Below are 142,469 nucleotides of genomic sequence, written 5' to 3' on the forward strand. Positions count from 1 at the left end.
GAGGCTCGGTTCCCCAGGTCCCACGTTAGCCAGATGCACAAGGGGGCGCACGTGTCTGGAGTTCGTTTGCAGAGGCTGGAAGCCCTGGAGCGCCCATTCTCTCTCTCTCCCTCTACCTGTTTTTCTCTCTGTGTCTGTTGCTCTCAAATAAAAAAAAAAAAAAAAAACTAGGAAGGTAGGCATGGTGGCACATGCCTTTAATCCTAGCTCTGGGGAGGCAGAGGTAGGAGGATTGCTATGAGTTCAAAGCCACACTGAGACTACATAATGAATTCCAGGTCAGCCTGAGCTACAGTGAGACCCTACCTCAAAAAAACCAAAAAAAAAAAAAAAAAGTTTCTTTAAAGAACATAGCAGCAAAATGCCATGTGTATACATGGGACTGTGTCAAGTGCTTTGTACACATTATTCTCTTCTGAGAATGCTATTATAATACCATTTTAGAGGGAAACAACTTTTTATTTTGAGGTAGAGTCTTGCTCTAGTCCAGGCTGACAAGGAAATCATTCTGTAGTCTTAGGCTGTTCTCAAACTCATGTTCATACTCCTACCTCTGCCTCCTGAGTGTTGGGATTAAAGGCGTGTGCCACCATGCCCAGTTTGTAAACAACCTTTAAAAAAGTTTCTCCTACAGACTTCCGGGTGTGGTAGCATATGCCTTTAATCCCAGCACTTCAGAGGCAAAGGTAGGAGAATTGCCATGAGTTCAATGCCACCCTGAGACTACATAATGAATTCCAGAGCAGCCTGGGCTACAGTGAGATGCCACCTTGAACAAAGAAAAAAATGAAAGGCAGGACCCTTTAATTTGTTGCTTTCAAGAAACTTACCTCTCAGCCAGGTGTGGTAGCGCACGACTTTAATCCCAGCGCTAGGGAGGCAGAGGTAGGAGGACCGCCATGAGTTCGAGGCCACCCTGAGACTACATAGTGAATTCCAGGTCAGCCTGAGCTAGAGTGAGACCCTGCCTCAAGAAAAAAAAGAAGAAAAAGAAACTTACCTCTCCATAAGGATAGAAAGTATCTTCAAGTGAAGGATGGAAAATAGTATTTCAAGAAAATGGGCCTAGAAAACAAGCAGGTGTTTCTATCCTAATGTCTGACAGGATAGACTTCAAACCAACATTAGTTAGGAAAGATAAAAAAAAGGTCACTTTATATTGATTAAAAGAACAACTCGCCAGGCATGGTGGCGCACACCTTTAATCCCAGCACTCGGGAGGCAGAAGTAGGATTGCCATGAGTTCGAGGCCACCCTGAGATTCCATAGTGAATTCCAGGTCAGCCTGGGCTAGAGTGAGACCTTACCTTGAAAAACCAAAATAATAATAATAATAATAATAATAATAATAATAATAATAATAATAATAAAGGAACAACTCAACAGGAGGATATTATAATTCTAAACATATATGCACCTAACATGAATATTCCCAATTTTATCAAATACTGTTACAGTTAAGGTCACAAATAACACCAAGCACAATTGTAGTGGGTGACTTCAGTACCCCATCTCATCAACTGACAGGTCATCTCTGCAAAAAATAAACAGAGAGGTAACTGGATTAAATTATGTCGTAGAACAAATGGACCTCACAGGTATCTAAACAGCATTCTATCCAAATGCTGCTGAATACACATTCTTTTCAGCAGCACATAGAACTTTAAGATTGACCATATATTAGTATACAAAGCCAATCTAAGCAAATACAAGAAGATTGAAAAAAATCATTTGTACTTTATGTGACCACAGTGAGATTTAACTACAATAAGAAAAACTATAGAATATACACAAAAGCATGGAAACTAAACAGTGCACTACTAACTGATGAATGAGTCATTGAATAAATCAAAAAGGAAATAAAAAAATAATCACTGGGAGTGGTGGTGCACACCTTTAATCTGAGCACTCGGGAGGCAGAGGTAGGAGAATCACTATAAACTCTAAGCCATCCTGAGACTTCATAGTGAATTCCAGGTCAGCCCTGAGACTTCAAAGTGAATTCCAGGTCAGCCTGGGCTACAGTGAAACCCTACTTCAAAAAACAAAACAAAACAAAAAATAATATAAAAGGCCAGACATGGTGGCACACACCTTTAATCCCAGCACTCAGGAAGCAGAGGTAGGAGGATCACCGTGAGTTCAAGACCACCCTGAGACTACATAGTGAATTCCAGGTCAGCCTGGGCTACAGTAAGACCCTACCTCCTCCAATATGTTTGAAGACTCCACATAATTGGGCTGCAAGGACACTGAGAAATCCTGCTGGTACTGAGCTGATAACTTCCTCCATGTAGATGAGCTGACAGCTGGAAGAAACCATTCTGCATGCAGTTCAATGGGAGAGAAATCACCAGCGAAGATACCCAACAGTGGACACCGTAAGCCTCATATTTTGCCAGCTATGCCAAATGCGCCTACGGGTGCAAAGTGGCACATCTGTCATGGTGGAAACAAACTGCCCTCTAATTGGACTGGAGGCCCTCTCCCTGGGAGGGAATACATTCCTGATACTGAAAACCTAAAACAAGGATAGTTATGAGCCCTAGGCGTGTAACATCTGCTGTTGTCTAGCTAATTGTATATACTATGCTCATCAAACTCCCCAGCAAGCACTTCTCTTAATGTTCATACCTATATATTAATGCTACTCTCACTTTTGGTGGAAAAACTTCTCTTTTCAGGTGGCAGTGACCTTCCATGACTCAGAAAGCATCATGGTGCTGAGGAAGTGACAGGAGTGCTCAGCACTGCAATATCTCTATCACACCTTCCAAGGCTCAGGGTCCATTGAGGAAGAGGTGGTGGAAAGAATGTAAGAGCCACCATGTAGACCAGCTGACAGAAAGCTGGAAGAAACCATTCTATATTGCAGTTCAATGGGAGAAAGAGATACCACCAGTGAAGACACTCAACAGTGGACACTGTAAGCCTTATAATTGGCCAGCCAGGCCAAATGAGCCAACGGGTGCAATAGTGGCACGTCTGTCATGGTGGAAACCAACTGCCCTCCAATTGGACTGGAGGCCTGCTCCAAGGGAGGGAATACATCCCTGACACTGAAAACTTAAAACAGGGATAGTCATGAGCCCTAGGGGTATAACATCTACTGATGTCTGGATAAGTGTATATATTATGCTTATCAAACTGACTAGTAAGCACTTCTCTTAATATTCATACCCTTATATTAATGCTACTCTCACTTTGGGTAGAAAATCTTCTCTTTTCAGATGGCAGTGACCTTAGGACGACTCAGAAGGTATCATGGTGCTGGAAAGAAGTGACTAGAGTACTGAGTAACATCTCGATCACACCTTCCAAGGCTCAGGGTCTAATGCAGAAGAGGTGGCGGAAAGAATGTAAGAGCCAAAGGAAGGGTAGAACTCCTTACAATGATAAAAAAGAGACTTATTGAGATGGGGAGGGAATATGATGGAGAATGGAATTTCAAAGGGGAAAAGTGAGGGAGGGAGGGTATTACCATGGGATTTTTAAAAAAATTATTTATTTATTTATTTGAGAGCGACAGACACAGAGAGAAAGACAGATAGAGGGAGAGAGAGAATGGGCGCGCCAGGGCTTCCAGCCTCTGCAAACGAACTCCAGATGCATGCGCCCCCTTGTGCATCTGGCTAACGTGGGACCTGAGGAACTGAGCCTCGAACCAGGGTCCTTAGGCTTCACAGGCAAGTGCTTAACCGCTAAGCCATCTCTTCAGCCCGCATGGGATATTTTTTATAATTATGGAAAATGTTTAAAAAATTTGAGAAAAAATAAGATTGAAGCCGGGCGTGGTGGCGCACGCCTTTAATCCCAGCACTCGGGAGGCAGAGGTAGGAGGATCACTGAGAGCTCGAGGCCACCCTGAGACTACATAGTGAATTCCAGGTCAGCCTGAGCCAGAGTGAGACCCTAACTCGAAAAACAAAACAAAACAAAACAAAACAAAAAAAAAGATTGAAAAAAAAATCTCCCAATTAGCCAATATGGTGGCACATACCTTTAATCCTAGCACTAGGGAAGCAAAGGTAGGAGGATCACCATGAGTTCAAGGCCAGCCTGAGACTACATAGTGAATTCCAGGTCAGCCAGGGCTAGAGTGAGACCCTACCTCAAACACAAAACTCAACAACAACAAAAATCTCCCAACTAAAAAAAGTCCAGGCCCAGACGGATTCACTAGTGAATTTTACTAGACCATGGAAGAACTAATCCCAATGCTTCTCAAACTTTTCAATAAAATAGAAAAGGAAGGAATACTACCAAAATCCTTCTACAAAGCCATCATTACCCTGATACCAAAACCAGACAAAGATGGAACAACAAAAAAAATTAGAGCTGGTGTGGTGGCATATATCTTTAATCCCAGCACTTGGGAGGCAGAGGTAGGAGGATCCCTGTGAGTTTGAGTCCACTCTGAGAGTACATAGTGAATTCCAGGTCAGCCTGGACTAGAGTGAAACCCTACCATGAAAAACAAAAACAAACAAAAAAAAATTAAGAAAATTACAGACCAATCTTCCTCATGAACATAGATGCAAATATTATCAACAAAATATTGGCAAAGAGAATACAAGAATATATCAAAAAGATAATTCACCCTGATGAAGTAGAGTTTATCCCAGAGATGCAGGGATGGTTCAATGGACTGAAGGACAAAAATCACATGATCATCTCATTTGATGAGATCAAAACCTAAATGTCAGACCTGAAACTCCTAGAGGAAAAAATTAGGGGAACATCTCAACATATTAGCATAGGCAATGACTTTCTGAATATAACCCCAGTTGCTTAAAAAATAAAACCACTAATTAGCCAGGTGTGGTAGCCCAGACCTTTTATCCCAGCACTTGGGAGGCAGAGGTAGAAAGATCTCAGTGAATTCAAGGTTACTACATAGTGATTTCCAGGTCAGCCTGGACCAGAGTGAGACCCTACCTTGAAAAACAAACAAACAAACAAACAAACAAACAAAAACCCCCTACTAATCAACCACTGGGACCTCATGGAATTAAAGAGCTTTGCATAGCAGAGGACACTGTGAATAGAGGAAAGAGGCAACCTATAGGATGGGAGAAAATCTTTACCAGTTGGGCTGATGAAATGGCTTAGTGGTTAAGATGTTTGCCTGCAAAGCCTAAGGACCCCAGTTCAATTCCCAAGGATCCATGTAAGCCAGATGCACAAGGGGGCACTTGTGTCTGGAATTATTTGCAGTGGCTAAAAGCCCTGGTGTACCCATTTTCTCTTTCTCTCTATCTGCCTCTCTCTCTTTCTCTCAAATAAGTGGATAAATAAAATAAACCTTGAAGCCCACTTAAAAAAAAATCTTTGCCAGCTATACATCTGATAAAGGATTAATATCCAGGACATACAAATAACTCAAAAAACTGAAAAGAAATCAAACAATCCAATTAAAAAATGGGCTATGCAGTAAGCTGAAAAGGAGACATAAAGGGTGGAGAAAGGAAGGGAGGAGGATACTTAATAGGTTGATATTGTATATATGTAATTACAATGATTGTAATGGGGAGGTAATAGGATGGAGAATGGAATTTCAAATGGGAAAGTGTGGGGGTGGGGAGGGAGGGAATTACCATGGGATATATTTTATAATCATGGAAAATGTTAATAAAAATTAAAAAAATAAAAATAAAATTTTTATAGTCTTAAAAAAAAAAAAGAAGGGCTTGGAGCAGTCATTCACGCCTTCAGATACGGTAACTGCAAAACATGCAAGGTTTTAGGAAAGGGGCAGGAGAGATGGCTTAGCGGTTAAGGCGTTTGCCTGCAAAGCCAAAGGACCCCGGTTCAATTCTCCAGGACCCATGTCAGCCAGATGCAAAAGGGGGCTCATGGATCTGGAGTCCCTGGTGTGCCCATTCTCTCTCTCTCTCTCTCTCTCTCTCCCTGTTTCTCTCTGTCTCTCTCAAATAAATAAATAAATAATTAAAAAAAAATGGGCTATGGCCAGGTGTGGTGATACATGCCTTTAATCCCAGCACTTGGGAGGCAGAGGTAGGAGGATCATTGTGAGTTCCAGGCCACTCTGAGAGTACATAGTGAATTCCAGGCCAGCCTGAGCTAGAGACCCCACCTTGAAAAACAACAACAAAGGGCTGGAGAGATGGCTGGAGAGGTGGTTAAGGCACATGCCTGTGAAGCCTAAAGACCCAAATTCAATTCTCCAGGTCCCACATAAGCCAAATGCACATGGTGGTGCATGCATCTGGAGTTCATTTGCAGTGGCTAGAGGCCCTGGCACACCCATTCTCACTCTCTCTGTGTCTAATAAATAAATAAATAAAATATTTTTTAAAAGGGTTATGTTACAATGCACTCTTCTAGACATAAAAGGCCTGGATATATATGACCTTGCAGTGCCTGACAATACCTACACAAGACCATAAAAATAGCAGAAAAGATGATGACATCAAAAAAGAGATTGATCATGGAAATAGAAAAAACAATCCAAAAATTCATTTGGAATCACAAAAAACCTCGAATATCTAAAATAATACTGAGCAACAAAAAAGGCTGGTGGTATCACCATACCTGATTTTAACTTATACTACAGAGCCATAGTAACAAAAACAGCATGGTACTGGCACAAAAACAGACATGTAGATCAGTGGAACAGAATAGAGGACCCAGATGTAAGCCCAAGTAGCTATAGCCACCTGATATTCGATAAAAATGCCCAAAATACTCATTGGAGAAGAGACAGCCTCCTCAGCAAATGGTGTTTTGAAAACTGGATATATATCTGCAGAAGGATGAAAATAGATTCTTCTCTCTCGCCATGCACAAGAATTAAGTCCAAATGGATTAAAGACCTTAACATCAGACCGGAAACTCTGAAACTGCTAGAGGAAAAAGTAGGGGAAACCCTTCAACATATTGGTCTTGGCAAAGACTTTCTGAATACAACCCCAATTGCTCAGGCAATAAAACCACAGATTAACCACTGGGACCTAATGAAATTACAAAGATTTTGCACCGCAAAGGACACAGTGAAAAAAAGCAAAGAGGCAACCTACAGAATGGGAAAAAATCTTCGCCAGCTATATATCTGATAGAGGATTAATATCTAGGATATACAAAGAACTCAAAAAGTTAAATAATAAGGAGTCAAACAAGCCAATCAAAAAATGGGCTATGGAGCTAAATAGAGCATTCTCAAAGGAAGAAATACGAATGGCATATAAGCATCTAAAAAAATGTTCTACGTCACTAGTCATCAGGGAAATGCAGATTAAAACTACATTGAGATTCCATCTCACTCCTGTCAGATTGGCCACCATCATGAAAACAAATGATCATAAATGTTGGCGGGGATGTGGAAAAAAAGGAACCCTTCTGCACTGCTGGTGGGAATGCAATCTGGTCCAGCCATTGTGGAAAACAGTGTGGAGGTTCCTAAAGCAGCTAGAGATTGATCTACCATATGACCCAGCTATAGCACTCCTAGGCATATATCCAAAAGACTCATCATGTTTCCTTAGAAGTACGTGCTCAACCATGTTTATTGCTGCTCAATTTATAATAGCTGGGAAATGGAACCAGCCTAGATGTCCATCAACAGATGAGTGGATAATGAAGATGTGGCACATTTATACAATGGAGTTCTACTCAGCGGTAAAGAAAAATGAAGTTATGAAATTTGCAGAAAAAAGCCGGGTGTGGTGGCGCACACCTTTAATCCTAGCACTTGGGAGGCAGAGGTAGGAGGATCGCTGTGAGTTCGAGGCCACCCTGAGACTCCATAGTGAATTCCAGGTCAGCCTGGGCTAGAGTGAAACCTTACCTCAAAAAACCAAAAAAAAAACAAAACAAAAAAAGCAAAAAAAAAAAATTTGCAGAAAAATGGATGGACCTGGAAAGTATTATACTAAATGAGGTAACCCAGACCCAGAAAGCCAAGCGCCACATGTTCTCTCTCATATGTGGATCCTAGCTACAGATGACTGGGCTTCTGCGTGAGAATGAAAATACTTAGTAGCAGAGGCCAGTAAGTTAAAAAGGAGACATAAAGGGTAGAGAAAGGAAGGGGGGAGGATACTTAATAGGTTGATATTGTATATATGTAATTACAATGATTGTAATGGGGAGGTAATATGTTGGAGAAGGGAATTTCAAATGGGAAAGTGTGGGGGTGGGGAGGGAGGGAATTACCATGGGATATATTTTATAATCATGGAAAATGTTAATAAAAATTAAAAAAAAAAAAAAAAAGAGAATGATCTGGGCCTGGCGTGGTGGTGCACGCCTTTAATCCCAGTACTCAGGAGGCAGAGGTAGGAGGATCACCATGAGTTCAAGGCCACCCTGAGACTACATAGTGAGTTCCAGGTCAGCCTGGACTAGAGTGAGACCCTACCTCAAAAAACCAAAAAAAAAAAAAAAGAGACTGACTAAGAGGGGGAGGGGTTATGATGGAAAGTGGAGTTGCAAAGGCAAAGTGGTCGTGGGGGGGTGGATTACCATGGTTTATTGTCTACAATTATGGAAGCTGTCAATAAAAAGTTGTTTTCTTTTTAAATGGCTATGGAACTAAATAGAAAATTCTCAAAAAAAGAAATACAGATGGCATAAGTAGGGGTTTGTTTCAAGTGTCCCCCATAAACTTAGGTGTTGTGAATGCTAGGTCCCCAGCTGATGGCAATTTGGAAATTAAAGCCTCCTGGAGGCAGTGTATTGTAGGGGGGCAAGTTTATGGATGTTATAACCAGTTTCTTCTTGCTAGTGTTTGGCACATTCTCCGGTTGCTGTTGTCCAGGAGGTGATGTCCACCCTCTGTTCATGTCATTATTTTCCCTTGTGATCATGGAGCTTCCCCCTTGAGTTTGTAAGCCAAAATAACCACTTTTCCCCCCACAAGCTGCTTTTGGTCAGGTGTATTCTGCCAGCAATGCAAACCTGACTGCAACAGCATATACACATCTAAAGAAATTTTCTACATCCTTACCCACCTGGGAGCTGCAAATTAAAACTTTGAGCTGGGTGTGGTGGCACATGCCTTTAATTCTAGCACTTCAGAGGCAAAGGTAGGAGTACTGCTGTGAGTTTGAGGCCAGCCTAAGAATACAGAGTGAATTCCATGTCAGCCTGGACTAGGCTGACAAGCTACCTTGACAAACAAAACAAAAGGGTCTGGAGAGGTTGCTAAGCAGTTAAGGCACTTGTTTGCAAAGGACCCTGGTTCAATTCCCCAGTTCCTATGCGAAGCCAGTAGCACAAAGTGGCACATGCATCTGGAGTTTGTTTGCAGTGGCTGGACGCCCTGGTGTGTCCATTCTCTCTATCGCGCTCGCTGTCTCAAATAAATAAATAAACGATTAAAAAAGGGCTGGACAGCCAGATGTGATAGTGCATGCCTTTAATCCCAGCACTCAGGAGGCAGAGGTAGAGCATTGCTGTGAGTTCAAGGCCAGCTTGGGACTACAGTGTAAGATGCAGGTCAGCCTGGACTACTACTACATGGCTTAGTGGTTAGGTGCTTGCCTGTGAAGCCCAAGGACCCATGTTTGACTCCAGATTCCACATAAACCAGAAGCACAAAGGTGAGGCAAGCACAAGGTTGCACATGCCCACTCAGTAGGTAATACCCTACCATAGGGGCGGGAGGGAACTATTTTGAGATTCAACCTCAATCGTGTAGAATGGCTGTCATCAACAAATGATTGTCTACAGAGATGGCTTAGTGGTTAAGGCACATGCCTGTGAAGCCTAAGGAAGGACCCAGGTTTGATTCTACAAATCCCATGTAAGCCACATGCACATGGCAGGACATGCATCTGGAGTTTGTTTGCAGTGGCTAGAGGCCCTGGTGCACCCATTCCATCCCTCTCTTGTCTCTCTCTCATAAATAAATATGAATAAAATATTTTGAAAAAAGGAAATAGCCAGGCATAGTGGTGCCCACCTTTAATCCCAGCACTCAGGAGGCAGAGGTAGGAGGACTGCCATGAGTTCAAAGCCACTCTGAGACTACATAGTGAACTCCAGGTCAGCCTGGGCTAGAGTGAAACCCTACCCTGAAAAACTTAAAAAAAAAAAAAAAAGGAAACAAATAATAAAATAACAATAAATTCTGGTGAGAATATGGAAAAAGAAAAACCCTTCTACACTGTTGGTAGGAACGTAAACTAGTATAGCCGTTGTGGAAATCAGTGTGGAGGTTCCTGAGACAGCTAAAAATAGACTTACCATATGACCCAGCTATACCACTCCTAGGCATATATCCTAAGGACTCTTCTCACTACCTTAGAGATATTTGCACATCCATGTTTATTCCTATTCTATTCATATTTCACAAAAGAGATGGAAGCACCCTACATGTCCCTCAACTGATGAATAGGTAATGAAGATGTGGTCCATTTATACAATGGAGTTCTATTCAGGGGTAAAGAAAAGTGAAATTATGTAATCTGCAGGGATCTGGAAAGGATTATACTCAGATAAACCAGGCCCAGAAAGCCAAATATCACATGTTCTCTCTCATTTGTGGACTCTAGCTACAAAGGATTAGAGTTGGAGTAAAGACTGGTAGCAGAGGTCAGTAAGCTAGAAAGAAGCTCTAAGGGAGGGAGGAAAGGACTTAAGGAGATAGTATTGCAAATATGTAAATAGAAGAACACAGTACACAGAGTGGAATGGCCTAAGTGAGTTCAGGGGAGGAGATTGAGTAAAAAAAGAGTGGGGGAAGGGTTAATCAAAATTTAAAATGTGCCGGGGGTGGTGGCGCACGCCTTTAATCCCAGCACTCGGGAGGCAGAGGTAGGAGAATCTCCGAGAGTTCGAGGCCACCCTGAGACTACATAGTGAATTCCAGGTCAGCCTGAGCCAGAGTGAGACCCTACCTCAAAAAACGAAAAAAAAAAAAAAAAAATTAAAATGTTATAAATAAGGCCTATGTAAACATACTTTTTTCCCACAATGTCATACCCAGAAGCCATAGATTATTTGTGGAAAAAAATTCAGTGCCAGGGATAAAATACCTGTTAGGTCGGAATAGGCTCCCAAGATGGAGTCACCAAGATCAGGAGAGGCATAAGGATTATCCACATTCCTCAAGAAACCATCCAGTCCTTATCCCCTCCTTGCCTAACAATGTTCCAGGTTACTGTTCTGTTTTTTTTTTTTTAATGTAAGGAAGCTATTTTAATATAATGATCTTCCCTAAAGGATCTTTTCTTTTTCTTCCTCACCTTCCCCCAACTGAAAAAGCCTTATAAGGCCACTACCTGAAAACTCAGGCTGGCTGTGCTCCTCTCTTGTGAGTCAGCCCTGGCAGCTCATGCTTTTCCCAAATAAAAGCTTTCATCTTTGCTTCAGAGTGGTTTGTGTGGTCTTGGTCACTCCCAAACCTTATAATACCTTCCACTGAGGTTTTGGCTAGGAAGGGTCCCTGATCCCCCTAAACATTACAGGGCATTGCTAAATCTCTTGGTTTCCCACCAGAAATAGATGGTAAGACCCTACTGCTGAAGACTATATATGCTTTGGCTACAAGGTCACTGAGAAATCAAGCTGGAGCTGATCTGAAAACCTCCTTTCTATAGACCAGCTGACAGAAAACTGGAAAAAGCTATGCTGCATGCAGCTCTTTGGGAGTGAGAGAAGTCATCAGTGGAGATAAAAAACAGTAGACATTGCAAGCCTGAAGTTTGGCCAGGCAGGCCAAATGAACCAATGAGTACAATAGTGGCATGTTTGTTATAGGGGAAACCAACTACTCACTAATTGGACTGGAGGCCTGCTTCATGTCTGGTACTGAAAACCTAATCAAAAGCCTATTGCGAGCAGGGCATTGGTGATATAGTGGTGAGCATAGCTGCCTTCCAAAAGCCTATTGTGGAAGTCAGGCATGGTGGCACATGCTTTTAATCCCAAGGCTTGGGAGGCAGAGGTAGGATCACTGAGAGTTCAAGGCCACCCTGAGACTACATAGTGAATTCCAGATCCTGGGCTAGAGTGAGACCCTACCTCGAAAAACCAAATAAAATAAATAAATAAATGAGTAAACAACAACAAAAAGCCTATTGCAGGAGAGGTCATGAGCCCTACAAGTGTAACACCTATTGTTGTCTGGGTGAATGCATGTATTATACTCACCAAACTGCCCTATAAGCACGTTTCTTAAGTTCATACTTAAGTTCTTAAATTCATTTCATATGTTAATGCTATGCACTTTTGGTTAGAGAAGCTTCTTTTTTCAGATGGTGGTGATCAATGGCATGGTGTAAAAGGTACCATAGTGCTAAGAAGTGACAGAGGAGTGCTCAGCCCTGAAACATCTCTTTTACACGTTCCAAGGCTCAAGGTCCATTGTGGAAGAGGTGGTAGAAAGAATGTAAGAGCCAAAGGAAGGGAAGGACTGCTTACAATGCACTCTTCCAGACACAAATTGGTCTTGATATCCATGACCTTGCAGTGCCTGGTACTACTTTACAAGATCTTCTCTGTTAGGAGCATAGTGTAGACAGCTGGATAGTGAAAGTAAAGCTGAGGCAGTCAGCCCTACATATACAAAGCAGCCAACCCTAATGTGGTTATCAGCAGCACAGCATGGGACTAGGAACAGGACCACATAAAAAGCCAGGAGATGCAGATGCTATTTGTCACTGGACACAGTGAATGTCTGTCCCACACTGACAAAGGAATCCTGAGCAGCCTGAGAAAACCCCAGAGGTCATCACCATGTATGCTGGAACTCTGCTCACAGATCAAGTGTCAATTGCAGGTGAGCTGTCTCCAGGTCAAGCAAGGAGTAGGAGATTAGGTAAAGGAATGTTTGGTTCTGCAAATGTTGAGTGTTCAGTGTGAATAAATGTCTTCAGCATTAGTAAAGACTGGCTCCTGACTGCTTGGGACACCCTCATAATAGGAGGAAAAGATGATGACATCAAAATAAAAGAGAGGGGCTGGAGAGATGGCTTCGAGGTTCAAGTGCTTGCCTGTAAAGCCAAAGGACCCTGGTTCAATTCTTCAGGATCCACACAAGTCAGATGCATAAGAGGGCCCATGCATCTGGAGTTTGTTTGCAGTGGCTGGAAGTCCTGGCATGCCTATTTTCTCTCTCCATCTATTTTTCTCTCTCAAATAAATACATAAAAATAAAGGAGAGACTAATTGAGCAAGGGAGGGGATATGATGGAGAAGGCATTTGTGAAGGGGAAAGTGGGAGGGAGTGAGAATTATCATGGTTTATTGTCTATAATTATGGAGGTTGGCAATAAAAAAAAGTTAAAAAAAAGCTGGGCATGGTGGCACATGCCTTTAATCCCAGCACTTGGGAGGCAGAGATAGGAGGATCACTGTGAGTTCGAGGTCACTCTAAGACTGCATAGTGAATACCAGGTCAGCCTGGGCTACAGTGAGGCCCTACGTTGAAAAACCAAAAAAAAAAAAAAAAAAAAAAAAAAAAAAAAAAAAAAAAAAGCTTAAAAAATATTCCTCTTGGGCTGGAGAGATGGCTTGGTGGTTGAGCGCTTGCCTGTGAAGCCGAAGGACCTCAGTTCGAGGCTCGATTCCCCAGGACCCACGCTAGCCAGATGCATAAGGGGGCACACGCATCTGGAGTTCATTTGCAGTGGCTGGAGGCCCTGGCACGCCCATTCTCTCTCTCTCTCTCTCTCTCTCTGACTATTTCTCTCTCTGTCACTCTCAAATAAATAAATGAAAATAAACAAAAAAATTAAAGAAAAAAATATTCCTCTTGACAAAAGGCAGCGTTAGCAGGGCGTGGTGGTGTACGCCTTTAATCCCAGCACTAGGGATGCAGAGGTAGGAGGACTTCTGTGAGTTCAAGGCCACATAGTGAATTCCAGGTCAGCCTGGGCTAGAGCAAAAAAAAAACAAAAACAAAAAACAACAACAAAAAAACAAAACAACCAAAACTAGCAACAACAACAAAAAATCAACAACGAAAAAGGCAGCGTACTCCAAGGGCACTTCAGATGGAGAAAATCGTCCAGCTACCAGAGTCTGGCATGTAGTTGTAAAGCAACTCCTCCCCTTCTCGGTGGCCAAAACTACCTCCGACCGGGCACCTCTGCTCTAGGTCTGACGCAGGAGGGCGGTGGCCCCCGTACGCGGCCCTCGCGCTTGCGTGGAACGCCAGGAGCGAGGGGAAGCCGGCAGGCGTGTCCCGCAGGCTGGCCGTCTCGCCCGCCCCCAGCCTCGCGCCCCGCCACGAGCCGCCACCTTACGCCCCACCTCCCAGAGAATGGGTGGGGCCGCGGCGGCTCCCGACCCCTCGGCGGCCGCCGGAGCACTAGGCCCGCCCCTTCCTCGGGGCTGGAGCGCCGAGCTCACCGAACGCAGCCAATGGCTGGCGCGGCGGCAAGCGTGGCGGGAGGTTCTATTGGCTTTGCCTGGCGGCTGTTAACGCGCGCTTTGGAAAGAGGAAGGTTTGAGGGGAAGCTACGTGGCTGTGTCGCTGTCTGCGGCTCTTTTCGACCTCTTCAGAGATTCTCTCCTGTCCGCATGGGTCTTCCACTGGTTCTCCCTGGGTCCCTGCTTGACTACTGTCAGTAGCAGGCCTGCATTCTCACCCCAGCTCCGCGAGGGGAGTTCCCACTCCTCACTCTCGGGATTCAGGCGTCTCGCCCTCGGACCTGAACCCCAGCTTCTTCCTCCTACTTCCCCCACAGTTACCTCTTCCTTCAACTCTCCCAGGACTCCAACGCCAGTTTTCATTCTGCCACTTCACCTGCCTCCTTATCCAACCTAGATTACACTTGACCCCACTTGGACCTCTCTCTGAACAAGTCCATCACTACAGCTAACTGGCGACCAATATTCTCAGGGTTTGGACCCGAATCTCAGCTCCTTGTTGAGGTCCTTTTATCCATGCAAACTCCTTAAGTAACCCATCTTCTCAATAATATAGCAGTTCCCTCTGTCCATCAGACCCTGGTCCTTCATTATCGCCTGCCGAGTGTCTGTAACTTTTGGCTGATGGGTACTTGACATCTTAAGCTTCTGGGCCCAGAATGGTAAGTGTGAGTTTAGGCAAGACGAGGTAAGTAGCCCTGGGTCTGGGTCCAATGACCCAGGATGCCGAATGTCTGCAGGTATTCTATCTCCGTTCTACCCTTACAGAGGAGGAGCTTAGCTCCCAGTCAGTTGGCTAGAAGGAAACCAGAAGGCAGATCATCTGATGATGAAGACTGGCAGCCTGAGGCAGTGGTGAGTGATCAGAGGGATCTGAAAAGTGGAGGTGAGGAGATGCTTGGGCCTGCCTAAAGGAAGCCTGGAGTTGGTTTTTGCGTTTTATAATTACCTTCCATTAATCTCTTTCATTCAGTAAACTTAAAAAAAATATTTATTTGCAAGCAGATAGGCATGCACCACACACATGGCATTTTGGTATTTTTCTCCCCAATTTTTACTTATTAGAAAGAAAGAGAGAGAGAGAGGCAGGCAGATAGACTGGGCATGCCAGTGCCTCTAGCCACTGCAAATGAACTCCAGACATATGTGCCACCTTGTGCATCTGGCTTATGTGGGTACTGGGGAATCGCATGTGGGTCCTTAGGCTTTACAGGCAAGCACCTTAACTGCTAAATCTCTCCAGTTCTAGCTTTTTGGTTTTTTTGAGGTAGGGCCTCACTATTTGTCCAGGTTGACCTGGAATTCATTGTAGTCTTAGGGTGGCTTTGAACTCATAGCAATCCTCCTTCATTACATCCTGAGTGCTGGGATTAAAGGTGTGCACTACCGCACCTAGCTTTTAGTTTTTACTTATTTATTGTTCTTGGTTTTTCAAGGTAGGGTCTCGATCTCTAGCCCAGGCTGACCTGGAATTCATTATTACGTAGTTTCAGGGTGGCCTTGAACTCACAGTGATCCACCCACCTCTGCTTTCTGAATGCTGGGATTAAAGGCATGTGCCACCATGCTTGGCTATTTTTAAATTTTGAGATGGGTCATGTTATGTTGTCACAAATTTGTAGGCTCAAGTGATCCTCTGATCTCAGCCTCACTGATCCCCTTCCCCCCGCCCAATACTGGGGATTGAACCCAGGCCCTTGTGCATGCTAAACAAATGTTCTACCATTGAGCGCTACATCCCTAGATTGCCTCAGCCTTTCAAGTAGCTGGTACCGTAGGTGCTCACCACCACTCCTGGCTCTAATAAGTACTTTAAGTGACAGCTACCTTTATGATTTCTGTGGCTATCCAGATGTTGCAATAATTTCTGCTTCTCTCCTAGACTCCTAAGAAAAGGAAATCCAGCAGTGAGACCCAGGTCCAGCAATGTTTTTTGTCTCCTTTTCGGAAACCTTTGACTCAGCTAATCAATCAACCACGGTGTCTTGATAGCAGTCAGCATGTAAGTCTGAACCATAATCTGCCTGGTCCTATGTATGTATATAATGTAATGTATGTATGTAGTCAGTCCTTGTGCCTTGGTAGATTCTTACCCTATAGACTCCTTCCATCTTCCAGGTTGACCAGACTTCACAGCTGCTGTGATCTGTGTGTGCTTGACTTGGAGTTCTCACTTGTTTACAGCTATGTGGGTACCAAATCTAAGGTGGCCCAGATTCCTAAAGAAATGAGAGTAGAGGGCCTGGAGGGATGGCTTAGCGGTTAAGGTATTTGACTGCAAACCCAAAAGGACCCAGGTTCATTTCCCCAGGACCCACGTTAGCCAGATGCACAAGGGGGCGTACGCATCTGGAGTTCGTTTACAGTGGCTGGAGGCTCTGTCGTGCCCATTCTCCCTCTCCCTTCCCTCTTTCTCTGTCAAATAAACAAGTAAATAAAATATTTTATTTTAAAAAATGAAAAGAAATGAGAGTAGAGAAGGAAGGCCATGGTAGTGTGTCAGAACCAGGATGTTTATAGCAACTTGGTTTTTGTCCCTGTTTATGGCTTTGTATGTGTGTGTGTGTGTTTACAGGAGATGCCAAAGGATGACCTTGGGTTGGTGTAATTCCTCAAGTACTGTTCACTAATTTTTTTTTTTCAAGTTAGGGTCTCACTTTAGCACAGGCTGACCTAGAATTCATTATGTAGTCTCAGGGTGGCCTTCAACTCCTGGTGATCCCTCCTACCTTCTGAGTGCTGGGCTTAAAGGTATGTGCCATCATACCCAGCCATTTTAACCATATTTATTTATTTATTGTTTACTTGTTATTTATTTATTTATGATTTTGGTTTTTCAAGGTAGGGTCTCATGGTAGCTCAGGCTGACCTTGAATTCACTATGTCGTCTCAGAGTGGCCTTGAACTCTCTGCCTCCCGAGTGCTGGGATTAAAGGAGTGTGCCATCACGCCCAACTATTGTTATTTATTTATTTATTTAAGAATGAGAGAGAATGGATGTACTAGGGCCTCTTGCAGATGCAAATGAACTCCAGACATGTGTACCAGTTTGTGCATCTGGTTTTATGTGGGTACTGGGGAATTGAACTTGGATCATCAGGCTTTGCAAGCAAGCACCTTTAACTAGCACCTCCTCTCCTTCCCCTTAAAAAAAATTTTTTTTTTTTTTTTGATTTTTGAGGTAGGGTCTCATTCTACCTCAGGCTGACCTGGAATTCACTATGTAGTCTCAGTTTTTTGTTTTGTTTTTAAATTTTGAGATATTGTCTCTTACTGCCTAGAACCTGCCAAATAGGCTAGACTGGCTAGCCAGTGAGCCCCACCTCCTTAGTGTTGAGATTATAAGTGCATGCCACCACATTTGGCTTTTTTTACGTAGGCACTGGGGATAGAACTAAAGTTCCTATGCATGCAAGACCAGCATTTTATAACTAAACTATCTCCCCAGCTCTGTTTTTGTTTCTGTTGTTGTTGTTTACTTTTATTTATTTATTTGAGAGCTACAGACAGAGAAAGAAAGAAAAAGGGAGAATGGGCACATCAGGGCCTCCAGCCACTGCAAACAAACTCCAGATGTGTGTGCCACCTTGTGCATCTGGCTTATTTGGGTATTGGGGAATCGAGCCTTGAACTGGGATCCTTAGGCTTCACAGGCAAGTGCTTAACTGCTAAGCTATTTCTCCAGCCCCTGTTTTCGTTATTTGAGACAGGGTTTCAGGTAGCCCAGGCTGGCCTTGAACTCTTTTTAATTTTATTTTCAAGGTAGGGTTTCATTCTAGTCCAGGCTGACCTGGAATTCACTATGGAGTCTCAGGCTGGCCTTGAACTCCTACCTCTGCCTCCTGAATGCTAGGATTAAAAGCGTGTGCCACCATGCTTGGCTTAAAAAAAAATTTGTTTTTAAGGAACTTTATTTATTTGAGAGACAGGCAGATAGAGGGAGAGAGAATGGGCATGCCAGGGTTTTCAGCCACTGCAGACAAACTTCAGACACATGCACCACCTTGTATATCTGGCTTATGTGGGTCCTGGAGAATTGAACCTGTGTCCTTTGGCTTTGCAGGCAAGCATCTTAACTGCTTTTTGTTTTTTCGAGGTAGGGTCTTGCTGTAGTCCAGGCTGACCTAGAATTTGCTATGTAGTCTCAGGCTGGCCTCAAACTCACAGTGATCCTCTTACCTCACCCTCCTGAGTGCTGGGATTAAAGGTATGCACCACCATACCTGGCACGGCCCAAAACTTTTTATTTATTTATTTGAGAAAGAGAGAGAGAGAATGATGGGTAAACCTTGGCCTCTAGTCACTGCAAAGGAACTCCAGATGTATGTGCCACTTTGTGCATCTGGCTTACATGGATACTGAGGAACTGAACCTGGGTCCCTAGGCTTCAGAGGCAACTGCCTTAACTACTAAGCCATCACTGCAGCCTGTCCTTGAACTCTTGGTCCTCTTGTGTCTACCTTCTGAATGCTGGTAATTCAGGCATTTGCCATGATTAAACTGTTTATGACTTTGTAGAATACTAAAGTCCCATAGCATTCATTTATTTTCTATAAAGTCAGATTACCATAATGGCTTACTGTGTGCATTATCTCACCAGCTTCATAGCTTATTTTTTCACCAAGTTTTCTTAGGAATTTTTTTTTTCCCACTTATGGTTTCACTCTAGCCCAGGCTAACCTGAAATTCACTATGTGGTCTCAGGGTGACCTTGAACTCACTGCGATTCTCCTACCTCTGCCTCCCAAGTGCTGGGATTATAGGTGTGTGCCACCATGCCTGGCCTGTGGAGTGTTTTGAAGGAAAATGGGAATATGTAACCAAAACTAATCATTGTGCATTTAGTAAGTATTTAAATTTTTTTAATATTGTTTTGATTTTTTGAGATAGGTTCTTGCTCTAGCCCAGGTTGACCTGGAATTCATTATATAGTCTCAACCTCATGGTGATCCTGCTACCACTTCCTCCCTAGTTCTGAAGGCATGTGCCAGCATGCCTAGCTTAAAAAGAAAAGTATTTTACTTATTTAAACATTTTAGAAATAAAGCTGAGCCTGGTGGCACAAGCCTTTAATCCCAGCACTTGGGAGGCAGAGGTAGGAGGATTGCCATGAGTCCAAGGCCACCCTGAGACTACAAAGTTAATTCCAGGTCAGCCTGGGCCAGAGTGAGACCCTACCTTGAAAAACCAAAAAAAAAAAAAAAAAAAAAAAAATTAAGGGAGAGAGAGATAGAAAAAGGCAGATAAGAGAGAGAGAATTGGGGCTGGAGAGATGGCTTAGTGGTTAAGCGCTTGCCTGTGAAGCCTAAGGACCCCGGTTCGAGGCTCGGTTCCCCAGGTCCCACGTTAGCCAGATGCACAAGGGGGCGCACGCGTCTGGAGTTCGTTTGCAGAGGCTGGCAGCCCTGGCGCGCCCATTCTCTCTCCCTCTATCTGTCTTTCTCTCTGTCTGTCGCTCTCAAATAAATAAATAAAAAATTAAAAAAAACAAAAGAGAGAGAAAGAGAGAATTGATACTCCAGGGCCTTTTGCTGCTGCCAACAAACTCCATATGCCTGTGCCACCTTGTGCATCTGGCTTACATGGGTTCTGGGGAATCAAACCTGGGTCATTTGGCTTTGTAGGCAAGTGCCTTAACCACTAAGCCATCTCTCCAGCCCTATTTTTATTTCTTTATTTATTTATTTAATTTTTTTGAGCAAGAAAGAGAGAGAGAAATGAGTGCACTAGGGTCTCCAGCTGCTGCAAACACTCTCCAGACACATGCACCACCTTGTGCATCTGCTTTATGTGTGTCTTAGCGAATTGAACCTGCATTCTTTGGCTTTGCAGGCAAATGCCTTAACTGTGTATTGCCACTGCAAACAAATCCCAAATGCTTATGTCACTTTGTCCATCTGACTTTACATAAGTACTGGTTAATTGGTCCTGGGCCATCAGGCTTTGCAAGCAAGTACCATTAACCTCTGAGCCATCTCCCAAGTCCTTATAACAGTCTATGGCTTCTGGATACAACATTATCAGTTCCCACAGGGTACTTTTGCCCAAATTTTCTCTCTGTCTCTCCTTTTGAGGCCAGCCCAACAGACTAGCTATGTTCTTTATGTGAGAGAGCAGAAGAGAGAGAGAAAGAAAACTGATGCACCAGGGCCTCCAGCCACTGTAATTGAACTCCAGATACATGCATTACCATGGGCACATGTGTGGCCTTGCATGCATATGTCACTTTGTGCATCTGGCTTATATGGGACCTGGAAAGTTAAACATAGGTCTTTAGGCTTCACAGGCAAGTGTATTAACTGCTAAGCCATCTCTAGCCCAGTTTACATATTTTTATCTTTTAAAATTAATTTATTTAATTAATTTATTTTTTGAGGTAGAGTCTTACTCTATCTCAGGCTGACCTGGTACTCACTCTGTAATCTCATTAACCGTTTTTCTTTCTTTTTTTTGTTTGTTTTTGAGGTAGGGTCTCACTCTAGCTTAGGCTGATCTGGAATTCATTATGTAGTCTCAGGGTGGCCTTGAACCACCATGTCCAGATGCGCCTTTGATTTTCTTTTTTTATTTTTATTTTATTTATTTATTTATTTATTTATTTATTTTTTTGAGGTAGGGTTTCACTCTAATCCAGGCTGACCTGGAATTCACTATGTAGTCTCAGGGTAGCCTCAAACTCACAGTCATCCTCCTACCTCTGCCTCCCAAGTGCTGGGATTAAAGGCGTGCGGCACCACACCTGGCTTTTAAATTTTATTTAATTTTAAGTTTTTTTAGTTATATCTTTGATTTTCAGTAACCCTCCTTCTACCCACTCCTCTCCTCCATCATCTCCCTCGACCCCACTTACACTATTTCCTCTCGTGGCCCCTTTCTAGCTTCATGGCTTCTACAGACTTTTACTCTAACTCCCATATACATCTAAACATTTGAAGCTACTAGAATCCACAAATGAGGAGAGTACTTATGGTGTTTGACTTTCTGAGCCTGGGTTATCTCATTTATTTTATTCTATTCTATTTATTTATTTTGATGTAGGGTCTCACTCTAGCCCAGGCTGACCTGGAATTCATTATATAGACTCAGGGTGGACCTTAAACTCATGGCAATTCTCCTACCTCTGCCTCCCAAGTGCTGGGATTAAAGGTGTGTACCAGCATGCTTGGCTGTTACCCCATTTAATATAATCTTTTCCAGTGCCATCCATTTCCCTGCAAATTTAATGATTTTCTTTTTCTCTTTTTGGTTTTTCAAGATAGTGTCTCACTCTAGCCAGGATGAACTGGAATTTACTAACCATTCATCAGTTGATGGGCATCTAGGCTGGTTCCATTTTCTAGCTTATTGTGAATAGAGTAGCAGTAATATGGATGAGCAAGTATCTCTGTAATAATGCAGAGTCCTTAGGGTATATGTCAAGGAATGCTATAGCTGGGTTGTATGGTAAAGCTATTTTTAGCTATCTCATGAATCTTTATACTGACTCTGTCTTTTTTTTAAAAAAAATTTATTTATTTATGTATATTTTATTTATTTATTTATTTGATAGAGAAAGAGAGAGGGAAATAAAGAATTAGAATGGGTGTGCCAGGTCCTATAGCCACTGCAAATGAACTCCGGATGTGTATGCCCCCTTGTGCAGCTGGCTAAAGTGGGTCCTGGGGAATTAAACCTGGTTCCTTTGACTTTGTAGGCAAACACCTTAACTGTTGAGCCATCCCTCCAGCCCTGATTCAGTGTCTTTTAATAGTAAGGTTACAAGAATACAGCAGAGCCAGGCATAGTGGCACACACCTTTAATCCTAGCGTAGGCCAGATAGTCTCATTTTCCCAGCAGCAAACAGCAGGAGAAACCCTGTGTCAAACAAGGTGGAAGGACAGGGTCACATCCCAAGTTTGTTTTCTCACTTCCACATGTACACGGTGGTATATGTGCATACCCTAAGAAGGTTGTCACATATTTCAAGTCAGTTCTGAACTCTTGTCTTTCCTTTCTTTTTAAGGAAGCATTTATTCGAAGTATTTTGTCAAAGCCTTTCAAGATCCCCATTCCAAATTATCAAGGTAAAATGTCAACTTTCTGGGTTTTCTTTTTGGTTTTGAGACATGGTTTTATGTAGCTCAGGCTGGCCTGGAACTTACTGTATATCCTAGGCTGGCCTCAAACTTTCAACTCTTCCTGTTTCACTCTCCTGAATACTGAAATTACAAGTATCTGCCACCTCACCTGGTGGACTTTCTTTCTTTCTTTTCTTTTTTTTTTTTGGTTTTCGAGGTGGTCTCACTCTAGCCCAGGCTGACCTGGAATTCACTATGGAGTCTCAGGGTGGCCTTGAGCTCACGGTGATCCTTCTACCTCTGCCTTCCGAGTGCTGGGATTAAAGGCGTGCGCCACCACGCCTGGCGGACTTTCATTTTTTAATCAGTCATGTTTAAATGTTCTGAATGGAGTCTTCTACTCTTGTAAATGTAGGCTGAGTTGGTAATTAAAGATGTCAGTCTAGTGGTGGTGGTTAGCAAGGGCTGCCAAGATTACCTGCCCCTCATCTTGGTGGGGTTGTGTCATTGCTCAGAAAGCTGGTGAGTCAACATGGCTGATTGAACTGAGCTTCATTCAGTCTCAGTGTGTTCAGTGTTCCCTCCTTGATGAGGTTGACTTATCGGAGGTCGAGTTTCTGTATTTTCTCCCTGTCCTGTTTAGGATACTGCTTTGCATTCAAGTTGGGCTAGGAGGAATAATGTGGCTCTTGAGTTCCCAGACTGAGATGAACATGACATGGTCCTTCGGAAGTTCTTAGTTGGATGGAAGAAACAAAACAGGAAAACCTTTGGTCCAGGGCTGGAGAGATAATGCTTAGATATAAGTGCCTGAACCTGCTCTGGGAGGTCCAGTCATATGTACGTTCAAGAAGATTATGTGAAGGTTGAGCATTTGAGGAGGGCCTACATAGGTTTTTAGGTAACAGGTTTGTTGTTAATTTCTAGGTCCTCTGGGCTCTCGGGCATTGGGCCTGAAAAGGGCTGGAGTCCGCAGGGCTCTTCATGACCCTCTGGAAGAAGGTGCCCTGGTTCTATATGAGCCTCCTCCACTAAGTGTCCATGACCAGCTGAAGCTTGACAAGTATGTGCATTGGTATTTCTTGAGAAGCTCTGGCCTGCTATAAGTATGCTTGCTTGGGAGGGTCTAGGGTGTTTTGGTGCAGCTTCTTTTTAGGATTGGCATAGATTTTCAGAAAGCTGTCACAACTACTGTACTGTAGAGAGAGGAGATGGCTAAGGAAGAGAACCTGCGGTTGGGGGAGACTTGTGGTCATGTCCAGTTAGTGGGGTTCCTCATCCCCTTGCCATGCTTACTTAGGGGACAGGGAATGACTGGGATAAGGAAGAGTCCATCACCCTTTCCTTACTTTGTGACTCTTAGAATAGGACCTTGCTTTGGTTTGTTACCTGACAAGAAGGTACTCTCTCAGGCTGCTGCCTTGTAGCTTCTGGATTAGCAGGACATCATTTCCTGAGAGTGTGAACTTGCCCAAATCTGAATAACATGTTTTTTGATGTTCTTTTTTTTCCCTTTGTTGTCTCAGGGAGAAACTTCCTGTACATGTGGTGGTTGATCCTATTCTCAGTAAGGTGTTGAGGCCTCATCAGAGAGAGGTAAATAAGGGTGAGGTGAATGAAGTATTGGCTAGAGTTGAAGTTGGGAGACTGTCATCCCTGTGATAGTGGCAGTGTAGATGCCAAAATAGACTGACTGTTGTTATTTCCCAGGGAGTAAAGTTCCTATGGGAGTGTGTCACCAGTCGGCGCATTCCCGGAAGCTATGGCTGCATCATGGCTGATGAGATGGGCCTGGGAAAAACCCTACAGTGCATCACTTTGATGTGGACACTTTTGCGCCAGAGTCCAGAATGCAAGCCAGAAATTGACAAGGCAGTGGTGGTGTCCCCTTCCAGCCTGGTGAAGAACTGGTACAATGAGGTTGGAAAGTGGCTTGGAGGGAGGATCCAACCTCTGGCCATTGATGGAGGATCTAAGGACGAAATAGACCGAAAGCTGGGTATGGAGCTTTAACGATGGCTGTACTATCCACTAGCTTTTTTAATTTATGTATTCTCTTGTGGTCAGCATTCAGAGTAACATGGGGGCAAATTGAAAATAGCTGAAATATAGCTGTTTCCTGGCTATGTTAAATAACTTTGAAACTTTGTCTTTAAGATGTTCTGATTTTTTCCCTGACATCTTTTTGTTGTAGAAGGGTTCATGAATCAGCGTGGAGCTAGAGTGCCTTCTCCCATTCTCATCATTTCTTATGAAACTTTTCGCCTTCATGTTGGAGTCCTTCAAAAAGGAAATGTTGGACTGGTCATATGTGATGAGGTACCTAACATTCTCTAACCTCAGTGGTAGATGATTAGTCAAAATCTTCAGGATAGTCACTGGGGATGGTGAGGACAGAATGCTGCCATGAGGGGACAAGTGAGGAGAGCCTATGACATCAATCTGTCAAAAAAGAGATTAAACAGTGCTTAGAATTCTGAGGAGACTTAGGTGATGTGGACCAATTGGTTTTATTACCTCTAGATACTATTTCTAGACCAAAGAAGAGCCTCAGAAATTGAGCAGAATTTGGATGGGTATAGAGACATGACAGTGGGACAAGTTCTAGAACTAGAGACCCTTATTTAGTGGCTTTGCCACTTAACAGTAGTGAATCTAATATTTCTTTTTTTTTTTTTTAATTTTTTTTTTGTTCATTATTTATTTATTTATTTATTTGAGAGCGACAGACATAGAGAGAAAGACAGATAGAGGTAGAGAGAGAGAATGGGCGCGCCAGGGCTTCCAGCCACTGCAAACGAACTCCAGACGCGTGCGCCCCCTTGTGCATCTGGCTCACGTGGGACCTGGGGAACCGAGCCTCGAACCGGGGTCCTTAGGCTTCACAGGCAAGCGCTTAACCGCTAAGCCATCTCTCCAGCCCAGAATCTAATATTTCAACCCAAGTAGATGAACAAACTCATGTTGGTCCTGCCTAGTTCCTACTACCTAAACCTGTAATGTTTGTGACTCTTCTCTTTCTTTCTTTCTTTCTTTTTTCTTTTTTCCTTCTTTCTTTTTTTTTTAAGGTAGGGTCTCACTCTAGCCCAGGCTGACATGGAATTCATTATGTAGTCTCATGGTAGCCTCGAACTCACAGTGCTCCTCCTATCTCTGTCTCCTGAGTGGTAGGATTAAAGGTGTGCACCCCCACACCCGGCTGTGACTCTTCTTATCTGAACAGACTTTGTTAAGAATGCCATATCATATCTTGAGTGAGAATTCATTCTCTTGCAGGGACACAGGCTCAAGAATTCTGAGAATCAGACATATCAGGCCCTGGACAGTTTGAATACTAGCCGGCGTGTGCTCATCTCTGGAACCCCCATCCAGAATGATCTGCTTGAATATTTTAGTTTGGTGCATTTTGTTAATTCAGGCATCCTGGGTAAGAAGCCTTACTTTGTCCTTGAAGTATAACTCCAGCTGAAGAGAACTCCGATTGCTAGATAGGTGTGGAGCACCCAGGTACTATTGTAGGAATGCTTTTTTTTTTTTGGTTTTTCAAGGTAGGGTCTTACTCTAGCCCAGGCTGACCTGGAATTCACTGTGTAGGCCAAAGCTGGCCTCAAACTCACAGTGATGCTCCTACCTCTACCTCCCAAATGCTGGGACAAAAGGCACAGAAGCACAGCCAGGTATATTGGTATATGCCTGAAATTCTAGCACCTGTGGGAAGCAGGAGATCATCCTTTGCTACATAATGGACTTTGAGGCCAGCCTGGGTTACATAAGACCATATCCAAAACAAGATAAAAACTCCAAAAATAACAACTGAAAAAACAAAGCCACCGGAAAGCCTTTGACTATAAAACTCAGAACTCAGGAAGCCCCACATGGGCAATTTTTTCTCTGCAGATCCTGCATTGGCTCTGTAGGGCATGGTGCCACACCAAGACTTGGGGCTTGATACATTCTAACACTTACTTTTCTTTCTTTCTTTCTTTTCTTTTCTTTTTTTCTTTTTTTTTTTTTTTTTTTTTTGGTTTTTTGAGGTAAGGCTGACCTGGAATTCACTATGTAATCTCAGGGTGGCCTTGAACTCATGGCGATCCTCCTACCTCTGCCTCTAAGAGTGCTGGGATTAAAGATATATGCCACCACACCTGGCTCATTTTTTTTTTGTTGTTCATTTTTTATTTAGTTATTTGAGTGACAGACATAGAGAGAAAGACAGATAGAGGGAGAGAGAGAGAATGGGCGTGCCAGGGCTTCCAGCCACTGCAAACGAACTCCAGACGCGTGTGCCCCCTTGTGCATCTGGCTAACGTGGGACCTGGGGAACCGAGCCTCGAACCGGGGTCCTTAGGCTTCACAGGCAAGCGCTTAACTGCTAAGCCATCTCTCCAGCCCTGTTTGTTTGTTTTTTGAGGTACGTTCTTGGTCTTGCTCAGCCTGTCCTGGAGTTTACTATGTAGTATCAGGCTGGTGTTGAACCCACAGGGTCCTGAGTACTGGGATTAAAGGCATGTGCCACCACGCCTGGCTAATGTCTGACATTTTTACAGGGTACTGAGGATCAAACTCAGGTACGTGTACTTATGATATAAGCACTTTATTAACTAACTCTCTGCACCCTGCCCCATTAAAAAAAAAAGTTGGGGGGTGCTGGAGAGATGACTTAGCAGTTAAGGTGCTTGCCTGCAAAGCCAAAGGATCTAGGTTCAGTTTCCCAGCACCCACGTAAGCTAGATGCACAAAGTGGCACATGTGTCTGGAATTTGTTTGCAGCGGCTAGAGGCCCTAGCATACCCATTCTCCTTATCACCTCTTTTTTTCTCTTAACTAAATAAGTAAAATATTATTTAAATTTTTTTTTTCTTTATTTGAGAAAGAGAGAAATAGATGAGTAGGGGGAGAGAGAGAATGGGCGTGCCAGGGCCTCCAGCCACTTCAAATTAACTCCAGATGCATGTGTCCCCTTGTGTACTGGCTTACGTGGGTCCTGGGGAATCAAACCCAGGTCCATTGGCTTTGTAGGCAAGCTCCTTAACCAATAAGCCATTTGTCCAGCCCATAATATATATATATATTTTAAAGAAGTAGTGTGGCATAAAAATCATTCTGTTTTTTTTTTGTTTTTGTTTGTTTGTCGTTATTCCCCCCACCCTCCCAGGTAGGGTCTCACTCTGGTCCAGGCTGACCTGGAATTTACTATGTAGTCTCAGGCCACATATTCAGCAATCTTCCTACCTCTGCCTTCTGAGTACTGAGATTAAAAGCATACGCCACCATGCCTGGCTCATTCTGTTTCTATGTGCTTTAATTTTCCATTCTCTCCTGTGTTCAGGGACTGCCCATGAGTTCAAGAAGCATTTTGAATTGCCAATTTTGAAGAGTCGAGATGCAGCTGCCAGTGAGGCAGACAGGCAGCTAGGGGAGGAACGACTGAGGGAGCTTATCAGCATTGTGAATAGGTAATAAATATCCCCAATTGTAGCTGTCCAAATTTTCTCCCAAGCCGTCTGAGGACAACCCTTTGCAGGCTTGGTATGTCTAGATGTTCAGGAGAAGGATTAAGATCTATATCCTGAATGATGTCATTGAGTAAATGAAGACGCCATGCAGGGCAAGGTACCACTTTGTGGTTCATCCTGTGGTCTGTTTCTGTTGTACTTATCAACTTGGTGAAGAACCTTCTTGGTCCAGTTAGAATTCTAGAATGAAACATCTCCTGGAGCATTGTTAGTACTTCAGGAGCTTCTTGTCTGTTCTTAGCTTAAAGCATCAAACTTCCTTTGAACAGGCCCTCCAGTTGTGTGGCAGGTGGGGGTACATCTGAATGAATGGTGTGGCACCCAGGATAAGAGGACATAGGTGTGTGTATGTGTGTATGTGTGAGAGAGAGATAAACTCTTGCTGTTGACAACAAACACCAGATGCTTGTGTCACTTTTTGCATCTGGCTTAGAAATTGAAGCCAAGTTGCCAAACTTTGTAATCAAGCATACCACTGAGCCATCTTCCCAGCCCAGGGGACTAAATTTTCAGTGGGTTCCACATAACCTAGGGGGCCAGGTACATCCTGAACTCCTCTGTTATAGACACTATAGGCACACTTGATGAGTGACTTTTTTTTTAAAAGTATTTTTTAAAGACATACTTTTACTTGAGACAGAGAGGGAGAAAGAGTGAGAATGGGCATGCCAGGGCCTGTAGTCACTGCAAATGAACTCCAAATACATGTGGCACCATGTGCATCTGGCTTACCTGGCACCTGGAGAATTGAACCTGAATCCTTAGGCTTCACAGGCATGTGCCTTAACTGCAAGCTTTATTTATTTATTTATTTATTTATTTTGAGGTAAGGTCTTGCTCTAGCCCAGGCTGACCTGGAATTCACTATGTAGTCTCAGGGTGGCCTTGAACTCACTATGATGCTCCTACCTTGGTTTCCCAAGTACTGGGATTAATGGTGTACACAACAACACCTGGCTGAGTTGCATTCTTCTTTTTTTTTTAAATATATTTTATTTATTTGATAGAGAGAAAGAATGGGTGTACCAGGGCCTCCAGCCACTGCAAACATACTCCGGATGCATGTCCCCCCTTGTGCATCTGGTTTACATGAGTCCTGGAGAGTCGAACCGGGATCCTTTGGCTTTGCAGGCAAATGCCTTAACCGCTAAGCCAACTCTCCAGCTCTGAGTTACATTCTAAAGTTGGCTTGTTCTTCCAAACTATATGGCTACTTCTCCCTGCCAATTTTAGAGTCATTGTGTTAATAGGTGCTGCTGTTTTTTGAGACAGTGTTGCATGTAGCCCAGGCTGGTCTTGAAATCATTATCTCCCTATGTAGCAAAAGTTGACCTTTAACTCCTGATCCTCTTGCCTCTTTCCCAAATTTTGGGATTATAGTTGGGCACCACCATGCATGGCTAGAAGTTGCTTCTTATATGTCTTATCCTTCCTGGTCTGCCCAGGAGGTAAGTGCTAACCACTAATCTAGGTGGTAGCAACTTCTGAGCAATTGCAAATAGAAGTCTCCAATAAACAGCTATGGTTTGCAGCTTGCTTTTTCTAAACTAGCTGCAGGGTAAATGGGAGACCTCTGCTTTAAAAATATTTTAGTTAAATTTGGGCTAATTGTAATGCATTATCAATAAATTTGGCTGCTTGGGCAGTTTTATTTAGCATTTTATTAAAAATTTTTTTTTATTTTGCTGGGCATGGTGGTGCATGCCTTTAATCCCAGCACTTGGGAGGCAGAGGTAGGAAAATTGCCATGAGATCAAGGCCACCGTGAGACTACATAGTGAAATCCAGGTCAGTCTAAACTAGAGAGAGAGAGACCCTACCTTGGAAAACCAAAATAAACAAACAAAAACAACAACAACAACAACAAAACACAAACTTAAAAAAAAATCATTTGGCAGAGGTAGAGAGCAAGAGAAAATGGATGCACCAGGGCTTCCAGTTGCAAGTGAACTCCAGATGCATTTGTCACCTTGTGCATCTGGTTTATGTGGGTCCTGAGGAATTGAACCTGGGTCCTTTGGCTTTGCAGGCATGTACCTTAACCACTAAGCCATCCCTCTAGTCTGAGACCTCTGATTTCTCTTGAAGACCAGCCAACCTGTTGAAAAGGAGAAAAGGAGTTGTCAGTTTAATTTAGATTGTTTGGAAGGTCTTTGTTCTTATGATTGAGACCCCAATATAGATACCTTTGCTATAGGGATAATGAGTGTCTGACATTTTATTCTATAAAACAGAGTGAATCTTGGTCCTTTGGATGGGAAATATTTTTGTTTTGTTTGTTTTGGGTTTTTTTTTTTTTTTTCACTTAAATCCTGACTGACCTGGAACCCACTCTTAACCAGGGTGGCCTCAAATTCAGTATGGTCCTCCTACCTCAGCCTACTGAATTCTGGGACTAAAGGCATATGATACCATACTTGGCTCTGGTGGGAGCTTTCATTCTGGTAAGAAGCACAGGGTTTTATAAACCTCTTGGCTTTTCTCTTGTCTCCCCTAGATGCCTAATACGGAGGACATCTGATATCCTTTCTAAATATCTGCCTGTGAAGATTGAGCAAGTAGTTTGTTGTAGGTACTGAACTCTACAGAAGGGTATGCAGTGAGTGGGAAAAAAAAACAAACAAACCAAAAAACAACAAAAAAACCCTTAGCTTCTTCTGAGGCATGGACACATCTCAAGAGGTTCTGAGGGGAAAAGTGTGGTTTAGCTTTTCCCACTGACCCAGCTGTCTTTTCAGGCTGACACCCCTTCAAACTGACTTATATAAGAGATTCCTGAGACAAGCCAAACCTGCAGAAGAGTTGAGTGAAGGCAAGATGAATGTGTCTTCCCTTTCCTCCATCACCTCACTAAAGAAGCTTTGTAATCGTGAGTTGGACCCATGCCCAGTATCCCCTGTGGGAATAAGCAAGGGAGGAGAGGCTCCTATTAGCCAGGAACCTTCACTGAAACTTCAGAGACCCTCCACATGAGATCTGCCTTTCATGAGACATGAACCCTGCATTGGGAACTCTATAAACTATACCCTTTGATTTGAAAACTTTAGATTGTTCTCTGCCCAGTGCTTGTTTGATGATTGGCATGCACAGAATTGTGTGTGAATATGTGTTTATTTTCATATAAATATTGGCCGAGGAGGAAAAGTGTAAGATAAACTTGCCTCTGATAATAGCTCTTTTTTTTTTTAAAGAGGAAGAACGTACTATTTTAATATTTGTTTATTTTTATTTATTTATTTGAGATGACAGAGAAAGAGGCAGAGACAGAGAGAGAATGGACGCACCGGGGCCTCCAGCCACTGCAAACAAAGTTCAGATGCATGCACCACCTTATGCATTTGGCTTACGTGGGTACTGGGGAATTGAGCCTTGAACTGGGGTCCTTAGGCTTCACAAGCAAGCACTTAGCTGCTAAGCCATCTTTCTAGCCCCAATATAGCTCTTTTCTTTACAAGTAGGGAGAGATAGACAAAATGGGCACAGGGCTTCTAGCCACTGTAAATGAACTCCAGATGCGTGCACTACTTTGTGCATCTGGCTTGATATGGTTATTTGGGAATCAAATTCTGGTCGATTGGCTTTGCAGGCAAGCACCTTAACTGCTGAGCCATTTCTTCTGCCCAATGGCTCTTTTATTGGAAGAGTACACAAGTGAATTATACTATCCTCCAGGCTTCCAGATGGCACTAGCTGTACCCTGTGGGAACTTGGGGTCAGGGGGAGACCAAGTAAGCCTAGTGCTGAGGGAGGTCTTCAGATGTTTGGTGAGCACTGAAGTAGAAACTTCAGGAAGCAAAGTACCCTTTTTTGTTGGGTTTTTGAAGTAGGGTCATACTCTGGCTCAGGCTGACCTGGAATTCACTATGGAGTCTCAGGGTAGTCTCAAACTACGGCCATCCTCCTATCTCTGCCTCCTGAGTGCTGGGGTTAAAAGTGTGTGCCACCATGCCTGGCTAAGGTACCCATTTTAGTGTGGCTTTTGTTTGGACATTTTTTCCCCCTCCCAAGGTAGGGTCTTGCTGACTTGGAATTCACTGTGTGGTCTTAGACTGGCCTTGAACTCACAGTGATCCTCCTAACCTATACCTCCCAAGTGCTGGCATTACAGGCCTGTACTACCATGCCCAGCTTTGTTTTTTTTCTTTTTTGGTTTTCCAAGGTAGGGTCTCACTCTAGCTCAGGCTGATCTGGAATTCACTATGTAGTCTTCATCTGGCCTTGAGCTCACAGGGATCCTCCTACCTCAGCCTCCCAAGTGCTGGGATTAAAGATGGTCTGGGGGCTGGGGAAATGGCTTAGCAGTTAAGGCATTTGCCTGTGAAGCCTAAGGACTACAGTTCGATTTCCCAGGACCCACATAAGCTAAATGCACAAAGAGGCGCATGTGTCTGTAGTTCATTTACAGTGTTCGGAGGCCTTGGCATGTCCATTCTCTCTCTTCCTCTCTCTCTCTCTCACACACACACACACACTAATAAATAAATAAGTAAATAATATATATATATATATTTTTTTTTGTTTTTTTGAGATAGGGTCTTACTCTGGTCTAGGCTGACCTGGAATTAACTATGTAGTCTCAGGGTGGCCTTGAACTCATGACAGTCCTCTTATCCCTGCCTCCTGAGTGCTGGGATTAAAGGTGTGCACCACCATACTTGGCAATAATTAATTAATTAATTTTGGTTTTTGAGGTAGAGTTTCACTGTAGTCCAGACTGACCTACAATTCACTCTGTAGTCTCAGGGTAGCCTTGAACTCACAGCAATCCTCCTACCTCTGCCTCCCGAGTGCTGGGATTAAAGGTGTGTTCCACCATGCTCAGCTGCAATAATATACTTATAAAAAATATTTTTTTAAAAGATGGCCTGGTTCCTTCCTTTTTTATTTTTTTAAATATATCTTATTATTTATTTGAGAGAGAGAAAGAGAATAGGCGTGCTAGGACCTCCAGCCACTCTAAACGAACTCTAGATTGCATGCGCCCCATTGTGCAGCTGGTTTACATGGGTCCTGGAGAATCAAACTGGGATCCTTTAGCTTTGCAGGCAAACGGCTTAACTGCTAAGCCTCTCCATTCCTCTGGCTTCTTTTTTAAAAAATATTTTATTTATTTGAAAGAGTGAGAGAAAGAGAATAGGCACACCAGGGTCTCCAGCCACAGTAAACAAACTGCAGATGCATGTGCTACCTTGTGCATTTGGCTTTGTGTGGGTACTATGGAATTGAACCAGGGCCCTTTGGGTTTGCAGGCAAGTGCCTTAATTGCTAAGCGATCTTCCCAGCTCCCCCCCTTTTTTTTTTAAATTATTTATTTATTTATTTGAGAGCGACAGACACAGAGAGAAAGACAGATAGAGGAGAGAGAGAGAATGGGCGCACCAGGGCTTCCAGCCTCTGCAAACGAAATCCAGACGCGTGCGCCCCCTTGTGCATCTGGCTAACGTGGGACCTGGGGAACCGAGCCTCAAACTGGGTCCTTCGGCTTCACAGGCAAGCGCTTAACCGCTAAGCCATCTCTCCAGCCCGCCAGCCCCTTTTTTTCTTTTGTTTTTAAAGGTAGGGTCTCACTCTATTCCAGGCTGTCTGGAAATCACAATGTAGTCTCAGGCTGGCCTCAAACTCATAGCAATCCTCTTACTTCTGCCTCCCAGATGCTGGGATTAAAGGTGTACACCACCACCATGCCTGGCTTTTTTATTCCTTTTTTTTTCTATTTAAAAAAATTATTGGGGCTGGAGAGATGGCTTAGTGGTTAAGCAGTTGCCTGTGAAGCCTAAGGACCCCAGTTTGTGGCTCAGTTCCCCAGGACCCATGTTAAGCCAGATGCACATGGGGGTGCATGCATCTGGAGTTTGTTTGCAGTGGCTGGAAGCCCTGGCGTGCCCATTCTCCCTCCCTCTCTCTCTGCCTCTTTCTCTCTGTCTGTCACTTTCAAATAAATAAATAAAAATAAACAAAAACATTAAAAAAAAAAAAAGCAAGAAGCACAAAATGGTACATGCATATGAAATTCATTTGCAGCAGCTAGAGGCCCTGGTGCACCCATTTTCTCTCTGTGTGTCTCTGTTTACAAAGAAAATATAACATTAAAAAAAAAAAAAAAAGGGCTAGAGAGATGACTTAGTAGTTAAGGCGCTTGCCTGCAAAGCCAAAGGACCCAGGTTTGACTCCCCAGGACCCACGTAAGCCAGATGCACAAGGGAGCACACACATTTGGAGTTCATTTGCACTGGCTGAAAGCCCTGGCACGCCCATTTTCTCTTCCTCTCTCTCTCTCTCTCTCTCTCTACCTGCCTATTTCTGTATGTCTCTCTTAAATAAATGATAATTTTTAATAGGTTTTTTAAAAAAAAAATTTATTTATTTAGTTGAGAGTGACAGACAGAGAAAGAGCATCTGGCTGACGTGGGACCTGGGGAACCGAGCCTCAAACCGGGGTCCTTAGGCTTCCTAGGCAAGCGCTTAACCACTAAGCCATCTTTCCAGCCCGCGCTTCTTGCTTTTTATGGGTACTGGGGAATAGAATCTGGGTTGTCAGGCTTTGCAAATGCCTTTAACTGCTAAGCCATCTCTCCAGCCTGACATTTGTTTTTTCAGATCCAGCTTTAATCTATGACAAGTGTGTGGCAGAGGAGGATGGCTTTGAGGGTTCACTGGACATCTTTCCCCCAGGTTATAACTCTAAAGCTGTAGAGCCACAACTGTCAGGTAAGCTCTCCCTATCAGAGGAATCATGGAAGGAAAGGAAATCTGTGTGTTAGAGCTGTCTTGCCTCAAAGCAAGATATCAGGTATAAAAACCTGGAGCCCTTGGGATAGCCATTTATGGACTGATGGTTGCTGCTTTTCCAAGGTAAGATGCTGGTCCTGGATTACATTCTAGCCGTGACTCGAAGCCGCAGCAGTGACAAAGTAGTGCTGGTATCTAATTACACCCAGACGCTGGATCTCTTTGAGAAGCTTTGTCGAGCCCGAAGGTAGGGAAGAGCCTAAGTAGGCCAGCCAAGGATACTGAGTATTCCCATTGTTGTATGTTTGCTAGGATGAAGGACTTCCTGAGAGATCTCTTTACTGCTGGGATGCCTCCCATTTTCAAGCAGAATCATCTCTTGCTCCTTTCAGCTCCTTCCATAGATCAGTCTTGGTCCCTAGCTCCCTGTCCTTTGGGAGGCCTTAGAGTATACTCAAGCAGCCTCCAGCATGCTTAGTCTCATCCTGTTGGTAGCTATGGCTTTAGGGGACCCTTTCTTGTTCTTGATCTTTGGCTTTCCCTTCAGGTACTTATATGTCCGCTTGGATGGCACAATGTCCATTAAGAAGCGAGCCAAGGTTGTGGAGCGCTTCAATAATCCATCAGTAAGTGCACCAGTGCAGTAACATCAAAATTAAGTGCTGACAGAGAAGCTGTAAGGGGGGCTGTGCTTTAGTTTTGGTGACATTGTTTTTGCTTTTGTTTTTTTGGTGGGTATGGTAGGATTAGGCTGGTTGATGATGCCTGACTTAGAAAATGACTTTGTGGCCGGGCGTGGTTGTGCATGCCTTTAATCCCAGCACTTGGGAGGCAGAGGTAGGAGGATTGTTGTGAGTTCAAGGCCACCCTGAGAGTACAGAGTTAATTCCAGGTCAGCCTGGACCAGAGTGAGACCCTACCTCAAAAAACCAAAAAAAAAAAAAAAAAAAAAAATGACTGGGTTGGGAAACTGACTGTTACACAGATGTACTGGTAGTCTTTACAGTTGGTCTGAGTGTGAGTATGGGAGATGGCTGGGCTAAGCAGGAATCCCAGTTTAGGTTATAAGAGGTTATTGTTTTTTCCATTTCTTCTTAGAGTCCTGATTTTGTCTTCATGCTAAGCAGCAAAGCTGGGGGCTGTGGCCTCAATCTCATTGGTGCTAATCGGCTGGTCATGTTTGACCCTGACTGGAACCCAGCCAATGATGAGCAAGCTATGGCCCGGGTCTGGCGTGATGGTCAAAAGAAGACCTGCTATATTTACCGCCTGCTATCTGTAAGGATGGTGATAAGGGTCTGTGTAGGGGTTGGGCCAAGAAAAGGATGGTTAGAGAGATGGCTTAGTGGTTAAGTGCTTACCTGTGAAGCCTAAGGACACCTGTTCAAGGTTTGATTCCCCAGTACCCACATAAGCCAGATGCACAAGGTGGCACATGCATTTGGAGCTCCTTTGCAGTGGCTTAGAGGCCCTGGTGTGCCCATTCTCTCTCTCTCTCTCTCTGCCTCTTTCTCTCTGTCTATATCTCTTAAACAAACAAACAATAAAACAATACAAAGAAAGGAAACTAAGCATGGAGGTAGAGGTAGGAGGACCACTATAAGTTTGAGGCCAGCCTGGGATTACAGAGTGAGGTCCAGGTCAGCCTAGACTACAGTGAGATCCTACCTTGAAAAAAAAAAATTGCATGTTTTGTGTTTATTTATGGGTACATGAGGGTCTCTTACCATTGCAAATGAACACTGGTCAGTTTTTTTGCAGGTGTCTGGGGCATTTAACCCCAGGCCAGCAGGTTTTGCAAGCAAGCATCTTTAACCATTGAGCTATCTCCCCAGCCTCTTTTTTTCTTCTTAATCCAGCCTGATCCTTCCTTCTCAAAATTCATTCCACTTGGATAATTTTAGCTATTCTCAGCCTCTACACCAATTTTGCATTTACAGGCTGGTACTACTACAAATTCATGTTCTTTTTTTGGCCTAGGCCATTTTATTTCCTTCAACAGCCACTTGAGGAATCTCCTATTTTGAGGAGGCCCTATTTTTGATGCCATTTCCTTCAATTTTCATACTTAAATCCTGTCTCATTGTTTCCGAAGAGAATATCTTTCCTTTTTCTTCTTTCTTTTTTTTTTTTTTTCTTTTTCGAGGTAGGGTCCCTAGCCCAGGCTGCCCTGGAGCTCATTGTGTAATCTTAGGGTAGCCTGGAACTCATGGCAATCATTGTACCTCTGTCTCCTGAGGGCTGGGATTAAAGGTGTGTGCCACCATGCCCGGCTGAAGAGAATATCTTTTACTGAGAAAATGTAGGCTACCAAGCCTTGTTCTCTACACCTAATCTTCTCATCTGAGGAGTAAAGGATTCCTTTCCTCTTTGATGCTTATTTTTTTTATTTTTTCAAAGTAGGGTCTCACTGTAGGTCAGGCTGACCTGAAATTCACTATGTAGTCTCAGGGTGGCCTCAAACTCTCGGTGATCCTCCTACCTCTGCCTCCCGAGGACTGGGATTAAAGGTGTGTGTCACCATGCCCCGCTTTTTTCCCCCTTAAATTTAAGTAATAAATAAATTATTTAAAAAAAATTTTTTTTCAAGGTAGAGTCTCACTCTAGCCCAAGGTTGACCTGGAATTCACTATGTAGTCTCAGGGTGTCCTTGAACTCATGGCGATCCTCCTACCTCTGCCTCCCAGGTGCTGAGATTAAAAGTGTGCACTACCACACCCAGCAGGATACCTATTTTCTTTCATACACAATTGTACTACTTATTTATGAGAGACAGAGAGGCAGATAGAGAGAATGGGCACACCAGGGCCTCTGGCCACTGCAAACAAACTCCAGACACATGTGCCCCTTGTGCATCTGGCTTACATGGGTCCTGGGGAATCGAACTGGGGTCCTTAGGCTTCGCAGGTGAACGCCTTAACCACTAAGCCATGTCCCCACCCCATACACACACACACACACACACACACATACACACACATATGTATGTATGTGTGTATGTGTATGTGTATGTATATGTATATATATTTGTTTTTGGCCTCAAACTCATAGTGATCCTCCTACCTCTGCCTCCCAAGTGCTGGGATTAAAGGCATGTGCCACCATGCCTGGCTCTATTTATTTATTTTAAATATATTTTATTTATTTATTTGATATAGAGAAAGTGGCAGAGAGAGAGAGAGAGAGAATGGCCTGCTTGGGCCTTTAGCCTCTGTAAATGAAGTGCAGATGCATGCACCCCCTCATGCATCTGGCTTACATGGGCCCTGGAGAATCAAACTGGGATCCTTTGGCTCTGCAGGCAAATGTCTTAACCGCTAAGCCATCTTTATTTATTTTTAAGAGATATACCTGTTTGTTAGGCACAATAAACTTGCCTCTTACAGAATTATAGGCAATGAAGCTAACAAAACCTTATTTAATAAATCATACTTATAATCTGCTCATTTGAATTTGGAAAAAGTCTAGCATATCCAGTAGTTTCAGGGGCTTCATTTTAATTTTAAAATGTTCTGGTATATTTAATTTATAATTTTCTGGCTGATATAATAGAATTTTATAAAAGTATAAGAAATGTGTTGTTAATGTGTACATTCCTATGTAAAACACATGACTTCTGTGTATTTTTTTTTTCAGGGTAGGGTCTAGCACTAGCCCAGGCTGACCTGTAATTCACTGTGTAGTCTCAGGCTGGCCTTGAACTCATGGCAACCCTCCTACCTTTGCCTCCCAAGTGCTGGGATTAAAGGCGTGTACCACCACATCCAGTTTATTCTTTTAAAAATTAAAGAAATGCACATTTAAAAAGTGTAAAAGGGCAGAAGAGATGGTTTAGTGCTTAAGGCACTTGCCTGCAAAGCTTAAGGACCTATGTTCCACTCCAAATCCCTCATAAGCCAGATGCGTGATGAGGCAAGTGCAAGGTCATACATGCTCACTAGGTGGCACATGCGTTTGGAGTTTGGTTGCAGTGGCTGAGGCCCTGGCATACCAGTTCTGTCTCTCTCTCTTTTTCTAAAATAAAAAAAAAATTACAGCCTGGGTTAGAGTAAGACCCTACCTTGAAAACCCAAAAATAAATAAATAAATACTAAAATATAAAAAGTGAAAAAATATTTATCTGAGAGCGTGAGATAGGGACAGATACATGTAGAGATTTGGCATGCTAGCACCTCCAACCATTGCTAAATGAACTCCAGAAACATGCTCCACCTGTGCATCTGGCTTACAGGTACTAGGGAATTGAACTTGGGTCCTTAGGCTTCACAGGCACGTGCATTAACTGCTAAACCATCTCTCCAGGCTCCCCACCACTTTTTTTCCATTTTTGTGTGTGAGAGAGAGAGACAGACAGACAGAGACAATGGGTGCACCAGGGCTTCCAGCCACTGCAAATGAACTCCAGACACGTGCGCCCCCTTGTGCATCTGGCTAACATGGGTCCTGGGGAATCGAGCCTCCAACCCTAGGTCCTTAGGCTTCACAGGCAAGTGCTTAACCACTAAGCCATCTCCAGCCTGTTTTTTGTTTCTTTGAGGTAGGGTTTCACTGTAGCTCAGGCTGACCTGGAATTCACTATGTAATCTCAGGTTGGCCTCAAACTCATGGTGATCCTCCTGTCTCTGCCTCCCTAGAGCTAGGATTAAAGACGTGTGACACCATGCCCAGCTTTCTCCAGCCCTTTTTTATTTAACTTTTTAAAAGATATATATATATATATATATATATATATTTTTTTTTTTTTGTTGTTTTTTTGAGGTAGAGTCTCACTGTAGCCCAGGTTGACCTGAAATTCACTATGTAATCTAAAGATTAAAAATCCTTTTGTGTCTGCTTCCCTAGTGCTGGGATTATATGTGTGCTAACATTCAGGCTTTTATGTGGATTCAGGATATCCAAACTCAGGTCTTCATGAGCCATCTGAGATTTTTTTTTTTTTTTTTTTAGGCAAGCCCAACAGACTGGCTTTTTTTTTTTTAACTAAAAAAAATTTTTTTTTAATTTATTTGAGAGAGAAAGAGAATGGGCACGCCAGGGCCTCCAGCCACTGCCAATGAACTCCAGATACATGCGTCCTCTTGTGCATCTGGCTTATGTGGGTCCTGGAGAATTGAACGGGGATCCTTTGGCTTTGCAGGCAAATGCCTTAACTGCTAAGCCATCTCTCCACCCCCCCCTTTCTTTTTTTTTTTAATTTTTATTTATTTATTAGAGTAAGAGAGAGAGAGAGGGTGAGAATGGGCATGCCAGGGCTTCCAACAACTGCAAACGAACCCCAGACGCCTGTGCCACCTTGTGCATCTGGCTTACATGGGTCCTGGGGACTTGAACCTGGGTCTTTTGGCTTTGCAGTCAAGCGCCTTAACCGCTAAGCCATCCCTCCAGCCCCCCCCTTTCTTTTTTTAAATGTGAGAATGAGAGGGAGAGAATTGATGTGCCAGGACCGCTAGACACTGCAGTCGAACTCTAGACACATATGCTCCCTTGTGCGACCTTGCACACTTCCGTCACTGTGTCTGGTTTATGTGGGACCTGGAGAGTCGAGTCTAGGCTTTGAAGGTAAGTGCCTTAAGTGCTAAGCTATCTCTCCAGCCCTACTTTAAGATTTTTAAAAACTCTTCTGTAATTTATTTAGTTGGCCTCTACGTATCCTGTAGAGATTTTGTAACTGTACCAATTTATTTTTATGTTTGTGTCTCTCAATAGATTCTGATCTCAAGAATAGATATAGTTGATTCTTGCAGCCCAGTGTTAGTTTAGGACCTGGAACAGACTACTCAAATGAATAGATGATGATGAGGTCTGAAACTACTGCAGTCAACCTCATTTCACCTTGAAGGGATGGAGCCAGGCTCTGGTACCCTTCCCTGGTACAGAAAATAGCCTGTGTAGACAAATATGCATAGGTCTAGGAGATGAAATGGGAAAATAAACATCAGCTGAGGCAGGTAATAGTTTAGCATTCATGTTTTTTCTTTCATTTCCTTTCTTGATATTATTCCAACCCTTAAGTTTCCTTGCTCTGTGTGTAAGGATGGCTGAACCCCACATCCCATCCCTACCCCTAGGCAGGAACAATTGAGGAAAAGATTCTTCAGCGGCAAAGCCACAAGAAGGCACTAAGCAGCTGTGTGGTGGATGAGGAACAGGATGTAGAGCGGCACTTTTCTCTTGGAGAGCTAAAGGAGCTATTTACCCTGGATGAAGCCAGTCTCAGTGACACACATGACAGGTGGGTGGAATGCCTCTGTCATTACCTCTGAGATACTTGCATAGCACAAAAATGAGATCTTAGTGACTATACTCTTGTCTTCTGACCTCAGGCTACATTGCCGCCGTTGTGTAAACCGCCGGCAGGTTTGGCCACCCCCTGATGGTTCTGACTGCACTTCAGACTTGTCTCAGTGGAACCACAGCACTGATAGGCGGGGGCTCCAAGATGAGGTACTCCAGGCTGCCTGGGATGCTGCATCTACTGCCATCACCTTCGTCTTCCACCAGCGTTCCCATGAGGAGCAGAGGGGGCTCCTCTGATAACTGATCCTCAATACAGCTGTAAGGAGGAAGGATACAGGGAAAAGGGGTTCCTTGCCCTACAAGACCCTGATGAATGTTATTCTCTGGGAGAAAATCAGCAAGAAGGGCTACATGATGTTTGCCCAAAATTTATTTTATAAGAAAAACTTTTTTGGTTTAAAAAAAAAAAAAGGAAAGGAATAAAGATATGAAAGGGACCGAGGCCTGGGAGCAGCTTGGTAAACCCAGGAGGGAAGAGGCCTGGTGATGGGCACTCCTATGCTTCTCTAATGCCCAAGTACCTTCTTGAGGAGGGAAGGCAGGCACTCAGGGCAGGGTAAAAGGGCTTTGCTTAGTGAAGATGACCATTGGAACCTCCTGGCCCAGGGTTCCCAGAGTTCTAAATGATGCAAAGCCTCTAAACTCCTCTGTGGGAATGCCTTTGCTGGGCCCCATCAAGGCCTCCAGGACCTCAGTGGAAGGGAAGATGGAAAAAAAAAAAAAAAGACAAAAGGTGGCAGAAAAAGAAACAGTTGATGGTTGGGGATTCTGGGCAGCCCATGCATCAGCCCCTGCAAGCTGATGGTACTGAGCATGGGCCTGTGAGGTATGGGCCTCATCACATGGTGCTGACATAATCTGCAAAGGCCTGGGATGAGTCCCATGAGTCGCTAACCACGTGGCAGGTGGCCCGGAGCCGCCGGATTGCTTCCCTGGCTGTGACTGCATCCTGGTCCAGCCAGTTCTGAAAGAGGCGCAGGTGACCAAAGGCTCCACGGCCCCAGCGCTCCAGCCGCTTGGCAAACTCCAGAAGCCCATCTGGCTTGATGCAGTTGGAACTGGTAGGGTAAGATGGATTAGATATCCATGAAGCAACTGGTCCATTGGTCTGTATCCCTGTGGTCCCATCCCTTGTCTGCCCATTCCCTGATATACCTGATATCCAGCTGACAAAGAGAAGAAGAAGAATCCTCTGAGAAAACATCTGCCAGGGCCAACAGGCCAGCATTGCCTGAAGAGAAAGGGAGAGGTGTCTATTACCTCCACCTAAGAACAGAGAAGCCAGCTCTTGCTCAGGAGAACCACAGCCCTCCCAAGTTCTGAAACCCCCGCAAACAAATACCTATATTTTATAACCCCAACATTCCCAGTGTAGTGGTCGCTGCCTTTATTCCCTACGTTGCTAGGTCAAAGGCCTGGCTTCTCCCTCCTTCCCTCCCCAAGGTCTGGCTCCCACCCAGGCGGTTTCCTGGCAGCCGAAGGCCCTTCAGTGTGGAGTTGCCCTTCATGGCAGCAACCATCTCAGGCAGAAATTGGGCTGGGCGCTTCTCAAACAGGCGGCAGAAGGAGAAGGTAATCTCTGTGAGGAGAAATTAGAATAAATTCTGATGACTATAACAGGACTGGTGCTGCCCCTCCTGATGCAGGTGGTCCTATCAAGCTATAAACATCCTATAGAGACCTTGAAAGAGGAATCTAACATCCTGAGCAAGGCTGGAATTAGTTTAAATGATTGAGCCTTATGTCTACTGAGAGCTCTCTGTACAAGTCTCCATTCCCTTCCTTCTACCCACTGATCTCTGCAGAGTTGGGAGAGTAGATCATTTATTTTTCCCCACCACCACCTTTTTTCTATGGTGCTAGGAATTGAACCCAAGGTGCCACCCCCATTTCTGCTAGCCCTGAAAGGTAAGGAAAACTTGGATGAGGTACTCTAAAATTGAGTAATTTCCCTGCTGAGTTAGGACTTTTAGAAGGAAGGTCATATAGGCTTTCTATCTAATAGTTGGATATAAAGGCAAAGAAAAGAACAGTAGTTTGTTCACTGAGACAATGCAGGAACTTACCTTGAAGAGTCAGATTCTGTAGCAAAAACAGCACCTCACTCTGACAATCTGCAAGATTCATGTCATGGAAGCTCAGCCTCTTCAGGGATAGGTTGTACTCTGGATAGGCACAGGCCATGGATCTTAGCCCTCTCACAGAATAATATTAGATCCCACCTAACAGCTGTTACCATTCTTACCTTTGAGTGTCTGCAATACAAGCCCAAAATCCTGAGGAGAGGCAAAGGTGGCACTGTCCAGGGACAACTGCTGTAGTGAACCCGAGGCCTTCAGAACTGAACAGAGCAGTGGGGCTGGTTGGGCTCCTCGTGGAAATCCCATTTCCAACTGCTCCAGGCAGTTTTCTGTGTGGTAGGGAGAAAAGATTGCAGCTGACCTCATTCCCAATAGGTCCTATCCTGTCTTGAGACTAGAGTGCCTACTATGTGTCATGTACTGTTCTAATTTTTGGGAACAGAGCACTAAATACAAGATCTTGTAACTAAAGTACAAAATAGGGTATGCTTACTACTGGGGGAAGAGACTTAGAAAGTAGGAACATATGGGGGGGGGGAAGGGGACTAATCCAATAGTTCCTTTATCAGTTCAGATCACTTTCCTAGATACAAAGCTATCAGGGTCACTCTACTGGGGATATGGTAATCTAGGCTTTACCCAATGTAAGGATATCTTAGTGTCAGCTTAGAAAGGGTGAATATAACATGAAACCAGAGATGAGTGGAGGTCCTTCCTTACACAGATGTAGCTGCTCATTTATGTGAAGAGGTGTGTGTGTGCATAAGTGTTTCACCTGGTATTTCTTCATCTCCAATTATGTGGCTAGGAGGCCCAGCATTCTCTGGCCCAGCAGGGTTGTCCCTCTGGCTTGGATGGTCAACACGAATAGAAAGGACCCGCAAGAGGGGCAGGGCTCGGACAATGGCCCGTGTCAGCTCCAGGATGGGCAGTGGTGAGAACAGGTCACTGAGATGCAGGGCACGGAGGCGGCATCCAGCTTGGCCTGATAGGGCTCGCAGGCTGTCCAGCAAGCGGAAAATATTAGAGCCCAGCCCTATGGCAGGAGAAAGATTAAAGTCATGTAGGGGTTAGTACAACTCATAAAATATCTGTAATGAATATTACATTATTTTGAGAAATTTTTGCTATGTAGATCTCAAGCTGGTGACAATCCTGGCTTTCCAGTGTTGGAACTACAAGTATGCACTACCATGCCTGGTTCTGATCAGGTGTTTGAGTTAGGCTCTTTCTGTAGCCAGGCTGGCTGCAGACTCAACAGTGATCCTCCTATCCTAGCCTCCTAAGTGCTGGGATTAAGGGCATGAGCCAAGGTGTTTGGATTGGGATTTTTGAAATCACATTTCTTCCTCATCCATGTCTTTTCCTCAGGTAATCAGTACACTGACACCTGCTGTATTGGGCTATGCATTCAAGAGGCATCAGAGAAGTCCCAAAGCAAGATAGGTTAAAAAGTACCTTTGCACCGGGTGTGGTGGCACACACCTTTAATCCCAGCACTGGGGAGGCAGAGGGAGGAGGATTGCTGTGAGTTCGAGGCCACCCTGAGACTACATAGTGAGTTCCAGGTTCACCTGGGCCAGAGATACCCTACCTTGAAACACCAAAAAAAAAAAAAAAAAAAAACCTTTGCATCCTTTAATCCCAGCATTTAGGAGGCAGAGGTAGGAGGATTGCTGTAAATTTGAGGCCACCCTGAGACTATATAGTGAATTCTAGGTCACCTTGAGCTACAGTGAGACCATATCTCATCCCCCCCCCCCCAGAAAAAAGGTACCTTACTATACTATACCATAAGACTAAAGAGCAATAGATTTGGATTCTGCATAGTTTCTTAGAGAAGCAGGGCCTTGAAGAAAGTCAACGGTCATAGTCAGGAGGCTTGTCAGGCTAGATCAGGACTCAACACAGCTCTAGAGTGGGTTATTGGAACCAACACTGTAGAAAGTCCTAAAAACTAGGCTAAGAAAGACGGCTAGCTGGGCATAATGGTGCATGCCTTTAATCCCAGTACTCAGGAAGCAGAGGTAGGAGGATCATTGAGTTTGAGACCAGCCTGAGACTACAGAGTTCCAGGTCATCCTGGGCTAGAGTGAGACCCTACCTGGAAAAAAAAGACCAAAAACCAAACAAACAAAGAAAAACCCCCAATATCGTAGGTCATGGGAAACATCTATAAAACCAGTGCTGATGACCCACCTGGGCATACTCTAGATGGTATGGGACAGGGAAAATTAGTCATTTCTGGGCTAGGAATGTAGTTCAATGACAGACCACTTGCTTAGCACACCTGTATCCTTGTGTTTGAGCCTGAACAAGATAAAATTAACCATGTCCCAGAGTGGACAAAGAACCAGAAAAGCATGGCAGTTGCTTAATGCCACAAGCAAATAACTCCTTAGACTTCTGACTACATGCTACTGTTGATTCATTCAGCTATAGCCCAGGACATACTAAATACTTGGTTTATTTTTTGCTAGATACAAGCAAGAGGTTATAGGCTATGCTAACACCATTTGGAAGACTGAGTTTGGGACAGCCTGGAATGTACAGCAGGACCCTGTGTGATATCGATATATATGGTGGAAGAAAGCCCTAACGGGGCCTTTCTTTTGTGAAATTGAGGCTTGTGTAACCTTGAACCAGTACTCTTGCTTACATTTCCCAAGTGTTGGGATTACAGTCAAGTGCGCCATTATATCTAACCCATAGAAGGCTTTTGAAGAAATGGATGCCAGGTCTACATGTTTAAGAGAATGCCTGTAGCTGGGCATGGTGGGTTCATACCTCTAATTCTGGCACTTGGGAAACTAAGGTAGGAGGAAGATCACTATGAATCTAAGGCCAGCCCAGCTGAGATGGCTTGGGCTACAATGAGACCATACTTAATAACAAAAAACAAGCAACGAGCTGGAGAGATGGCTTAGCAGTTGGTTAATGTGCTTACCCGCAAAAAGCCAAACCCAGGTTCAATTCCCCAGGACCCATGTAAGACAGATGCACAAGGTGGCATGTGGGTCTTGAGTTTGTTTGCAGTGCCTGGAGGCCCTGCACACCCATTCTCTACCTGCCTCTTTTGCAATTTTTTTTTTTTTTTTTTTGTTTATCAAGTTAAGGTCTCACTCTAGCCCAGGCTGACCTGGAATTCACTGGTCTTAAGATGGCCTTGAACTCATATGGATCTTCCTACCTTTGCCTTTCAAGTGCTGGGATTAAAGGTGTACACTACCACACCCAGTTTAAAATTATTAAAAAAAAAAAAACCAAACAACTGTTACAGTACAGGTAAAGACAATCCAGGTGAGCCATAATATGACTATATAAAGATAGGGCTGGAGATGGCATTGCAGTTAAGATGTTTGTGATGCACCTGGGGTTACATGCGTCTGGAGTTCATTTGCAGTGGCTGGAGATCCTGGTGTGCCCATTCCTTCTGTGTCTGCCTCTCTCTCTCTGCTTGCAAATAAATAAAAATTTAAAAAAAATATATGGACTAGAGAGCTAGCTCACCAGTTAAGGTGCTTGCCTACAATGCCCAATGATCTGTAGTGACTAGAGACCCTGGTGTGCCCATTGTCTCCCTCTCCCCCCTTGCAAAGAAAAAGAAAATGGAGAAAGCTGAGCATGCCTTTAATCCCATCATTTAGGGGCAGAAATAAGAAGACTGCTCTGAGTTTGAGGCCAGCCTGTGTTAGAGTGAGACCCTACCTCCAAACAAACAAACAACAACAACAAAAACGTAGAGATACAGGGTACTGGAGAGATGTCTCAGAAGCTAGAAGGCGCTTGCTTACAAAACTTGATGGGGGCTGGAGGGATGGCTTTAGTGGTTAAGGTGTTTACCTGCAAAGCCAAAGGATCCTAGTTCAATTCCCCAGGACCCATGTAAGCCAGATGCACAAAGGGGCACATGCATCTGGAGTTTGCAGTGGCTGGAGGACCTGGCATGTCCATTCTCTCTCAAGTAAATAAATAAAAATAACAAAGCCTGATGGCCTGAGCTTAATTCCCTGGTATCCACATAAAGCCAGAAGCACACACTGATGCATGTATTTGGAATTCTGCAGTGGCAGGAGACCCTAGCACATCAACACTCATTTTTCTCTCTGTTTCCCCATATATACATACATACATATATGTCCATTCTTATATATAAATGAATGGACATTGGACTGAAGAGATGGCTTAGAGGCTAAGGCGTTTGCCTGTGAAGTCTGTGGGCCCAGGTTCAATTCCCCAGTACCCACCTAAGCCAGACATGCATGGTGGCAAATGCATCTGGAGTTTGCAGGGGCTTTTGGTCCTGGCATGACCATTGTCTACTTTTCATAAATAAAAATATTTACAAAAATAATATAGAAATATATGGATTTGAGAGATTTCGAGATAGGAGCAAATATATTTGGAGTAAAAACAATCTTGGCTTCTTTGGGCAGCTGAGACAACTGTAGTGTCCTTGAAAAAAGGAGGATTAGCATAGTGAATTTATGGATCATGCAGGGGTGGTGTCCAGTAGTAAGCAGTGTCTGGGAACTTTATAGAGGAGAAGCATCTGGGCTAATGGCTAAGTGAAGGGCCTTTAGCATCATTGGGCATTGAAAGTGAGGAATGGATGAGGTTGTCTAAGAAGTGTGTATAAAGTGGGATAACTGAGACAGTATTAGGAAATAAGTAATAAACAAGAGGGAGGTGATTTCTGAAGTAGTGGAATGATCCTGGAAAGATAAAGTATATGTTGGGTCTAGTCACAAGGAAAACTTTGGTGACCCTCATTCTTTAGTGCCGTAGTGGTGTGTGTGTGGTGGGGGAGGTGGGGAGTATAAGGGAGGCTAGAGTAGACCAGAAGTGCAGACTGTAGAAATGACTAAATTTGTGATGAGCAGAAGAGAGATTGGGGACACCATAGTTAATGTTTGATAGAGGGAGATAATGATGTATATTTTGTGTGTGCTGGAGACCTGACTTAAATGTTTGATGGTAGAAGAAACTGGGAAAAAGTGAGGCATCACATATGATTTAAAGCGATCAATTCTAAAGTTATCTGGGCTTGAATTCTGGCTCTATACTAGGAAGGTTACTAGGTAAGTAACTTGACCTCATAAGGTTGATGTTAGTGTTTTGAAAATATTTTACATTTGTCAGATATATACTAAGTATCTGAAAGTCATTGCTAAAGCATTAGAGAAACAAGCTTCTTTAGGAAAGTAGAAAGTATGAGTTCACAGCCCAGGGAATTTCTTTCATTGTGGGGAAGGAATAAAGGATGGATGCAGTAGGAAAATTCATAGGTGGCTGAAAGAATGCATGTATGACTTCTTTCTCTGTGAAGCAGATGAAGTCATCCACTAAAGGAGGAATGGAGATGCTGCAAATACAAGTGAAGTCATAGGAAGTTAATGATTATGAATATGAACAACTAGCAGTGCTTAATAACTTAGACTGATTCAGAGCTGAACTTTTGTTAACTGGGTATGTGCAAGTGGGAAAGGACTGAGGACTGCCATTCAGGTGTGGTTTTATTTTTAAAAAAATGCAGAGGTGGCTCAATGGTTAAAGCACTTGCTTGCAAAGTCCGATGGTGATGGCCACATAAAGCCAGGTGCACAAAGTGGCACATGCATCTAGTTTGCAGCAGCAAGAGGCCCTGGTGCATGCTTTCTCTCTCTTTGTTTCCAAATAAATATAAACACACAGACATATATTGAAAAAAGAATGGTTGGTTAGATTTGCATACATTGTAGTATTTCACTTGTCCTTGAATTGTCTCCTACATCTAGCTGACTTCTCACTACATCTATGGAAAACTTACTCCAAACAGCTAATCAGATCTACAGATCTTATTTTCCTCTCTACTAACAGTAACAATGTCCCAGTATTATTTGTCAGGGCCTTCTGCCTATAAAAACTATGAAACCAGGGCTGGAGAGATGGCTTAGCAGTTAAGGCATTTATCTAGAAAGCCAAAGGACCTTGGTTTGATTCCCCAGGACCCACATAAGCCACATGCACAGGTGGCACATACCTCTAGAGTTTGTCTACAGTGGCTAGAGGCCCTGGAATACCTATTCCCCCCCCCCACACAAATAAATAAAATTAACTTCCTGATCATGACTCCCCACTTTACACCCACTTTACATCATGACCCCACATACATTCCTCTAGATTAGGCTCAATGCTGCTGAAAGGTCCAAGCCCAGCCCTGTACCTCCAGGTGCTCACCATTGTAAGAGAGTGTAAGGCTCTCCAGAGACACCCACGAGCTCAGCAGGTGGCACAGTGTCAGAGCTGCCTCTGTGGAAAGAGGAACTGTGAATAGCTCCAAAGTGGAGATGCTGCGGAACCGCTGGGAGGCCTCCAGTGCTGGGAGCCCGAGGCAGCTGGGATCTGATCCATCCAAAGCTCCACAAGCCACTTCCCCAATCTCCATCTCTTCACCATCCTCCTTCTCACCAGCCACAATAAAAACAAAGTCATATAGGTCTTCAGACTCTGCACCAGACCCTGGACGGGTACGAGCACCCTTCTTCCCTGCAGCTCGTTTGAAGCGCTTTAAGGGCTTAGGCTGTGAGGCAGAGCTAGCTGGAGCCCGTTTGGATGAGGATGTGGAAGAGGAGGCAGAGGAGGTGGCAGCTGGAGCAGAGGTTGGCCGCTTGGTTCCAGCAGCCTCATGAGAGGTGGCTGGAGGGTGCAGCTCCCTCTTAGGGTCTGTCCCGCCTGTTGTCAGGCTCTCCTGTGTGCTGCGGCGTGTTACTCGAGGAGTAGGTGCAGATCTGGGCATCTGCTTGACTTCACTCTTTCGCCTGGTGGCCATCAGGGCTGCAGCACATCTTTCCGCAGCATCTCGCCGAGGCCGACGTGAGCCTAGCAAAAGGGACCCTTCATCTCGGGATGGAGGCCGGCCTCGGGAGGCCTCTCCACACAGGTGACAAGGCAGGCTACCAGGGCCTGACTGCCAAAAGCCAGCGCTCATGGTGAGTATGAGGATGAAAAGGGCTGACTCAGGCACAGGCCAGGAGTACAGGGACACTTGGCTAACAGCCCCATGGTGAATGAGCTGATGCAACAGCTGTCGAAGTGACTGCTGGGCAGCCACATCAGAGAACAGCAAGTGGCGGAACTTAAGAGTGTGCAGGGAACTAGCCAGGGTCTCCAGAACCCTGCGGTTGGGCTCAGCCACCAGCTCAGTTGCTCCCTGCAGCATATTGCAGATGGTGAGCTGCCGGACATGACGGGAGCTGTGTAGGAGAGGTGAGAAGCGCTGGTCACAAAGACGCCTGTCAGAAGACACATCAATGGTCCCACGTAGAACATGGGAGAAAAAGGCCTCCATAAACTTGGCTCGCCAACAGGTCACACTCTGAAAATAGAGAATATGACAGAGACCCTATGAAACTACCACCCTATTTCCTTCCACCCACTTACTATTCACTAAGCCAGGCATCATCCTGAACCACTTACACGAATTCACTTAGTGCTAACACCTTTGTGGTATGTATTGCCAGCAGCCCCATTTCATAGATAAGAAAACTAAGACACACAAGCGGATGGAGGAAGGAGCACTTTTTATTATTTTAGTTTTCCTTTCTGTGGGGCCACTGTATAGTGCTTGTCTGAAAAATATGACCTTTAAAAAATATATATTCAATTTTTTTTTTTTTTTTTTTTGGTTTTTCGAGGTAGGGTCTCACTCTAGCCCAAGCTGACCTGGAATTCACGATGGAGTCTCAGGGTAGCCTTGAACTCACAGTGATCCTCCTACCTCTGCCTCCTGAGTGCTGGGATTAAAGGCGTGCGCCACCATGCCCAACTTCAAATATATATTTTTGGTTTCTCAAGGTAGGGTCTTGCTATAGCCCAGGCTGACCTGGAATCCACTATGTAGTCTCAGGCTGGCCTCGAACTCATGACAATCCTACTTCTGCCTGCGAAGTGTGCCACCATGTCTGGCTTTAATTTTTATTTTATTTTATTTTTTTGTTGTTTTTCGCAATAGGGCCTCACTCTAGCTCAGGTTGGCCTGTAATTCACTATGTAGTCTCAGGGTAATGGCACTCCTACCACCTCTGCCTCCAGAGTGCTGGGATTAAAGGTGTGTGCCACCACGCCTGGCTGACTGTTTTTTGTTTTTTTTTTAAATATATACTCTACTTATTTGAGAGAAAGAATGAGAAACAAGCAAATGAGAGAGAGAAGGGGTGCCCCAGGGCCTCTAGCTGCTGCAAATCAACTCCAAACACATGCGTCACCTACTGCATCTGGCTTTATGTGTGTATTGGGGAATCAAACCTGAGTTCTTTGGCTTTGTAGGCAAGTACCTTAACTGCTACACCATCTCTCCAGCCCCAGACTTTTTTAAACAAATTTAAATGTTGATCTTTTGAGAGAGAGCATGCATGAGCAAGAGCACCAGGGCCTCCAGCCACTGTAAAAGAGTTCCAGACGTGTGTGCCCGCTTGTGCATCTGGCTTATGTGGGTCCTGAGGAATCAAATTTGGGTCGATTGGCTCTGCAGGCAAGTGTCTTAACCACTAAGCAATCTCTGCAGTTCCCCCCCCTTTTCTTTAAAAAGTTTTTTGAGGGCTGGAGAGATGGCTTAGCAGTTAAGCGCTTGCCTGTGAAGCCTAAGGACCCTGGTTCGAGGCTCGGTTCCCCAGGTCCCACGTTAGCCAGATGCACAAGAGGGCGCACGCGTCTGGAGTTCGTTTGCAGAGGCTGGAAGCCCTGGCGCACCCATTCTCTCTCTCTCTCCCTCTATCTGTCTTTCTCTCTCTGTCTGTCACTCTCAAATAAATAAATAAAAAATAAAAATAAAAAAAAAATTTAAAAAAGAAAAAAAGTTTTTTGAGGTAGGGTCTCACTCTATCACAAGCTGACCTGGAATTCACTATGGAGTCTCATGGTGGCCTTGAACTCCTACCTCTGCCTCCTGAATGCTGGGATTAACAGAGATGACAGAGAAAGAGGCAGAGAGAGAGAATGGGCGCGCCAGGACCTCCAGCCACTGCAAATGAGCTCCAGACGCGTGCGGTCCCTTGTGCATCTGGCTAATGTGGGTCCTGGGGAATCGAGCCTTGAACAGGGGTCCTTAGACTTCATGGGCAAGCGCTTAACCACTAAGCATCTCTCCAGCCTAAAAGAGCTAATTAAAAAAAATTATTTGAGAGAAGAGAGAATGAGCATGTCAGGGCCTCCAACCACTGCAAACAAATTCCAGATGCATGCTTAGGCATCTGGCTAATTTGGGTCCTAGGGAATTGAACCTGGGTCCTTTGGCTTTGTAGGTAGGTGCCTTAACCACTAAGCCATATTTCCAGCCCCCCCCCCTTTTTTTGGTTTGTGCTAGGGACCAAAGCCAGGGCCTCACATATGATAGGTAAGTTTTCTACCACTGAGCCAAATGCCTAGACTAGGAGACCCTGGCACTCTCATATGCACACATGCAAATAAAAATATCTTGAAGGGGGCTGGAGAGATGGCTTAGCAATTAAAGAATTTGTTTGCAAAGCCAAAGGACCCAGGTTCAGTTCCCCAGGACCCACGAAAGCCAGATGCACAAAGTGGTGCTTGCGTCTGGAGTTCATTTGCAGTGGCTGAAGCCCTGGCACACCTAATCTTTCTCTCTCTTCCTCTCTGTCAAATAAATAAATAAAGATAAAATATTTTTAAAAAATATCTTGAGGGCTGGAGGGATAGCTCAATGGTTAAGGCACTTGCCTGCAAAACCTAAGGACTGAGTTTTGATCCAATACCCACATAAACCAGATACACAAGTAGGCACATGTATCTGGAGTTTGTTTGCAGTGGATAGAGGCCCTGGTGTGCCGATTCTCTCCCTCCCTCTCGAATAAATAAATAAAACAAAATTCTTTTTAAAATATTTCAAGGGCTGGAGAAATGGCTTAGTGGTTAAGGCATTTGCCTGCAAAGCCAAAGGATCCCGGTTCACTCTCTAGGACCTACATAAGCCAATGCACAAGGGGGCATATGCATCTGGAGTTCTTTTGCAGTGGCTGGAGGCCCTGGCATGCCCATTCTCTCTCTCTCTGCCTCTTTTTGTCTTTCAGTAAATAAATAAACAAAATATATTAAAATTTTTTTGAAAGTCTTATGTGTGTGATGAAATACAAATCCAGAGTCTTGCATATTCTAAGCAATTGCTTAATTACTGAGTTATATCCCCAGCTGAAATAAAAATTTAAACTTGGAGCTATGTGTGGTGGTGCATGCCTTTAATCCTAGCATTTGGGAGGCAAAGATAGGAGGATCACTGTATGTTTTTGAGGCTACCCTGAGACTACATATTGAATTCCAGGTCAGCCTGAACTAGATTGATACCCTACCTCAAAAACAAACAAACAAACAAAAAACTTAATTGTGGGAAGAGAATATATGATGTTGTGTTAATTATACAGGTAAGTGGTAATTAAGAATTGAGCCCTAGCCAGGCATGGTGGCTGAGGCCTTTAATGCCAGCACTCAGAAGGCAAGGGTAGGAGGATCACTGTGAGTTCAAGGCCACCCTGAGAATACACAGTGAATTCCAGGTCAGCCTGGACTAGAGTGCAACCCTACCTCGAAAAGCCAAAAAAAAAAAAAAAAAAAAAAAAAAGAATTGAGCCCAGGGCCCGGTGTGGTGGCACACACCTTTAATCCCAGTATTCTGGGAGGCAGAAGTAGGAGGACTGCTGTGTATTCCAGGTCAACCTGGACTAGAGTAAGACCCTACCTTGAAAAAACCAAAAAGAAAAAGGATTGGGCTGGAGAACAGCTTAGTGGTTAAGATGCTTGCCTGCAAACCCTAAGGACCCAGGTTCGATTCACCAGTACCTATGTAAGCTAGATGCACAAGGTGGTGCATGTGTATGGACTTTGTATGCAGTGGCTAGAGGTCATGACACACCCATTCTCTCTCTCTCTATTTGCATCTTTCTTTCTCTCTCAAATAAATAAATAAATAAATAACATTTAAAAAATAAAGAATTGAGACCAGGAAATATGGTTCCAGGAACCTTCTTTTGTTATGAAGTCTCTCAATTAAATTACAAACTCCTGTAAATTTTCCCCATTTTATTCTAGAACCTGATCTCAACTTCATTTTGTTTTTGAAACAGGGTCTCATGTAGATCAGGTTAACACCTAATCTCCTGCCTCCAATTTTCAAGTTCTAGGATTACAGGCATGTGCCTACCTTCCTTGGCTCTGATCTCAACTTTCTATTTTTTAGCAGCACCAGCTTTGCTAACTCTTCATGACTTCATTCCTGTCCACTTCAGTGACTTCTTTTTTTTTTTTTTAATTTTTATTAACATTTTCCATGATTATAACATATATCCCATGGTAATTCCCTCCCTCCCTACCCCCACACTTTCCCATTTGAAATTCCATTCTCCATCACATTACCTCCCCATTACAATCATTGTAATTACATATATACAATATCAACCTATTAAGTATCCTCCTCCCTTCCTTTCTCTACCCTTTATGTTTCCTTTTTAACTTACTGGCCTCTGCTACTAAGTATTTTCATTCTCACGCAGAAGCCCAGTCATCTGTAGCTAGGATCCACATATGAGAGAGAACATGTGGCGCTTGGCTTTCTGGGTCTGGGAGTGACTTCTTTTTAATTTAATTTTTATTTATTTATTTGACAGAGAAAGAGGGAGAGAGAGAGAGAATGGGCATGCCAGGGCCTCCAGCCACTGCAAAGGAACTCCAGATGTGTGTGCTCCCTTGTGCATCTGGCTCACATGGATTCTAGGGAATTGAACCTGGGTCCTTTGGCTTTGCAGGCAAACACCCTAACCACTAAGCAATCCCTCCAGCCCCTACTTCATTGGTTTCTGATGGCTCTATGTCCTGTTCTCTTTCCCAAACTACACAAACCAACTGGACTCATCTTTGTAAAACACTGAGTTTAAAAGAGGAATGATATATAACCAATGTCTTCCTACAATCTAGAGCAGGAGTCCATGGACACTACTGAAGTCTTAGGATGTTGGCCCAATGACCATGGCATGTCTTACTAACTTAACTACATTAGAAATTGCTAGGAAACAGGAACCAAATTTTAGATGTTTTCTCCAAGGCAAATTATTTGCTTTGATAAACATGGGACTTCATCAGACTTCCTATAGCCTCCCTCTGCCCCTAGTTAATGTTAGGTTCCCAAACTTGGTGATTCTGTGACATCTGAGGTTAAATACTGAGCATGTTACCCAGATGACTCTGACATATATTAGAGGTTATAAAGTATTTGGACATATAGGTGAAGGAATCAGGGCCCAGAGTTTTCTGTTTGTTTGATTTTTTGAGGTATGGTCTAGCTCTACAGTCCAGGCTAAACAAGTATTTTGTTCAGGCTGGAGAGATGTCTTAGTGATTAAGGCACTTTGCCTGCAAAGCCTAAGGACCCAGGTTTGATGCACCAGTACCCACATAAGCCAGATGCACAAGGTGGCATACGTCTATAGTTCCTTTGCAAGGGCTAAAGGCCCTGGTGTGCCCATTCTCTCTCTCTCTATGCCTCTCTCTGTCTCTAATAAATAACTTAAAAAAAAAAACAAAAAAACATTTCTCTCAAGAAGCCTAAGATAATGTTGGCTAAACAGAGCTTGCTCCAAGAGAAAAATATTACAATTTTCATCACCTTCTAGTAAACCATTTTGCTTCTGAAATATTAGGACAAAGTAAATCTGATGTCTTTCTCAAGGTGGCATAGATGTTACTATTTTCTAATATTCTTGCATCTACTTCTCTTCCTCATAAGGCTTAGTGTCTGAAGATTTTCTAAAATATGGAGAGAATGGGTGTGCCAGGGCTTCCAGCCATGGCAAACAAACTCCAGACACATGTGCCATTTGTGCCTCTGGCCTACATGGGTCCTGGAGAATTGAACCTAGGTTCTTGGGATTTGCATGCAAGTGCCTTCTTAGTGGTTAAGGCATTTGCCTGTGAAGCCTAAGGACTCAGGTTTGATTACCCAGCACCTCTAAGCCAGATGCACAAAGTGGTACATGTCCCTTGAATTAGTTTGCAGTATAGCTTCAGGCCCTGGCATGCCCATTCTCTTTCTGCTTCTCTCTCTCTCTCAAATAAATAAATAAATAAATATAATATTATTTATTTCTACTTGTATGTATGTGTGTGTGTATACATATATGTATGGATGTGCCAGAGTGTCTTTGCCACAACAAAGGAATGTCCGGCACATGACCCTTCTTTTGCATCTGGCTTTTTTTTCCTACATGGGTGCTAGGGAGTTAAACCTGGGTGAACATGCTTTGCAAGCAACCACCTTTAACTTCTAAGCCATCTCTACATCCCTTATTTTGTTGGACTTAATCACTCTACCAACCCTCAGAAATTGAAGGTTCTATCTTCCATGGTAACAACACCCTGTCCAGCCTTGAACTCATGGTGATCCTCCTACCTCTGCCTCCCAAGGGCTTAAGATTAAAGGTGTGCGCCACCATGCCCAGCTTCCCTGTCCAGTTTTGTGTCCCCTGCAAACATGGTGAAAAAGTCAGTGCCAAATGCAAAAGAACTGAAAACTTGTAACAAATCGCCTAAGCCTAGCTTCCATCCTTGATCCAATACTTTAATAGTTCCTATCATGTTTGTGTCTTATACCTGCTTTTAAACTATGCAGGATTAGGCTATCTGGTACTTACCTCCAAACTGGAAGGCCTTGTCTTCATCAGCTCATCCCATAGTCGGCGCCAAATGGCCTGAGTGGAGAGACCTGTAGGAAGAAATGTTACTCTTGGCTGTATGCTGCCCACCATAAATGAAATGCATCCTTCTTTTATATTGCACTCTGGCTTCACAAGAGCAACATGGCAGAATACTTAAGAGCATTGGATCTGAAGACAGAATTCGTAGGTTTGAATATCAGCAAACCATTATACTGTAGCTTTATGACTATGGGCAAGTTACTTTATTTTTCTGTACCTCAGTTTCTTCATCTGTAAAATGTATTTGGTAGCTATTTCATTTTCATAGGGTTGATGAAAAGATTAAGTAAACAAATTAATTTCTCTGGATAAGAAATACCTGGGACAATATCTGCCATATCAGGGTTAGATAAAAGCTGTTACAAGATGTATCCAACAATGGGAGACAGCTTAGTAAAATAGAAAAACTAATATTTTAAAGATATAGGTTCTAATTTTGGCTTTAGGTTTTTTTTTTTCTTTTCTTTTTTTGTGATTTCAAGGTAGGGGGGCTCAATACTAGCTCAGGCTGACCTGGAATTCACTGTAGTCTCAGGGTGGTCTCAAACTCATGGCAATCCTCCTACCTCTGCTGGGATTAAAGGCTTGTACCACCATGCCCAGCTTTGGCTTTGCTATTAATTGTAGTACACTTACTTTTCTTTTTTTTTATAATCAGAGAAACAAGGATCATATACTTCGTTGTGTTTCACAGATCACTGTAGACAATCAAATAAGAAACTAGGTATGAGGACACTTTTTGAAAAGCATGAAGTTCTATACAGGTACCAGGTATAATATTTACCTGCAGAACATCATGGTGCCTTGTTCACAATCATTGACTTAAAGTCAGAAAAACACTCACCTTTCTTCAGGGCAGTTTCCTCAATCCTCTCCAAGTAATATATATTGAGCAGAGGTAAGATGCTTTGAAGTATTGGGCCTGGGAGGGCTATAAAAACCAAAACACAAAGTTTACTTTTTCCTCTGGGGTTCCAAGCATTTATTTATTCTACTAGAAATGGAAAACAAGGGTAGACTTCTCATTTGACAAATATACTGGAGAAGCTAACCTAAGTTTATTAACTCTGGTCCACTTATCTTCAGGCACACAGATGACAGTTGGAATTTCAGTGACAAGGGTGAGATAATCCTACACAAGATGACCTGTTCATTTAGATCAGTACACTTCTGTCCAAGCATAATGAACCAGTCTGCATTAAAAAGGTCCTACTGAGTATGTGTGATAAGAGAAAGCTCCAAAAAAAAAAAAAGGTTTTAAGCATATATATATATATATATATACATATATATATATGTATATATTGTATATATATGTACATATATATGTATATATATATGTATGTATGTATGTATGTATATATCTATTTTTCCCCCCAGATCACTAGCCTACTTCCTTTTTTTTGTTTTAATTTTTTAAAAGTATGGTCTTGCTCTAACCCAGGCTGACCTGGAATTCATTATGTAGACTCAGGGTGGTCTCAAATTCATGGTGATCCCCCTACCTCTGCCTCCTGAGTGCTGGGATTAAAGGCATGAGCTACCTGAGCTACCACACCTGACTTGATTTTTTTGTTTGTTTGTTTTTTGTTTTTTGTTTTTCAAGGTAGGGTCTCACTCTACCCCAGGCTGATCTGGAACTCACTATGTAGTCTCAGGGTGGCCTCAAACTCACAGCAATCCTCCTACCTCTGGCTCCCCAGTGCTAGGATTAAAGACGTGTGCCACACCCACGTCCGGCTTGTTTTTCTTTCTTTTTTTTTTTGGGGGGGGGTAGGGTCTCATGCATACTCAGGCTGACCTGGAATTCACTCTGTAGTCCCAGGCTGGCCTCAAAACCTCACAGATATCCTCCTACAGTTACTTCCACACCTGGCCTTTTTTTTTTTTTTAAATAAATCTTTTACTTTTGAGGACAGGGTCTCATATAACCCATGCTGGCTGAGTTTACTATAGTAGTAAGCCAAGGCTAACCTTGAACTCTTGATCATTCTGCCTCTATTTTCCAAGTGCTGAAATTACAGGTGTGTATATATTACCACATCTGGCTATTAAGCCTTTTCTGAATTCCTTTTCCATTCTTCCAGATTAACCACTCCCATCATTTGGGCTATCCCTGTGTTCTGAACTATATACTCTATAAATACACTGTATCTTAAAAAACAAAACCACCTCTTCCCAGCACTCAGGTTCAAGGCCAGCTTGAACTTCTATTTAAAGTTTCCTCATTATATTCTTTTGTGTTGTCTCTATATTCACTCCTCCCCCCTCTGCCTGCTAGTAAAACAACAAAAAGCCAGTGGGCTGGGGAGATGGCTCAGCAGTTAAATGTACTTAAGTTGCAAAGCCTACAGGCTCAGGTTCAATTCTCCAACCACCACAAAAAGCAAGAGGCAAAAAGTGGCTCATGTCTCTGATGGTCTGTTTGGAGTGGCAGGGGGACCCAAGTGTGCCAGAACACACAGAGAGACATATATATGTATATATATATATACACACACACACACACAAAGGCCAATAAACATTTTAAAATATTTTTATTTACAAGGAGAGAAAGGAGGAGAGAGAATAAATGTGGCAGGGCCTCTTGCCACTACAAACGAACTCCAGATGCAGGTGCCACTATTTTTTAAAAACAAAGGTTAAATAGTTTGTTCACAATTAACTATCAGTCACAATTTCACCCACATTTGTCCAATTCTAGTCTAAGCAAATTACTTTATTGTAATACCTCTCCAAACTGGAGAAGTTAGCATGAACTGGAGATTTTTGTTTTTTGCTCTGTTTTAGACAGGGACTCATCCCAGCACTTTCCAGGTTGAGGTAGGAGGGTTGTTGTAAATTTAAGGCCAGCCTGGGTTATATAATGTTCCCTTGATGATAAAAAACAAAAAAGCTTGCCAGACGTGGTGGTGATAAATGCCTTTAATTTTAACACTCAGGAAGCAGAGGCAGAGGCAGAAGGATGGCCATGAGTTCAAGGCCACCCTGAGACTACACAGTGAATTCCAGGTCAGCCTGGGCTAGAGCAAGATCTTATCTTGAAAAAACAAAACCAAAGCAAAAAAAACAAAAGGAAGATAGAAACAAAAAAAGAAGAAGAAAAAAAAGGAGATAGAAATGAATACCACATGACATTATTGTGAAGAGTAGTAATCATACTTATAGTCTGTTTAAGATAATGATGGCTGGCCATAGGCTCAGAGAATACTGAACTACTATGATGCTCATTCTGTTAGAAGCATCTGCTATCAAGCCTATGATCTTGTAGTTATCAAAATTTTTATTCCTTGACCTACTTTTTTTTTTGAGATAGCCCAGGCTAGCCTGGAACTGACAGTGACCCTCCTGCCTCAGTCTCCATATGCTGGGATTTCAAGCATGAGGTGTCACATCATGGCTCTGCCTTGACCTACTTTATCTTTACTTATGGAATGACTGACTCTTGATGTTACAGAATCTAGTACAATTATTTGTACCAAGTAGGTACTCACTGTCTATTCACTGTATCTAGTGAATGAAGTTTTTTTTGTTTGTTTGTTTGTTTTTGTTTTTAATGCTAGGCTGTATCACTTATTTTCTGCACTGCTTTATTTGATCTCAGTGTCTCTTCAGTCTCTCTGAATCTTGCTCCTGGTGATGCTTAAATTTTTTCAAAGGCTGCACTCAAGGTACAGTTCAAAATTTAGCAGGGCGTGGTGGTGCACGCCTTTAATTCCAGCACCTGGGAGGCAAAGGTAGGAGGAGCGCCATGAGTCCAAAGCCACCCTGAGACTACTGAGTGAATTCCAGGTCAGCCTGACGTACAGCGAGACCCTACCTTGAGAAATAATAATAATAAAATAAAGTTCAAAACTCACATCATGACAGTCAAGGTATGATATACTTTATTATTATTATTTGGGTTTTCGAGATAGGGTGTCATTCTAGCCCAGGCTTGGAATTCACTCTGTAGTCTCAGGCTGGCCTCAAACTCACAATGATCCTCCTACCTCTGCCTCTCAAGTGCTGGGATTAAGTGCTTGCACCACCATGCCCTGTCCTGTCCTGATGTTCTTCTGTCCTGCCTCTACCTACTCCTCCCCTTCAGGCTCCTAACACAGAGCAGTTCTAGTTCACTACCTCCAAGATGCTTTTTTTTTTTTTTCCTGTTTCCTAGCCTGCATAGAGATCTTATTCCAAAAGAGCACAATTTAGCAATTCTCTTATTTGGTCGGTCCTTCCTTGTAAAAGGTCCCACTGGAGTCAGCTTTTTCTGGTTGGCTGTTTACCTGGTCTAGACCATTAGAGGTCTTTCTCCCCTGTTTCCTCTCAACTTGGCTGGGGACTCAACCAGTAATGATGGTGAAGGGATGTAAAGGAATGGTGAGGGAAGAAAAATGAGTTCAGTAAACTGGCGTTTGTTCCACAGAAAGCAGTTCCTCCAAAGCCTTATCCTCTTTCCATCCATTCTGTGCCTCTGTTTAGCTATCCCCTAAGGGGATCATCATAGGAACTCATCCCCTTGTCCACAAACCCTACTGTTGCTTTCTCCATTCTTTGTTGTTTTGTAGTTGTTTTTCGAGGTAGGATCTGGCTGTAGCCCTGACCTGGAATTCACTATTTAGTCTCAGGCGGGCCTCAAACTCCTCAAACACACAGTGATATACCTCTCCCTCCTAAGTGCTGGGATTAAAGGCATGGGCCACCATACCCACCGAGCTCCTTTCTTCACTTTTTTTCAGTAAGGCTTTTCTTTGCTTCCTTTCAGGTAATACCCCTCCCTTTTTAAAAATGCTTCCTCTTCTCAAATTGGGGCCTCCATACCCACTCTTCTCTCCTATTAGCCAGGAGTTCCAGGCTGATGCAGCCAGACTTTCTTGGCTTTCTTCCATATTCCCAGGACTTTTCTGAGCTTCTGCTTTACTCCATTGAGGATATTCTCCCATTCCCCATAGGTCAGCCTGAACCTTTTCTTTACAGCTGCTGGCACAGGGCCCTCAACTGTCCACCCCACATGGTGCCAAAGGATGTCCAAGATTCCCTTCACCCTCCACAACATGAAGGCATTTGGGCCTTCTCTCTATTGGTGGCCTACTCCAGCCACAATGGCCTCCTTGCTACTCTGCAAGGCCCTGGAGTGTTCTGTGGAGCTCTGACCCTTCAAATGCATTCACCTCCTCATGGTGTACCCCAACTCCCACTTTCACCCTATCCCTTCTGACCTGACTAGGGCCTTCCTCCGGGCAAAGATGTCACCATCACTCCTGAGGCCTACTCTTGGAACAGCCATCCCCCAGGACACTCTAAGGCTGGAGCCTCCTCTCCAGCTCCTCCCCCACCCACCTCGCATTTGGCCTTGCCTGAGATCTCTGCAGCCAACTGTCTCTGACTCTGTCTGACTCTGAACCCCCGGCCCTCATACCCCCGGTCTGTCAGGCCTATGACCTCCCATGTCCCCCTTGCAACCAGGCCTGCCTTGCAGGATTCTCACTTTTTCGTCTTTGGTTCTTCACTATCAGTCCTCACGTCTCAGATCCTTTTCCCTTAGCAGCTGCCAGACCTCTGGCCGGTGGCACCCCACAATCCCCACAGCCGGGTCTCCGTGAGCCCATTTGACTTCAGGCCTCAGGTCCGCCAGACTCCATGCCCATCAGTCCAACTACTCGGTTCGCCCTTCCCCGCCCCTCACTCCAGCGCCACAGGCCTCTAGCTTTTGCTGCTCATGCTGGACGGCCTCGATGGAGGACGGCCCCTTTGGTGCTCGCCACTCTCTGGCCTACAGCCGTGCTCGGTTCGCTCCCATTCGGACCAGACCTCTTCCCCGCGACGCGCCCCCTCCCATTCTGGCCAGTCAGTCCCGGGTCCCTGGGCCCTTCCCCGGGCCTGGGGCCTCCTGGGCCCTTCCCGGCCGGTCCATCGTTCGGGCCTGTAGTTCAAGACCGTCCCTCGATTGCTGAACCTCTCGGGCCCCTCCACCCGCTTTCCGCCCGGGCTCGCCGCCCGGGGCCATCCGAGCGGCCCCGGCGCTCCCCGCTCAGCGGGCGGGTCAGTCGTGCCGGCTGCAGCCTGCAGCGAGGTCTCAGCCGTCAGTGCGCGGGATCCCCTTCAGCCCCTGGCCGTCGGACGGACCACGGCACCGCGACCCGCTCCCCCAGCCCCATTCGCTTGCTATCCACTCCGCTGTCCCACCGCTGCCCATCTGCCCCCGGAGTCCTCCCACCCCGGGGTGTCCTGCAGACACCGAGGCCCCAGGCCGTCAATCAGCTTCGGTGGCTCCGGGCCTGGCCTCCTGGCCTCGGGCCGGGCCTGCCAATCTCGGCCCCCGCCTTCGGGCAGCCCAGCCATCCCTGCTTATCGGTTTGACATCCACAACTACTCAGCCCCGTCCCGCCGAATGTCAGTTCCGTGCCCGCGGCTCCGGCCTGCCAGTGCGGTCTCCGGTCTCCGTAGCCCAGGCCCGGCCAGCTTTGCCCTAGACCGGGCCTTCTGGCCTCGTTCCCAGCGCCCCCTAAGCAGGCCAGGATGCGGGTCAGTTTGCTCATTTGGTGTCAGTTTTTGCTCTGGGTAGCACTGTCAGCCGTGGAATTCAGGCTCCGACCCGACAATCTGGCTTCCAGTGCCCGGGGCTGGGCCTTGCCCCGGGCCTCTCGGCCTCGCCCCCCTCGCCCCCTGGCCGCCCCCCGCTCGTTGCCGGAGGTAGCCCCCTCACCCCGCGACTTACCCCACACCCCGCTCTCCAGAACCCCCATATGGGCGCTCACCGCCCGCCCGCACAGCTCAAACAGGGCGGGGGGAGCGCTGGGGCCCGAGGCCGAGCTCTTCGCTGGCGCCGCCTCCCGGGACGTGGCCTCCATGGTCGTTGCCGCCGCTACCTCACAGAACCAGCAACTCCGGGCGCGCCAGGCCTCGGGCGCCGCCATCTTGGGGAGGTGCGCGAGCCCGAGAGTGGCTTCCGCAGACCGCCATCTTGAAAAGGTCAGCTGTTAGGACCGCTCCATTAAGTGTTATGGGTAATAATGAGAACTGCGTGAAAGGAATGCCGAGTAAATCAGCATACCTTTCAAGTCTTTTAGAAACCACTATTCGGAATGCACTTATAGATCAACATATTTTGGCCTGAAATGATCAACAGGGTGTTTCTTAGCAAGGTCCTCCCCAGTGCATTTTCCGAGCCCCCCTGCCTACTGCCAATGGCGGGTGGCACATGCCAATCCGAGCATGTGTTCGCGACTACCCTGAGTCTGCCGCACTTCCGGCTGGATCGCCGGATATCCGCTGAGTGACCCTTACAAGTCCTTCTTGATTCTGAAGTGGAGTAAGTCCTGCTGTTGTTTTGTGATATAGAATCCAGAACCGTAGCCTGACATGGGATTGGAGGACGAAAGAATGATGCTGACCGGATCCGGAGACCCCAAAAAGGTAGGAAAGTGGTCGACTCTACCTTCTTGTCTACCCCGGGCCCGGGACCTAGCCAGCCCAAGCACGTCCCCGGGTTTCGCACCAGTGTTTGTGGCGTTGGGAGTGCTGATTCCCTCTCCTCGTCTCCAGAATCCGCCGTTACTCTGAGCAAACTGGTGGCTATTCTCTCTCTGGGTTGGCTTCATCTTATGAACGTGGTGAAGGTTTAACTTGAGTGATAATGCTGTACCGACTAAACTTAGGTTAAAAAAATAGTATTTTCAGTTTTTAGGTGATGTGAGGTCCTTGTTTGACAAGATTGTGGAGCAGACCGGCTCGAGTACTGACCTTTGGAGGTTCCGAGGGTGTAACTCTGCCATAGCGAAGCACTTGCCTAGCGTGTGTGTGGTCCTAGATTCGATCCTTAGACCCGCAAAACAAAAAGTGGGGTCTTTTTCTTTAGTGTTGGGGGAAGCGAAGGAACTGTGTCTTTGGGGACAGTGCCGTGTAATTCTGTGACTGCTTACTATGCAAGTGTTTTATGTGTGCGAATGCATTTAATCTGCATAATATGCCTGTGAGGTAAATATTTACTATAAAGTTATGGTGGACATTGAATCTGAGGCCTTAAGCATGTCCAACATGTGCTTTACCAAAAAATTGATTTCTGATATTTTTTTTTTTTTTTCCGAGATAGTGTCTTGCTGTAGTCCAGGATGGCCTGGAATTCACTGTGTGGCATTCACATGGTGGCGTGCGCCACCATGCCCGGCATGATTTTAGTTTTTAAATTGTTTTTTTTATTGGAGCTGGGAAGGTGGCTCAGCGGTTATGGCACTTGGCCTGCAAAAACTTCCGACCGGGGTTTGATTTCCCACTACCCACATAAAGCCAAGATGCACTAAGTAGTTTATGCATAGGGAGTTCATTTGTAGCAGCTAGAGGCCCTGGCAAGGCAGTTCTCTCTGCCTGTCTTACTTCTCTCTGTTTCTTTCTAATTGCAAATGAATAAATAATTTAAATTTATTTATTTATTTATGTGCGTGTGTATGGACATGCCAAAGTTTCCTGCAAGTAGAAACACCAGAAGATTGTACCACCTGTGTGGTTAGGGAATCGAACTTTGATCAACTGGCTTTGCAAGCAAGTACCTGTAACCTCCAACTTATCTCCCTAACCCTTGATTTTAGGGCTTATTTTGAGGAAGGAAGCTTTAAGTGTGAATTTTTGTGAATTCTTAAAAAGGCTTTAAGAAACTTTATATCCTAAGTAACATCTGCATGTGTAAGAGAAACCTTTACCAATTTTAAGAGTAAATAGCTAATGTTACACTTGTATTGCCCTATCCTCCACTTGTAGGGCCCTTTCTCCAATGATAGAGAATCAAATTGATTGTATTGTGGGTTGTAAATAATTTTTTGTTTATTTTCATTTATTTATTTGAGAGTGACAGAGAAAGAGGCAGATATATAGAGAGAATGGGCATGCCAGGGCCTCCAGCCACTGCAAACAAACTCCAGATGCGTGTGCCCCCTTGTGCATCTGGCTAACGTGGGTCCTGGGGAGTCAAGCCTTGAACCCTGGTCCTCAGGCTTCACAGGCAAGCACTTAACCACTAAGCCATCTCTCCAGCCCATATTGTGGTTTTTAAAACATCATGTTGAGCTTTTTTGTTTGTGTTTTTTTTCCCCCCTTCTTGTTTTGCCTTTTTCCAGATAGGGTCTCACTCTAGCCCAAGCTAACCTGGAACTCACTCTGTAGTCCCAGGCTGGCCTCAAACTCACAGAGATCTTCCTACCTCTGCCTATTGAGTGCTGGGATTAAAGGTGTGTGTGGCCAAGCCCATTTATGCTGAGCTATCTCTCCAGCCCTAGAAAATACTTTTTGTTGTTACTCTTTTGAGAAATGATCAAGAATCACCTTGAATTTCTCATCCTTCTGCAACACTTCCCACTTTAGTGTTGGGATTATAGGAGTATGCTACCACACCTGACGAAACTAAGATAGTTTTTATTTTCAGTTCTGGAAATTGAGCCAGGGCTGCCCCTGAGAAGCCCTTAAGAAGACTTTTTGTTTGTTTGTTTGTTTGTTTGTTTGAGGCAGGGTCTCCCTCAAGCTGACCTGGAATTCACTCTGTAGTCTCAGGGTGGCCTTAAACACACAGCAGTCCTCCTACCTCTGCCTCCCGAGTGCCTTAAAAAGACTTTTTAAGGGCTGGAGAGATGGCTTAGCAGTTAAGGAGCTTGCCTGCGAAGCCAGAGAACCTCGGTTTGATTCCCCAGGACCCACATAAGTTATATGCACAAGATGCATATGCATGCATCTGGAGTTCCATATGCAGTGGCTGGAGGCCCTGGTGTGCCCACTCTCCCTCTCTCTGTCTCTCTCTCTTTCTGCCTTTCTCTTGCTTACCCACTGCCTCTCTCTCAAATATAAAAATAAAACAAAATTTTTTGGGGGGGTTTCCAAGGTGGGGTTCTCTCTGTAGCTCAGGTTGACTTGGAATTCATTATGTAGTTTGAGGGTGGCCTCGAACTCATGGCAACCCTCCTACCTCTGCCTCTCAGGTGCTGAAATTAAAGGTTTGTGCCAACCCGCCCAGCCTAGAAATAAAACAATTGTAAAAATTTGTTTTTAATTTTTATTTATTTGAGAGCAACAGAGAGATAAAGAGGCAGATAGACAAAGGGAGAGAGAATGGGCGCACCAGGGCCTCCAGCCACTGCAAATGAACTCCAGACGCATGCGCCCCCTTGTGCATCTGGCTAACGTGGGTCCTGGGGAATCTAGCCTTGAACCAGGGTCCTTAGGCTTCACAGGCAAGCACTTAGCTGCTAAGCCATCTCTCCAGCCTAAAACTTTTTTTTTTTTTTAAAAAGACTTTTTAAGTTCTATAGTTGTTTTTTTTTTTAATTTTTTGAGGTAAGGTTTCACTATAGCCCAGGCTGACCTAGAATTCTCTATGTAGTCTCAGGGTGGCCTCAAACTCACAGTGTTCTTCCTACCTCTGCCTCCCAAATGCTGGGATTAAAGACGTGAGCCACCACACCTGGCCCTATAGATTTCTTAAGAACATATGATCATTTGGATCTTTATTAGAAGATGTCTAATAATTACTGGGTTTTTTTGTTTTTACTATTTATTATTTCTAAATTGGGATTACTTCTATAATATCTGGTGATTAGTTGGCTCTTAAAAAATATGAGCCAGGCCGGGCATGGTGGTGCATGCCTTTATTCCCAGTACTCAGGAGGTAGGGGTAGGAGGATCACTCACCAGTTCAAGGCCACCCTGAGACTACATAGTGAATCCCAGGTCAGCCTGGGCCAGAGTGAGACCCTACCTTGAAAAACAAAACAAAAAAGAGCCAGGCATGTTGGCACATGCCTTTAATCATAGCACTCCAGAGCCAGAAGTAGGAGAATCACTGTGAGTTCAAGGCCAGACTGAGACTACGTAGTGAATTCTAGGTCAGCCTGGACTACAGCAAGACCCTACCTCAAAAAAATCAAAAAAGACAGATAAACATATTTCTCTTCCTGCTGATGAAAGTGAGGTGGTATCTATTGTAAAATATTCCTGGGATGGGCTGGAGAGGTGCCTTAGTGGCTAAGGCGCTTGTCTGCGAAGCCTAAGAATGCTTGTTCAAATCTCCAGGTCCCACATACAGCCAGATGCAAATGATGTAATTGTGCAATGTTGCACATGCACACAAGAGGGCGCATGCATCTGGAGATCATTCACAGCAGCTGGTGGGCCCATTCTCTCTTTTGTCTATTTGTCTCTTTCTGTCTCTCAAAAATAAAATTTAAAAAAATTTCTGGGATTTATTTATTAAATTTTATTTATTTATTTATTTGACAGAGAAAGAGGGGGAGAGAGAGAGAATGGGTACGCTAGGGTCTCCAGCCACTGCAAATGAACTCATGTGCCCCCTTGTGCATCTGGCTAATGGGGAATTGAACCTGGGTCCTTTGGTTTTGCAGGCAAACGCCTTAACCGCTAAGCTATCCCTCTAGCCCCCTGGGATTTATTTTAATCGGGTGACATATGTGGAGACAACTGCCTTAGGTAGATTTTATGAGGTAGGCATAGTGGTACGTGATTGTGATTCCTACACTTGGTTGGCTGAGGCAGGACAATGGAGAATTCAAGGTCAGCCACAACTTCATAGGAAGATTGCACCTTTTTTTTTTTTTTTTTTTTTTACAGTATAAGAAAATGTATTTTCCTAAGATATTCATTATGGACCAGTAATGCATTTAAATACAATGCTTTAAAACATTAGGCACAAAGAGCTTACAGATCACATTTAATAATAAAACATCTAGTTGCTTAATACATGTTTTTGAGATTACAATTTAATTTTCAAAACCAAACAAATAAGTATTAAATATATCACTTTATAGCAAAGGACATTTAAGTGGATTGCACAAGCAGCAGGCAGACTTGTGTTATAAGAGGAGAAAGAAGACAATTATAATTAAGCCCAGAACTTAAAAGACAGTATTCAGACAGTTCTGCTTAACTGAGGCCTAATTTTATAAAGAGCCGGGTCACTAAGTACTAGATTTTTATAAAAATAGAATTACCTGTATCAGCTGGTACACCCTGCTTTGATAATTTGTGATCGATATCTAGTAATTTCCCAAACCATTAATGTAGCTTTCATATGCTGTGTATGTTACATTTTCTTATAAATAAAACTGAGGCCCTGTAACACTCAAACATGTCAACGTAAAACTTGGTCCTAGAGCTTTATCCATGGATGTAGCGAGTAGTTAGTGAGAACCTGCCTCCAGAGCGCACTACTGCAAATGCAGCTGCTCAAGCCCCGGCTATGAGTCATGAGCCTTTAATTCATCCTTCAAGACAGCAGAGATCAAGGTTTTCTCTGTATGGACAAATCTTTCTTTGGACCTTCATCAAGGGTATTTCTGAAGTGTTTACATTCATATAATATAGCCTCCTCTCTGTCATCTGGTACTTAAGTCTATGTCATGTATTTTGTCTTCCCTTTCGCTTTTCTACAACCTATTCTTTTAGATTTGTCCAGCCCGTGGAATTTTCCTGCAGCTCAGTGCTGTTCCTTGTCACTGCTGTCCTTTGCTTTCTTGTCCCAGTCGGGCCATCGGGGCTTTCCCATCTTCCCTCCCAGGCTTCTTATCCACAAGATGACTAGTAGTGACACTGCCTTAAAGGCCAGGTCTTTAGCGAGTTCTGCTCATCAGCACGTCCAGTCAGTGCTGCTTTGCTCAGTGCCACGCATACACTTCAGGTCTCCTCTGCAACAACATTCTTTCTGAACGCTGTTCAAAAATATCCTCAAAAAATGGTTTCTTGAGGATTTCTGTCATGTAAGTTGGTATTAAAAGAATACATAACTCAACAAAAGATGTTTCTACTTTTCTCAATTCAATTATAAACACTGAATTTTGCAAGATTGCAGTTAAAATATTTATAGATACAATGGATAGATTTAAAAATTCACCTTTTGGCTTCCTGATGAGAAATTAAAATTTATAGGATATATTAAGGTTGAAACTTAAAAAACTAAGATTTTTTTCACTGAAATGTCTATTAACGTCATCAGACTATAGAGTAATCAAACTATGAGTTTGCAAGTAAGATAATATCAAGTCAGTTGTCATCCATGACCCATAATCCTTTTATATTTTAACTCAAATACAAGTGTGACAGTGAACTTTAACTTTCAAAATGTTCTGGCTACGAATTATTAGCCAAGTCAGATAATCCATTCGCCACAAGTGAACTCTCAATTGTGATGAGGTAGCAACCATCAACTGTACCACCTTCTCTGGAGGTCGTGCCCTCCACCCATGAGGCTTCCCACTTCATATGAAAAGTATGAACAACAAGGGACAGAAGAGCCACCGTTCATTGTTTCTTTGATTCTTGTTATTTTCATAGTATCTTAAATACCTGATTTCAATTTTACAGCAACAACAAACATCAATATTTATTCTGGTCGGTAACTGTGCTCCAAGTTGCATGTATTAATGACTTCCAACACGATCTCTAGGAATAATTCGTAGTTCTGAACCGTGCTTTAGAAAAACATTTCCAGCAGTCTGAGCAGGATTTATTCCTATTCCATCATTGGTAATAATTGCACTTGTTGCTGCAGGAACTTTAAATTCTTCTGCTGCAAACTTTAAGACTGCTGTAAAAGGTGTACTTTCAGGAACACTGAGTACTTTGTAGGGCAGCCGCGGGTCTGACGTGAGCGTGATCTTAAAGGACACCTTCGACATGGTGGAGCCGCACCAACGCCCCGCAGGCCGGTCTGGAGACGGCCCTTTTTTTTTTTTTTAATAAAAGGTCATTTATTTATTTGAGAGAGAAAGAGAGAAACAAGAACAAGCACATGAGTGCCCCAGGGTCTCTTCCCACTACAGACTAGTTCTAGATGTCTATGTCACTTATTCTTGAGAAAAAGTAGTATGTCACACATTGCAAGGGTAAGTGGAAAGCAGGCAAAAGAAGAAACCAGGAGAATCAGGCATTTGCTACACATGCCTGTGATCCTGGCATGTAGGAGGCTGAAGCAGGAGGGACGTTGCAAATTTGATGTCAGCCTGAGCTACATAATGAAGCCTTGTCTCAAACAAAAACTGATACAGGAGCTGGAAGAGATAGCTCAGCAGTTAAAGGCACTTACTTGCAAAGCTTGATGGCCCAAGTTTCTCTGGTACCCACCCACATAAAGCCGGATGCACAAAATGGCACATGCACGTGGAGTTCATTTGCAGTGTCAGGAGGCCTTGATGTGTCCTTTCTCTTACTCATTCTCTCTCTTCCCCTCCCTCTCTAAATAAATAAAAAAAGAAACACAAAGGGGAGAGAATATAAATTACAGTATGTTCATGTATTAAAATTTAATTAAAAAATAAAATATGGGGCTGGAGAGATGGCTTAGTGGTTAAGGTGCTTGTCTGGAAAGCCTAAGGATCCATATTCAGGTCCCACATAAATCAGATGTACAAGGTGGTGCAAATGTCTAGAGTTCTATTGCAGTAGCTGCCTTTTTTGGTTTTTCGAGGTAGGGTCTTACTCTAGCCTAGGCTAACCTGGAATTCACTATGTAGTCTCAGGGTGGCCTCCTACCTCTGCCTCCCAAGTACTGGGATTAAAGTGTGTGTCGCCCTTACCCCCACCCTCATCCCCGTGGTATGCATGGCAATTCTCTCTTTCTCTTCCTAATTAAAAAAAAAATACAATAAAATAAAATATGGGGCTGGAGAGATGGCTTAGCTGTTAAGGCACTTGCCTGTGAAGTCTAAGAACCCAGGTTTGATTCTCAGCACCCACATTAAGCCAGATGCAAAAGGTGGTGCATGTGTCTGGAGTTTGTTTGCAGTAGAGCCTTGATTTACCCATTCTCTGTCTCTCTCTCTCTCTCTCATAAGTAAATAAATAAAAGTATAAAATAAAAAATATTTTTATAAAAGGGGAGAAGAGCTGGATGTGATGACTCAAAATATTAATCTCAGCACTTGGGGGAATGTGGTTGAAGAATCTCCATGAGCTCAAGGCTACAGTGTGAGACCCTGTCTCAAAAACTGACCAAAAAGGACTCATAGCCTTGGTTTCTGTGGGAAAGAATGAGTGAGACAAGGAAACCAAGCTTGATCAAAGTTAGGATTGGGTAATTTGAATAATTTCAAAGAAGTCTAGGCTACAGGGCTGGCCCCAAAATCATTATGATTGGGGAAATGTATGTCATAAAATTGCTGCTGACATTTTTTTTTTTTTCTTTTGTAGGAGGAAGAAGAGGAGGAGGAAGAATTAGTGGTAAGTGTTTCAGGTTTGGACCCACATCACTAAATGTACAGGTTTAAGCTCCATGAAACAAAACTTAAGGGCATTTTATGTGATACCTTGGAGAAAATAAGGTTTGATGTACAAGGTGGAACATGTGTCTGGAGTTTGTTTGCAGTGGCTAGAGGCCCTGGCTTGCCCATTCTCTCTCTCCCACTTCTTCTCTTTGAAATGTATAGATAAACTATCATTCCCTAGAACATTAAAAAAAAGAAAGAAAATGAGGTTTGACTAATAAGTCTTTAATGTTTTCTGTGCAGAGGATCATTTGTGAATGTGGGCCTGGAAAGCTGAGTCTGTTCTGAGTTTGGAGCTTCTTCAGTCTTATCAGGGATCAGATAAGCATATTAGAGTTGCTTAACCTGAGTTCAAAATTCAACCAACAAAAAATAGAACCAGAGGGAAAACGAGGTTAAAAAATTTTTTTTTGTTGGGGGGGGGGGACCTCCCATGTTAGCACTAATGCAGGATTTTGGGTTTCAGCTGAGGTCTGTAAAACTTTTGGACCCCAATTCTGAATCTTTACCCTATTTGTGTGTGTGTGGCTTTTCAAGGTAGGGTCTCACTCTAGCCCAGGCTGAGCTGGAATTCACTATGTAGTCTCAGGGTGGCCTCCAACTCATAGCGATCCTCCTACCTCTGCCTCCCAAGTACTGAGCAGGTGTGGTGGGGCACGCCTTTAATCCCAGCAGTTGGGGAGGCAGAGGTAGGAGGATTGCTGTGAGTTGAGGCCACCCTGAGCTTACATAGTGAATTCTAGGTCAGCCTGAGCTAGAGTGAAACCGTACCTCAAAAAGCAAACAAACAAGAAAGGATCTAGGAGCATGCATCTAAGAGCAGCTATAGGTCCTGGCATGTCTGTGTCCTTTTCTGCTTGTAAATAAGTAAATAAATATATTTTAAAAAAGAAAATAAAGTATCAAAGTAGAGATCAGGAAATTCAGGTGAGAAATGGATAGTAAAGAGAGTTACCCTAAGTTTAGAGAAATGACACAGGTAGCAGGCCCAGGGTTTAGAGGAAATACCCATGTGGTAAATCTAGAGTGTAAAAGAAATGCGCACATGGTAGACTTAAAGATTAGAGAGAAATTATACATGTGATTAAAGTAAGAAGGTACCTCAAAATATAAAGCAGATAGAAGGCAAACAGAAAACTGCCCAGGCCAAGAAACATTACCAGACTTACATGTGTCAGACAGATCACAGGGCAGAGAGGTGGGAACAGCATGGACAGCCTTTGTAGTCCATTGAAAATGTATTCTATCATCAGATTCAGGTATGTAGGAGAGAGACTTGCTTGGTTTGTAGATTCAAGGGAGCTGACCCCAAAGGTCAGCTCTCCTAAGTCTAGACTGGAGGCAGCAGAGGGCACTGCAGTGGATGTGGATGAAACTGGTCAGTCATGAGTTCTATTCCTGCGTAGATGGAGTAGCATTTTCTGGTTCTGTCTTTGGGCTCCCTAGCTTAAACTGCCTCAAAAAGAAACTGGCTTTCTCCTGAGTCTCTTTCAGCACTGCCTTTCTAGCTGGGCAGCTACGTTCCTAAGCCTGTTTCTTAGATAAAGGGAATTGAAATTTTAGACATGACCTATTTCCAAAATGTGCTTCCAGTAGATTTACTTCAAATTCAGCCAGGTTTCCTTTACTACTTTGTTTTTCAGCTAGAACTGAGGCTTTCAGTGAATACTGGCAATCATGGGAGGCAGGAATGTGAGATATTTCCCTGCTAGACCTCAGGTGACGGTGTGGCACTTTGGCCTGCTGGCCTTCTGCTTGGTACTTTGACTTGGTGGTTGCATTAAACAAAGCCTGTGTATTTGGTAGGTGTTCCCTAAAGCTTCCATCTTGTTCCTTTTTTGTTTCTTCTTCAGGATCCTCTAACAACAGTAAGAGAGCAATGTGAGCAGATGGAGAAGTGTGTAAAGGCCCGGCAGCGGCTAGAGCTGTGTGATGAGCGCGTGTCCTCCCGATCTCAAACAGAAGAGGACTGCACAGAAGAGCTCTTTGACTTCTTGCATGCTAGGGACCACTGTGTAAGTTAATTTGAAGTCAGGAAGGGTAAAGCTTACAGTAGCCACATAACACTTTGTGCTGACAGTCTTTCCATGCTCTGGGTAGGTCAGTAACTGTTTACTGTGGGCCCTGTATATTTCAGGTTTAGTGTTTTTTACACATGTGGTTTCCATAATATAGTGGTTGTCACATAATGCAATATTTAGCTAATCTTTACTACCATTAGAAATAGGTATCATGGTCTACATTTAAAGATAGAAACAGCCAGGCATGATGGTGCACGCCTTTAATCCCAGCCCTCGGGAGGCAGAGGTAGGAGGATTGCCGTGAGTTCGAGGCCACCCTGAGACTCCATAGTGAATTCCAAGTCAGCCTGGCCTAGAGTGAGACCCTACCTTGAAAAACAAACAAACAAACAAAAAAGCAAAGTAAAGATAGAAATAGACTAAGAAGAACTAAAAGGCTGCATAGCTGGCCATCATGGTGTACGCCTTTAATTCCAGTACTCAGGAGGCCAAGGTAGGAAGATTGCATGAGTGCAAGGCTAGCCTGAGACGACATAATGAATTCCAGGTCAGCCTGGGCTAGAGTGAGACCCTACCTCGGGGGCTCGGGGGATGAGGAAAAAGTGGGGCATGGTGGCACATGCCTTTAATCCCAGCACTTGGGAGGCAGAGGTAGGATTGCTGTGAGTTTGAGGCCATCCTGAGACTACATAGTGAATTCTAGGTCAGCCTGAGCTAGAGTGAGGCCCTACCTTGGAAAAAAAAAAAAAAAAAGGGTGGTGGGGGGGAATCTCTCTCTTTGGACTGGTAGACTGGAGAGATGGCTTAGTAGTTTAGGCACTTGCCTGCAAAGCCAAAGGACCCAAGTTGGATTCTTCAGAACCAGATGCAGCTTGCTCCTGCATCTGGAGTCTAATTTGCAGTGTCTCAAGGCCCTGGTGCTCCCATTCTATCTGCCTCTTTCTCTCTCCCAAATAAAAATAAATAAAATGTTTAATAAGCTGCCATGGCCTCCCCATCCACTTCTCCTGTAGTTTACTTTTTTTTCTTTTTTGTTTATTTGTTTTTAAATTTTATTTATTTGCAAGCAGAGAGAGAGGAGAGACAGACCTAGAGACAATGGGCACGCCAGGGCCTCTAGCCACTGCAAATGAATTCTAGATGTGTTTCTTGTGCATCTGGTTTATGTGGGTCTTGGGGAATCAAACCTGGGTCCTTTGGCTTTGCAGGCAAACACCTTAACCACTAAGCCATCCCTCTAGCCCTTTTTAAAAAAAGTATATTTATTTATTTGAGAGAGAGAAAGAGGCAGAGAGGGAGAAAATGGGTGTGCCAAGGCCTCCAGCTACTGTAAACATATTGCAGATGCATGTGCATCTGGCTTATGTGGGTCCTGGAGACTCAAACTCGGATCCTTTGGCTTTGTAGGCAAATGCCTTAACCACTAAACCATCTTTCCAGTCCCCCCCCCCTCCCCTTTTTAGGCATGGTTTCATCCTACTCCAACTTGACCTGGAACTCTAGCTCCAGGCTGACTAGCCAACCTATGGGATCCTCCTCCTACTCTCCAAGTGCTGGGATTAAAGGTATGTGCCACCATACCTGGCACTGTAGTTTCTTTATAACATTTACCATTGTTGGACATTACTTGGCTTAGCTGGTGCTGCATGCCTATAAATCACAGCACTTGAGAAACTAAGGCATCCATCTGTCTTAGTTTCTAAGGCCAGCTTGGGCAATTTAGCAAAAATCTGGTTTTTGTTTTGTTTACTTTTGTTTTCAAGGTAAAGTCACACTCTAACCCAGGCTGACCTAGAACTCACTCTAGTTCCAGGCTAGTCTCAAACTCATAGCAGTCTTCCTACCTCTGCCTCCCCAAGTGCTGGGCCTAAAGGTATGTGCCACTACCCAGCTTTTTTGTTTATTTGTTTGTTTTTGTTTTTTGAGGTAGGGTCTCTAGCCCAGGCTGACCTAGAATTCACTATGTAGTCTTAGGGTGGCCTTGAACTCACAGTGATCCTCCTACCTCTGCCTCCCAAGTTCTGGGATTAAAGGTGTGCACCACCATGCCTGGCTGTTGTTTGATTTTTGAGGTAGGGTCTCACTCTAGCTCAGGCTGACCTGGAAATCACTGTGTAGTCTCAGGGTAGCTTTGAACTCACGGTGATCTGCCTACCTCTCCCTCTCAAGTACTGAGATTACAGGCGTGTACCACTATGCCCAGTTTTTTTTTTTTGTTGTTGTTGTTTTTTTGAGGTAGTCTCCCTCTAGTCCAGGCTGACCTGGAATTCACTCTGTTGTCTCAGGTTGGCCTTGAACTCACAGCAATCTTCCTACCTCTGCCTCCCATGTGCTGGGAATAGACATGCACAACCAAGGCCCCTGCTGGCTCTGCTGTTTGTTTTTTGTGTTTTATTTATGTTAAGGGGGGTAGGCCAGGGCCTCCTGATACACTATTTTTTGTGTGCTTCTTATGTGGGTGGCTTGGGAATTGAACCTGGGCTGGCAGGCTTTCCAAACAAGTGTCTTTTACCACTGAGCCATCTTCCTAGTCTTAAAAATCTGTCTTGAGGGGCTGGAGAGATGGCTTAGCGGTTAAGCGCTTGCCTGTGAAGCCTAAGGACCCCGGTTCGAGGCTCGGTTCCCCAAGTCCCACGTTAGCCAGATGCACAAGGGGGCGCTCGCGTCTGGAGTTCGTTTGCAGAGGCTGGAAGCCCTGGCGCGCCCATTCTCTCTCTCTCCCTCTATCTATCTGTCTTTCTCTCTGTGTCTGTCGCTCTCAAATAAATAAATAAAAATTTAAAAAAAAACAAATCTGTCTTGAGGGCTGGAGAGATGGCTTAGCAGTTAAGCGCTTGCCTGTGAGGCCTAAGGACCCCGGTTCGAGGCTCGGTTCCCCAGGTCCCACGTTAGCCAGATGCACAAGGGGGCGCATGCGTCTGGAGTTCGTTTGCAGAGGCTGGAAGCCCTGGCGCGCCCATTCTCTCTCTCTCCCTCTATCTGTCTTTCTCTCTGTGTCTGTCGCTCTCAAATAAATAAATTAATTAAAAAAATTCTTAAAAAAAATCTGTCTTGATATAAAAAGCTACCTGATTTGTGTTTATTATCTCTCATTACTTGCTAAGTTCCATAAGTGACAGGTGTCATATTTATAGCTACAACTCTCAGCACTTAAAACAGTACCTAATAAAGAATAGTTGTTCTATAAATATTTGTTGAGTAACAATATTTGTTGAATAATAGTTTGTTGAATACTGATGGGAAGTTTAAGTTTCTACCGAGAATTCAGGGGAGACCTGTCGGTGGTAGGGGCTTAGTGGGGGCTTCTAGGAAATTACATGCAAGTTCTAAAGGAACAGTAGAAGATGAAAAAAAAAAAATGGGAGAGCTCCAGACAGCAAGACAGATTCAACTGAGGGAATTCATTAAGGTTCTAGGGCAAATTCAGATACATGAGAAGGGGAGTGGTTTGGAGCTGGAGAGATGGCTCAGTGGTTAAGGCACTTGCCTGCTAAGCCTGGTGGCATGGGTTTGATTCTCCAGTACCCACATAAAGCCAGATGCACAAAGTGACACATGTAAATTCGTTTGCAGGCTAGAGGTCCTAGTGCACCCATTCTCTCTCCTTGCAAATAAATAATAAATAAAAATATTTTAAAGAAGAAGGGGAGTAGTAACAAAGCAGGCAGTATTGATCCAGGCCACAAAGGACCTCATGAGCCATGACATTAAAGCTGCCAAGTGATAACACTGCATTTTCTTTTCTATGTCTAGGTGGCCCACAAGCTTTTCAACAGCTTGAAGTAAATGTGCAGATTCACTCACCCCAGTTTTCATCGGCCTGGACATCAGGATACTTTGTGGGTTTGAACATGTCATAATAAAGTCCTATAACCAACAGACCTGCTATCTGTCCCTTTTTTCCCACTTATTTACTCATTTTTATTTTGAGGTAGGATTTCACTCTAGCCAGGCTGACCTGAAATTCACTATGTAGTCTCAGACTGGCTTCAAACTCACAGCAACTCCTACTTCAGCCTCCCAAGTGCTTGGAATTAAAGGCATGTGCCACCATGTCTGGCAATTTATTGTTTTTGCAATAGTAGGGATTGAACCAAACCATGTACATTCTAGGGTACCACACCCAGCTTCTTCTCTCTCTCTCTCTCTTTTTTTTTTTTTTTTTTTTTTTTTTGTTTTGGTTCTTTGAGGTAGGGTCTCAATCTAGTCCAGACTGACCTGGAACTTATTATGTAGTCTTAGGCTGGCCTTGAACTCATGGTGATCCCCCTACCTCTGCCTCCCAAGTGCAGGGATCCATTCTCTCTTCTCTCTCTAAAAAATATGTGTGTGTGCCCAGTGTGGTGGTGCATACCTTTAATCCCAGCAATCAAGAGGCAGAGGTAGAGCTGGGTGTGATGACACATGCCTTTAATCCCAGCACTCAGGAGGCAGAGGTAGGATTCCCATGAGTTCGAGGCCACCCTGAGACGCTATAGTGAATTCTAGGTCAGCCTGGGCTAGAGTGAGATCCTACCTCGAAAAACAAAAACAAAATAATAATAATAATAATAATAATAATAATAATAGAGGCAGAGGTAGGAGGATCACTGTGAGTTTGGTATCACCCTGAGACTACATAGTGAATTCCAGGTTAGCCTGGCCTATAGGGAGACCCTACCTCAAAAAAATAAATAAATAAATAAAAAGAAGGAGGAGAAAAAAATACAAAGAGCAACAATAAGAAATAAGGAGAAAAACAACAAACCCAAAAAAGTGGTTATTGGAGCTGGATGTGGTGGTGCACGCCTTTAATCCCAGCACCATGAGGATCACCATGAGTTTGAGGCCAGTCTGAGAATACATAGTGAATTTCAGGTCAGCCTGGACTAAAGTGAGACCCTACCTTGAAAAAAAAAACTCTGGTTATTGGGCTAGACAGATGGCTTAGTGGTTAAGGCATTTGCCTGTGAAGCCTAAGGACCCAGGTTCAATTCCCAAGTACCCATGTAAGCCAGCTGCACTATGCGGTACATACATCTGGAGTTTGTAGTGGCTATAGGCCCTGTCACACCCATTCTATCTGCATTTTTCTTTCTCTTAAAAAGCATTAAAAAACTGATAATTTGAAAAGCTTGATAAAATAAGCCTTGGTTCAGCTGATAAAATATGAAGCAGGTAAGAGGGCTTGTTGCGCAAACGTGAGGACTTGAGTTTAATCCACAGCACAAACAAAAAATTGGGCCTATCTACACAAGCCTATACCCCAGTGCCAGGAGGCAGGGCACAATTCTTAGAGCTTGCTGGTCAGCCAGTCTGATGTAAAAATGGTAGCCCCAGGTTCAATGACAGGTTCCATCTCAAGGAACTATTACAGAAGAGAAATAGAGGACATCCAACCTTCCCTGGCCTCTGCATGCATTCAACAGGGCAGGTACATCTGCACACCCACGTGTGCATACAGTATACTCACAGAATAATTTTTTCAAATAGCTGGGCATGGTAGCACATGCCTTTAATCCCAGTTTGGGATATGTAGTGAATTTAAGGACAGTCTACTATGAGGCTATCAAAAAACCATGATCAAAGCCGGGCGTGGTGGCGCACGCCTTTAATCCCAGCACTCGGGAGGCAGAGGTAGGAGGATCACCGTGAGTTCAAGGCCACCCTGAGACTACAGAGTTAATTCCAGGTCAGCCTGGACCAGAGTGAGACCCTACCTCGAAAAACCAAAAAAAAAAAAAAAAAAACCATGATCAGCTAGGCGTGGTGGTGCATGCCTTTAATCCCAGCACTTGGAAGGCAGAGGTAGGATTGCTATGAGTTCAAGGATACTCTGAGACTACAGTAGAGAGAATGAGCTATAGTGAGACCCTGCCTTGAAAAGCCCCCCCCCCAAAAAAAACCAGGAGCTAGGTGTGGGGACATGCACCTTTATAATAAGAGTGAGATCCTATCTATAGGCTCACACTTGTAATCCCAAAAAGTGGGACCCTACACCAAACATCCCAGCACTTTGGAGGCAGAGATAAATAAATCACTGAGTTTGAAGCCAGCCTGGGCTAGAATGAGACCTACGTCAAGACTACATTGGTTTTTCGAGGCAGGATCTCACTCTAGCTCAGGCTGACCTGGAATTCACTATATATTTTCAGAATGGCCTAGAACTCAAAGTGATCCTCCTACCTCTGCCTCCTGAGTGTTGGGATTAAAGGTGTGTGCCACTATGCCTGGCTAAAATTTACCATGTTCTTAGTACTCTCTCTATTTAGGACAATAATGGATGTCATTTATGATAATGAATAAAATTTTTGGATGTAGCATGAGCTACTTTGCTTTTTCTCAAGGTAAGGTCTCATTGTATCCCAGGCAGACCTGGAACTCATTCTGTAGTTCCAGGTTGCTCTCAAACTCACAACAATCTTCCCACTGCCCTCCAAGTGCTGGGTTAAAGGCATGTGTCACCACCTCTAGCATGAGCTACTTTTTTAACCTTTTAAAAATGGTAATTTGAGCCAGGTGTGGTGGTGCACACCTTTAATCCCAGCACTTGGGAGACAGAGGTAGGAGGATCGCCATGAGTTTAAGGTCACTCTGAGATGACACAGTAAATTTCTGGTCAGCCTGGGCTAGAGTAAGACCCTACCTCAGAAAAAAAAATAATAATAATAGTAATAATTTGAGCTGGGCATGGTGGCACACACCTTTAATCCCAGTACTCAGAGGCTCAGATAAAAGGATCACCATGAGTTCAAGGCCACCCTGAGATGACGTAGTGAATTGCAGGTCAGTCTGGGCTAAAGTGAAATCCTTCCTCGAAAAACCAAAAATAAAAATGATAATTTGAAGCTTGGCGTGGTGGTACATGCCTTTAGTCCCAGCACTTGGGAGGCAGAGGTAGGAGGATTGCCATGAGCTCAAGGCTACCCTGAGATAACATAGTGAATTTCAGTCAGGCTACAGCAAAACCCTACCAAGAAAAACCAATGCATCTTGTTTCTTTTCATTTTTATTTATTTGCAAGCACAGATAAAGAGACCAAGAGACAGAGAAAGGACACTCCAGGGCTTCTTGTCACTGCAAAGGAACTCCAGACATATGTACCACTTCATGTGTCTGGCTTTGCGTGGGTACAGAGGAATTGAAACATTTAACCATCTCTTCAGATCTTTCTTTTTTTCCCCGCCTGAGGTAGGGTCTTGTTTTAGCCAAGGCTGACCTGGAATTCACTATGTAGTCTCAGGATGGCCTTGAACTCACTGTGATATTACTGCCTCCTGAGTGCTGGAATTAAAGGCGTGCTATGCTATTTTTGATAGGGCCTAGTCAGCCCCATACTTCTATATTAGTGGAATATTTTTCTCCAACCCATCCTCATGGCCACTAATCCGGACAATTTTTTAAAAATATATTCTTTGTTCATATTTATTTGAGAGTGACAGAGAGAGAATGGGCACGCCAGGGCCTCCAGCCACTGCAGATGAACTCCAGACGGCTGCGCCCCCTTGTGCATCTAACGTGGGTCCTGGGGAATCGAGCCTCGAACCTGGTCCTTAGGCTTCACAGGCGAGCGCTTGACCACTAAACCATCTCTCCAGCCCTAATCCAGACAATTTTATCTGATATTCTTGCCTTAATCTGTTTTTGTCATCGATTTATGTCAGATGATTATTTCTAAAGTCACTGATCAAGTCCTCCTCTCCCCTTTATCCCTAACGGTAAAGTATATTGTGGCTTAAAAGCTTACACAATTGTGAGGCTTTCAGGAAAAAATAAGTGCGGAGCTTTGAAAGGGGCCATGTAAATGACATGTTTTGGAACTTAAGCTTCATTAGCTTCCCTGCAAATCCTCTTCTACCTACAAGTTTGATCTACTTTTCCCTTGCCTCTGGATTTTTCTCTGTGCAGTTTGAGCCTTAAAGGCCCTTCCTGCAGTCTTTTTTGTTTCAGTTTTTAGTTATTTATTTTAATATTTTATTTTTTTATTTGACAGAGAGAGAGAGGGGGAGAGAGAATGGGCGCACCAGGGCCTCCAGCCATTGCAAACGAACTCTAGACTGCGCCCCCATGTGCATCTGGCTAACGTGGGCCCTGGGGAGTCAAATGTGGGTCCTTTGGCTTTGGAGGCAAATGCCTTAACCGCTAAGCTATCTCTCCTGCCCTGTTTTAGTTTTTTTTTTTTGAGGGGAGGGAGAGGCTCCAGGTAGAGTTTTGCTCTATCCCAGGCTGACCTGGAGTTCACTATAGGGTTCTCAGGGTGGCCTCGAATTCATGGCGATCCTACCTCTGCCTCCCGAGTGGTGGGACTAAAGACGTGCAACCACCATGTCCAGCTCCTGCAGTCTTTACCTAGCTAACTCCTTCAGTACTCAACCAGCGGTTCGCCAGTCCATAAGTAGGTTAAGGCCTTCTTCCGAGTCTCTGGTACTGCTCCAGGCACCTAACCCGAGCCACTACCGTGGGTGCCAACTGTGATCGCCGACGGGCAGGGTTTGCATCTGGTTTACAGAGGCAGGAATCCAGGGAGAATGTAAAAGACGTAACCCCCCCCCCTTTGGCTGGGAGAGGCGCGCGCCACGGCCCCGGAACCCAGGAGCCTACAGTGCGGTTCCGGCCGGACTTTCCTCCGGGCGCACACTGACATGGCTACGCCGATATTGAGGGGTGCTCGCGAACTGTTGAAGCTTGTGGACTTCACGCCGGTCCCACGGAGACATCGATTTAAGAAGAAATGGGTAAGGTCTGGCGGAGGAAGAGAACTTTTCCAGCTTTTGTATTTTCCGCCGCCCGAGTAGTATTCTCCTGGACCTCCTCCCAGCCCCGCGCCCGTCACTGTCCGGTCCAGCTAACTCTTGGCTCCTCTTCCGGTTACGTACAGCCTCTGACTCCGCCCCTCTGTGTTAAGTCAGCCGGGCGTTCTCGTTCATCCGGTGATGTCACCGCGCCTTGTGTTCCTTTTGATTACCTTTCCCTTGGCCCCTACCTCCCCTTCCTCTTCCTTTTCTTCACCCTCCCTTCTCCCTTTCTTCCCTCTCCCCACCCATGAACTCTTCTCCTTTCCTCCTTGAACTTTCAACCCAGGCTCCCTCAACCCCAGAAAAATGCCATAATGACTTCCCCTTCCCTCCTGCGTCTCCATCGTCCTGCAGGAAAGGATGCAGCCCTGTCCTCACTCTCGAGCTGCCTTTGGCGCCCAGGAAAGGTTTCAGTGAGCCCCCTGCCCCTAGTGCCGTTCTTTCCCCAAATGCAGGCAAAAGGTGCACCGACCGCCCTCACCCTAGAGATCCTCTTTCTTGCCTCAACGTCACATCCCCATGCTTACCCCGACGAAACCGCACTTCGCCCCCACAAGCTTCCTCCCCAACCCCACCAGTGAGATGTACTTGTGAACCCCTTTCCCCCCTTCTCGGAAGGCTGTATTGCCAAGAGCCCAACCCCTGTGGTTCTTCTCCTTCCAGCCCTTGTTTAGAGCGATTCAGCCTTCCGGGGTCACCCACTCTTCCTCAGCGGATCCCTTGTTGCAACTGGATCAATCCCCCAAGACCTCAGCATACTTGTCCTCCAAGCCCTTGCTTTAACCAGCACACTTACCTCTATTATTGTAGTCCTGTGGCTTCCCCTCTCCCTACTCATCAGCCCACAGGAGCCAGCCCAATGACCTCTCCTCAACTCACTCATACGCCCATGATTCCAACTCCTCTCACTCAGGGGTCCCAGGGAACTTGTGCAATAATTTCTCCTCTTCTTGCCCATAGGCCCCTGAGAACTGGCCTCACACTTTCCCCTCCTCTTGTGCATCAACCTGTGGAAACTAGACCTATAATCTCTACAGCCATTCCTCAGGGAGTTTTGGAAACTGGGCCCATGATCTCCCCTCTGCTCTCTCACTGGTCCTCAGGGAAAAGTTACAATGATGCTTCTCTTTTTTCAGCATCTGCCCTGACTGCTGGTAGCTTTTACCATGGCCCCTTTAAGCCTCCAGACCCTTGTGAACTGAAACCACAGCTTGACCTGCCCCTTGGGAAAAACTGTTGTGGTCCTCCACTTTCTTCTCAGGCGGGCATGTCTGGCTCTCCCATCTCACCTCAAGAAGGTTCTTTTCACTATTCCCATCTTAACTCAGAGGCTCACATATCTGGTCTTGGGAGCCCTTATTGTGCCATCAGCCTACCCTCTGAGAGTTCTGGTTCTCCTAGCTCATCCCATCCCGTGGCTCCCAGGAAGCCTTGCTTTGAGTCCCGGTTCTCCTGGGAGACTGGTAGGGGTTCTTACCTCTTGTTAACCCCACCCACTGCAATTTCTGGTCCTCCTTGCCCTGCGGAATTGCCTCTTCCTCAGTGTCCTTATCCTACTCTGTATTACCCATCACCTCTGGGGAATCAGTTTATAGCTCCACCCCACAGAAGTTATAATGACACCCCTCTCCCTACCCCAGTTCCTCCCCAAGTGAAATCCTCCAAATCTTCAGAGTTACGTCGCGTTCCCCAGAGATGTCGGTCTCTAATCAATACTCCCCTCCACTCCCCTCCTGCTCAGCCCAAGGCCCCTAATACCAGCACCTCTCCTTTACCTCCCTCCCACTCCTTTGGCCTCTCTGGTCCTCCTGTGGAGCCATCCATCACAACTCCAAATTCCTGTCCCAAAGAACTTCCCCCAGGGAATAACCTTCCCCTTGGGATCATCAAAACTCCTGTCCCTACTTCTCTTTCACACTGTCTGCCTTGTAATCCTGTTTCACCCAGTAGTTACGCTAAGAGCAGTCCCCATGGACCCCCCATGGTATCTCCCTGCAATACCCATATATGCTCTATGGGTTCCACCACTTCCCATCCATGCCCACTCTCTGGTACCCTCAATCACTCTACAGGTCCCCTTCAGTGTCATAACCAGCCTATGGTGACTCCCTGTGGCACCTATTGTGCTCCCAGGGGCCCACCCTTACAACACCAGAGCAAGCCTATGGTGCCTCCTTGTTCTACTCACATCTACTCCTTTATCCCTTTGAGAACACCCTTTGACCCACGGTGTTTACCTGTTGTTCCTCAGGCTCGGCTCTGCCCCAACACTATTCCCTGTGGCCTTCATACTTATACTGTGGCCTCTCAAGGCCCTCTCAGAGAGGCCCCTCAGGTTCCCTACAGCTGCCCTTTGCCTTCATCCAAGAGCTCCAGCTATAGCACTAACCCCAGCTGTAGTTCAACCATTATTATCAGTGAATGCCAGAGTACTGACAACCAGAATCAGAGCCAGAACAAGAGTCTTTGTTGTAGCAGAAGTCGGAGCCACAGCAAGAGTCCCTGTCATAGCAGAAGTCGGAGCCACAGCAGGAGTCCTTGTCATAGCAGGAGTCAGAGCCGGAGCACTAGTCCTCACCTAGGCAGAACTCTGGGCCAGTGTGAGAATCCTCCGTGTAGCATTAATCAGGGCCAAAGCAGAAATCGGAAGAAGACCAGGAGTCCTCACAGTGGTAGAAAGCAGGGTCGGAGCAAGAGTCCCCACAATAAGAAGAGATGAGGACCAGATTGCAATTTGAACCAAACAAAAGCCCAGGCCAGAGCCAAACTAAGTAACAAGACTGCCAGCAATAGTAAACGTCTCAGCTGTGGTAACCAAGACCAACTTATGGACTGACTGCCATTTGAAGTCTTTATTTCTCTTTTTAATCTACCTTAAAATTTTCATGACGTAAGATCTGATTTATTCATTCACTGCTGTCCCCTTTGCCATCATCCTAGAAGGCCCTGTTTTGTTAAAGTCTCCTTATCCCATTTCCTGGGGTCTAGGAACTCCTCCAAAACAACTCACAGACCTCTGTTTCTGAGCATTATGGTGCCAGTCAATACAGGATTTTAGGTGAGTTACCCTCATCTCTCAATGTTGCAAAGTTTTTTTTTTTTTTTTTTTTTTATCCTGTTGAGCATTACTGCTGTAGAGCTCATTTAAACTAGTAGTCATGAACAGTTTTTGGAAGACAGAAGGACCATTCAGAGACACTATTTTGTTTTTAATCCCAAGGTTTTCCTGGGCCCTTCATAGTTTCTTCAAGTGTTCTCCCTTGACCTTCCATTCTCTTAAATTCTTTTACTCCAAGCTCTCCCCACCCCATCTCCTTGCAGTGTTAAGGATTGAAACCAGGACATCACACACATGCTAGGCAAGCATTCTGACACTGATGTATACCCCAACCCAAGGCCTTTTATATTTGTTTATTTTATTTATATGTTTTTATTTTTTGGTTTCTCAAGGTAGGGTTTCACTCTTTCCCAGGCTGATCTGGAATTCACTATGGAGTTTCACAGTGGCCTCGAACTGATGGCTATTCTCTTACCTCTGCCTCCTGAATGCTGGGTTTAAAGATGTGCGCTATCATGCCCAGCTCTTTTTTTTTTTTTTTTAAGACACTATCTAAGCCAGCCTGGGCTCAAACCAGGCTGGCTTTCAACTCTTGATCCTTCTGCCTTAGTTTCCTGAACACTGGGATTACAAGTGTGGACCAGCTGTAGCTCTTCTTGATGACCCCAACATGGTTACTTTGAGATGTGCAGCTTCTCTTCACAAACCTATAATGGGAAGGTCAACTCGTGATTACTTTTCTCTCCCATTCTGCTCTTCTGGTAGGCAGAAGCATGATGCAAAGGCAGGAATGGCACTAGGAGGATCTGAGTTGACCCTGGCCTCTGAGGTATTGGTAGAATCAGACTGTAAGAGGTATAGGCAAGATTGAAAAAATTAAAAACCTTGTCTTTTCTCTTTTAGGCTACTACAGAACCCAAATTCCCTGCCAGTCAGCTGGCTCTGCAAAATTTTGACATGACCTACAGTGTGCAGTTTGGGGATCTTTGGCCATCAATCCGAGTTAGTCTTCTCTCAGAGCAGAAGTATGGTGCATTGGTCAATAATTTTGCTGCTTGGGATAATGTGAGTGCTAAGCTGAAGCGACTGAGTGCCAAGGACTTTGTGAATGAAGCCATCTCCCAGTGGAAACTGGAGCCTGAGAGTGGCCACTCTGCAACCCCATCCCCAGGCTTCAGTCCAAACCTTCGATGCTTCACTTTCTCCAAAGGGGATGTTAGCCGTTTCCCTCCTGCCAGGTAAGATCTGGAGCTATGGGGATCATCTTGAATTGAGTGCCTGTCAGAACTAGACACGAAGAGACTCTTTTCCTTCTATAATATGAAGCATAATACTGTTAATATTTCTTTCTATCTCTCTTTTTAAAAAAAAAACATTTATATATTCAAGGAGAGAGAGAATGGGCATGCCAGGGCTTCTAGCCATTACAAACTCTAGATGCATGCACTGCTTTGCATCTGGTTTTACATGGGTACTGGGGAATTGAACCTGGGCTATCAGGCATTGCAGGCAAGTGCCGTAAGCAATCTCTCCAGCCTACTGTTAATATTTCCTTTTTCTTTTCTTTTCTTTTTTTTTCCTGAAGCAAGCCCAACAGACTGCCCCCTCCTTCTTATGATAGACAGCATGAGTGAGAGAGAGAGAATTTGTACACCGGGGCCTCCAGACATGTGTGCCACCTTGTGCACATGTACAGACTTGCGTGCTTGCATTACCTTCTGTGTCTGTCTTACATGGGACCTGCAGGCAAGCGCCTTAACCATTAAGCCATCTCTCCAGCCCCACTGTTAATATTTCTAATGTTCGTATACAGAGTACATATTGTTTAGGTGCCTTGTATGTATTATCTGTTTTCTGTCAAAAGCCTGATGAGGGGGTTATGTTGACCTTTTACATTTGAGGGGAAACTGAGATGCAAAGAAGTTAAAGAACTTACTTGTTTTAGTTCCTTCAGATAGTAAGTGGTGTAGTTAGTGTTTGACCCATGGGCTGAACCCAGGAATTTGTTCTGAGTTTTCTGTAGAAATCTCTCACATGAGCATTTGCAACACCCTCTTCAGTTAAAATGTTTGTTATTTGCGGCTGTTCCCACTCCCTATTTTGCCCACCCAGTCACCCATAAAACTGGGACAAGTAACCTTGTGGTACTGGAGAGGAAGTAGACTTTGCTAGGAAATAGGACTTCACCTAGGGGTGAAAGTTTGTAGTGGATCTAAATAAAGAACCTCCTAGGCCAGGCATGGTGGTGCACACCATTAATCCCAGCACTCAGGAGGCAGAGGTAGGAGGATTACCGTAAGTCCAAGGCTATTTTGGGACGACAGAATGAGTGCCAGGTCAGCCTGGGGTAGAGTGAGGCAATACCTCAAAAAGCAACAACAGCAACAACAACAAAAACCCCTGCAGAATTGAGTGCTGAATTGTGCTTTAGATATTGAGAAAGAAAGCTGGGTGTATAAGTTACTTTCCTTGTTGTGGCCAAAAATCTAACCGAAGCAACTTGTGGGAAGAAGAGTTTATTTTGGCCCAGTTTGATGGTAGTCCATCATGGTGAGGAACGCATGGCAGCAGGAGTTGAGGCCACACTGCAGCCCCAGTCAAGAAAGCAGAGAGATGAATTCTACTCAGCTTGCATTATCCTTTCTCTTCAGTCTGGGATTACAGCCTATGGAATGGTGCCACCTAAATTCAGGATAAGTCTTCCCTCCTCAGTTAACCCTTTCTAGAATTATTCTCATAGATTTATCTAGAGGCATGTTTCCATGTTGGTTATAAATCTCGTCAAGTTGACAATGTAGATTACCCATCACATTGGACATGGTAGTTTAACCTGTAATTCCAAAACTCAGGATGTTAAGGCAGGAGGACAGTGAGTTCAAAGCTACTGTGGGCTACACAGCAAGACCCTGTCTCAAACCCCCAAAATAAAGCCAAGTGTGGTGGTGTATGCCTATAATCCTAGCACTTGAGGGGTGGCTATAGGAGAACTAGAAGTTCCAGGTCATCTTTGTCTATTTAATGAGTACAAGACCAGCCTAGAATAAGACCTTGCCTGAAAGTAACAATACAAGCTGGGTGTGGTGGTGCACACCTTTAATCCCAGTACTATAGAGGCAGAGGTAGGTGGATCACCATGAGTTCAAGGCCACCCTGAGCCTACATAGTGAATTCCAGGTCAGCCTGGACTAGAGTGAAACCCTACCTTGAAAAAAAAAAGACTTACCCAACCCGTCCCCAAAACAAAAACAAACAAAAAATCTTATCTGGCATGTACATTTTTTTTTTATGCTTGGACTAGAATCTAGGGCCTGCTTTATGCTAGGAAAGTGCTCTATAGCTGAGCTACAAGAGGTACTTATTACAGATAGAAAAACCTAGGCACAGAGAAGTTGAGTAATTTACTGAAGATGATACAAATAATGAGCAACTGGGCTAGTTTGAGTCCCAGGTAGTATAGCACTGGAATCCAGGTTTATATGCCTCACGGGATGTGGCAAGGGTTCACTGAAATTATACATATTAAATATATAGCATAGAGCCTGTGATGTTGTACTCTTCAATATTACCTCTTAGAGCCAAATGTGGTGGCATACGCCTTTAATCCCAGCACTTGGGAGGCAGAAGTTGGAGGATCACCTTGAGTTTGAGGCTACCCTGAGACTACATAGTAACTCCAGGTCAGTCTGGGCTACAGTGAGACCATACTCAAAAAACCAAAGTAAATAAATAAAAATCATAATATCTCTTGGAACTGGTGGTGTTCTCATCAAAGCTATGTTTCAGAAGATTGTTTTAGTTACTCTAAATCAATTGATTGAGCCAGGATCGGATCAATTCTGAGGCACTGGCTACCGACAGAACAATGGAGTAAAATATGTGTTCCTAAATTGTTTGAGGCACTTGGAATCTTAGGAAAAGAAATGAGGAAAGTGAATGGCCATGGCAGATTTCTGGACATGGTTTGTTCTTTCACCAAAACTCTTACATTTGTTGGGTTTTCCTACCTTATCCTGTTGGGCTCCTTGTAGAGTCAAAGAAACCTGGACTTTTCAGTGGTTAAAGGAGTCTCAACAAATTTAGAAGCCTAATGAAGTTCTCTTTGAAAGTGTGTGTACTCTTTTCCAGAAGGAAGAACTGTAGCTTTTTTTCATTTATTTTTAGAGAGAGAGAATGAGGCAGATAGAATAGGCATGCCAGGGCCTCTAGCCACTGCAGATGGACTCCAGATGCATGTGCCACCTTGTGCATCTGGCTTACATGGGTGCTGGAAAGTTGAATCTAGGTCCTTAGGCTTTGTAGGAAAGCACCTTAACTGCTAAGCCATCTCTCCAGCCCAGGACTGTAGCTTTTTAGCAGATTCTCAATGAACTAAACATAGTTTAAAGAAGGACAGAAGAATGGGATTTATGGACCTGTACTGGTATGACAGCACTTCTGTGCCATTCTTAGATTTCTCAGTTCTTTATTGTTTTTTAAATTTTGTTCATTTTTCTTTATTTATTTGAGAGCAACAGACAGAGAGAGAAAGAGGCAGAGAGAGAGAGAGAGAGAGAGAGAATGGTCATGTCAGGGCCTCCAGCCACTGCAAACGAACTCCAGATGCGTGTGCCCCCTTGTGCATCTGGCTAATGTGGGTCCTGGGGAATCGAGCCTTGAACCGTGTTCCTCAAGCTTCACAGGCAAACTTTTAACCGCTAAGCCATCTCTCCAGCCCCTCAGTTCTTTTGTGATACATGTGGTACAGACAATCCAAGTATGGTTTGACTGGAAATATCCTATTAAGCCAGTTGTGGTGGTATACACCTTTAATCCCAGTACTTGGGAGGCAGAGGTAGGAGGATTAATGTGAGTTCTAGGCCACCCTGAAACTACATAGTAAATTCCAGGTCAGCCTGGGCTAGAGTAAGACCCTACTCCCAAAGGCCCCCCGCCACAAAAAAAAGAAGGAAAAAAGAAAAGAAAATATTCTGTCACAGCTGAGCATGTGTCAGGCTTGGGGACTGTGGCTCTTACAGTACATCCTGGTGGTCCTGCCATGCCTCATTACACCATTCTCCCAGAGCCTTTTCCTGATAGGGTTTCTGTCTCCTTGTGGCTATTCCCAGAACTATCGTGGCTGAGCTCGGTCTCAGGAAATAGGATGGCTGTGAATGCAGAGTCCTGTGACAGGCTGCCGCTGGTCATTCAGCCCTGTTTACCCACATCATTCCTGCCCCAGTGGTAGCTCTATCTCTACTAGATGTCTAAAACTCACATCTGTCTAATCAGGCAATTTTCCGTAAAAAAAACTTTTGGCAAATTGATGTATGTTTTAAGAGGATCACTCTGGATACCATGTGGATGACTGAATGAATGAATACCTGAGAAGTGATTTTGCTGAGTGGAGTTCAATAGCCATTGAGGGAATGGACTTACTGACCTTTACTGCTAGTGAATGTCCTGACCCGACCTGACCTGTTTTTTTTTTTTTTTTGAGGCAGGCACTCTGTACTCTCAGACTGGTCTTGAAATCACAGCAATCCTCCTACATCAGCTTCCTAAATGCTGGTATTAAAGGAGTGAACCACCACACTAGGCTCTTGTTTTCTTTTAATTTTTTTTTTTTTTTTTTGGTTTTTTGAGGTAGGGTCTCACTCTGGTCCAGGCTGACCTGGAATTAACTCTGTAGTCTCAGGGTGGCCTTGAACTCACGGTGATCCTCCTACCTCTGCCTCCCGAGTGCTGGGATTAAAGGTGTGCACCACCACGCCCGGCTAAATATTTCTTTTGAGAGAGAGAGAAAGAAAAAGGAGAGAGATGAAAGAGAAGGAGAGAGAGAATGGGTATGCTAGGGCCTCCTGCCACTGAAATGGAACTCCAAACACATGTGCCACTTTGTGCATCTGACTTTATGTGGGCACTGGGAAATTGAACCTGGGCCTTCAGGCATTGCAAGCAAGCTTCTTTAACCATTGAGCAATCTCTCCAGCCCTTGTTTTTATTTTAGGGCAGAGTCTCACTATCTAGCCGTAGTTATAACTTGCTATGTTGACCAGGCTAGCGTTAAACTTGTGTCAATCCTTTTGTCCCACCATCCAAGTCCTGGGATTAAAGGCACATGACAGCACACCTGTCTTTGACCTGGATTTTGGCAATAAGGTAGTCTTCTCTCTTTCAGACTTGGAAGCCTAGGTGTCATGGATTACTACCTGATGGATGCTGCCTCGTTGCTACCTGTCCTGGCTCTTGGCCTGCACCCTGGGGATACTGTGCTTGACCTGTGTGCAGCACCTGGGGGAAAAACACTGGCATTGCTTCAAACTGGCTGTTGCCGTAAGTCAGCAAGCTGCAATCTTGGGCAAGGAGGGCTTTTCACTTAGGATATATTGAATATAGCCAGTCTTCTGGTCCTATTTGAGAAGGTATAGCAGTTGCTTGCTAGCTCCTGTATTTTTATTATCACTGTATTTTATTTTATTATAATTGCAGTTATTTCCTTCTTTTTCTGTCAGTTGTTAAGAAAGATTGCTAAGCAAGGCCTCAACAGGCAAATTAAAGCAGGGCTCTGATAAATCTACCACATGATGAATCCAGCTCATGACACTTTCGCCCTTCTGCGTTTACTTACTTTGTCTCTAAGATGAAGTCCCATTTCCTTGGTATGCTAGCTAAAGCAGTAAGAGTTGGCTGCATCAAAAGAGAGAGAGAAAGAAATAAACTAAGAAAATAAAAACTAAAAGATAGTAAATTATTAGGTTTGATGACATATACACACACAAAAAACCCCTCAACTAAGTGCTTGAAGAAGAAATGTTTCTACCTTTTTGTATAAGTGAAGCTTTTGTAAAAAGCTTCCTAGGGGTACGGGAGATGGTTCAGTGATTAAAGGTACTTGCTTGCAAAACCTGCTGGCTAAAGTTTGGTTCCCTACACCCACATAAAGCCAGGTACACAAAGTGGCACATGTGCCTGGAGGAGTTCACTTACACTGGCAAGAGCCCTGGGGTGCCCTCCACTTTCCCCTTCTTGCAAATAAATAAAAATATTTTTAAAGCTGGAGAGATGGCTTAGTGGTTAAGGTGCTTTCCTACAAAGCCTAAGAACCCATGTTTAACTCCCCAGATCCCACGTAAGCGAGACATACAAAGGTGAGGCAAGCACAAGGTTGCACATGCCCACTAGGTGGCGCAAGCATCTGGAGTTCAATTGCAGTTACTGAGGCCCTGGCATGCCTCCTCCTGTCTCTCTTTCTCTCTAAAATTAATAATAATAATAATAATAGTAATAGTAATAGTAATAAAGATTTTAAAGCCAGGCATGGTAGTGCATGCCTTTAATCCCAGTACTTGGGAGGCAGAGGTAGGAGAATCACCGTGAGTTCAAGGCCACCCTGAGGCTCCATAGTGAATTCCAGGTCAGCCTGAGCTAGAGCAAAACCCTATCTCGAAAAACCAAATTAAAAAAAAATAAATGCTTCCTGGGGCTGAAGAGAGACCTCAGCAGTTAAGGCACTTACTTGCAAAGCCTAAGGACCTGGTTTCAATTCTCCAGCACCCACATAAAGCCAGATGCACAGGTGGCGTATGTGTCTGGAGTTGTTTGCAGTGGCTAGTGGATACTGGGGAATCCATCTCTGGTCGTTAGCCTTTACAGTCAAGCGCTTAACCACTGAGCCATCTTTCCAGCCCTGCCCCTTCTGGAACTACTTTTCCAGAGTGACTGATTTGGTGTCATGTACATAGCATCCCTGTCTCTGGGGTCTGCCTTGATTGGTTATTATTTAAAAATATATTTATTTATTTATTTAAGAGAGAGAGAGAGAAAGAAGTTGAGAGAGAGAGACAGAGAAATGGGTGTGCCAGAGCCTCCAGCCACTGCGAACATACTCCAGATGCATGTGCCCCCTTGTGCATCTGGCTTACGTGGGACCTGAGGAATCAAGCCAGGGTCCTTTGGCTGTACAGGCAAACGCCTTAACCACTAAGCCATCTTCTCCAGCTCTGACTGGTTATTTTTGAGGATTAGTCACTTTTCATCCAAACTCATTGCTGGTGGGGAGGTTTTTTAAGTTTCTGAAGTATCTGTTTGTTTTTGTTTTTTTTACAGGCAATCTTGCTGCCAACGATCTCTCTACTTCTCGAACAGGCAGACTACAGAAGGTCCTTTACAACTATGTACCTCAAGAAATTAGGGAAGGAAACCAAGTTCGAATCACCTCATGGGATGGCAGGAAGTGGGGAGAGGTGGAAGGGGACACTTATGATCGGGTGAGTGATTCCTGGTTTAAGACAGCCATTGAGCTGGCTTCCCTATCCTAGCCTCAAGCCCCAAGGGGTTACAACCCATCCTCTAGGACCTATTTGAATATGTGGGGCTGTTTCTGAACCTGGACAGTTCTCCACAAGAAATTTGGAGAAAAGCTATTTGCAGAATTGTCTGTCAGCTTAGATGACTTGCTACTATTTTCATTAGAAACAGTTGGCAGCAAAAAGATTTTTTTTTTTTTTTTTTTTGGTTTTTTGAGGTAGGGCCTCACTCTGGTCCAGGCTGACCTGGAATTAACTCTGTCATCTCAGGGTGGCCTTGAACTCATGGCAATCCTCCTACCTCTGCCTCCCAAGTGCTGGGATTAAAGGCATGCGCCACCATGCCCAGCTAGCAAAAAGAATTTGAACCTGAGTGTGGAAAAAAGTTATAAAGCATATTTGATTTCTTAAGTCACTTGATTGCTCCGAAGCCCTCATGAAGATAAGTTTGAATGAGAACATTCTATTTATTTCTGAATATTAATACAGCACGTGCTGCAAAATTCAGGAGGCACAAAAAGGTGTCTGGTAAAAAGTAAGCTTTCATCAGGCATGGTGGCACATGCCTTTAATTGTAGCACTGGGGAGGTGGAAGTAGGAGGATCACTGTGAATTCAAGGCCAGCTTGGACTACAGGGAGACCCAACCTCAAAAAAATAAAAAGCAACAACAGAAAAAAGTAAGGTAAAAATAAGCTTTCTTCTTACTCCTAGAGCCAGGCATGGTGGCTCACACCTTTAATCCTAGCACTTGGGAGCAGAGGTAGGAGGATTGCCATGAGTTCAAGGCCACCCTGAGACTACATAGTGAATTCCAGGTCAGCCTGAGCTAGAGTGAGACTCTACCTTGAAAAACCAAAAAAAAAAAAAAAAAAAAAAAAAATCTTCTTACTCCTATACACCACCACCTACTACTTCCCCTTCCTATAACCATTGTTGTTTTTCTATATCCTTCATATTATTTGAATATGCAAATATAAATGTTTATGTTTTTAAAGGCATGCACCACCATGCCTGGCTCAATGTTCATTTATGCTTTAGCTTCTCTGTGTGTAACTGAGGTTAATAGTAGTGCCTGTATTATGGATGGAGACTAAATAAGAATGTGCTTAGAGGCCGGGCGTGGTGGCGCACGCCTTTAATCCCAGCACTCGGGAGGCAGAGGTAGGAGGATCGCCATGAGTTCGAGGCCACCCTGAGACTACATAGTAAATTCCAGGTCAGCCTGAGCCAGAGTGAGACCCTACCTCGAAAAACCAAAAAAAAAAAAAAAAAAAAAAAGAATGTGCTTAACACAGTGCTTGGAATATAGAAAACACTCAACATCATCGTCATCATCACAATCACTGTTGTTTCATTTACACTCATTGATTTAAGCTATGCCTTTTGGAACAGTGTAGAATGAGCTGTCTCCCATTTTACATGACAGTGCTTTGGGCATTTGGAAACAGCTTTGGTGGGGGGGAGCGTAGTGGCACATACCTTTAATCCCAGCACTCTGGAGGCAGAGGTAGGAAGATCACCTTGAGTTCAAGGCCACCATGAGACTACATAGTGAATTCCAGGTCAGTTTTCACTATGTGAGACCCTACCTTGAAAAAACAAAACAGAAAACAGCTTTGATATCTTGAAGATGTCTTCATTTATTTATTGAAGAAATTGTTAGGGAAATATTAAGCACTTTAGAAGAATGTTGCCTCAGGGCCCAACAAATTCTTGGTAACTTCATTCTTTCCCTAGCTCTACTTGTTCATCACCTGGAGAGAAGACACCAGCCCAGGGCTCTGCATGCTCATGACAAGACACCCTTCTTTTCTACCATTCCCTATACTTAGAGCTTCCTTCCCATCTTTTATTTCTGAGGTACTTTATTTCAAATGATTAAATGTTTATTTGAACAAGGTTCTGTATTCTCAGAAAGGAAAATATAAGACAGGTATCTCCAGGCTGAGATATGGCTGGAGTGCCATCCTTGCATAAGGCTGATAACCCTGCATATTGGGCAGGGCCAGGGTCTGATGTGGTCATGCCTATCCCATATCTGATGCTGAATAGTTTGATTGCCTTTTCTAAACATTTCCTTTAAATATTAAGTCATCTCTCAAGACCTTTCCTAAATATTTTAGTTTTTAGTTTTTTCTTTTCTAAATATTTTCTAAGTATACTAAAACAGTACAACTTCTTTTCCTTTTGATAGCATGAGGTCAACATTTTTTTTAAATTTTTTATTTATTTATTTGAGAGCGACAGACACACAGAGAAAGACAGATAGAGGGAGAGAAAGAGAATGGGCGCGCCAGGACTTCCAGCCTCTGCAAACGAACTCCAGACACGTGCGCCCCCTTGTGCATCTGGCTAACGTGGGACCTAGAGAACCGAGCCTTGAACCGGGGTCCTTAGGCTTCACAGGCAAGCACTTAACCGCTAAGCCCTCTCTCCAGCCCGAGGTCAACATTTTTTACACTTGATAATTTCAGTAATATATTAGAACCAAGATATTCAGATTTATTGCCCTTGAAATCAGACAACACTGCTGTTTATGTGTGTAAGGGTTCAGGAATCTGACATCTTTATTTGTACCTTGTAGTCATTCTCCAAAGAGTTCATCTACCCTTATAGGTCTGTAGAAATTCCCACAGCTTTCTCCCTTTTTTCTTGAGACAGGGTCTCAATATGTAGCCAAGGCTAGCCTGGAACTTACTGTGTAGCCCAAGCTGTCCTCGAACAAGAGGTCCTCCTGCCTCAACTTCCCAAGTGCTGGGATTATAAATTAGTGCTGGGATTACAAACATGTACCATCATCGCTGCCACTCAGCTTCTTTTATGTTTTTGGTTATACCTTTACTCTTTTTTTTTGGTTTTTGAGGTAGGGTCTCACACTAGTCCAGGCTGGCCTGGTATTCACTATGTAGTCTCAGGGTGGCCTTGAACTCATGGTGATCCTCCTACCTCTGCCTCCTCAATGCTGGGATTAAAGGCGTGCACCACCACGCCCAGCTCCCTTTACTATTTTTATGTTTAGCATTAAAAAAAAAATTTATTAGCATTTTCCATGATTAGCATTTTTTTGTTTGTTTGTTTATTTTGTTTTCAAAGTAGGGTCTCACTGTATCCCAAGCTGACCAGGAATTCACTCTGTAGTCTTAGGGTGGCCTCAAACTCAAAGGCATGTGCCACCACATCTGGCATGTTTAGCATTTTCTTTTCTTTGTTTGGTTTATTCAAGGCAGGGTTTTGTTCTAGCCTAGGCTGATGTTTAGCATTTTTGAGTCACTTTCTTTTAATGATTTTTTTTTTTTTTTTTTTTTTTTTGGTTTTTCAAGGTAGGGTGTTGCTGTAGCTAAGGCTAACCTGGAATTCACTATGTAGTCTCAGGGTGGCTTCGAACTCACGGCAATCCTACCTCTGCCTCCCAAGTGATGAGATTAAAGGCATGCGCTACCACACCGGCTAGTGATTTAAAAAAAATGGGCTGGAGAGATGGCTTAGTGGTTAAGCGCTTGCCTGTGAAGCCTAAGGACCCCGGTTCGAGGCTCGGTTTCCCAGGTCCCACGTTAGCCAGATGCACAAGGGGCGCACGCGTCTGGAGTTCGTTTGCAGTGGCTGGAGGCCCTGGCGCGCCCATTCTCTCTCTCTCCCTCTATCTATCTTTCTCTCTGTGTCTGTTGCTCTCAAATAAATAAATTAAAAAAAAATGAAAAAAAAATTTTTTTTTTCGGTTGTTTGAGGTAGGGCCTCACTCTAGCTCAGACTGACCTGGAATTCACTATGTGGTCTCAGGGTGGCATTGAACTCACGACAATCCTTCTACCTCTTCCTCCCAAGTGCTGGGATTAAAGGCATGCGCCTCCATACCCAGCTGTGTTTTTTTTTTTAATTTATTCATTTGCAAACACAGAGAAACAGAGAGAGGGAGAAAGACAGAATGGGCACACTAAGGCCTCCGGCTGCTGCAAAAAACCTGCAGATGCATGTGCCACTTTGTACATCTGGCTGTACATGAGTAGTGGGGAATATAACCTGGGTCTTTTGGCTTTGCCAGCAAGTATCTTAACTGTTGGGCCATCCCTCCAGCCCCTTTCTAGTGATTTTTATGCCATGCATCTGGAAGATTTTTTTTAATTTTTATTTATTTATTTGAGAGTGAGACAGAGAGAGAAAGAGGCAGAGAGAGAGAAAGAGAGAATGGGTGCGGCCAGGGCCTCCAGCCACTGCAAACGAACTCCAGATGTGTGCGCCCCCTTGTGCATCTGGCTAACGTGGGTCCCGGGGAATTGAGCCTTGAACCGGGGTCCTTAGGCTTCACAGGCAAGCGCTTAACCACTAAGCCATCTCTCTAGCCCTGGAATATTTTAATTAATTTATTTATTAGAGAGAGAAAGAGGTAGGTAGAGAGAATTGGGCATGCCAGGGCCTATAGCCACTAAAAATGAACTCCAGATGCATGTGTCACCTTGTGCATTTGGCTTACATGGGTATTGGGGAATTGAAACTGGGCACTTAGGCTGACCTAGAATTCACTGTGTAGTCTCAGGCTGTCCCCAGACTCACAGTGATCCTTCTACCTCTGCCTTCCCAATGCTAGGATTAAAGGCATGCACCACCATGCCTGATTTTCTCTTTCATTTTTTGAGGCTAAAATTAGAACCTTTTATTATAGGAAATACATATCATTATTACCAGGTCATTAGGCTTTGCAGGCAAGCACCTTAGCTGCTGAGCCATCTCTCCAGCCCTTAAATATTTTTATTTACTTCTTTGAAAGAGAGAGAGAGAGACAAATATAAGAGATGAGAGAGAGAATGGATGCACCAGTGCCTCCTGCCACTGCAAGTTAACTAAATGCATATGCCACTTTGTGCATCTGGCTTTACATGGGTACTGTGAGATTGAACTCAGACCATCAGGCTTAGCAAGTAAGCCCCTTTAACCACTTGTGTATCTCTCCCTATAGGACATGGTGTCACACACCTGTAACCCCAGCACTTGGGAGATTGTGAGAGGAGGCTACATAGTGAGTTCAAATTCAACCTGGGCTTACTCCCCAAACAAGCAAATGAAAAACAAAACAAAACAAACAAACAAAAACAACCCAAGCTGGGCATGGTAGTGCACGCTTTTTAATCCCAGCACACGGGAGGCAGGGGTAGGAGGATCACTGTGAGTTTGAGGCCAGCCTGAGACTGCATAGTGAATTCCAGGTCAGCCTGGGCTAGAGTAAGACCCTACCTCACAAAACAAAAACAAAAAAACAACCCCACAGTGAGACTCTGGCCTAGGTAGATATCACAAGCATGTTTACATTTCATCTCCATGATTACAGCCTTTGTCTACTCTAGCTATTCATCCTTTGGCAGATAACTACTTGTGTTTTACTTTTGTACAATATCATGGATGTCAGAGAACTTGTATTTCACAAGAAAAAACCTTCTATCATATGATAGACATGAAATAGAATGATATAGTCTAACTTAATATTCCTCATTTATGTGATAGAGATAGGAGGAAAAGGAGGGGTGTGTAGTGTGAATGTGTACCATGGGGAGGCTAGAGTAGAACTTCAGGTGCCCTTCTCTATTACTCAGCCAGACATTTCCTCGAGAAAGGAGTCTTTTCCTCCACCCAGAGTTATCGGTCAGCAAGCCTCTGTGATGCTGTGGTTTCTGCCTCCCATGGACTAGTTACGGATGTGCTTTGTCATGTCCAACTTTTTAAGTGGGTTGTGGAGAATCTAGCTTAGCAGTCTCTGGGCCTAGAGGGCCTCGAGTTTATGCAGTAAGTGTTCTTTTTATTTTTTAATTTTTGTTTTTTGAGGTAGGGTTTCGCTCTATTCTAGGCTAAACTGGAACTCACTATGTAGTCTTACAGTGATCCTCCTAACTCTGCCTCTTGAGTACTGGGATTAAACACATGTACCACCATACCTGGTGCTTTTTTAAAACTTTTATTGACAACTTCCATATATATATAAAATATACTATGATCATAATCCCTTCCCACCATCTTCTCTTTTTCCCCTCCCTTATCCCTCCTTCACTGAATCTCTTTTTCTTTCCAACTAGTACCTCTTCTATTTTGATGTCATCATGTTTTACCTCTTCTTTTATGCAGGCCTTGAGTAGGTAGTGTCAGCCACTGTGAGGTCACGAAGGTAATGGACACTTTGTGTCTGGAAGACAATATTGCAAAGCACTCCTCCCTTTCCTTTAGATCTCACATTCTTTCTACTGCCTCTTCTGCAAATGATCCCCAGCCTCTGCTAGCAATTTTTATTCCAACTCACATACAAGCCTAAACATTTATAGCTAGGATCCACATATAAGACAGAACATGTGCTGTTTGGCTTTCTGGTGTTGGGTTACCTCACTTATTATAATCCTTTTCAGATGCATCCATTTCCCTGCAAATTTCATAAGTTTAAAAAAATTGTCTATTATTTATTAATTTGAGAGTGACAGAGAAAGAGGGAGAGAGAGAGAGAATGGGCATGCCAGGGCTTCCAGCCACTGCAAACGAACTCCAGACACGTGCGCCCCCTTGTGAATCTGGCTAACGTGGATCCTGGGGAATTGAGCCTCGAACTGGGGTCCTTAGGCTTCACAGGCAAGCGCTTAACCACTAAGCCATCTCTCCAGCCCATGGTAAGCCTGTTTTTAGCTGTCTCAGGAACCCCAAACTGATGGCTGTACCAGATTTCATTCCCACCAATGGTGTAGAAGTGTTCGTCTTTTTCCACATCCTTGCCAGTATGTATTTGTTTATTATTATTATTATTTTAATTTTTATTAGCATTTGCCATGGTTATAAAAAAATCCCATGTTAATTCCCTCCCCCCCCACACTTTCTCCTTTGAAATTCCATTCTCCATCATATTACCTCCCCATCACAAGTATTTGTTTTCTTGATGGTAGCCATTCTGACAATAGTGAAGCAGAATCTCAAAGTAGTTTTAATTTATATTTCCCTGATGACTAAGAATGTGAAACTTTGTTTAGATGTTTATATACCATCTGTATTTCTTCTTTTGAGAACTCTCTAATTCCATTCCCTATTTTAAAAAATATTTTATTTGCTTATTTGAGAGAGAGAGAGAGAGAGAGCGAGGATGGGCGCACCAGGGCCTCCAGCCACTGCAAATGAACTCCAGATGTATGTGCCACCTTGTGCATCTGTCTTACATGGGTCCTGGAGAGTCAAACCGGGATCCTTTGGCTTTGCAGGCGAACACCTTCCCCACTAGGCCATCTTTCCAATCCATCTCCTATTTTTTTATTTTTTGTTGTTTTTTCAAGGTAGGGTCTCACTCTGGTCCAGACTGACCTGGTATTCATTATGTAGTCTCAGGGCAGCCTCGAACTCATGGCGATCCTCCTACCTCTGCCTCCCGAGTGCTGGGATTAAAGGTGTGCGCCACCATGCCTGGCCATCCCCTGTTTTTTAAATTGTATTGTCTGATTTCTTATTATTTAGTTTCTTGAGTTCTTTGTATATCCTGGATATTAATCCTGTCTGATGTGTAGCTGGCGAAGATTTTCTCCCATTCTGTAGGTTGTCACTTTGCTCTATTCACAGGATCCTTTGCTGTCCAAAAGCTTTGTAATTTCATGAGGTCCTAGTGGTTGATTAGTAGTTTTATTTCCTAGGCAACTGGTGTTATATTCAGAAAGTCATTACCTATGCCAATATATTGAAGTGTTTCCCCTGCTTTTCCTCTAGCAGTTTCAGAGCTTCAGGTCTGATATTAAGGCATTTGATCCATTTGGACTTGATACTTGTGCATGGAGAGAAACAAGGATCTATTTTCATCCTTCTACAAATAGATAATCCAGTTTTCTGGGCACCATTTGTTAATGAGGCTGTCTTTTCTCCAATTAATATTTTTGGCATTTTTGTCAAAAATCAGATGGCTGTAGTTGCCAAGGCTTACATTTGGGTCCTCTATTTTGCTCCATTGTTCTATATGTCTGGTTTTGTGTCAGTACCATTTTTTTTTGTTATTATGGCCCTGTAATATAGCTTAAAATCAGATATTGTGACACTATCAGCCTTATTTGTTGCTCAAAATTGTTTTAGATATTCGAGGTTTTTTGTGCTTCCAAATGAATTTTAGGACTGACTGACTTCCTTCCGTCCTTCCTTCCTTCCTTCCTTCCCTCCCTCCCTCCCTCCCTCCCCTCCCCTCCTTTCCCTTCCCCTCCCCTCTCTCCCTCCCCTCCCCTCCTTTCCCTTCCCCTCCCCTCCCCTCCTTTCCCTTCCCCTCCCCTCCCCTCCCCTTCCCTCCCCTCCTCTCCCCTCCCTCCCTCCCTCCCTCCCTCCCTCCCTCCCTCCCTCCCTCCTTCCTTCCTTCCTTCCTTCCTTCCTTCCTTCCTTTGAGAGAGGGAGAGAGAAAGAAGCAGATAGAGAATGGGCACTCAGGACCTCCAGCCACTGCAAATGAACCCCCTTGTGCATTTGGCTTATTTGAGCCCTGGGGAATTCAACATGTGTTCTTTGGCTTTGCAGGCAAATGCCTTAATTGCTAAGGCATCTCTCTGGCCCTAGGATTATTTTTTCTATTTCCATGAAAAATGCCATTGGAATTTTGGTGAGGATTGCATTAAATATGTGGATTGTTTTTGGTAAGATTGACATTTTCACAATATTTATTCTTATAATCCAGGAACATGGAATGTTTTTCCATTTCCTAGTGTTTTCTGCAATTTCTGTCTTGAGTGTTTTAAAATTTTTTTCCTCAATTTTTATTAACATTTTCCATGATTACAAAAAATATCCCATGGTAGTACCCTCCTCCCCCGCTTTCCCCTTTGAAATTCCATTCTCCATCATATCCCCTTCCTATCTCAATCATTCTACTTACATATATACCATACCAACCTATTAAATACCCTCCTCTCTTCCTTTCTCTTCCCTTTATATTAAAATTTTCATTGTAGAGATCTTTTACTTCTTTGGTTAGGTTTATTCCAAGGTTGTTTTTTTTTTTTTTTTTTTTTTTTCTTTTTGAGGTAATTGTGAATGGGAGTGATTTCCCTGATTTCATCCTTAGCATGTTTGTTGTTAGTATATAGGAAGGCTATTGATTTCTGTGTGTTTATTTTGTATCCTGCTGTTGGTTGGGGTAGGAGAGGCTATGGAGGGTGCTTTAAGTTGTAGCAGAGCTGTGTAGTTATTCTCATTTTTTTACTCCTTCAGGAGCTACTCTGCTGTTCCCTGCTCTCTTCTCCTTCAGGTTTCTTGACTTTGTGAGGTCAGTGGTATAAGTGCAGCATTCTTTCACCTGGGCTCTGCTCCTGCAACTCAGGCAGGGTCAGGCACATCTGTAGCTCTTCCCAGAGGACCAGGATTGCCACACCATGGTGGGAACCAATTCTGGCTGCTTGTGTGGTTGCTAGAAACTTTGGCTGTCTCCTGCTTCTCTGCTGTGGTTGATCATTCCTCATACACCTTCACTTTTCAGTAGAAGAGTGTATTATGGTGTTTTTTGCTTATTTCACCCCCTGAGCTGCTTTGGTGTGGCTACTACACCACCATCTTAACCAGAAGTGTCCATTACTTTTAAATTCAGTCTCCATCAAGTTCTTAGGACACAGACAGTTTCTTGGCCAGAATATCATGTGAACTGCACTAGCCCAGTTTCTGATAGGGTTTCTTTTCCCCTCTGAAACCTTATGAGCCAAGCCTCCATTTTCCTCATTTCTCTAAACTGTCTGGCCCATTAAGCTCTGCTTCTAGTATTGTAAGGCTTCTCTAGTTCAAAGTTCTAAATTCTGCAATATTCTTCTCACAAACCCTTTCCAAAAGATGAAGAGCCACATGGTCAGGTTTATTGTAACATCAACCCTCTTCTGGAACCAATTTTCTCTATCAGTTACTTTTTCAGTACTTTAACAAAAGGCCCAACCAAAAGCTGCTGAAGAAAGGAAAGAGTTTATTTTCAACTTACATCTAAAAAAATATTTTAATTTATCTATTTGCAAGCAGAGTGAAATAGAAGAGAGATAGGAAGAGAGGATGGCCACACCAGGGCCTCCAGCCACTGCAAATGGACTCCAGATGCATGCTCCACTTTGTGTATCTGGCTTTATGTGGGTACTGAGGAATTGAACTTGGGTTGTTAGGCTTTGCAGGCAAGTGTCTTAACAGCTGAGCCATCTCTCCAGCCCAACTTCCTTTTTTCAAAATGTTTTTTGGTTTTTCAATGTAGGGTCTCCCTCTAGTCCAGGCTGACCTGGAATTTACTATCTAGTCTCAGGGTGGTCTTGAACTCATGGAAGTCCTCCTACCTCTGTCTCCCAAGTGATGGGATTAAAGGTGTATACCACCACACCCAGCTCCAAAATGTTTTAATTTTTATTTACTAACTTATGCAAAAGAGAATGGGCATGCCAGGACCTATAACCATTGTAAACGAATTCCAGATGTATGTGCCACCATGTGCATCTGGCTTACATGGGTTCTGGGGAATTGAACCTGGGTCCTTAGGCTTCACAGGCAAATGTCTTAACTACTGAACCATCTATCAACTCTCAACATCCTGCAACTTACATGTTTGGCAGGAAGTCTCTAATGGTAGTGAATACATGGAGGGAGCAGGAAACTGGTGGCACATCTTTACATCAGCAGTGGAGCTGGACTATAACACCTCAAAGGCCCACCCCTAGTGAAATACTTCTTCTAGCAAGGATCCACACTCTAGCTTCCCAACCAGAACCACTAGCTGTGGATTATTTAAATACATGCATCTATGGGGGATAATTTGCATTCAAATTATCACATATATGTATTGTTATACATACTTATCATTTTTTCATGCAGGCATAATTTGAACCTTCTATATGACTTACTTAAAATTCTCAAGTATGCTTTTCCTTTTTTTAAATTTTTTTTGTTTTATTTTTATTTTATTTATTTGAGAGCGACAGACAGAGAAAGAGGCAGGTAGAGAGAGAGGATGGGCATGCCAAAGCCTCTAGCCACTGCAAACGAACTCTAGACGTGAGCGTCCCCTTGTGTATCTGGCTAACATGGGTCTTGGAGAATTGAGCCTCAAACCAGGGTCCTTAGGCTTCACAGGCAAGCGCTTATCCACTAAGCCATCTCTCCAGCCCTGCTTTTTTTTTTGCCCAGGATTAAATAGGCATATTCTGTCAATTTCTATGAGTTTTTTTTTTCCTGGTTCATTTTTTTTGTATTAAGGAAACTTTTTTTTTCTTTTTTGAGGCAAGCCCAATGACTGCCTTTTTTTAAATGTGAGAGTGAGAGATAGAGAGAGAATGGGCTTGGGCATACCAGGGCTTCTAGCCACTGCAGTTGTACTCCAGATGCATGTGCCCCCCTGTGTGCTTGTGTCACTGTGTGTTTGATTTATGTGGGACCTGAAGAGTCAAACTTGAGTCCTTAGCTTCACAGGCAAGTGACTTAACTGCTAAGCTATCTCTCCAGCTCTTTTGTTGTGTTTTTTTTTTTTTTTTTCAGTTTTTCGAGATAGGGTCTCACTCTAGCCCAGTCTAGCCTAGGCTGACCTGGGTTTCCTTATGTAGTCTCAGGGTGGCCTCAAATTCATGGTAATCCTTCTACCTCTGCCTCCCAAGTGCTAGGATTAAAGGAGTGCACCACAACACCTGGTGAATTAAGCAAACTTATTGAAGCTTACATTGTCATGCAGAAATACATTTCAACTAATTAAAGTCCAACATCAATGAAGAGAGAAAATATCCCACTCAAGTTTTTCCCCCTGTCTCACTTAGGATAGATTACTGTTCAGTCTACTGTTTTTATATTTCCAGGCTTTGTTCCACACAAATTTATGTATATTTTCAACCTTAAAATTCTTTATTCTGGGCTGGAGAGATGGCTTATCAGTTAAGGCATTTGCCTGCAAAGCCAAAGGACCCTGGTTCAATTCCCCAGGACCCATGTAAGCCAGATGCACATGGTGGCACATGCATCTGGAGTTCATTTGCAGTGGCTGGAGGCCCTGGCATGCCCATTCTCAATCTCTCTCAAATAAATAAATAAATAAAAGTTGAAAAAAAGAAAATTATTCATTCTATTAGGGGGACAATTCAGACCTTCAGCCAACAAATTCCATCAGATCTACTGGGATACTGTTTAAGAACAAAATCTACCTTAAACCATCTTTCCAACCCTGGTTTTTGGCTTTTTGATCAACCATCAGTATTAATAAATGTACTATTTTTCTACCCATTATTTCTCAGTCATCTATCAGGTTAAAAGGAGAAGCTTTGTCACAGAGTCTGCAGTGAAGGGATGAGCAGAAGTAAGTAAGTAAGAAGAACCTAGGGAGTTCTCATGATTTATCCTTTAATAACTTGGACAGGTGCTGGTGGATGTGCCATGTACCACAGACCGCCACTCCCTTCATGAGGAGGAGAACAACATCTTTCAGCGGTCAAGAAAGAAAGAGCGGCAAATGTTGCCTATGCTGCAAGTGCAGCTACTTGCGTGAGTAATAGATTGATAAGAGCTTAGGAGTTTGTGCCAGAGTGTTGTAGGAGCCTAGTCACTTGGAATACTAGAGGAGTGGCAGTTCTTAAGATCTCCTTAGAAGGGTATTGTATGAATTTTTCCTAGGGAAAAATGAACAAATGCTACTTACCCCAGATAGGACATCCATGACACACTAAAGTATGAGCCCACCAAAGTGTAGCTTGGGGAACCCAGTGAGTTGTCTTGGCTTACTTACGGAAGCCTGGGTGGTAAATCAGCCACATCACTGAGAAGTCTCACCCTGGCATCAATGATGGTTTCCCTGCAGCTGTGTAGATGGAGTTAACCTTCCATTCTCTGTATACTCTAGCACCTTCTGATACCACATGTAGCTGGGACAGAATTACATACAGCTGGGAGGGGGCACAGTTGTGGCTAGAATGTCAAGTGAGGGTCTCAGAATCCTCCCATTCCCCTTTTTCTATGAAAAACTGTCAAAAGGTCCAGTCTTGTGAGGCTCTTTTGCAGGTAGTTAGTCACAGGTACTCTGATTTAGGCTGTAATGTTTGGCTTGAGATTTGCCTGGAGTGAAAAGATATCTGATGGTCCATTTCTACATCAAAACCTCTATCCTTAGCCAAGTATGGTGGCTCATGCCTTTTATTCCAGCACTCAGGATGCAAAGGTAGGAGGACTGCTCTGAGTTTGAGATGACAAAGTGAATTCCAGGTCAGCCTGTGCTTGAGTGAGACCCTGCTTTGAACCCCCTCCCCTGAAAAAACAACTCCATTCTTGACTCATGCTCATTTATCCTCAGTATCTATGACTTGCACAGGTTTGAAAAATAGCTACTGCCACATACAGTGGTATGTACCTGAAGTTTCAGGTATTGGGAAGATGAGGCAGTGTAGCTTGAGTCTAGGAGTATGGGGGCAGGGCAGCCTAGGCTCCAGACTGGGCAACACAGGTACTATTTCTTTTGAAAGAAAAAGGAGGGAAAGAAGGAAGAAAGAAACAAAAAGAGAAAAGGAAAGAGAGAGAACAGAAAAATAGTTACTGGGGACATGCTTCAGTTTGTAGAGTGCTTGCCTAGCATGCATGAAGTCCTGTGTTTAATTCCCAGCACCACATAAATCAAGTATGGTGGCTCATACCTGTAATATAGTGTAATCATAGCACTGGACATAGAGACAGGGGGATTAGAAGTTCAAGGTTATTCTTAGCTACTTAGTAAGTTCAAGGCTGAGGCCAACCTGGGCTACGTACATTTTTGTAGACTCTGTTTCCAAATTAAAAAAAAAAAAAAGTTATTTAGTTCATGACTTTGCATGACTGGGGAGAGAACTCAGTCCATAGCTAGGACCAAGGTTGAGTTTATAAACCAGAACCCAGTGCAAGGGATCATTCCAAGCATTCTAAGAAGTCCCCCTAAAGCCAGATAATGGTGGCACATACTTGTGATCTTAGCACTTGTGAAACCAAGGAAGGAGGATTGCAAATTTGAGACTATTCTAAACTATATAGCAAAACCTGTCTCAAAAAAAAAAAAAAAAAAAAGTGTTGGGCATGAAATACCAGCACTCAGGAGTCAGCAATAGGAGGATTACTGTGAGTTCAAGGCTACCCTGAGACTACATAGTGAATTCTAGGTCAGCCTGGGCTAGAGTGAAATGCTACCTCAAAAAAAAGAAAGAAGGAAGGGAGGAAGAAAGGAAGGGAAAGAAGAAAGGAAGAAGGAAATACAGTCAGGCAGGCGAGCTGGAAAGATGGCTTAGCCATTAAGGCACTTGCCTGCAATGCCTAAGGACCCAGGTTTGACTCCCCAGAACCCACATAAGCAAGATGCATATGGTGGCACATGGATCTGAAGTTTGTTTGCAGTGGGAGAGGCCCTGGTGTACCCATTTTCTCTCTCTCTCTCTCTCTCTCTCTCTCTCTCTCTCTCTCTCTCTCTCTCTCTCTCTCTCTTTTTCAAGGTAGAGTCTCACTGTAGCTCAGGCTGACCTGGAATTCACTATATCGTCTTAGGGTGGGTGGCCTTGAACTCATGGTGATCCTCCTACTCCTACCCCAAGTGCTGGCATTAAAGGCATGTGTCGCCCTGCCCAGCTTCTCTCTTTCTAATAAATAAATAACTAAATAAAAATTTAAAACAAAAAGAGAAGAAAGAGAAGGAAGAGGTGGCCCTCTTAGAGAAGAGCCCATGGAATGAGGTTATATTGCTGTCTGCTTGAGAAATGATGACTTTTCAGCCGTGTCCTCAATGTCTAATCCATCTACTCGTCTTGTAGTAGACTGTCCTACCCATATTTCCAGGTCCTTATGTTGCTTCTAGTTATCACTTCTCTTTCTTTCTGGTTTCAGGGCTGGACTTCTTGCCACCAAACCAGGAGGTTACGTTGTCTATTCCACCTGCTCACTGTCACACTTACAGAATGAGTATGTGGTGCAAGGTACCATTGAGCTTCTGGCCAACCAGTACAGCATCAAGGTTCAAGTGGAAGACTTGTCTTACTTTCGAAAGGTTTTCATGGACACATTCTATTTTTTCTCATCCTGCCAGGTTGGAGAGCTGGTAGTGCCAAACCTCCTCGCCAATTTTGGTCCTATGTACTTCTGCAAAATGCGTAGGCTGACATAGCATCACCCTGTCCCTGAAATAGGATGACAAAGACTCTGTTGGTGGCATTATGAACTGAGACCAGCAGCAGAGATATACTCTGGGTCCCATCTCTATCCCGTTTGTTTTTCTGAAAAGAGGTTTAAGCAGAAGGAAGTAAGACTGCTATTCCATTGTAGATTATCAGCAGGTTTCTAACTCATACACCTACCTTTATCATCTAGCCTATCCTAAAGGGCTTACAAGGAGCTAATGAATAAGCCTATCATTTATTATAAGCTGTAAATTTGGGAAGAAACATTATACCCAATAAAATTGTTGAAGTGCCATAGAGTGGGTCTGTAGTTGACAGTGTTTGTATCAGTCTAAGCACCACTATATATAGTTCTGCTTGTATCAGCCCCAGCCTGGTTGTAGGCATCTAGTGATTGAGCCCCTCTCATACTTGAGGTAAGTTCCATTTAATAAGCTGACAGGCCCAGCCAGTTTCCCTGGTTTCTCCATGTGGCATATGGTCTAATTTAAGAAACAAGTAACTAAAAATGTTCAGCTAATGCCTAGTAATCTCCTTCCATGGAGAAAGCTTTCCTGAGCCGAATCATTCTGGCCATTCTTTCTGTCAGCTATGGCTGCAGCAGGTACTTCTGCTATAGGACGACCATGTTCTTTTGTGTTTCCTCCTTTGTTCTTTTATACATGTTGTAGTCAGCTTCACATTGCTGAGATGAAAATCCTACTGGGCAGCTTTATTTCAAGCTTGCAGATGTAGGAGGAAGTTCCATCAGTGGTGGAAGAAGCTGCTTCCATATATCCAAGCAGAGAGAAACCATCAACAGCCAGCAAACACCAAAAGCAACAGGCACAAATTTGGCAGCAAGCAGCAAGGGGCACCCAGACCTCCCTGCATATCTTTAGGCTGGAAATTGAATCCATTCCTAAACACACCTTAGGGCTAGACCCCAGTGACATCTCCTCCAGCCAGGTGGCTGGAGACAAGCTTTAATAAAACACCTTAGTCTATGGGGGACATGCATTCAAAATACCATACTATAGTAGCAAGTATTCCAAGGATTCCTGTATGGCATCTTGGAAGCTGCTAGAAATGTGGTGGGATTATGAGAGGTAATTAGGCTTTTTCATTCTTCAGGCAAACTATATCCTTTTGATTTCATTGCATGTAGGCAACTCCTAATATTTTATTTTTATCTTATAAAATGGAAAACATTAATTATTTAAAACAAAGACACAAATAAGCATTTTTGGGCTACATATAGTATTATAATAATAAAATTCCAACAGTAAGTTGAAATACATTATAACTTTGCATCTCGGGTATATTATTGTGTCATCTCTTCTTTGGAATAAAGAAATATGCAGATCATTGGATATATGTCAAAAATGTGGGTTATAGCTGGGTGTGGTGGTGCATGCCTTTAATCCCAGCACTCTGGAAGGCAGAGGTAGGAGGATCACCATGAGTCCAAAGCCACCCTGAGACTATATAGTGAATTCTAGGTCAGCCTGGACTAGAGTGAAACTCTACCTCAAAAAAAAAAAAAAAAGTATGTTATAAACAGCATTCAGCATTCATTCTGCTTTTAACCAAAAATTTAAAAGTAAATGTTTATTCTTATTTATTTATTTGAGAGCTACAGACAGAGAAAGAAAGAGGCAGTGAGAGAAAGAGAGAATGGGTACACCGGGGCCTCCAGCCACTGCAAACAAACTCCAGATGCATGTGCCACCTTGTGCATCTGGCTTATGTGAGTACTGGGGAATCAAGCCTCCAACCAGGGTCCTTAGGCTTCACAGGCAAGCACTTAATCACTAAGTCATCTCTCCAGCCCTTAACCAGGAATTTTAATTTCAGAATTAAATTACAATGAATTGATTCTTTCTTTATTTTCTTTCTTTCTTTTTTTTTTTTTCTTTTTGTTTTTTTGAGATAGGGTCTTGCTGTAGCCCAGGCTGACCTGGAATTCACTATGTAGTCTCAGGGTGGCCTAGAATTTGTAGCGATCCTCCTACTTCTGCCTCCTGAGTGCTGGGATTAAAGGCATATGCCACCACGCCTGGATGATTATTTTATATTTTTGTTTAGGTAGGGTCTCATTCTAGTACTGGCTGTCTGGAATTCACTATGTAGTCTCGGGGTGACTTCCCTGTTTGTTATTTTTTTATTTATGAGATTATATATATAAAGTGTGCCAGGAGAGAGAGAGAGAGAATTGGTGCTTTAGGGCCTCTAGCCACTGAAAACTCACTCCAGACACATGTGCCACTTTGTCCGCATGTGTCACCTTGGGCATCTGGCTTATGTGAGTTCTGGGAGTCAAACCTGGGTCCTTCGGCCTTGTAGACAAGTGCCTTAACTACTAAGCCATCTTTCTGGCCCTCATTGTTCTTTAAAATTTTATTTTTACTTATTAGAGAGGAAGAGAGAGAGAATGAATAGACACACCAGGGCCTATAAGTACTGCAAACAAATTCCAGATGCATCCGCCACCATGTGCATCTGGCTTACGTGGGTTCTGGGGAGTCAAACCTGTATTCTTAGGCTTCACAGGCAAATGTGTTAACTCTGAGCCATCTTTCCAGCCCTGTTCTTATTTTTTTCTTAATTTTATTATTATTATTTTTTGTTGTTGACAACTTCCATGATTGTAAACAATATTCCATGATAATTCCCTCCCTCCCCCCACTTTCCCCTTTGAAACTCCATTCTCCTTCATACCCCCTCCCTCCTCAACTAGTCTCTCTTTTATTTTGATGTCATCATCTTTTCCTCCTATTATGAATGGTCTTGTGTAGGTAGTATCAGGCACTGTGAGGTCATGGATACCCAGGCCATTTCCTGTTCTTATTTTTATCTGTGTTCCAGTTCTGACACCTAACTCTGACCTACCTCAAAGCTTTTTCCCCAGAAATACAGGACTTCATTTTATGTGTGGTAACGGACAACATTACATTACTTACCGACTAAGTGTTAGTTATTTTTGTAACATTTGCCAAAAGAAGGTAATGTAGTAGTAGGGGTTATTAAACATTATTTATGAACACATACACACAGTGTTTCTCCTGTGAAACTATTCCTTGTGCTTTGAGATTTTCTTGGCTCTTCCCATTTTTCCGTAGCCCTCCTTTTCTTTTCTTTTTCTTTTTTTTTTTTTTTTTTGATGTAGGGTCTTCTAGCCCAGTCTGAACTGACTGGAACTCACTCTGTACTTCCAGGCTGGCCTTGAACTCACAGTGATCCTCTAACTCTGCTTCTCAAGTGCTGGGATTAAAGGCTGCATTACCACACCTAGATTTTTTTCTTTTTTTTTTTGGTGTGTGTGTGTGTGTGTGTGTGTATTAGAAGTGTCCATTGAGAAGGACTTTAGCTGAAGTTAAGCTTTCTTATTTCTTTTTTTTTTTTTAATTTTATTTATTTATTTGCAAGCAGAGAGACTGACAGAGAGAGAATGGGCATGCCATGGCCTCTAGCCACTGCAAACAACTCCAGACGCATGTGCCCCTTCTGCATCTGGCTTATGTGGGTCCTGAGGAATCAAACCTGGGTCCTTTGGCTTTGTAGGCAAGCACCTTAATCACTAAACCGTCTCTCCAACCCCAGCTTTCTTATTTCTTAAGATTTGTATTATCACTTTAAATCAAGTGAAACAAGGAAGCTAGAACTTCTATTGGAGCTTGGCTGATAATGAGTAGAACCCTAACCAGCCTTGGTTCATGATCCCTGCCCACTGTTTATTCCATACTTAGTATTTCTGGGGCTGAGAGGCCTGTTGCAGAAATTCTCTGGAAAGATCACTCCAACACCAATATGAGTAAAAGTAGCATATCAATCATTTGTGTATTCAGGCCACCCTAACGATGAACTTTTACTTTGTTTTAGCCTAAACTGTCTTTCCTTCTTCCCTCTGGGCCCTTTCTGGACAGCTTTTTTTTTTTAAGATTCTTCTATCTGCTGACAAAGATAAGTTTAGCTTCTCAGCAATTAACTCTTACAGTACTCAGTGAATCAGTTCAACTTTTAGCTTCTTTTCTTCCATAGGCATTGGTGCCTGGGTTTTGGAATATGACCCTTTGGATATCCAGCCTGGTAGTAATTGAATTCTAAGCAGTAAATCAGGAGGAGAGTATCTCTTGCCCCTGTGGTTACAATCTAATTGGATATAGACTTTTGGCACACATCTTTAATCCCAGCACTTGGGAGGTAGAAGTTGGAGAATAGCTGAGTTTGAGGCCACCTTGAGACTGCATAGTGCTGGGCTAGAGTGAGACCCTACCTCAAAAAAACATTATATAGGGCTGGAGAGATGGCTTAGTGGTTAAGGTGCATGCCTGTGAAGCTTAAGTACCCAGGTTCGATTCTCAGGTCCCACATAAACCAGATGCACATGGTGGCATAGGCATCTGGAGTTTGTTTGCAGTGGCTAGGGGCCCTGGCATGCCCATTCTCTCCCTCTCTGTCTTTAATAAATAAATAAAAATAAAATCTTTTTATAAAAAAACCCCACATATATGTGTGTGTATATGTATGTATGTATGTGTGTATATATGTATGTATGTATGTATATATGTATGTATGTGTATATATATGAAAAAATATATATGTAGTGTGCATGTGTACATATGTGTGCATGATGTATGTGTGTATGGGTATGCACTTGTCATGATGCATGTGTGGTGGTCAGTGAACAACCTTGCAGTGATTTTCTTCTTCCACTCTTTTTTTTTTTTTTTTTTGGTTTTTTGAGGTAAGGTCTCGCTCTAGCCCACTCTGATCTGAGAGTCACTGTGGAGTCTCATGGTGGCCTCGAACTCACAGCAGTCCTCCTACCTCTGCCTCCCAAGTGCTGGGATTAAGGGCGTGTGCCACCCACCCAGCTTTCTTCCACTCTTTTGAAATAGGATAGGTTCTTTGTTCTTGCTGCTGTTGATACTGCTTTCAAGCTTCCAGATTCTCCCGGCTCCGGCTCCACTTTTTGTTGCTGTAGACACATGGGGATTACGTGGGCATGGGCCACCTTGCATCTTATGTGAGCACTGAGGAATATTGAACTTGGATAGGCAGGCTTGAAAGGTAGCACTTTTTTTTTTTTTTTGAAAAGGTAAAATAGCTGAAAGAAGCCTGGCGTGGTGGTGCGCGCCTTTAATCTCAACACTCCTTAGAGGACTGCTGAGTTAGTGAATGGCGCTTTTCTTCCACCTGAACTCAATTTGCTTCCATCCTCTCACCTTCTCTGACAGACCCAATCAGAGACGGAGATGAGGGGAGCAAAGGAGACCGGGAAAGCAATTAAAAAGCCATGGGGGGAGGGTGCTGGAGAGATGGCTTAGCGTTTAAGCGCCTGCCTGTGAAGCCTATTGACCCCGGTTTGAGGCTCGATTCCCCAGGACCCACGTTAGCCAGATGCACAAGGAGGCGCACGCATCTGGAGTTGGTTTGCAGTGGCTGGAGGCCCAGGTGCGCCCATTCTCTCTCTCTCTATCTGCCTCTTTCTCTGTCTGTCGCTCTCAAATAAATAAATAAATAAATAAAAATATTTTTAAAAATAAAAATAAAAAGCCACGGGGGCTGGAGAGATGGCTTAGCCTTTAAGTCACTTGCCTGTGAAGCCTAAGAATCGATGTTTGACGCTCCAGGTCCCACCTAAGCCAGATACACAAGTTGACGCAAGAGTACAAGGTTGCGCATGCGCACAAGGTGGTACATGCGTCTAGTGTTTGATTGCGGGGGCTGGGGCCCCTACTTTTTTTTTTCTCATCAAAAATTTTTTTTCTGCAACAGGCCTTTCAGCCCCAGAAATACTAAGTATGGAATAAACAGTGGGCAGGGATCATGGTGGCTCACACCCTTAATCCCAGCTAATCCCAGCACTCCGGAGGCAGAGGTAGGATGATCACTATGAGTTCATGGCCACCCTGACACTACATAGTGAATTCCGGGTCAGCCTTAGCTAGAGTGAAAAACCAAAAAAAGAAAGTTAGTACGTTTTACTGTTGAACCATCTCTCCAACCCCTACTTTTTCACTTTTGGAATTTATAATATGGTATTTAAAGTTCAAGAATCCTCTGGTGATTACTATGGGTTTGTGACTGGTCTAACTGATTATTATGCATTGGGCATGATTACATGATTAGAATGACATAAAAACCTTCTTGGGAGGCTGGGCGTGGTGGCACACATCTTTAATGCCAGCACTTGGGAGGTAGAAGTCGGAGGATAGGCCACCCTGGGACTACATAGTGAATTCCAGGACAGCACTTTGGAACTGAACTTTCCCCAAGCCCTTACAGGGTTCATGGAGGTGCAGCAATATAATCCGAGAGCTAAGGATGTTGTGCAGTTGTCAGAGTACTTGTCTGGCCCCTGCCTCTGCCCCAGCACCACATAAACTGGACCTAGTGGCACATAGCTATAATCCCAGCACACAGGAAGTGGAAAGGGGTTGAATCAGAAGTTTAAGGTCATTCTCAGCTAGTTCAAGCCCAGCCTGGGATATATGAGACCCATTCTCAGACAAAAACAAGCAAGCAAGCAAACAAACAAAAAAGCCAAAATAAACCTCGCTGGTATGTACATTCATATAATTCCAGCATTTGGGAGTTAGAAGTAGGAAAATCAGGAGTTCAAGGTCTTCCTTAGAAACATACTGAGTGAGTTCCAGGCCAGCTGGGCTATATGAGACCTTATATTCAAAAACCAAACCAAATAACAAATTCACCAGAAAACAAGCACTAGAGATGTAGTCAGTGATAGAGTGCTTGCCTGGTATATATAAGGCCCTAGATTTGACCTCCAACACTCAAATATAAAAATAAGCTGCCAAGGGCTGGAGGAATGGCTTACCAGTTAAGGCATTTGCCTGCAAAGCCAAATGACCCAGGTCTGATTCCCCAGGACCCACATAAGCCAGATGCACAAGACGGCACACGCGTTGATTTTGTTTGCAGTGGCTGGATTCTGTCTGTCTCTCTCCCCCTCTTTTCTGTCAAATAAACAAAAGTAAAATATTTTTTTAAATTTTTTTCTTTTCACAATTTTTATTAACATTTTCCATAATTATAAAAAATATCCCATGGTGGGGTCCTGCGCTCGGGGCTGCGCGCGGCGGGCGCGGAGGGAAGTCCAGAGACAAAGGAGCGCCGTCGCCTCTGCCGCCGCGACCTTCCGGGCCGCGGTCGCCCAGGGACTTTGAATATGTCGGGGATTGCCCTCAGCAGACTCGCCCAGGAGAGGAAAGCGTGGAGGAAAGACCACCCCTTTGGATTTGTGGCTGTCCCAACAAAGAATCCTGACGGCACCATGAACCTGATGAACTGGGAGTGTGCCATCCCAGGAAAGAAGGGGACTCCATGGGAAGGAGGTTTGTTCAAGCTGTGAATGCTTTTCAAAGATGACTATCCGTCCTCACCACCTAAATGTAAATTTGAGCCACCACTATTTCACCCAAACGTGTACCCTTCGGGCAGTGTGCCTGTCCATCCTGGAGGAAGACAAGGATTGGAGGCCAGCCATCACAATCAAGCAGATCTTATTAGGAATACAGGAACTTCTAAATGAACCAAATATCCAAGACCCAGCTCAAGCAGAGGCCTACACAATTTACTGCCAAAACAGAGTGGAATATGAAAAAAGGGTTCGAGCACAAGTGAAGAAGTTTGCCCCCTCATAAGCAGCAGCCCTGAGGCTCCATGACAAGGAAGGGATTGGCTTGGCAAGAACTTGTTTACAACCTTTTGCAGATATAAGTTGCTCTGTACGGTTACTAGTTGCCGGGAGGGTTGGGCAGGCGCCACTTTCCATTTCCGCCACTGGCATACAGTTCTCGATTCGCTGAATTCCCCAGTTTTTCATACAGGGTCTCTTCCTTCGGTCTTTTGTATTTTTGATTGTTACGTAAAACTTGCTTTTATTTTAATATTGATGTCAGTATTTCGACGGCTGTGAAATGATAAACTTTTGTACTTGGGTAAGCCCCTAGGAGCTAGTTCCTTCGCTCAGATGCAGGCATGCTTCACACTGTTGAGAGCGCTCTGGCCTCCAGCTGGCTGCGACAGAACCACAGTCCTTCCTCCCTGTCCTCGTCCTCCTCCACCTCGGCTGTTGCTTATGAGCCTCAGTGGCTCCATTCTGCACCACTTCCTTTGTGTTTCTATGGCGTTTTGTCTGTGTTGCTGTTTAGAGTAAATAAACTGTTTATATATAAAAAAAAAATCCCATGGTAATACCCTCCCTCCCCCCACCTGCACTTTCCCCTTTGAAATTCCATTCTCCATCATATTACCTCCCCATCTCAATCATTGTACTTACATATATACAATACCAACCTATTCAGTATCCTCCTCCCTTCCTTTCTCTTCCCTTTATATCTCCTTTTTAACTTAAAAGTAAAATATTAATAATAAAAAAGTAAGCTGCTAAGCATGATGGTGTAATGGGGTGCTAAAGGTCTAGGAAAGTCCTTGCACCTTTAGGGTGGCAGGCTGTCTTCTGCTCAGGCGTACCAGAGGGCCATCTGGTTGCTTACAGCTAAGGGCTGTCTCAGGAAAAGATTAGTAGCTCTGGCATCAACTTCTGGGGACTGAACTTGACCAACCACAATATTTAAGTCCTATGAAAGAGCTCCCTCCCAGGAGGGGTCCTGACTGTGGAAAAATAGGTCTGGGGCACTAGGCAAGAGGTAAGAAGTCAGATCATCTTGGATTTCTGGCAAGTGCAGACTTTATTGTGCTTTTCAACTTCAGGAGTCCAATCACCCTGACTCTACCCCCCTCTCATTGGCACATAACCTGTAATCTCAATACGTGAGAGGCAGAGACAGAAGGATTGCCACAAGTTGTAGGCCAGTCTGCTCTACATGAGTTTCATGCCAGCCAGGGTGATAAAGTGAAACTGTATCTCAAAAATACCAAACACTGGGGGAGAGGTGAAAAAAAAAAAACAAAACAAAACAAAACAGGGGCTGGAGAAATGGCTTAGTACTTAAGGTGCTTGCCTGCAAAACCTAAGGACCCATGTTGATTTCCCAGGACCCACATAAGCCAGATGCACAAAGTGGCACATGCTTCTGGAGTTTGTAGTGGCTGTGTTGCAGTCAGGTTCACATTGCTGGCAGAAGTCACCCAATCAAGAGCAGCTTGTGGGAAAAAAAAGGTTTATTTTGGCTTACAGCCTTGAGGGGAAGCTCCGTGATGGCAGGGAAAACAATGACATGAGCAGGGGATGGACAACAGCAACAGGAGAGTGTGCCAAACACTGGCAAGGGGAAACTGGCTATAATACCCATAAGCCAGTGCCCAACAATACACTGCCTCCAGTCAGGCTTTAATTCCCAAATCTCCATTGGCTGGAGACCTAGCATTCAGAACACCTAAGTTTATGGGGGGGGGGGGGCACCTGAATCAAATCACCGCAAGCTGCGAGGCCCTAATGTGTGCGTCCATTCTATCTCTGCTTGGAAAAAAAAAAAAAAAAGCTGGGGCTGGGCATGGTGGTGCACCCCTTTGGTCCCAGTACTTGGGAGGCAGAGGTAGAGGAACTGCCATGAGTTTGAGGCCAGCCTGTGAATACATAGCGAATTCCAGGTTTGCCTAGATTAGAATGAGACCCTACCTGGAAAAAGAAGAAGAAGGAGGAGGAGGAGGAAAGAAAAGTTGTGTGTGACACACACCTTCAATCCCAATACTTGGGAGGCAGAGGTAGGAGGCCAGCCTGGGACTACAAAGTGAGTTCTGGGTCAACCTGGGCTAGAGTGAGACCCTACCTTCAAAACAACAACAATAAAAAAAATACAAATGTAAACTAAATAAATAACTAAAAATCCTCACAGAGCAGTCTACGTGAATAAGACCTGTGGGAGCTTGTACATTTGTTGACTCTCAGATTGCTGATGCCTGCCTGTCCAGTCTTTTGTTTTAAATTTTTTTATTTCGAGGTAGGGTCTTGCTGTAGCCCAGGCTGACCTGCAGTTCATTCACTATATAGTCTCAGAGTGGCCCGAACTCATGGAAATTCTCCTACCTCTGCCTCCCGAGTGCTGGGATTAAAGGTATACATCAGCTCCTGTTCAGTCTTTCTCTTGCTGCCCTGTGTCTTTTGCATTTAAATAAAAATCTAGCCGGGCGTGGTGGCGCACGCCTTTTATCCCAGCACTCGGGAGGCAGAGGTAGGAGGATTGCAGTGAGTTCAAGGCCACCCTGAGACTCCATAGCAAATTCCAGGTCAGCCTGAACTAGAGTGAGACCATACCACGAAAAATCAAAAAAAAATAAAAATAAATAAATAAATAAATAAATAAATAAATAAAAATCTTAGGTGATTATGTTTTGGAAAGGCTAGTGAATCTTAAAATATCTGACCATGTGAAATATTTATATATATAAATGGAATTTTAAAAATAAATAAAAATAGGGGCTGGAGAGATGGCTTAGCAGTTAAGGCATTTGCCTGCAAAGCCAAAGGACTCTGGTTCAATTCCCCAGGACTCACATAAGCCAGATACACAAGGGGGCATATGCATCTGGAGTTGGTTTTCAGTGAGTGGATGCCCTGGCACGTCCATTTTCTCTCTCTCTCATAAATAAATAAATAATTTTTTAAAAAATAAATGTAATCAAACAGTATATCGTCTTTTGTGTTTATTTTTACTTATTTACTTGAGAGAGACAAAAAACAGAGAGTGAGTATGGGTTCACCAGAGCTTTCTGTCATTGCAAACGTAAGATACATACACCACTTTGTGCATTTCACTTTACATGAGTACTGGAGCATGGAACCTAGAACATCAGACTTGGCAAACAAGGCCTTGTTTGTTTGTTTGTTTTCAAGGCAGCATCTCATTCTAGCCCAGGATGACCTGGAATTCACTCTGTAGCTCTAGGCTGGCCTTGAACTCACAGCAATCCTCCTACCTCTGTCTCCTAAGCACTGAGACCAAAGATCTGTGCCACCATGCCTAGCTATAGTAAGTACCTTTAACTGCTGAGCCATCTCTCCAGCCCATATTTTGACTTCTAATTAGTATAATTTTTTGTGATATTTATTTATTCACTTAAGTATTCACAGAAATCCTACCTTGGCCTTCTGAGTATGCTGGGATTAAAGGTCTTCACTACCACACTTGTCCATTGTTTTTTTTTCAGACAGCATTTCAAAAAAAAAGTAGGCTGACTGTGAACTCTATGTAGGTGAGGATGATTTTGAACTTTGATTTTCCTACTTTCACCTCCCAAATGCTGGGATTAAAGCATGCACCAGGGCTGGAGGGATGGCTTAGTGGTTAAGATGTTTGCCTACAAAGCCTAAGAACCCAGGTTCAATTGCTCAAAACCCACATAAGCCAGATGAACAAGGTGGCACACACATCTGCAGTTTGTTGGCCATGGCTGGAGGCCCTGGTGTGCCCATTCTCTCTCTCTCCCTCTCACTGCCTATTTCTCTCTCTCTCTCTCAAATAAATAAATTAAAGAAGCCATCTGGTGGTGGCCTATGCCTTTAATCCTATATATAAATTAATATATGTAATTAATAATACATATTATATAATATATATCTAATTAATAATATATAATTAATATATATTACAATGAAGGGAGGGACAGAGAGTGAGAATGGGTGTGCCAGGGTCTCTAGCCACTGCAAACAAACTCCAGATGCATGAGCCACTATGTACATCTGACTTACATGGTGTAAGTACATGGGACCTGGAGAATTGAACTTGGGTCCTTAGGCAGGCAAGCACCTTAACCGCTAATCCATCTCTCCAGCCCTTCATTGTAGTTTTAGTGGATATTTTTTCTGATGACTGGTGTCATTATAGAGTTAAATATGGACTGGGAGATGGCTTAGCAGTTAAAGCACTTGCCTGCAAAGTCTAAGGACCCAGGGTCAATTCCTCAGAATGCTTGAGACAGATGCACAATGGTGGCACATGCATCTGGAGTTCCTTTGCAGTGTCTGGAGGCCCTGTCATGCCCATTCTCTTTCTCTCTCCCATAAATAAAAATTTCAAAAACTAGCTGGGCATGCATGGTGGTGCACTCCTTTAATCCCAGCACTTGGGAGGCAAAAGTAGGAGAATCTCCATGAGGTTGAACCCACCATAAGACTACATAGTGAATTCCAGGTCAGCCTGGGCTACAGCAAGACACTACCTCAAAAAAAATTTTTTTTAATTTAAAAATGAATATAGCTGGACTGGCTGGGGATTTAACTCAAATTATAGAATGCTTTTTGTTGTTGTTTGGATTTTCTAGGTAGGGTCTCACTAGCCCAGGCTGACTTGGAATTCACTATGTAGTCACAGGGTGGCCTCAAACTCATGGTGATCCTCCTACTTCAGCCTCCTGAGTGCTGGGATTAAAGGCATGTGCCACCATACCCAGCTAAATGATAGAATTCTTGCCTAGCATGCATGAGGCATTGGGTTTGATTATAAGCAGTGCATGTGCACACACGGACATTCACACACACATACATGAGCAAACATATGCAGTAAAGCTATGTAAATGGAAAGAATGATGATCACTGTGGGATTCAGTATAGTAGTTCTCACAGGCCAGAACAGAATGGGATTGGAGGGAAAAGTTAAGGTACTGTGAAAGTTTTAGCTTCCCTGCTTGGTGATTATTACATTATTCAAAGTGACTCTGATAAAAAGCTATACAGAGCCGGGCGTGGTGGTGCACGCCTTTAATCCCAGCACTCGGGAGGCAGAGGTAGGAGGATTGCCATGAGTTCAAGGCCACCCTGAGATGACAGAGTTAATTCCAGGTCAGCCTGGACCAGAGTGAAACCCTACCTCGAAAAACCAAAAAAAAAAAAAAAAAAAAAAAAGCTATACATAAAAATGCATTCTACATGGTAAAGTGTTGTCAGTGGATGTTATTAGTTCAATTTTGTGCACCTCAAGTCCTCCCAAAAGAGAAAAGGAAGGCTGGGCCTAGTGGTACATGCCTTTAAACCCAGCACTGAAAGGCATAGGTAGGAGGATTGCCATGAGTTCAAGACTACCCTGAGACTAATTCCACATCAACCTGAGGTAGAGTGAGACCCTACCTTGAAAAACTGGAAAAGAGAAGAGAGAGAAGGAGTCAGAGAATCAAGCCCATAGAGAATAATTGTTCCAAGTGTAGCTTAAATTGGTCTGTGAGAAGTGTCTTATCAAGAACCGGAAAGATGAGGCTGAAGAGATGGTTTAGTAATTAAGTTGCTTGCCTGCGAAGCCTAAGCACCCAGGTTTGATTTTTCAGATCCCACGTAAGCCAGATGCACATGGTGGTGCATGCATCTGGAGTTCATTTGCAGTGGCTTGAGGCCCTGATGTGACCAGTCTCTCTCTCCCTCTCTGTAGTAAATAAACAAATAATAAAATATTTTGAAAAATCAAAAAGATCCTGAACGATGTCTATGGCCATATCACCCTGAACATGCCTGATCTCATCTGGTCTCAGAATTTAAGCAAGGTCACAAGCTAAACTGGGTTAATGTTAGGTGGGACCATGCTCAGAACAAAGGACCTAACATGATGGCCATATCCTCCAATAACACCACCACCCAAATTCCTGGGCATGATCGGGACCAGCAATTTCAAGACTCCCCTGCCAGCCAATGGCTGCCCCCCCCCCACTACTTGGGACCTTATAAGGAGACCTCTGTTACCTCCCATCCTTGAAATAGTTACTTTCCTCAGCCTACCCCTGGTTCTTAGCTAACACATCATCTTTCCCTGCCCTCCCCTTTAAAAGACCTCCATCCTAGGTCCTTGATGTGACTTCTCTTGGGCTGGAGAGATGATTTAGTGATTAAGCGCTTGCTGTGAAGCCTAAGGACCCATATTGGAGGCTCAATTCCCCAGGACCCACCTTAGCCAGATGCACAAGGGGGCACACACATCTGGAATTTGTTTGCAGTGGCTGGAAGCCCTGCTGTGCCCATTCTGTCTCTCTCTCTCTCTATCTGCCTCTTTCTCTCTGTCACTCTCAAATAAATAAATAAAAATGAATTTAAATTTTTTTTTTTAAAATGGCAAGAAGGAAGGAGCACTTTGGTGAGCCAAGTATATACATCTAGTCACACACCAGCAGACATTACACCCCTAGGGCTCATGACTTCTCTTGTCATAGGTTTTCAGTATCCGGCATGTATTCCCTCCCATGGAGTGGGCCTCCAGTCCAATAAGAGAGTGGTTGGTTTCCCCCATAACAGACATGCCACTATTGTACCTGTTGGCTCATTTGGCCTGGCTGGCCAAATTTAAGGCTTGTAGTGTCCACTGTTGAGTATCTCCACTGGTGATTTCTCTTTCTCCCCTGGAACTGCATGTAGCATAGCTTTTTCCAGATTTCTGTCAGCTGGTCTAGATGGAGGAGGTTCTTAGCTCAGCTCTAGTAGAATTTCTCAGTGACCCTGCAGCCCAAGTATGTGGAGTCTTCAGCAATAAGGTCTTACCATCTATTCTTGGTGGGAAACCAAGGGCCTCGGCAATGGCCCATAATGTTTTTGGCAGTGTTAGGAACCTCCATGACCAACAACTCACTGGAAGGTATCACATCCCTGGCACTGAAAATTTTCTAGTAACAATCTGTGGCTTCAAGATGCATGCCGTTGTCCAAAAAGTAGATTTCACAATATGATTTATTCATACACTCTTAGATTTTGATTAGCCTTCCCCCCACCCACCTTTCCTTTACTCAATCTCTTCCCCCTGACTTCACTTAGGCCTTTCTACCCCCAATAATTTGTTCTTCTACTTACATATACTCAATACCATTTTAAGTGCCCCCTCCTGCCTCCCTTTCTATTCCCTTTATATCCCCTTTGTATCTTACTGGCCTCTGCTACTGAGTTTTATTCCAACTCACATAGAAGTCCAAGCATTTGTAGCTAGAATCCATATATGAGAGCAAACATGCGAACATGCAACGTTTGGATTTCTGAGCCTGGGTTGCCTCACTAAGTATAATCTTTTCCAGATCCATCCATTTCCCTACAAATTTCATAATTTTATTTTTGTTTACCACTGAATAGAACTCCATTGTATACATGTACCACATCTTCATTATCCACTCCTTAGTTGAGGGACATCTAGGCTGGTTCCATTCCCACCTTTAATCCCAGCACTCAGGAGGCAGAGGTAGGAGGATTGCCATGAGTTCAAGGCCACCCTGAGACTCCATAGTGAATTCCTGGTCAGCTTGGGCTAGAGTGACACCCTACCTTGAAAAACCAATAAGTAAATAAATAAACATGGTTGAACAAGTGTCTCTAAGGTAGTGAGATGAGCCCTTAGGATATATGCCTAGGAGTGGTATAACTGGGTAGATCTATTTTTAGCTGTCTCAGGAACCTCCACGCTTATTTCCACAATGGCTGTACCAGATTGCATTCCCACCAACAGTGTAGAGGGTTCCTCTTGTTCCATATCCTTGCCAGCATTTATTGTCATTTCTTTGCTTGATGATAGCTATTCTAACAGGAGTGAGATAGAATCTCAAAATAGTATTTTTTTTTTTTTTTTTTTTTTTGGAGGTAGGGTCTTGCTGTAGCCCAGGCTGACCTGGAATTCACTATGTAGTCTCAGGGTGGCTTTGAATTCATGATGGTCCTCCTACCTCTGCCTCCCAAGTGCTGGGATTAAAGGCGTGTGCCACCACACCCGGCTCAACCATATTTATTGCACACTTGGCTCAGAGTCCATTTTTTAATTAGGCTATTTGGTTTCTTATTATTTATCATTTTGAGTTCTTTGTATACCCTGGATATTAATTCATCAGATGTATAGCTGGCAGATGTTCTCCCATTCTGTAGGTTGCCTCTTTGCTCTATTCACAGTGTCCTTTGCTGTACAAAAGTGTTATAAGTTCATGACATCCCAGAAGTTGATTAGTGGTTTTGTTTCCTGAGCAACTAGGGCTGTATTCAGAAAATTGTTGTCTATGCCAACATGTTGAAGGGTTTCCCCTACTTTTTCCTCTAGCAGTTTCAGAGTTTCGAGACTAATATTAAGGTCTTGGATCTATTTGGGCTTAATTCTTTTGCATGGACAGAGATAAGGATCTATTTTCATCCTTCTACATGTAGATAACCAGTTTTCCCAGTGTAAGTTTCAAGAGTGACCAAGACCACAGGGACCACGTGGCAAAGACCATGAGGCAAAGATGGAAGCTTTTATTCAGGAAAAGTACAAGCTGCCAGAACTGATTCTCAAGAGCGGAGTACAGCCAACTTGAAATTCCAGACAGACACTATAAAAACGGTTCTTCAGTTGGGGGAAGGTGACGAAGGGAAAAGTTAAAAAAAAAAAAAAAAAAAAAGGTTTCTTTAGGTGAGATCTAGGGATACCCAGGGTGTGACACCAGAAGAGTGACCACAAGATAAGGGGGCAGGAAACCTAGACATGGGGCATTGTTAGGCAAGGAAGGGATAATGGCTGAGCAGTTTCTTGAGGAATGTGGATAACCCACTACCATATGTCTGTTGCCATACTGCTGTCTTTGGTGACCCCATTATGTCCTGACCTAACAACCAGCACCATCTGTTGAAGAGGCTGTCTTTTCTCCAATGAGTGCTTTTGGCATTTTGGTAGAAGATCAGGTGGCTATACCTGCCCAGACTTACATCTGGGTCCTCTATTCTGTTCTGTTGATCTATGTGTCTGTTTTCCTGCCAGTACCATGATATTTGGTTACTATGGCTCTGTAATGTAGGTTAAAATTAGGTATGGTGATACCACCAGCCTTGTTTTTTTTTTTAAGATTATTTATTTCTTTGATATAGAGAGAGGAAGAAAGAGAAAGAGGGAGAGATTGAGAGTGAGAATGGGCATGCCAGGGCCTCTAGCTACTGCAAATGAATTCCAGATGCATGCCCCACCATGTACATCTGGCTTACGTGAGACCTGCAGAATCAAACCTGGGTCCTTAGGCTTCACAGGCAAGTTCCTTAACTGCTAAGCCATTCCTCCAGCTCCTACCAGCCTTATTTTTGTTGCTTAAAATTGTTTTAGATATTGGTTTTTTTTTGTGCTTCCAAGTGAATTTTATGATTTTTTTTTTCTATTTCCATGAAGAACGACATTGGAGTTTTGATGGGGATTGCATTAAATGTGTAGATTGCTTTTGGTAAGATTGACATTTTCACAATATTGATTCTTCCAATCCAAGAACATGGGATGTCTTTCCATTTCCTTCTGAAATTTCTTTTCTCCCTTTTTTCTTTTCTTTTCTTTTCCTTTCTTTTCTTTTCTTTTCTTTTCTTTTCTTTTCTTTTCTTTTCTTTTCTTTTCTTTTCTTTTCCTTTCCTTTCCTTTCCTTTCCTTTCCTTTCCTTTCCTTTCCTTTCCTTTCCTTTCCTTTCCTTTCCTTTCCTTTCCCTTTCTTTCTTTCTTTCTTTCTTTCTTTCTTTCTTTCTTTCTTTCTTTCTTTCTTTCTTTCTTTCTTTCTTTCTTTCTTGTGGGAATGGTGGCTCATAACTTTATTTTATTTATTGGGAGAAAGGGGGGTGAAGAGACAGAGAGAAAGAAAGAATCAGCATGCCAGGGCCTCCAGCTACTGCAAAGGAACTCCAGACACATGCGCCCCCTCGTGCATCTGGTTTATGTGGATCCTAGGGAATCGAACTGGGGCCCAGACAAATGCCTTAACTACTAAGCCATTTACCAGCTCTCTTCTGCTATTTCTTGCCTGAGTGTTCTAAAATTTTCATTGTAGGGATCCTTAACTTCCTTGGTTAGATTTCTTCCAAGGTACTTTAATTAATTAATTAATTTTTGGTTTTTTGAGGCAGGGTCTCACTCTAGCCCTGGCTGACCTGGAATTCACTATATAATCTCAGGGTGGCCTCAAACTCACAGTGATCTTACTACCTCTACCTCCTGAGTGCTGGGATTAAAGGCATGCACCACCATGCCTGGCTTGCTTTATTATTATTATCATTATCATTATTTTGATGCAGTTGTGAATGGGAGTGATTCCCTGATTTCTTCCTCAGCATGTTTGTTGTTAGCATATAGGAAAGCTACTGATTTCTGAATGTTTATTTTGTATCCTGCTATATTGCTATAAGTTTTTATAAGGTCTATAGTTTTCTGGTAGACTCTTTAGGGTCTTTGTATATAGAATCATATCATCTGAAAATAATGATAATTTGATCTTTTGTTTCCAATTTGTATCTCTTTTATGTGTGTCTCTTGCCTTATTGCTATAGCTAAGACTTCCATTACTATATTAAATAAAAGTGGGGACAGTGGACAATCTTCTCTTTTCCTGATTTTAGTGGAAAAGCTTCAAGTTTTTCTCCATTTCATATTATGTTTGCTGTAGGTTTGTCCTAAGTAGCCTTTATTATGTTGAGATATGTTCCTTCTATTCCCAGTTTCTGTAGGACTTTTATCATGAAGGGATATTGGATTTTGTCAGACTTTTTGGCATCTATTGAGATGATCATGTGATTTTTGTCCTTCAGTTCATTTATATAGTGTATTGCATTTATCAATTTGCATATGTTGAACCATCTCTGCATTTCTGGGGTAAAGCCTACTTGGTTGGAATGAGTGATCTTTCTCATATATTCTTTTTCTTTTCTTTTTTTTTTTTTTTTTAAGGTAGGGTCTCACTCTAGCTCAGGCTGACCTGGAATTCACTACGTAGTCTCAGGGTGGCCTCAAACGCACAGTGATCCTAACTCTGCCTCCCAAGGGCTGGGATTAAAGATGAGTACCACCATGCCTGGCTTCTCATATATTCTTGACCTGCTCCATTTCTATCCAGGGCTGGTTCACCCCTCCTTAGGCAACTTAGTGGTCCCCTGCTCCTGGGAGGTCACCATATTGATGCTGAACTTAGTGCAGACACCCAATCAGCATAGTGCACTGCAGCCCAGAACTCCTGGACTCAAGATATCCTCCTGTCTCAGCCTCCTGAGTAGCTGGGACTACAGGCATGCACTACCACACCCAGCTCTGATATACTCTTGAATTCTGTTTGCCATTATTTTGTTGAGAATTTTTGCATCTATGTTCATGAAGGAAATTGGTCTGTAATTTTCTTTTTTTGTTCTGTCTTTGTCTGACTTTGATGTCTGGTATAATTCCTTCATTTTTTGGTTTATGGATAAGTTTGAGAAGCATTGGCATTAGTTCTCCCATGAAGGTTTGGTAAAATTCACCAGTGAGTCCATCTGAGCCTGCACTTTTTTTAGTTAGGAGATTTTTTTTTTTTTTTAACCACTGCTTGGATCTCTGTACTTGTTATAGGTCTATTTAAGTGGCTAATATCATCTTGATTTAATTTTGGTAGGGTCATATAAATCAAAGAAATAATCCATTTATTTCAGATTTTCAAACCTAGTAGAGTATATGTTCTTAAAGTATGTCCCTATGCCTTTTTAAATTTCTTTGGTACCTGTTGTAATGTTGCCTTTTTCATCTCTAATTTTATTAATTTGTGTCTTTCTCTTCCTTCTGGTCAGATTTGCTAAGGGTTTATCAATCTTGTTTATCCTTTCAAAGAACCAACTCTTTGTTTCATTGATTCTCTGGATTGTATTTTTGGTTTCTATTTCATTAATTTTTGCTATTTTTATTATTTCTTTTTAATTTTTATTATTATTTTTATTATTATTTCTTTCCATCTACTGATTTTTGGTTGGCCTTGCTCTTCTTTTTCCAAGGCCTTAAGGTGAAGCATCAAGTTGTTGACTTATGGCCTTTATAATTTCTCTCTTTCTTTCATTTTTGGTTTTTCAAGGTAAGGTTTTACTCTAGTCCCAGCTGACCTGGAATTCACTATGTAGTCATGTAGTCTCAGGGTGGCCTCAAACTCACAGCAATTCTCCTATCTCTGTCTCCCAAGTACTGGGATTAAAGGTATGTGCCACAATGCTCAACTTCTAATTATTTTAATAATTTTTATTTATTTATTTGAGAAAGAGAGAGAGAGAGAGAGGCAGATAGAGAATGGGTGCACCTCCAGCCATGGCAGACAAACCCCAGGTGCATGCTCCACCTTGTGCATCTGGCTTATGTGGGTCCTGGGGAATTGAACCTAAGTCCTTTGGCTTTGCTGGCAAACACATTAACTGCTAAGCCATTTATCCAGCACCTAATTTCTTAATGTAGGCACTTAAAGCTATAAATTTACCTCTTAGGACTGCCTTCACTGTATGTCAGAGGTTTTGGTACGTTGTGTTCTCAATATCATTTGATTCTATGATTTTTTTTTAATTTTTAATTTTAATTTTTATTGTTTTGGTTTTTCAAGGTATGGTCTTACTCTAGCCCCAGGCTGACCTGTAATTCACTATGTAGTCTCAGGGTGGCCTTGAACTCACAGAAATCCTCCTACCTCTGCCTCCTGAGTGCTGGGATTAAAGGAGAGCACCACCCCACCTGGCTGATTCTAAGAATTTTTTTATTTCCTTCTTTATTTCTTCCTTGACCCATGCATCATTTAGTAGAGTATTGTTTAGTCTCCATGATTTTGTGTATGCTCTATACCTTTTCTTGCTGTTGATATGTAGTTTATTCTCATTGTGATCAGATAGAGTGCAATTTTCCTGTATTTTTACGATTTGCTTTGTGTCCTAATATGAGGTCTATTTTAGAGAATGTTCCATGATACTTCTCTGTTTAGTTTTTGCTGGGATGACCTGTCAATTGATCAGAGTGAGGTGTTGAGGTCACCCACTATAACTGTGTTTGGTGTTATCTTTAACCTTAATTCTAATAATGTTTATTTGATGAAAGTGGGAGCCCCCATGTTAGGTCCATATATGTTTAGGATTGTACTGCCCTCTTATTGGAGTGTTCCTTTAATTAATATAAAGTGACCTTCCTTATCCACAATGGACCCTGAGCCTTGGAAGGTGTGATAGAGATATTGCAATGCTGAACACTCCTCAGTCACTTCTTCTCAGCACCGTGATGCCTTCTGAGTCATCCCAAGGTCACAGCCATCTGAAAAGAGAAAGTTCTCTAATAAAAAAAAGTGAGAGTAAGCCAGGAGTGGTGGCACATGCCTTTAATACCACTACTTGGGAGGCAGAGGTAGGAGGATCGCCATAAGTTCGAGGCCACCCTGAGACTCCATAGTGAATTCCAGGTCAGCCTGGGCTAGAGTGAGACCCTACCTCAAAAAAAAAAATGAGAGTAGCATTTAATATATGGGTATGAACATTAAGAGAAGTGCTTACTGGGTAGTTTGATGAGCATAGTATATACAGTTAGCCAGACAGCAGCAGACGTGAAAACCCCTAGGGTTCATGACTACCCCTGTTTTAGGTTTTCAGTATCAGGGATGTATTCCCTCCCATGGAGTGGGTTTCCAGTCAAATTAGAGGGTGGATGGTTTCCCACATAGCAAATGTGCCACTATTGCACCTGTTGGCTCAATGGCCTGGCTGGCCAAATATAAGGCTTGCAGTGTCCACTGTTGAGGATCGTCACTAGTGATTTCTCTCTCTCCCATTGAGCTGCATGCAGAATGGATTCTTCTTCTAGCTTTCTGTCAGTTGGTCTACATGGAGGAGGTTATCAGCTCAGTTCCAGCAGGATTTCTCAGTGACCTTGCAGCCCAAGTATGTGAAGTGTTCAGCAATAGGGTCTTGCCATCTATTCCTGGTGGGAAACTAAGGGCCTCAGCAATGACCTGTAATGTTTTGGGAGCATCAGGGACCTTCCTGGCCAACAACTTACTGGAAGTTATCCCATCCCTGGCACTGAAAATTTAGTAACAATCTATGGCTCCTGAGTGTTCCATTGTCCAAAAAAGTAGGCTTCCATATGATTTATTTATATCCTCTTAGATTTTGATTAGCTCCAGATGCATGCACCCCCTTGTGCATCTGCCTTACGTGGGTCCTGGAGAATTGCACCGGGATCCTTTGACTTCGCAGGCAAATGCCTTAACCACTAAGCTATCTCTCTAGCCCCTATGCCCTGAATTCTTTCTTTCTTTCTTTCTTTCTTTCTTTCTTTCTTTCTTTCTTTCTTTCTTTCTTTATTTATTTATTTATTTATTTATTTGAGAGCGACAGACACAGAGAAAGACAGATAGAGGGAGAGAGAGAGAGAATGGGCGCGCCAGGGCTTCCAGCCTCTGCAAACAAAATCCAGACGTGTGTGCCCCCTTGTGCATCTGGCTAACGTGGGACCTGGGGAACCAAGCCTCGAACTGGGGTCCATAGGCTTCACAGGCAAGCGCTTAACCGCTAAGCCATCTCTCCAGCCCTGCCCTGAATTCTTATGTTTGATCTCTTCATAGTGTCCTGAATATCTTGAAATTCTCATTCATGCCTTTCTTTTAGTTTGTTGTTTCTTTGTTGTACTGTATTAGGTCTGCCACCTAGTCTCTAGTTTAGATATTCTGTTTTCTCCTTGATCCATGCTACTGGTGAAACTTTCTACAGATTTTTCTATTTAACTTTGGTTTTTTGTTTTTTTTTTTTGGTTTTCTGAGTTAGGGTCTCACTGTAGCCCAGGCTGACCTGGAATTCACTATGGAGTCTCAGGGTGGCCTTAAACTCATGGCAATCCTCCTACCTCTACCTCCCAAGTGCTGGGATTAAAGGCATGTGCCACCACACCCAGCCTTGTCTTGATTTTTATGTTTCTTGTATTATAATGTAGAGATTTTTGCATCTTTAAATATTTTTTTGTTTTCATTTATTTGAGAGAGAAAGAAGCAGAGAGAGAGAGTCAGTCAGTGAGACAGAGAGCAAATGGGCACACTAGGGCCTCCAGCCACTGTAAACAAACTTCAGACACATGTGCCACCTTGTGCATCTGGCTTACATGGGTCCTGAGGAATCGTACCTGGATCCTTTGGCTTTGCAGGCAAGTGCCTTAACCAGTAAACCATCTTCCCAGCCCAAAAGTGTAACGTTATAATCTCCCTCTTTTTTTTTTTTTTTTTTTTTTTTAGGTAGGGTCTCAGTCTGTCCCAGGCTGACCTGGAATTTATTATGTAGTCTCAGGGTGCCCTCAGATTCATGGCAATCCTCCTACCTCGGCCTCCTGAGTGCTGGGATTAAAGGTGTGGTCCACTATGCGTGGCCTTGCATCTTTAGTTAAATTGATACTTGGGCTTTCTAATTATTTGCAGAGTTCTTTGCTGTGTAAATCTGACTTTATATATATTCAGTGTAGGAGTTTAGAGTGTCAGGTGTAGCTCTTATACTTCCAGAGAAAGAGTACAAATGACCCTACATGTTGAGTTTGTCTGCTATTCAAGTGTTGTCGTAGACTGAGTAGAGAAAATTACTAGAAAATTCTAAAATTCAACTATCAATTCACACATACAATAAAAACCATTACATAGTATTTATACAAGCATGAGAATTAAAATAAACAGATAATCTAATAAAGCCAAAGTCCCTAAGGGTGTGTGTGTTGCCCCACACCCTTAATCCTGTTTACTAGGAGGTTGAGATTTCTGGTCTGAAATGGGGTTCAAGTCAATCTGGGGTAGTCAGACCCTGCCTCCAATAATGACAGAAGAAAAAGACAAATGCCCTAAAAATCAGGAAATATCAAAGGCAATTTTAGTAAACATCAAAATACAGCTTATTTGAGAATGGTAAAGCCAACCAGGAATATATCATTCAAATGTAAAAAATAACCTTTTCAGACCTGGAAAGAGAGATTAGCACTTCCAGTGCAGGCCTGCACATCTGGCTTTGTATATGTAGGCCCTGTTACCTTTTGGGGTGGCTTCCAATCTCACTAATGCTGAGTGCCCACCTTGATCTCTCTTGGTGCTCTGTGGCTCGGGTTGAATGAGTGCTCTGGAAGTTTATGGCCCTGACAGTTGGGAGATGGGAGACTATGCAGGGTGCCTGAAGACACACCGGAGCTTCTCAGTTGGTCCCATCTGTTTTCTCCTTCAGCAGCTGCTCAGCTGTTCCCTGCTGTCCTCCCCTTCGGGTCTCTTGACTTTGTGAGGAGGCTGATGTGAGTGGAAAATCCCTTCACCTTGTTTGTGCTCCTGCCACTCTGCGCTGGCAGCCCGCTGGATCCCGCCACAGGCACCTTCGTGGGATTCTGGCTGGTTTCCTCCTTTCTGGAAGATCCTGGTCTCTCCTGCATTTCTGCTGTGATTGATAATAACTTATACACCTTTACTTTTCAGTAGAAAAGTGTATTTTGCTGTGTTTCTGAATATAACCTCCCTATTGGTGTGGTTAATATGTTGCCATCTTACTCAGAAGTTCCTGGTCTCTGTTTTTATGTTTGTTTGTTTTTTTTAAAGTAGGGTCTTCCTCTAGCTCAGGCTGACCTATTCACTATGTAGTCTCAGGCTAGCCTCAAACTCATGGTGATCCTTCTACCTCTACCTCCTGAGTGCTGGGATTAAAGGCATGTGCCACCATGCTTGGCTTTTTCTGTTTTTCTAGTAAAAAGTAATAATACTAGTAATGATTAATGTGCATGAATGGCTCACTATTGCTGAGCCCTGTTCTGGCTGTGTTACATGCACTCACTTGATTTTTACACTTGTTCTACAGTACTAAGGCTTGCTATTATTCATCTTACAATTAAGGGAACAGGTTCGGAAAAATCACACAAGGATATAACACTAGATAGTCTTGCTCTGGAGCCAAGCTCTATACCATGTGTTATGGTTTCTTGGAGGACCCATGGTCTAGAATCCAAAGCTTTTGGATTTGTGCAGTATGATCCCTGAATTGGGTGGGGTTTTGTTTGGTTTTGATTTTGAAGACAGTGAGGGGGATAGAGTTAGGGTGACTGGACACTTGAAGGTAAAGGTACAAGTCTGCACTTGCTAGAAATCAAAGGCATCTGGCATCTGACTTCTTATCTCTCACCTAGTTCCCTAGACCTGTTTTTCCACAAACAATCTGGCCCTCTCCTGGGACAGAGATCTTTCATAGGATTTAAACATTGTGGTTAATGAAGTTCAGCCCCCCAGAACTTGGTGTCAAGGCTTGTGTCTTCCTGAGACAGCCCCTAGCCTTAACCAACCTCTGGTTCACCTGAGCTGGAAGACAACCCACCATCATAGGTTATAAGTACCTTTGCAATGGGAAGGCAGGCTCTCTGACCACCTGGGAACTTCCAGCCCTCAGTGAGTTTTACCCTCAGCGGGGCCTGAGCTGGGCCCTGGTTGGGCTGAGGAGAGGACCCCGCTAGCCCTTACTCTCCACATGGATTCTTTATCCTCTCCAGCTCCCAACATGGCAGGAGCTCCTTGAACTTTCTTTTCTCTGTTCTCTTTCTGTGGTTTTTCCCATGTCCTCCATGTGGGATCTCTAGCCATGTGGGTGCCTTTCCTTGGCTCTGTCCTTCCCTCAAAAAATATAATAATTATCATCCTTCTCAGTCTTCTTTTTTATTCAATTCTTTGATTCAAATTAGAAATGAACCTAGGGTTTGGGGTTCAAGGACTTTCCTGGACCTTTAGCACCCCATTCCAACAGGGTCATAATATCTACTCCAGACTGAATTTAAAATCCTCATTGTTGGGATTACAGGTATATACCACTGTGTCCTGCTTTGCACGACTGTTTTATATCTGGTATTTGCTTCAATTTTCCCAGTTCACATCAAGGAGATATCATCCAGTAGCAGAGGTCAGTGAAGACTATGAATTGTGAAAGTCAGGAAGGTAAAGTGATGGGGTATGGTGGCTCACACCTTAATCCCAGTACTCCAGAGAGTGAGGTAGGTAAATTCTAGGTCAACCTGGGCCGGGGTAAGACCCTGCCTCAAAAAACAACAATGAAAAAGGGAAGTCAGGGAGATCTTTCACCAGATGAAAGGCCACCCACCAGGACCTCAACCTTAGATTTAATCAGCCCTGGGCCTGAAGCCTGGGCCTCCAGATCCACTCTCATCTTCCACATCCTTTTGTAAAGTAAATCCAATTTCATATGTCCTCAGGGAGCTTACTACTTAGGGAAGTAGTCATTGCAGCAAACACAAATGAATGCTTTGTAAATGGAGTCTCTAAAGTAGCAAGTCTTGTCCTTACTTACATTTAAAACTTGGTGATGGACTGGAGAGATGCCTTAGCAGTTAAGACACTTGCCTGCCAAGCCTAAGAACTCATGTTCGACTCTCTAGGTCCCATGTTAGCCAGATGCACAAGGTGACGCAAGTGCACAAGGTCACATATGCACTCTAGGTGGCACATGTGTCTGGAGTTCCATTATAGTGGCTGGAGGCCCTGGCTCCTCTCCAATTCTCTCTCTCTCTCTCTCTCTCTTACACACACACACACACACACACACACACACACACACACACACACAAAATAAATAAATAAAAAAACAAAAAGGATAGTCTGTTGGGCTTGCCTCAAAGAACAAAACAAAAAATAAAATGAAACAAAACAGGGCTGAAGAGATGGCTTAGCGGTTAAGCGCTTGCCTGTGAAGCCTAAGGACCCGGGTTCGAGGCTCGGTTCCCCAGGTCCCACGTTAGCCAGATGCACAAGGGTGCGCACGCCTCTGGAGTTCGTTTGCAGAGGCTGGAAGCCCTGGTGCGCCCATTCTCTCTCTCTCCCTCTGTCTTTCTCTCTGTGTCTGTCGCTCTCAAATAAATAAATAATTTTAAAAAAATGAGACAAAACAAAAAGTCCCCCAAAACTTGGTGATAATTGACTTGAGAATGGCCTGTTAATTCCTAGCTATAATTTTTTCCCTCTTCTTGAGAGGAAAAAAGGATCTTGAATCCAGAACAGAGTTTCTTAAGTTTTTTCCACTTGATACCCCTTATCAGACCTGAGAAACCTGAGAACACACCCCAGGTATAATATAGACATATAAATTCAACATTTACTGATGATTCATAAAGAATTTACTTTAGGGCTGGAGAGATGGCTTAGTGGTTAAGCGCTTGCCTGTGAAGCCTAAGGACCCCAGTTCGAGGCTCGGTTCCCCAGGTCCCACGTTAGCCAGATGCACAAGGGGGCACACGCGTCTGGAGTTCGTTTGCAGAGGCTGGAAGCCCTGGCGCGCCCATTCTCTCTCTCTCCCTCTATCTGCCTTTCTCTCTGTGTCTGTCGCTCTCAAATAAAGAAAGAAAGAAAGAAAGAAAGAAAGAAAGAAAGAAAGGAAGGAAGGAAGGAAGGAAGGAAGGAAGGAAGGAAGGAAGGAAAATTAAAAAAAAAGAATTTACTTTAAAAATATTTGAAAAATAATAAAAAATATATTAATTGAGCCAGGCGTGTTAGAGTATGCCTTGAATCCCAGCACTTGGGAGGCAGAGGTAGGAGGATTGTCATGAGTTTGAAGCCAGCCTGAGACTACATTGTGAATTCCAGGTCAGCTTGAGCTGGAACAAGACCCTACCTCAAAAAAACCAAACAACAGCAAAAAAAAAAAAAAAAAAAAAAAAAATACTAAAAAGAAAATAATGTTTATCGAGCCAGGTGTGGTGGCATTCATCTTTAAGCCCAGCACTCAGGAGGATCACCTTGAGTTTGAGGCCAGCCTGGGTGTACAGAGTGAGATCCAGGTCAGCTATGGCTAGAGTGGGAGCCCTACCTCAAAAAAAAAAAAAAAAAATTATTTATCTGCAAGGCTAGAGAGGGGAGAGAATGAGTGCACAAGGGCCTCTTACTGTGGTAGAGGAACTCCAGACACATGTACCAACCTGTGCATCTGGATTTATATGGGTACTGAGGAATTGAACCTTGGCCAGCAGGATTTGCTAGCAAGCACTGTAACCACTGAGCCACCTCCCCAGGCCTTCTTTACTTCTTAAAACTTTTATTTGCAGCTGCATGTTGGCACATGTCTTTAATCCCAGCACTTGGGAGGCAGAGGTAGGAGGATCGCCATGAGTTCGAGGCCACCCTGAGACTACATTGTGAATTTCAGGTCAGCCTGAGCTAGAAGAGACCCTATCTCAAAAAAAAAAATATTCATGCCCATGTGTGTATGGGTGTGCCAGCATCTCTTCTTGCCACTGAAAATGAATGCTAGATGCCACGGACTGGCAAAGCCGGGACCACCAGTCCGAGGGAGAACAGGGCCTTGGGAGGTGGGCAAGGAGTAGGCAAAGTGACAAACAGACACACACACAAGGTGAATGTATCTGAGTGTATTTTACTGAAGTAGAGCATCAGGTTATATACAATTCTGGCTGCATAAGTTTAGCCTTTGTTTATTTAAGCGGTACAATTTTTATGAATAGCCTGTTCCAGGATAGGTACAAATACATTGAGTAAAGATTACAATCACAAATTTAATAGTTAATATCTCACCAAAATCAGTGTTAGACGGTGAGTGGTTACAAGTGACATTTGGTTTTTAGCCTGCTTCAAGCATCAAGTATTTTTAACAAAAGTTCTAACAGGGTGACTTCATAACTCTAATATATTTTCTTCCTTGAACCATGCCATAAAAATGTAGGTGTATTAAAGCCTGCCTTCTCATAATTGGACCCCAGTTGTTTCCTAATGTTTTCTCTTTGTGCTTTTGTAAGCAAGCACCAAGGTGGCTTCGACCTAACAAGTCTGTCCACAAAAGTTAAAGATTGCCAAGAAACATGCTTGTCACCATTGTTTATAGCATATCCCCATTCCTATACACTCCTGTACAAGGTAATGGTTCATCGATTGGTTCTGGTCCTCAGAATTCTGACTATGGCTTGAAACAACAGCGGGGTCTTTGGAGGAAGCGTCACACCATCAGGTGACTCAATTTCATGGAAACTTGCTCCATATCTAATTTTTACTAAATTGTGAAATAGGATCATGCTGCTGTCACATGTCAAGAACAGAACAGTAGTAAAGAAGACAACAGCTGTTAGAGAGCAGCAAAAGGCACTTCAAGCCTGGAGAATGCACGTCCTTCCAGGAGGCTTTTTTCCTTGAAGCTTTCGCCTCGGCCTAGTGAACAAGTCACGCAGGCTCCTCTGGAGTTGGTGTGGCAGCCAGAGGCATGCACCACCTTGTGTCTACCTGGCTTTTGGAGATGACGTGGAGTGACCTCACTCTGAGTTGGGGTTTCTATCATCTTTATCTGTTAGTTCCCTTATTCTATGAAAACTGAAGTAAAAGGATTTGCAATTTAATATTTTTATTTATTTATTTGCAAGCAGAGAGGAAGAAAGAGAGACAGAGAGACTATCTAGTGAATTCCAGGTCAGCCTGACCTAGAGTGAGACCTTACCTTGAAAAACAACAAACAAACAAACAAATAAGTAAATAAATAAAAATCCTGGACTAGGGAGCTGGGCATGGTGGCACATGCCTTTAATCCCAGCATTTGGGAGGCAGAGGTAGGAGGATCATTGTGAGTTCAAGGCCACCCTGAGACTACATAGTGAACTCTAGGTCAGCCTGAGCTAAACTGAGACTCTACCTCAGAAAAAAAAAACCAGAACAAATAAACAAACAAACAACAACAACAACAACAAATCCTGGACAAGGGGTGTAGCCAAGTGGTGAAGTGCTTGCTCAAGGTTCTGGGTTTCACTGCAGCACCACACATGCCCACACACATGCAGACAGATTACGAGATATGTCACTTAGTAACTAGTAAAGGCCTTACTGTACACAGTAGGGTTGTCAATGAGACATATTGTGACAGTCAATCAATAAAATGGACACAGCTGAAACGGAGGTTGGAGATGCAATTGTTGTGTATCAGAAGCTTACAAGAGCTGCCTTCTATAATAAGGGTCTGCTGCTTTCGTCCAGTTCTAGCACATGTTTCCACACCCCAAAAATACATCCTCACGAAATGCAGCCTGGGGGGCTGGAAGTGTGTAGTTCAGTGGCACAGCGCTGCCCTAATACTCTCAAGGACCTTGGTTAGATCCCTAGCACCGCAGAACAATCAACTTGGTTGTAACTCCTGCAGGATGGTTGTCTTTCACTTTCCTCTTCCCCATCCCTTACATAGTCATGCTGGTGTTCGTATACAGATAGATTGCTTTTTTTTGTTTGTTTGTTTGTTTTTTTGTTTTTCAAGGTAGGGTCTTCCGCTAGCTCAGGCTGACCTGGAATTCACTATGTAGTCTCAGGGTGGCCTTGAACTCACAGAGATCCTCCTATCTCTGCCTCCCAAAGGCTGGGATCAAAGGCATGCACCACTACACCTGGATATATTGCTTTTAAAAAAATATATTTTATTTTTATTTATTTATTTGAGAGAGAGATAGATACAGAAATAGACAGGGAGAGAGAGAGAGAGAAAATGGGTATGCCAGGGCCTCCAGCCCTGTAAACAAACTCCAGATGCATGTGCCCCCTTGTGCACCTGGCTTACGTGGGTTCTGGGGAATTGAACTGAGGTCCTTTGGCTTTGCAGGCAAGCACCTTAACCACTAAACAATCTCTCCAGCCCCTAGATTGCTTTTTTAATTTGTGTTTTGAAACAGGGTCTCGTGGAGCCTATATCATCCATTATTGTAGGCATGCACCACCATGCCTGGCTTGCTTTTTAAAAAGAAGTGGTTTGGGGGTGGGGAGGTTGGGGAGTTGATGGCTCAGGGGTTAAAGGTGCTTGCTTGAAAAACCTACTGGCCTGAGTTTGACTCCTCGGTTCCAATGTAAAAACAAATGCACAAAGTGGCACATGTGTCTGAAGTTTATTTGCAGTGGCAAGAGGCCCTGGCATACCTTCTCTCTCTCTCTCTCTCTCTCACTCTCTCAAATACATAAATAATACAAATAGCATTTTTTAAAAAAATTAAAAAACCAGCATAGTGGTGCACACCTTTAATCCCAGCACTCTGGAGGCAGAGGTAGCAGGATATATGTATTTGCAAGCAAAGAGAAAGAAGAGAGGAAGAGAATGGGTGCACCAGGGCCTCTAGCCACTGCAAAATGAACTCCAGATTCATTTTGTGCATCTGGCTTTACGTGGGTACTGGGGAATCAAACCCAAGTAGTTAGGCTCTGCAGGCAAGCACTTTAACTGCTGAGCCATCTCTTCAGCTCTGAATCTCTTTATCTTTCCAATTATTTTCTCTTCTAGTTGGATTTTTTTTTTTTTTTTTTTGAGATAGGGTTTTGCTCTAGCTCTAAGCTGACCTGGAATTCACTATATGGTCTCAGAGTAGCCTCAAACTCACAACAATCCTTCTACCTTTGCCTCCTAAATGCTGGGATTAAAGGTTTGTGCCATTACACCTGGCTAATATCATTTTTTCCCCCCTATTATGCAGGTCTTTTGTAGGTAGAGACAGCCACTAGAGGTCTTGAATATCAAGGCCACTTTGTGTCTGGAAGACAGCATTGTAAGCACTCCTCCCCTTCCTATAGCTCTTTCATTCTTTCTACTTTCTTCTGCAATGGTCACTGAGCCTTAAAAAGATGATATCTCAGTGCTGAATATTCCCCTGTCACTTTTCAGCACTTTAGTGAGTTGTGAGTAACCCTACTGGTCACTGCCATCTGAAGAGATGCTTCTCTAATCAAAAGTGAGAGTAAAGCCAGGCACACCTTTAATCCCAGCACTTGGGAGGTAGAGGTAGGAGGACTGCCATGAGTTCGAGGCCACCCTGAGACTCCATAGTGAATTCCAGGTAAGCCTGGGCTAGAGTGAGACCCTACCTTGAAAAACCAAAAAAAAAAGGACCTCCGGTTAAGATGGCGGTATAGGTACAATGCCAAAGCAGCCTGGGGGGAGGGGGGAAAGACCAAAAAAAACCCACAGCAAAATACACACTTTTACTAAAAAGTGAGGTGTATAGGAAATTGAAGCAGCAGCGGAGAAGTAGAAGAGATCCAGAGCATCCAGAGCCCGCACAGGCCAGCAAAAGTGGCCCTGGCAACTCCGGCAACCGTGGCAGCGGCGGCGCACCAGAAAGCCGCCAGACTTGGCTCAGCCACAGGAAAAGCCAGGTGTGGGAGTTTCCACTAAATGTGAAGAGAGAGCGGCAGTGAGCAGCGGAGGAGCAGCCCACGAGGTAGAAGAACACGTGGAACCGTGAGAGAACCAGAGCAGCTGTGGCTCCCTTCCCTCCCCCACCACCTATGCCCAGCTCCAGTGAACAGAGCAGTGGTCCTGGGACCTGGCCATGCCAACTTGGGCCGACAGCAGGACCCAGCGGCTCTGGCTCAGGTAACAGAGGCCCCAAGAGCAGCAGACCCAGAAGCAGCAGCAGTGGCAGAACCAGCAGCAATGGCTTCAGCAGCAGCAGTGGCTCCAGAAGTGGCAGCTACAGCAGCAGCAGCAGCAGCAGAGGCAGCAGCAGCAGCAGAGGCAGAAGCAGCGGTGGGCGCAGCAGCAGAGCTTCAGCTGCTGACAGACCCAGCAGAGGCAGCTTTAGCAGCAGCAGTTCCAGTAGCGGGTGTGCTGATCTGCAGGGCCACAGTTGCCAGGCTCAGTTTGCCCCACAGGAAAAGCCAGTGCCCAGCTCCAGAAATCAGAACAGCAGCCCCACGACCCAGGCAGCAACTTGACTGAGACCAAAATCATCCAAGGTAACTGGGATTGCACCAGGGAAGGGTCTCATTTGGTCATAAGCTGACTTGGATCCCTCAACACACCAGAAATCTTAACCTCTATGTTGATAGAGGATCTGGTTGTTGTAATAACTACTCTGGCATACATACTTGGGGCTGTTTTTGATTGAATGGGTACAGTGTTTAGTTAACATTTAGAATCTACCTGTATTTTATTCTACTCAGCCTACTTGAATACTCCCATAGCAGGGAAACTCAACCCCTAGGAGCACCCTTGTAGATACTCTGTGAGTCTTAAGAGCCACACCTAACACCTTAAGCTCCTACCCTGAAAATATATAACATCAAATCAACTGATACAGCTAAGAATACCCAGCTAGCTAGAAAATCCAAACATTAATTTAATCTAAGATGCAAAAATATATACATTATAACACAAGAAACACTAAAAAGCAAGACGATATAAATCCACCTAAAAGTATTAATGCATCAGAAATGACCCCCAGTGAGAATGAGTTAGAGGAAATGCCTGAGAAAGATTTCAAAAGAATGATTGTAAATATGTTCAAAGATGTCAGAGAACAAATCAAAGGAGTCAAAGAGGAACTTAAGGAGGAAATCAAAGGAATCAAAGAAGATGCAGGACACCAATTTCAAGAAATAAAGAAGGCAATACAAGACATAAATAAGGAAATAGAAATAATAAAGAAAAACCAGTCAGAATTATTAGCAATGAAGAACACAGTTAATGAAATAAAAAACTCTGTAGAAAATCTCACCAGTAGAATGGATGAAGGAGAGGACAGAATATCTAAGCTAGAAGACCAGGTGGCAGATATAATACAGTCCAACAAAGAGAAAGACAAACTTATAGAAAA

General features: G+C 43.7%; 5 protein-coding genes and 1 pseudogene across 6 annotated transcripts; 4 read left to right on the plus strand and 2 right to left on the minus strand.

Annotated features, from left to right (window-relative positions):
- The first annotated feature begins 14,404 nt into the window (after window positions 1-14,404).
- Window positions 14,405-41,567, plus strand: Rad54l (RAD54 like). Its single transcript, XM_045148797.1, has 18 exons — window positions 14,405-15,002; window positions 15,109-15,195; window positions 16,223-16,342; window positions 22,344-22,404; window positions 23,326-23,461; window positions 23,925-23,994; window positions 24,109-24,397; window positions 24,593-24,717; window positions 25,675-25,825; window positions 27,728-27,854; window positions 30,412-30,486; window positions 30,653-30,783; window positions 34,512-34,622; window positions 34,767-34,890; window positions 35,191-35,269; window positions 35,742-35,921; window positions 40,712-40,875; window positions 40,967-41,567. Exons 1-18 carry the CDS (start codon window positions 15,000-15,002, stop codon window positions 41,175-41,177), a joined length of 2,244 nt encoding a protein of 747 aa, XP_045004732.1. The 5' UTR covers window positions 14,405-14,999; the 3' UTR covers window positions 41,178-41,567.
- Lrrc41 (leucine rich repeat containing 41) lies at window positions 40,596-63,656 on the minus strand. The gene is made up of 10 exons (XM_045148796.1): window positions 63,458-63,656; window positions 57,599-57,685; window positions 56,692-56,762; window positions 49,241-50,378; window positions 43,797-44,057; window positions 43,186-43,350; window positions 43,007-43,105; window positions 42,397-42,519; window positions 42,096-42,171; window positions 40,596-41,998 (listed from the first exon to the last, which is right to left on the minus strand). The coding sequence occupies exons 1-10, from the start codon at window positions 63,654-63,656 to the stop codon at window positions 41,779-41,781; spliced, it is 2,439 nt and encodes an 812-aa protein (XP_045004731.1). The 3' UTR covers window positions 40,596-41,778.
- A 327-nt stretch (window positions 63,657-63,983) lies between these two features.
- Window positions 63,984-77,893, plus strand: LOC101605496 (cytochrome b-c1 complex subunit 6, mitochondrial). Of its 2 annotated transcripts, XR_006637293.1 has the most exons (5): window positions 63,984-64,155; window positions 71,920-71,949; window positions 73,847-74,008; window positions 75,455-75,579; window positions 77,768-77,893. XR_006637293.1 is itself a non-coding variant. In XM_045151254.1 (4 exons), the coding sequence occupies exons 1-4, from the start codon at window positions 64,102-64,104 to the stop codon at window positions 77,798-77,800; spliced, it is 279 nt and encodes a 92-aa protein (XP_045007189.1). In that variant the 5' UTR covers window positions 63,989-64,101; the 3' UTR covers window positions 77,801-77,893. The 2 variants fall into 2 exon arrangements, 1 of the variants encoding a protein (XP_045007189.1); XM_045151254.1 differs by lacking the exon at window positions 75,455-75,579 and having other exon boundaries at window positions 63,989-64,155.
- LOC123460937 (ubiquitin-fold modifier 1) lies at window positions 69,586-70,434 on the minus strand. The gene has a single exon (XM_045151255.1). It carries the CDS (start codon window positions 70,407-70,409, stop codon window positions 70,152-70,154), a length of 258 nt encoding a protein of 85 aa, XP_045007190.1. The 5' UTR covers window positions 70,410-70,434; the 3' UTR covers window positions 69,586-70,151.
- Window positions 77,894-82,615: 4,722 nt separating the features above from the next.
- Nsun4 (NOP2/Sun RNA methyltransferase 4) lies at window positions 82,616-109,531 on the plus strand. Its single transcript, XM_004672150.2, has 6 exons — window positions 82,616-82,728; window positions 86,750-87,084; window positions 92,004-92,158; window positions 93,932-94,092; window positions 106,471-106,595; window positions 108,945-109,531. The coding sequence occupies exons 1-6, from the start codon at window positions 82,636-82,638 to the stop codon at window positions 109,219-109,221; spliced, it is 1,146 nt and encodes a 381-aa protein (XP_004672207.2). The 5' UTR covers window positions 82,616-82,635; the 3' UTR covers window positions 109,222-109,531.
- Window positions 109,532-116,332: 6,801 nt separating this feature from the next.
- LOC123460831 lies at window positions 116,333-117,259 on the plus strand (annotated as a pseudogene).
- The last annotated feature ends 25,210 nt before the right edge of the window (window positions 117,260-142,469 follow it).

Source organism: Jaculus jaculus, chromosome 5 (genome assembly GCF_020740685.1).
Source record: "Jaculus jaculus isolate mJacJac1 chromosome 5, mJacJac1.mat.Y.cur, whole genome shotgun sequence".
NCBI lineage: Eukaryota > Metazoa > Chordata > Mammalia > Rodentia > Dipodidae > Jaculus > Jaculus jaculus.

Coding starts and splice junctions, on each gene's coding strand:
- Rad54l (XM_045148797.1), top strand. Junction 30,784..34,511: donor ACTAAAGAAGCTTTGTAATC/GTGAGTTGGACC, acceptor TTGTTTTTTCAG/ATCCAGCTTTAATCTATGAC. Junction 34,623..34,766: donor TGTAGAGCCACAACTGTCAG/GTAAGCTCTCCC, acceptor TGCTTTTCCAAG/GTAAGATGCTGGTCCTGGAT.
- Lrrc41 (XM_045148796.1), bottom strand. CDS start 63,656: ATGGCGGCGCCCGAGGCCTGGCGCGCCCGGAGTTGCTGGTTCTGTGAG. Junction 50,379..56,691: donor CAAGGCCTTCCAGTTTGGAG/GTAAGTACCAGA, acceptor CTCTATTTTCAG/AGTGTGACCTGTTGGCGAGC. Junction 41,999..42,095: donor CTTTGTCAGCTGGATATCAG/GTATATCAGGGA, acceptor TTACCCTACCAG/TTCCAACTGCATCAAGCCAG.
- LOC101605496 (XM_045151254.1), top strand. CDS start 64,102: ATGGGATTGGAGGACGAAAGAATGATGCTGACCGGATCCGGAGACCCC. Junction 71,950..73,846: donor AGGAGGAGGAAGAATTAGTG/GTAAGTGTTTCA, acceptor TTTCTTCTTCAG/GATCCTCTAACAACAGTAAG. Junction 74,009..77,767: donor TGCATGCTAGGGACCACTGT/GTAAGTTAATTT, acceptor TTCTATGTCTAG/GTGGCCCACAAGCTTTTCAA.
- LOC123460937 (XM_045151255.1), bottom strand. CDS start 70,409: ATGTCGAAGGTGTCCTTTAAGATCACGCTCACGTCAGACCCGCGGCTG.
- Nsun4 (XM_004672150.2), top strand. CDS start 82,636: ATGGCTACGCCGATATTGAGGGGTGCTCGCGAACTGTTGAAGCTTGTG. Junction 94,093..106,470: donor AAGGGGACACTTATGATCGG/GTGAGTGATTCC, acceptor TAACTTGGACAG/GTGCTGGTGGATGTGCCATG. Junction 106,596..108,944: donor CTGCAAGTGCAGCTACTTGC/GTGAGTAATAGA, acceptor TTCTGGTTTCAG/GGCTGGACTTCTTGCCACCA.